The sequence below is a fragment of the Alosa alosa genome, chromosome 17 (genome assembly GCF_017589495.1).
Source record: "Alosa alosa isolate M-15738 ecotype Scorff River chromosome 17, AALO_Geno_1.1, whole genome shotgun sequence".
Taxonomy (NCBI): Eukaryota; Metazoa; Chordata; class Actinopteri; order Clupeiformes; family Clupeidae; genus Alosa; species Alosa alosa.
This window is the reverse complement of record NC_063205.1, coordinates 5,882,418-5,991,738: the sequence shown is the minus strand read 5'-3', so window position 1 is coordinate 5,991,738 and position 109,321 is coordinate 5,882,418. Positions and strand designations below refer to the sequence as shown.

The 109,321-nt window shown below is 44.8% G+C and overlaps 5 protein-coding genes across 7 annotated transcripts; 3 read left to right on the top strand and 2 right to left on the bottom strand.

Annotated features, from left to right (window-relative positions):
* Positions 1-3,689: 3,689 nt before the first annotated feature.
* vhll (von Hippel-Lindau tumor suppressor like) lies at positions 3,690-5,175 on the bottom strand. The gene is made up of 3 exons (XM_048267316.1): positions 4,979-5,175; positions 4,766-4,888; positions 3,690-4,207 (listed from the first exon to the last, which is right to left on the bottom strand). Exons 1-3 carry the CDS (start codon positions 5,148-5,150, stop codon positions 4,059-4,061), a joined length of 444 nt encoding a protein of 147 aa, XP_048123273.1. The 5' UTR covers positions 5,151-5,175; the 3' UTR covers positions 3,690-4,058.
* A 5,152-nt stretch (positions 5,176-10,327) lies between these two features.
* Positions 10,328-23,571, bottom strand: wif1 (wnt inhibitory factor 1). The gene is made up of 10 exons (XM_048267295.1): positions 23,278-23,571; positions 22,934-23,073; positions 19,998-20,106; positions 19,504-19,644; positions 15,924-16,019; positions 14,824-14,919; positions 14,634-14,729; positions 12,876-12,971; positions 12,173-12,268; positions 10,328-11,711 (listed from the first exon to the last, which is right to left on the bottom strand). The coding sequence occupies exons 1-10, from the start codon at positions 23,417-23,419 to the stop codon at positions 11,581-11,583; spliced, it is 1,143 nt and encodes a 380-aa protein (XP_048123252.1). The 5' UTR covers positions 23,420-23,571; the 3' UTR covers positions 10,328-11,580.
* A 1,039-nt stretch (positions 23,572-24,610) lies between these two features.
* Positions 24,611-33,174, top strand: lemd3 (LEM domain containing 3). Its single transcript, XM_048267291.1, has 13 exons — positions 24,611-26,084; positions 27,865-27,905; positions 28,031-28,100; positions 28,727-28,803; positions 29,001-29,080; positions 29,467-29,612; positions 29,769-29,870; positions 30,079-30,181; positions 31,027-31,205; positions 31,870-31,951; positions 32,162-32,267; positions 32,564-32,642; positions 32,956-33,174. The coding sequence occupies exons 1-13, from the start codon at positions 24,635-24,637 to the stop codon at positions 33,117-33,119; spliced, it is 2,679 nt and encodes an 892-aa protein (XP_048123248.1). The 5' UTR covers positions 24,611-24,634; the 3' UTR covers positions 33,120-33,174.
* A 3,318-nt stretch (positions 33,175-36,492) lies between these two features.
* On the top strand, positions 36,493-53,144 carry msrb3 (methionine sulfoxide reductase B3). Of its 3 annotated transcripts, none has more exons than XM_048267301.1 (7): positions 36,493-36,626; positions 40,255-40,392; positions 43,682-43,790; positions 44,791-44,868; positions 45,882-45,910; positions 52,005-52,102; positions 52,200-53,144. In XM_048267301.1, the coding sequence occupies exons 2-7, from the start codon at positions 40,278-40,280 to the stop codon at positions 52,365-52,367; spliced, it is 597 nt and encodes a 198-aa protein (XP_048123258.1). In that variant the 5' UTR covers positions 36,493-36,626; positions 40,255-40,277; the 3' UTR covers positions 52,368-53,144. The 3 variants fall into 3 exon arrangements, with proteins under 3 accessions (XP_048123258.1, XP_048123257.1, XP_048123259.1); XM_048267302.1 differs by lacking the exon at positions 40,255-40,392 and adding an exon at positions 41,509-41,694 and having other exon boundaries at positions 36,503-36,626; XM_048267300.1 differs by lacking the exon at positions 40,255-40,392 and having other exon boundaries at positions 36,497-36,626.
* Positions 53,145-71,515: 18,371 nt separating this feature from the next.
* hmga2 (high mobility group AT-hook 2) lies at positions 71,516-103,074 on the top strand. Its single transcript, XM_048267312.1, has 5 exons — positions 71,516-72,251; positions 74,217-74,303; positions 81,110-81,160; positions 98,018-98,050; positions 102,572-103,074. The coding sequence occupies exons 1-5, from the start codon at positions 72,144-72,146 to the stop codon at positions 102,617-102,619; spliced, it is 327 nt and encodes a 108-aa protein (XP_048123269.1). The 5' UTR covers positions 71,516-72,143; the 3' UTR covers positions 102,620-103,074.
* Positions 103,075-109,321: the final 6,247 nt, after the last annotated feature.

The window sequence follows — 109,321 nt, the reverse complement described above, 5'->3', positions numbered from 1 at the left end:
CTTTGCACTTTGCAGTCGATCATATGTTTACAAAAATCATGACTTAATTACAACTTTAATAAATTTGGATGTATGGCTATATTTGTAGGCTACAATAATTTCACTCCTGACATACAGTACAAAAGCATAGTATACATAGGCTACAATATAATACAACATAATATAATCTACTGTATACAATAGAATACATGGTCATGAATTGCACACATAAAAAGTGCACAAAAACATTACATGAACAGTTTTGAAAAGAATTAATGTAGCCTTCACATTGTCAGACAGAAAAGGTGCACAGGAGCAGAACATTCAGCCCTCAGATTGTTTGTGCAAAGACAATTCCAGGATTAAATGTGAAATTTCCCACTCGAGATCACACATTTTTCCATATTCCTTTGATACGGGACTCATGAGGTCATGTTTCAGCACCTCAGGAAAGTCCACTTTCTTGATCATCTCGTTTTTTCACTAAACTCCTGATCACCATCAAACAGCATTCGAGTATGAAATATACCAACATTCTTAGGTCTACATCACAAGGACATGAACGCAGATATCAGCTCTGGAAACAGACATTTTGCCGTTTATTTTCCAGAAACTCAACTGGTGTTGTAATATTCACCGTGATCAAATCCGTATTTTCTAACAGAGTTGGATAATAAACTTCTTCCTGATTGGCGAGTAGTTTGGCTCCGTTCTCCGTCACCCTAAAAATCCATGGATGCGCTGAAAGTGGAAGATGCTTTCATGAGAGATAGACTAATGCATGATGCTACTGCGTCCAGCCAAATTCAACTTACCGGTACTCAGATAAGTTTTCACTTTAAAGCTGCAGTTGGCAAGTCTATCAGATTGAGCCAAAATTTTGCATGTTTACAACTCTAATGCCCCTCCCCCACTACCACCGAGCACCCTCTCATCGAGTTTGTGCTCGTCAGTGCACACCAGACTGCACCAGACTGTGATTGACAGTCAGATCTCACACAGCCCTGCTCTGATTGGACCAGAAGAACCGGGAGCTGTGGATTTTTGCAAAACAAATAACAGGCTCTAGGTGGAGGTAGAAATGCGTTTTTTTTTTAAAACAGGCTGATTTATGTTGTTCTGTCGGAGCATAGTGTCGGTTTCAGTGAGTATGATCAAAAAAATCTTGCCAACTGCGGCTTTAAGTGTTCCATTCGGTGCTATGTCGCAATAAGAGATTGGTTTCCCTGAAAAATCAAACCACCATGGCCGTGCACGACTGCTAGTCTTGTTAACAAAGACAACAAATGTTACAGTGTCAGAATTAATGGATTTTAGTGCCGTTTGTGTCTCCATTTCTGTGAAATCACCACCAAAGAGGAAAACAGGAGGCAGTACTGGGTTATAACAAAGTCCCTCCACTCGGCGGCCATAGCAACGCTTTTTGGGCACTCATCGGGCATCCTATTCAGCAGAAATGTGCGTGCGCAAGGCTTCACGACACCAATCTTGCTCCAGTGGCGAGTTCACAACACATGATTGGGAAGATGTGTCTTCACAACACAACATATGATTGGCTCAATGTATTCACATCACACCACACGATTGGCTCAATGTATTCACATGTCGATGTTTTGCCGAGGAAGGGGTGGGATATGTGTAGACAACGGCCATATTGGCGCTACAAACTAGCCCCATGCATTTCTATGGAGGATTTTTTGAGTGCTGTGTCTCCTCATTAGAAAGTCTCTGCTTATAATGCAGGCTGTAGCCTATAATAACATCTCAGTGTATAACCCTTGTCCAACACAAGATGGCAGAATTTGTCTATGTGCATAGGGCTACTATGGGGGTAGCAAAGGCTGCCGTGGTGATAGTGCACATCATTTGGAAATACACCATAGACTCAGGCCTACCACATCTTGCTGATATAGTGAAAACAGAGATAGTCCTGTATAAGTAAGCCTAAATCTACATGATGTATATTTCTTAACAGTTCCATTGGAAGAGTTTGCCAGTACAATTTGCAATGTAGACAGTCCTACAGCTGGCTTAGCAAACACCAATAGGCCTACAGCTCTTCTCCAACAAAGACACAGTGGAGCTGGTTTATGCAGGGGCTCTCTCCTCTTCTGCGCCTTCATCATCTACGACACTCCTAGGAGACCTATAGTTAGCGCTGTGGGTCGCAGGAACAGCATACCGTTATCAGAGTGATATGTGTTTAAACTTTTTTTTTTGCATTTTACACACTAAACTCACACTCACTAATTAGCTGATGTACCTGGGTTAAGAGTTCAGACAATGGTTAAAACAAATATGAGGTAAGACCTTAACTTTCTGAAGCTGTGATTCTGCTGCTTTAATTCTCGATCTTATCGCCAATGACACTGTATGTTGAATCATAAATTCAATGGTAAATTTGAACCAAAACACTTAAAAAGGCATTAATGCTTAAAAAAAGCATAAAGGTATTACCAATACCTGTAATGTGATAAAGGTATCTAAAGGCACTTTCAAGTTAAGCTGTCACAAAACTGTGCCTCACAACTGGAAAGGTGTGAGTAGACTAAAAGTCTCAAAAATTCCATTTAGAATTGTAGAATTTCGAGGTATTCTAATGTGTGTGATACGTGCAGATGTTTCCTCCCTTGTACTTAAGCTTGGTTAGCCTGACGAGCCAGACCCACATTAAAATGTAGGGTCTGGACACTCACCGTTCGCAGTGCTCAGTCCGAGGGGCGGGATAATCAGTTGTCTTTCAAATTCCCTCTGCACGCAATAGGACAGCGGCAGCGCAATGAGTCCCATGCGTTTCCCACCAGCGGAGCTAGTTGGCTAGTTCAAACGTTTGCCTACTTAATAAAAGCTTAACTCGTGTCACACTGTTTGCCAGCAGCAACATCCATCTTATTTGTTTTCAAGTAGCAGGGAATTCAAGCCAAACCGTTGCAACTCTGCCATCAATCATTATGTTAAGCCCACCTAACGACTCTATACACAATTTCATTGGCCTGATTAAGTTTCGATTTCTGGAGCTCACAAGCCAACGGAGAGTTGCTAGACTAGCCCTGGCAGCAAATGTAATTTGCGGCCGCTAGAGGCGCGTCTAGATTTCTAGGCTAAAGCTTGGTGTGACCATGACTGACATCATTTGGAACACACGTGTGGCCAGATGTAGTAAGTGAGGCTCTTTCAGTGAAGCCCAAGTCAACAACTTACAGATTTACAAGTCCATGGGTCAGGGTGCCCTAGGCTGCGCGGGGACCTTAGGTCAGTAGCCACAACATGTGTGGAGGCCAACCTTGCAGATACCAATATAGGCACGATGTTCTTAGGCCACGGTCATAGCATTCTCATTTATGGTCATGTCCGGTTTTAGTGAAATTGTGGACACCTGCCACATTGACGGATTTACAATTCTGGTTTTAATATAATAGCTTTGTCTCAGGAGCTTCAAGACAGATCGAGGAAACGACTCGGGGAGCATCACTGTCGGATGCTCAGCAGCCTGCCTCTACTAACAACAAGGTTTATCTGTTCATTGTTTTATCATCTACAATAAAATCATCTAAATCACCTATCTTGATGCTCAATGATCTTGATCTTCAATACAGACATTAGTACCAAAACACAATGCAACATTCTCCCGGGGAAACCAGAAAATCCAACAGAATCTTTATGATGTGTATTATAAACTAGATGTGCACAGAAAACAAGATGCAAACATGTTCACACTCACCATATTTGTAAAATAATTTCATTGCTGATATAGAAAAGCATAATATACAGTACAATACAATATTATACATTCTATAGAATACATTATGTATTGCACATACAAAGTGCACAAAAAGATTACACAAATTTGTCAGTTTTGAAAAGAATTAATGTAGCCTAACCTTCACATGTCAGACAGAGAAGGTGCAGTAGCAGGACATGTAGGCCTATGTTCAGCCCTCAGATTGCTTGTAGGCAATTCCAGAGTTAAATGCATGGCACCAAATGGCAAAAGCAGTAGGCCTAGGGCCTAGACTACAATGCACCCATCGTGCAAAATTGTAAAACGCATCCTAAAAATGTAGCTTCGTGATCGTAGGTTAAGAATTCATTATTTCAAGCTCCTTCGATAAATCAGGTACTGTCACGAGGTCATGCTTCAGCATCTCAGGAATTTCCAGTCTGTTGAGATCTCGTCTTTTCACTAATCTCCTGATCACCATCAAACAGCATTCACGTAAAGAGTATACTGCAAAAGATAACAACATTCTTAAGTCTACATCACAAGGACATGAAAGCAGATAACTCTAGAAACAGACAGACCTATATTCTTTCACACAAACTCGCGTCACAGACCTAGGTCACCGCCCATTTGGAGGTGCATTTTTGGTGATTTGATTTAACCATCAGTTAACTTCAAAACAGGCATTTTACTTTGGATGGATAATAGCAATACATCAGTGATTAGGCCTAACGTCAAAAAATCTAGACTGGAGTAACACCTCGGATGTGTTTAGTGTTTAGTAAAGACGTCAAATAGCACATTATCATTACCAAATTGATAGCCAAGGAGCCAGAAGTGATATGTAGCCTATGGCTATAAAAACTGTGACTTCATTTTACAACTAAACACGAGAAAATACTTTTATAACCCAATTGAGCCAGATGTTATCTCAATGGCAATGCAGCGTTTGTTTGCATCATCAAACCTCCTTAAACGCCCACAAATACCCACATGTTTGTGTAAAAGAATTGCAGCTTATTATTTTCGACAACCTGAAGATGACAGTCAGCTGAAGAAACTGACCTGGTGTTGTAATATTCACCGTGATAATATCCTTATTTTCTGACAGCGTTGGATAATAAACTTCTTGCCGATTGGCTAAGAGTTTGGCTCCGTTCTCCGTCACCCTAAAAACCCATGGATGCGCTAAAAGTGAGAGAAGCCTTCGTGAGAGATAGTCGGCGACATGAGAGATAGACGTGATTGACTTCTGGCACTTGCTACATTTTAACTTACTCAGGAAAGTGTTCATTCGAAGTGTTCCATTCGGTGATATGTCGCCATAAGAGACTGGCTTCCCTTTGAAATCAAGCCACCATGCCCTTGCACGTCTGCTAGACTTGTTAATAAAGATAACATACGTTCTGGTGTCAGAATTAAGTGATTTTAGTGGCGTTCTTGTCTCCATTTCTGTGAAATTGCAACCAGAGGGAACCAGGAAGTACAGTGTAGGTTAGTGTAAAACCCTTATCCAACACAAGATGGCAGAATTTGTCAATGTGTATGTGGGGGAAGCAAAGGTCGCCTTGGTGATAGTGCACATGATGGGGTTACACATAGACCCAGGCCTACCTACCACATCTTTGCTGATAGTGAAAACAGTGATAGTCCCGTAAGTAAGCCTAAATCTACATGATGTATATTTCTTACCCACAGTTCCATTGGAAGAGTTTGCCAGTACAATTTGCAATGTAGACACTTCTACAGCTCAGATAGATAGATAGATATTTTAGTGAGAAGAGATCTCCCTTAAAGTGCTTTCCTTTCTTAGGTTTAAACTCTGGCCACACTCTAAATTGACTGCAGTGAATTAATCAACTTCAGCCCACGAGAAAACCCACTCAGAAACACAAGATGATGGAGAAATCCACTTAGGATTCCTGGGTGGTCTGTATTCTTCTGGGAGACAAGGAGAAATTCTTGGGTGGTGACAGCAAAGCTTTGAAGTCAGAGGTTTTTGTCTTCTTTGAGAAGAAGCAACATTAGCAGTGGAACACTAAGAAAATATGCTTTGTGTGTTTAAGGAAATAGGCCTACTGTTGCCATGTTGTGAAAGAATGGATTTATATGAAATAAAGACCTAATTTTATAATTTAAAGATGTAATAGATATGAATTTGTGACATAGTTAAAAGGGTTTAGGTATTTTCGTGAATTTATTAAACAACAGAAAGATACATTCTTAAGTGCTATATCTGATTGGTATGACGATAATGACTTCAGTGAAGAATGTTATTGCTTCCTGTCTATTTGCAAATTTCAGACTATCCTGAACAGCTCTTGTCTGTCTGCAGGATAGAGTGTAATCATGCACTTTCTCTCAAACCTATGATGGGGTTCGATGCATTAATGCTTGCTTAAACTTTTTCAGGCCGTAATTACTTCCAAGTTATCTTATGACCCGCATTAGTTGTTTATGACATATAGGTCCGTCACTATGGACTTCAATGACTTTTAAAGCTAGGGAATGCACCTAATGAGTTTCATATGTGTCATAAGTTTATGATCTGGAGAGACATTGTATTTAACAAGCCCAAACTGGTAAAAACACAATGAACACATTTTCAGCATTTCCATTAAGCAAATAAGTGTCTATAGCACATTTTATTGTTTTACTGGGAATGGAAATACTGTTAAAATGTATAAAATCAAGACAGAGTAATGCAGTAAATATAAATGGCTTCCTCTTATTTTAGACCAGAGGGCAATATATTGCTGCAGTGGCACTCCTGCACTAGTTGGGACTGAGTTCAACTCCCTGTAGCGTAGTGTCTCTCTGAGACGGCGGAAATTGCACACCTGTCTCTCTGCTTGTACCAGTTAAAGGGCAAGGATTTGTTTCAAGGCATGACAGAAGCTGAGAGGGGGTGTAGATATTGTTCCCTTTGGTACTTAAAAACCTTTAAACCTTTTAACAGATCTCAGGCTTGCAGAAGAATCCCTCTAATCTAAAGTCTTCCATATGCGACAAAATTATTGGCTTCCCTGGAGGTTTAAGCATGTACCACACATCCACTGTCATGAATTGTGCTGTGAATGTAAATGCTATTAAACATGTGTGAAAATTTTGCATTTTGATGAAACACAGTAATATTCTTTGGTGAAAGATGAATATCAGGTCATGCAGACTGTTGTCTAAATTAACAGTCCTAATCTCATTGTGATGAAGATTTTTTGTATCTTCTCTGCCCCATGGAAACCTGGACCACTTTCAATTCTCCTTTTCAGTCTCCTTTTCAACCCTGCCCGCGTTTACTTTCTATTTCCTTTTTAATTTGCCATGTTGTGTGTGTGCTCTCTGATGTGAGTTGAAAGATTTCAGTGGATATTGTGGGAGCTTTGAGCCCCTTTAGCCAACTTGGCATCTTAGGACTTTCAGCTCTAAGGGGTGTGAAGAGCTGTATATATTATTTTCACCTCCTCCTTTGTCTGAATGCTTTTGTGTGTATCTGAGTACTTGCTGTTGTTTTAGAGATGCAAGGTTTAATCATAGTCTATTCATTAGAAATGTCTGCTTTCAGCTTTTCAGTGTGTTTTCAGAGATGTATGGCCAAATCCATGCTATCAGGCTGGGGCTGACACACTGGCACTGTTAAGACCATTAGCAGTGATAAAAGCCTCCCCACACATCATTCCTGTGCTCACACCCCATTGGGTGCTGTTGGGGTTATAATTTTGCTCCCTATAGTCAGAAACAGACGGTCAGCAAGCAGCCAATGCTGACTTCCCTGGTTTTAGTTTAACATCTCCACACGAGTGCATTTACTTACTACCTGCTACCTCAAATCTGGCTGATTTTCCAGTGGGTGATTGTGTATAGGAGTGGAGCTGAGGGCGCTCCCAGATAAGACTGCCCATTCTGCGGCCTGGCCTTTGATGTCTTGGTCTCTGCTGCCCTGGCTCTGCATCCTGCCCTGTTCCTTCACTGGGCCAAGAGTGGTATGCTCAGTAAGGCGTGCTCAGCCCAGGGCCTTTGTTGGTATAGCCATTCTCCACACATGAAGGGGGTTTAATTGGTTGTTCTAGTGCTGGCCCTTCTCCCCCATCACCCCACCCTAAGAGGCTGAAAGTGGCCCACTGCAAAAGAGCCGAGCCTCTTGCACCACCTCCCTGCTTTTGATTAGGAGGGCAGAAAATGCGTTGTTTCAATAGTGGATTACCCCTGCCTCCACCCTTTGGCAGGGCAGAATAACAAAATGGCAGCTTGGACAATGCTATTTAGAGAGCAACACTGAGGAAAAGAATGAGAGGGGAGATAGAGAGGGGTGCTGTGGAGACACATCATCCGCATGCATTTGATTTTCAGAGCTGCCGAAGAACCGCTGTCCTTCTTGAAACGCACCTCCACATCACAAGAGGTGAGATATTCAGAGGTGTAGGCATGATGCTACTTTGCTCTTACGTCTCAAGCAGTAGTCTATAGCTGGGTGTCCTGCTTGTGCGAACGAGAAAAAGTCTAGAGAGAGAGATGAAACAGAAACGCACACATTCACAGCATTTCTTCTGTTACCACTAGTCCATTTGTCAGTGCATATTTCAAATTCCTGCATGTGTTTTTGTTATTGTTTGATTTCCCCCGTGAAGAGTGACCCAATGGGGCAGGGTGACTCCCCACCCACCCCTCCACCCCCCAAAGCAGGACAGCCAGGCAGGCTGCTGCTTTACGTGCTGCTGAGCAGTACAAATAATCGGCTGGGTGTCTGTTTATTTGCGCCTGTCGTCTCTGCGCAATGTGTGTGTGTGTGTGTGTGTGTCTGCTGTGCAGGAACATGGCTGATTGCAGGGCCCTGGTGTCAGACTGAGGTTAATTGCTATAACGTGAGAGATCACAGACTTGTCTGCTCAGGCAGAAACTGAACAGTTGAAGCTCTCTTTCCTTCAACCTTTCCAGGGAGACGACACAGAAATTTGAAACTAGACTATACGCTCATGAAATGGTCTATATTTTTTTTCTGAGGTGTCAAGTTGAATGTCAACACACCTAAGGTGGGAGCATGCTTGGACCGCATAGTGTCATAAGCATGCATGCAATAAAACTGGGCAAAATCGGATGAGTTTCATTATGTTTTACAATACTGCTAATGATACCTTAAAGCAACCGAATAAAGCCACAAATATCACCTCTTATCCAAACATGATCCTTCAAAGTGGAATAAAAATAAAACATTAATCATCTTTGGTTGGCCTATCCCTGAAACGCGTCCTGGTGAAACCCAGCGAGTAGGAGCTCCGTTTTGCGCCTGACCCTGTTCATTCCGTGAGTCAGTGCGGTAATTGTCAGTTAGTGTTACCACCACAGCCGGAAGACGGTGAAGCTAAACCCATACGCCATTTATGAATCAGAGGACATGTTCATTAGGAGCAGCAGGTGGTTAAACTGAACCACTTCAGGGAGCCAGAACTTGTGCAGGAAAATTCCTACCCAGTGACTAATGTCAAAAAGAGCACTTTTAGAGGAACAGAAAATCTGATCTTTCCTCAAGGCACGCTCCTAAAAAAGGGTCTCTGGTTGCAGGTGTTACAGCCAAACATGTGAAGGCAGATAGATTACCTAGTGAGAATAACTTAGATTACTTACAACACAGGATCAAAAGGATATAAGCACACATTTTTGTGCTAAAAATGATACCAAAATGAAAACAGGAACTATTTAAATGTAACAAGCCGCCCAAACATCTCTTAATTTTATGTATATATTTTTTATTGCTCCATGTATCTGTAATTAAAATCAAATGTGGGTTGTTATGGAGAAACAGATGCAGACACATGTACACACACGCAGGGTGTGTGTGTGTCAGTATTGTAAGTAAGCCATCTCTGTGAGAATAGCGGCATTAGAGAGCCAAAGGGTTCCCTTTTTTCACTGGCAGCAGACAGAACTAGACCCACCACAGTCATTCATAGTTCTGTCAGGAGCAGCACAGTTGTAAAACCTGACCCGCCTTTTTTATTGTCTCTATGGCCCAACGCCCTCTGGAAAAAATGACAAAACAAGTTTCAATGAAAATAACGCTGACGTGTTATCCATCTGCACCCTATGAGGTGTAAGGGATTGGCAGTCATTTGAAAGTGCAGACTGGTCTAGAAGACCATAACTAGAAAGCAGAAATAAGTAACTACTGAACCAGATGCTGGTAAAAATAATAATGTTTGTATGATTATATCCACTGATGTCAAAATAACACTAATAACACATCTGCTACTGCATGATGTGCTGGAAAAACAGTGTATTTGCTACCAAAAAAGTGTTTTGTTTGGAAAGTAGACTGGTGCTACTGGTTGCATCCCTGCTTTACTGTAGCCAACTGTGGTCACCAACAATATCATGCAGACAAGAGCCTTAATCTTAAAGATTCTTTACAGAGAGCCAAAGAACAGTAAATAATACATTTGATAATATCTCACCTCTTTGACGCAGTGACTTCAACCTTTTAGTCCAAGTCCCTGCTCTTCACTTTCAGCCCATTTGACCATATACAACAGTCCCTTCTCTATATGAATGGATTCATGCAGTGGCACCTAATGCAATGACCATCCTTCAGTCGACTTCACATTGTGATATCAGATAAATAACAAATAGCCGACATTAGCATTTACAATCATTTATTTCAGTTATACATTAATTACAGTGGAGTGAAAATCTCAAATGTTAAGATTTGTGTACTAAATGTTCATTATCTGACACTATAATGTAAGCAAAGTACTTCTTCAATGCCCTCTAATATGAAACTATCAAGATATATTTCAGCTTCACATAAAATTATATGAAAAGATAAATACTCTGAAAAATCACCTGGACAAATATAGAGCTAACAAGCTACAGTATTTGTATTGAAAATTAAGGCAGTTGTGTAATAGAGATTTGCCAGTGTAAGTGACTGGTATCTATGTGAGTTGAGGTTTCTAAGAAAGATTACAGAAATCCCATCAGCTAGGCCCAGCAGGATGTAATGACTAGCCTACTGGTTGCCAAAGGAGCTTTGTATTAGCAACAGGTAACTGAATTCTTCTCTTCTGGCATGTATGTACTACATAGCTTCTCTTTAAAGTATTTGAGGAGTATGTGAAAAGGCTTCAGGACAAACTAAGGGGAACTACTGTATGCCAGTAATTTGAGTCATTCAGCTGGGTGTTTTTGCTTTTGTTAAATTTATAAATGTGGGTTTACACCATAATGTTCTCCATTTATGCCATCTCTGACACTTGAACAAAATAATAAAAAAAGACATATGCCTATTTGTCATACACAGACAATTACAATGGTTGATCACTTGACAAAAAGCAAAGCAAAGGAATGCTTTTGAAATGTAATACATTCCATGGCTGCTCATTCACTTCCTAACTCATTGACTCAAGGGCAACAAACATCACAAGGGATGAACCCACAGAATAGCAACAGTAAGTCCTATTTAGCTTTCACCCAGTGGGCCTACAAGCTGTGTTTTGGAGGCCCTAAGGAAACTCCCTACCAGTCTCAAAGCAGCACCTGCACAGCTCTGTACTAACTCTTTTCAGATGGATTTACCATAAATGAAGGGGAAGCGCTACTAGAGGGAGATGAAAGACTGGCCCACTGCATGGTTTATGGTAAGAGGCAGCGGTTCAACATCCCACAGGGTGCCTATGAGTCAGACTGGCATCACCATGGTAATGGTGAATCCTTACAATGGGCGAGGCTGTTTCAAGGAGTGTGAGGAGTTGTGTGTGCATGCGTCTTTTTCTATGTGTGTTTTGTGTGTGTGTGTGTGTGTGTGTGTGTGTGTGTGTGTGTGTGTGGAGGGTGTGTGTGTGTGTGGAGGGTGTGTGTGTGTGTGTGTCAGCAGCAGCAAGTTGAAATGCTCATACTACATAATTGGACTCCGCAGGCTGACTGGTATCAGTGGTGTCCTTGGATTCCTTGGTTGATGCCACATGCGGCCTCATCTTGGGGTTGGATGATCGGTGACTGTTGGCTGCACCACCTCGGTACCCTGAGGAAGGAAGAAGTGGTCAGGAAAGTAGGAGGTCAATCTGTAATTAGGCCTCCTGGAACAACCATGGAGATCCTAGTCCACTTATATCTGAAAACATCTTGTTTATCTGTGCATGTTTGCATTCAGTGCCATTTCTTTTGCGCTGTAGGACATTTGTAGCTCCTTTGCAGGGCCATTGGCTTGTGCTGTAGGCATACATTGTGTTCTGCCCAATAAATGAATGTGAGTTTAAAATGCGGTGCAGTTATCTGACTTAATCATTTAAAAACATCCGGACCTATCCACATCCACTTAAGCTAGTGGCATTTAGCCTCTGCGTGAAGACCATGGCCGGATATAACGTTACAGTGGATTATATGTGCTCATCCGTTTACACATGCTAATGAACAGTTGGAGCTTGGGAAAGGCTCTGCGGGGCTGGAGGAACTCTTTGTGGTGTGATTGGGTTTCCTGCTCACTCTTGTTGCAGTGACGTCCATGCCAGCCCTCCTTACACTGGCACCTGTTGGGCTCCACACACGTCCCATGTGCTCCACAGCTGGGCTCACAGACAGCTGCACACACACACACACACACACACACACACACACACACACACACACACACACACACACACACACACACACACACACGCACACACACACACACACACACACACACGCATACATCAGTACATCATGCACACAGACGTCAACATACAGAGAGACACATTGTTTAGTCTTATACAGACCAAGACATGCAGGACTTACATGCATGGTGTCAGTCAAATAGAGTTCAGAAGAACACTACCAATACTTGCACCCCATGGACTGCCCCTCTGTTCACCCATGCATGCGTAATGACACTTAAAGTAAATATATTATGTATATGTTTATGTGTGTCCAGTGTTTCCCATACATTGACTTATTTGTGGCGGCCCACCACAATATCAACACTGACCACCACACAATGACTTTTCCAGGTTGTACTAAATTGTACTTAAATGTGGTTAGCATCATAACCACACTGCGCTAATTTGTTAAAAACTGTTGCATTCAAGTTAATTCTGCAAACCAACCACCACAAATAGAATTCAATTCTGTGGGAAACACTGGTGTCTGTAGGTAAGCATGCAATGTCATATAATGTAATGTACTGTGTGCTCCAGGTCTAATGTCTTACCCTTGGAGCACAGATCTCCATGGAATCCTTTGCTGCATTTACACTTGTTCCTCCCCATGCACTTGCCTCCGTTTCTGCACTGCTGGTGACATTTACCTGGACACAGGTGGGGGAACAAAAGCTGTCAGACAAAGTGAATCTACTCTTTGACAGAGGCGCTCATAATCACCACTGAACATTTTTCTTAAGAGAATGTGATTTCAATCAGTCACAAGTGCATTCATTCACATTCTTCATCATGTAAAAAAAGCAGCGAGAAATACCAATGAAGTAAATCATCATACCAAGTCGGTGACAAATATACAGTATTTCCACAGCTATGCTTGCTGCATTATAGTGACTGTTTGAAAGTATGGCTCTGGATCCGACTCTTCACTTAGGCAGTCAAAGCGGAAATCAGTCCACCAGTCGGACGGAACAGAGGCAGAGAGAAACGACAGCAGATGTGTGAAGAGGAAACTCAATGCGCTTGAAAAACACAACGCTGCCGTGAGTGGATTGATCTTTTCTAAACGCTCGGGGATCCCGTTACGCCTGCATATTTGATCAAGACCATCTGAAATTTCAATGGCCCCTTTGTTCTTCCACATATCACTGAAACCCATATCCGTGGAAAGAGACAATAGGGGACGCCCTAAAAGAAACACGTCTAAGGGGACCATAACTGGTACTGCTTTACCTCAAAGCCAGTTTTGACATGAGCCGAACATGATACGATAAACAAAGAGAGGGCATTAATAGGCTTGGTGTTCATGTAAATATTTCAGAGAGGGCTTTTTGATATTGCTGTGTTTTCTTTTCCAACAGTCCTCTGGCACCAGACGAGATTACGCAAATTGCTGGTATATGCCACACTTTGAACTTTAAACTCAGGAGAGTGAAAACATCCTGTGTTGGACACAGCAGGATGCAATTTGGACGTGGGTCTGGGCCACTCGGACAGGGCCCCGCCATACAAGCTCCGGGCCAGTAAGCCGGCTTTACAGCAATCCAAACAAACTTCAAGACCCATGTTAATCAAAGCAGTTAATGGACTGTTGTTTTATTATTCATGACACATGCTTTATTAAAACTCTGAGTGTACACTCCTTGGTCCTACGATGTCCTGGGGCAGCATATGAATGCATATAGTTAATGCATTGCCAACAGGGAGCCCCAGTTGCTCCTACCGACGGAGGACGGGAAACAGGCCCAGTGGTGATACTGCATGGCGTCATTGGCTACAACACAGGGAGGCCTGAGCCCCTGGCACGAGAGTGAGAACACACGTTGGGTTTATTTGGGAAACTGGGCACAGGGTGTTATATGGGTGGTGATGTCATCTGTAGACAATGCTTCCCACCCACTCTCTCATTCTCCCAGTAACCCCCCAGCCCCCCCCCCCCTGCAGGAGAAACAGCCCATCACTGGGTTCACCTGCTCAAAACTGCCCTGTCTCTCCACACAGAGCACGTATGAGTGCAGATGGCTGTGGAACTGTCAAGGATGGTGACAGATAGAGTAATGATGTACCACATGTAACCCAGGGTGTGTGTGTGTGTGTGTGTGTGTGTGTGTGTGTGTGTGTGTGTGTGTGTGTGTGTGTGAGTGTGTGTGTGTGTGTGTGTGTGTGTGTGTGTGTGTGTGTGTGTGTGTGTGTGTGTGTGTGTGTGTGTGTGTGTGTGTGTGTGTGTGTGTGTGTGTGTGTGTGTGTGTGTGTGTGTGTGTGTGTGTGTCTGTGTGTGTGTACTGTATGTATGTATGTATGTATATACTCACTGATTTCACAACGGCTTCCCTCATAGCCCGCGGGGCAAATGCACTTTCCAGGGTGAAAGCAGGTCCCCCCATTTAGACAGGTGGTGGTGCAGTTTGCTACAAACAAACCCCATGTATGGTTTAAGTTTTGCACTGGACGGAACAAAATGGGCAGTGTATGATGATACTGACCCGTGTTGACAGCACGTACCTTTGTCACAGCTGGCGCCGTAGTAGCCGGGCGGACAGAGGCACACGCCGGGGCTCATGCACAGGCCCCCATTAAGACACCGCGGGGAGCACAGGGCTGATGGGACAAGACAGCACAGGATGACCAGAGCACAGTGACCACAGTGAGTGAGTATTGCCGATGCAGGAATGTGATGACAATCTCTGCTACCTCTAGTGTTACCAATTCATACAGACATCTGCAGGAGGCACTAAAGATCTTAAGTTGTCTCCTGTTGTTTATGTTTTTTTTTCTCTTTTGAGTCATTCACATTTACAAAAATGACTTTTCCTCTGATGTACACAGGCAGAGATAAGCTTGCATACTTACATTACAAATGGTACAACTAAGTAAAACCAAGCTTAACCAAAACCAAACTGATTCTAAATGAGTTTCACATTAACCTTTTCATTTCACATATGCATGGGCTCATTTGTACACCTATAGTCTTTCCTCTTGTTTTTTTCTTCTTCTTTTAAGTCATCATAGATATATATATATATATAGATATATAGATAAACTATTCATGTTCTTGTTTAATTAAAAAACTGAAAGGTTCATTATAAAGGATGGATAAATGAAAAATGCTGTTTCTGGATAGTTTGGTCTGGGTGCCGTGGCAGTGCGCATTAAAGGGGCGCATAAAGGAAATTAAAAGCATTTCAGTTCTTCTGGAAAGCTCTCTGAAACCACTCTACAAAGCTGTAAATAGATGAAAAACATATGTTTGTGCCACACAACCTGCTGGGTATTATTTTTTTTCGACTTGGAAAACTTTCAAAATACATATGCCTTCTTTTTCCACGGCTTGCATGTATCAGGCTGAACACTACTATGTAATTTACAATGCCTGGTGATGTGTGGCTTGCAGGCCAGGCAGAATTACCACAGCTGTAACCTTTATACACACTTTCAACCACAAACTAATGCCTTTTTATACATGTAAAGAATATTAGCCAGACTGAATGGGTAGAGGAAAGTGGTCTTGTTCCTGTCTTATGCTGGTTTTGTTGTGGCATTTTTACAAGGCTAGACTTGCCCCTGATCATTGGACCTAAAATACCATGAGACTAAAGCTGTACCTTTCTCACAGTGTGGCCCATAGAAACCATCTTGGCATTCACAGACGTGTCTTTCATTGCAGAAGCCTCCATTGCGACATCCACCGGGACACTTTGCTGCAGATGAGGGGAACAGAGAAAGACATATACCGGTAGTAAATATTTACTTGTCTGTTGCCATCCTAAAGGAGCCACCCATCATCTGTTAACTACAGTGTGGAAATGTCTTTGAATTCCAGACAAAGAGAGATGGCCTCTGCGGGTGTTAAATAGGTGCTTTTAGTGAGGCTGTTAAAAGGGATGGTTGGTGTGACTGGCCGAATTAGCGTGTGAGATATCTGTTGAATGTTCTGGGCCATTTAACTCATATTATGTCCAAAGTCAAACCATATCAGTCACAACAGTCTGAAGTCAAAGACATAGGTGCACCTGGCAGACTTGGTTTTACCCAAATTCCTCTCATTCTACCAACAAAAGCAATGTCTCCGAGATCCACAACTGTTGACCAGCTTGCCCTGAGGAAATCTGGCAGCAGTCCTTCCGTCTCGGAAATACAAGCCGTCTAGTCTTTTATAAAACACTGCCTTTGTCTCCTGCGCTTACAAAACATATCCTGTCTGGCCGATCCAGGTTCCACCAAAGCATTATTTATTTTTCGTTCACTCCATAACAAATATTTATTTAACTTCAAATTCTTGCCAATGCACATCATTCCTCTCTAATCACAGTAATCAAGCCCTATATGTCAAACGGCTTGACTTGAAACCATAGCATCGCTAATTACTATGTTAACTTTGCCACTCTCTTGCCTACAATTACAATAAGGAGACTTGAGAGGAATTCCATGAGACCGCTGTTCCCCAAACGTTTTTCCAAGGCAGTCCTCAGCTGTCACCCCTGAAAGATGTTGCTTCCTCTCAGTCAACTGGCCTAGGCCAGATGGATCATTTGATCTGGGATGTGAGTGAGGATGTGGGGGTACAGCTGGAGGGGTGCACAGAGAATGAGGGGTGTGTGTGTGTGTGTGTGTGTGTGTGTGTGTGTGTGTGTGTGTGTGTGTGGAGTGAATGAAGGTTGTGTGTGTGTGTGTGTGTGGAGAGAAGAGTTCTTTCACTTCTAAAGCTGCAGCTGGCAAAGTTCACATGACATCATTAAGCAGTAATGATGGCCTCTGCGAAGAACCAGGAGTGCCAAACATCCTACATCATTCACTCACTCACTCACCCACTCACTCACTCACTCACCCACTCACTCACCCACTCCTCACTCACTCACTCACCCACTCACTCACCCACCCACTCACCCCTTCGCAGAGGCTCACTCACCCACTCACTCACCCACTCACTCACTCACCCACTCACTCACCCACTCACTCACCCACTCACTCACCCACTCCACTCACTCACCCACTCACTCACACCCACTCACTCACCCTCATTTACTCACTCACTCACTCACTAACCCACTCCTCAATCACTCCACCCACTCCTCACCCACTCACCCACCTCACTCACACCCACTCCTCACAATCCTCACCCACTCTCACCCACTCACTCACTCACCCACTCCTCCTACCCACTCACCCACTCCCACCACCCACTCCTCACTCACTCCTTACTCACTCCTCACTCCTCAACCCACTCACTCACTCCCACTCCTCCCCACTCACCCACTCACTCACCCACCCACTTACTCACTCACTCCCACTCCCTCCCTCCACTCACTCACTCCCACTCCTTACTCTTACTCACCCAATGAATTAACCCACTCACTCCTCCACCTCACCTTACCCACCTCCTCCTCACCTCCTCACCCACCCACCCACCTCCACTCACCCACTCACTCACTCACTCACTCACTCACTCACTCAGTCACTTAGTCACTCAGTCACTCAGTCACTCACTCACCCACTCACTCACCCACTCACTCACCCACTCACTCACTCACCCACTCACCCACTCACTCACTCACTCACTCACCCACTCACTCAATCACGCACTCTTCCACTCACTCAGTTATGGGCTCTCTTTCTCTAATTCATTCTAATCATGAAAGGATGTGACTTCTCTTTAAACATCTCCGTATACTTCAAGCACTATTTCAGAGAAGTAATTATCAACACAAACTAGACTTACTATGATGTACAATTATTTCCATTTATATTAGGTTAAACCATGACATTTCTGATTACACTTCAACAACAACACTCTTACACAACACAACCCAGGCTTACATTACATTATGTGCTTACATAATTGCAAAAGGGTTCTCGACTGTTGTAGAAAGAAATGGCTGATCTTTAATGCAATATCTACATTGCCCATTATCAGCAACCATTCATTGTTTACTGTTTACTAATCTGATATCATTTTAAAAGGCTAACTGAGAAAACATTGGAGAACCCTTTTGCAATTATGCAAGCACATAATGTAATCTGAAAACTGCTGCCCTGATTAAAAAACTATGTAACTGATCTCAGCTGGTATTCTGTCTGTAATGGAGTGGAATGAAAATGGCCCCAAACTTTTGACCGGTAGTGTATATGTACATATAAGGTGTAATAGTATGTAAGCCTGGGTTGTACTGTATACGAGTGTTGTTGTTGAAGTGTAATCAGAAATGTCATGGTCTAACCAAATATAAATGAAAATAATCGTACATCATAGTAAGTCTAGTTTGTGTTGATAATTACTTCTCTGAGTGTATGTTATATATGCTATTTATAATTATATTATTTGTATATTACCATCTGCACTATCAACTCTCACTTGAGTGGTACTCCAAGTGCACCAACATTGTGCATACACCCAAGTGCAATAATCCAAAAGCTAATTCATTAAATTGTATTGTCTAATGTCTTATTGTTATTGTATAGTGTATACGTATTGTATTGCATTGTCTCATTGTATTGTATGCAGCCCAACACATTGATTTCAGCTCCACATCATAGTGTGCAGAGTGAGAACCAGTGAGTGACCAGTGTGTTTCATACTCATTCAGTGTGACGACCGCTGAGAGTATTTACAGGTGTGTCTACTCATGTCATCACAAATGCATTGATTTGGGACTCTGGCACATCATTCATCTTTTTTTCTTGAATTCCAGCAGTCAGACCACTAAAATGTGGCTCTCTAAATGAACTGTTGGCATGATGAGTAGTAGCAGATGTGATGTGTTATTACACTGCACATGTCCCTGTGTTCTGGGCCACAGACCACAACAATTGTCTGTCATCAAACTGGGTCCCGAGATCTTCCTTGTTCCTGTTCCCATTCAAACCCGGTACTTTCATCATGACTGCTGTGGAGATTCAGCTCCTAATTTGGCATCTTATACTTATATACTACGGCCAAAGAAGCCTTTACAATAAGAATGGGTAGACAACACCCCGCTCAAGCAGCCATTTTCATCTCTGCTGTGTGTCTGAGGTACAGCCTTTGGTTTTCCGGAATGTTTTAAGTGTATATTCTGTTTACAGTGGGGAACAAGGATTCAAACTCTTTTTGGACGTGCTGTTGCTTAGACTCTGGACCACACAGAGTACTTTTCACAGTCCTCCCTACCCAGTGTCCCCAACGTCTAACGTACACTGGAATCTCACCTCTCTGGCAGGTTTTGAAGAAGATGGCATTGTGTGGAGTCCTCAGGATGACGTTGCCACCACCATCCATGACCAGTATGGTGACCTCAAAGGCAGCTACGCCATCCTGATCGCCTCGGCAGGGAAAGCCCACCTGAACCACTGATTACAAAACAGATTTCCCTTGAATGCATTATACTGAAATCAGATCTCATATAAGCCTCATATAAGCACCTCATCTCTAAGCTGTATTTGTTTACAAAGCACAATACACAGTATAAAATATGTCGAGTACACTGACAGAATTTGGCTCATCTCCATGAAAAACCCTCTGAAGTCTTCAAAGCTCTCTTATTGCGTATTCTGACATGGGGTATTAGAAACCTGCTGGAAAGAACACTATCCCAATCTCTATTCACTATCAAAACATGTTTTGTTATACTTTGCAATGGATACACATATCACTTCTTTTACCAAAGGAGATGAATGTATCTGTATGTTCAGAGTATCCCAACCTGAGGCCTTGTGTGGCACTGAGCCAAGTAAAGGAACGTTGACGACTGGATCATCCATGATGTCTTTATCTAGAGAGCGAAGGGTCTGGAACTCGTAAAAATATTCTGCCTATAAATAAACATAACATGGAGACTTTGTTAATTTTGAAAGCTCTTCAAGTCCTATAATCATGCAGAATGGTACAGAATAAAATGGTTGATGATCCCACAAAACCTCTGGAGACTCACTGTTGAAGCAGTATTATGAAGATGAAACGAAATAGTCGTGCATAGTATAACAACAATGTAACGATAGATGCCACAAAACCACATGGCTCTCCACTCTCACTCATGCTCAGCTCCTAGTCAGTGTAAGGTGTTTTTTCCTATAGACCCTTTCAATGTGTGGAAGTTTAATCTGCCTAAGGAGCTGCTGACCACTTTCTACTCAGCCATCATTCAACCTGTCTTCTGCACCTCCATCACTGTCTGGTTTGGGTCAGCCACCAAATAGGACAGGGCCAGACGACCAACGGACAATTAGGGCTGCAGAGAGGATCTTTGAAGATGACCTTCCCTCCATCCAGGATCTGGACTGGTCCGGGGTCAGGAAAAGGGCAGCAAAAATCTCTGCAGACCCCTCACATCCTGGTCACAAACTGTTCAACCTCCTTCCCTCAGGTAGGCGATACAGGGCACTGTTCCCCAAAACCAGCCGACACAAGGGCAGCTTCTTTCCCAATGCAGTCACTCTGTTGAACACTCAGAAATAGCCCCCACCCTTACACTGAACTTACGCTCATCTAGGCTATATTACAATTACAATTACAATGTAGGCTATATTACAATTACAATATTGTTATAATACACTGCACTGAACTGCCTTGCACTATATTTATATTTAAATCTAAAATCTCAGTCTACATTAACATTGCACTATTTCTTCCCTCTCTTCAATTGTTATTGTTATTGTATATTTTTTGTATATTTTATTGTATTGCCATGTATATTGTTAACAGTAGCCTATTTTGTATATTTCTTACTGTCTTTTCTGTTTTTATTCTTATATGTAAAGTGATTATTGTGTAATTTGAGAGCAGTGTGTAACTGGAGTCAAATTCCTTGTTTGTATACGCAAACCTGGCCAATAAAGCTGATTGTGATTGTGATTCTGTTCCTAGGTTTCCTGTTGAAACACTGAAAACCAACGCAGATACTTCTACTACTAAAATTAATCGGACTTTAGTTTACAAAATGTCAACATTAAAACATCTCCAAGTTACCATTGGCACAATGTTATTTTCGGTGCCACCAGAAATGCCTTTGGAACGCACATGTTTATTTATGCTGTTCTGTGGAAAATGAATGAGTGAGCGAACCGAAAATATCACCTGAAAATGTACAGTCTCCACTCTTGTCTACAGATCTGAATGAATAAGCCATTCCACTTCTTTGAGAGAGATTTGTGTGGTTGTGAAAAAGTTCATCTATTGCCATGCCATTAGTCTTTCCTCTCTAAATTATGTCCTCAAGTCTTTGAAAATTACACACTTGTCAAATAACAGCGATGGCACTGCAAAACACACAAAGGGAGATGAAAGGAGAGAAGCAGTGATTTCTCCTCTCTCCCAATTTCACTGTGTAAAAGCAGCACAACGTTTGATGAAGGAAAAAGTACACAGCCCGTGTGGAGAGCCATGCTAATCCTGCAGCTGAATGCTAATAACCAACACAGATAACTGGCGGCCAGCCTTTTATGCCTGAAGCCTTTGTTCTTAAGCCTTGGCGGCTGGCTTTGAAGTGTGGGGGCAACAGGGCCCAGGAAAGCGAGGTCTCTCTCTCTCTCTTGCTCTCTCTCTCTCTCTCCTTCTCTCATGCACCTAGTTGACATGCAACTTGTGGATTCTAAAATGCTCATTCACATCATTCATTAGGGGACTAACCCCATAGTTTTCAACAACAACAACAACCACAACAAAAAGCAGAAACCCTGGAGTAAGAAAACAACCACAACAAGGTGGGTGGAGTTCTAAAAGATTCCCTTGAAGCAGATGTGCTGCAAAATTACATTACACAATTCCCCTGAGAATGTCCAGTAAAACATTTTAAGGTTTTGTTGTATTGTATATCAATGTATTGCTTTCCTGGAATTATCTGCAACCTACAACAATAATGAAATAGCCTACAATTAAATGGTTGCATAATGCTTCCTAAAACCAGGTCAGTTAACTTTTGATGCGATAAGGATACCGGCACCACAGGGACTGTAGTTAACCATTTTGTCACTACCATTCCCAAAGCTGTGACTAACAAAAGATTATCAACAAGCAATAACAACACACAAAGTGATCCCAAATGGAACTTTCCCCTTCCAATAAAGCGGAGCTTCTGGCACGCGTCTGAGAATTTGACCAATGTTTTCGATGCGCAGATGGGCCAGATGTTTGGCACATGCCCGCAGAGGCGGGATTTCGGCAGCTTTTCGCTTTGATCCTCGGACGCAGGTCTACCACACCAAGATGTCAAATACCGCAAGAGATGGGAATTACATTATTAAAAAGGATTAAGTAACATTTTGGGCAGGATGAAACAATAAATACCTGAAAATGCGGTGGCACTTAAATAACCCTTGAGGGGAGCATCTCTGTTAACCTACCCTCTATTATGGCAAGTGTACAGTATAGGCTACATCTGTTTACAGACCTTCATGTTTTCGGAAGTTGTAGCCTAGGCTATTTCAACTCATAGCAGTTGCCAAGACTGCCGGTAGGACAGTTTCATGGCAACAGCTTTATAAGGCTATCCTACAACTTCAATTTCACCATAAGCTTCTGTTGGACAAGTCATATCATGAGTCATTGTCATGAAAAGTTATGATATGCTCGTGTTAAAAGGTCGCTAAATATAAAAAGTATCTCTATATAACAGTGCTAGGCTATACTGAAAGTATACAGTACCTGCCCTGTTGCTTGCCAGGTGAAGTTCACGTGGTGTATATTGACAGGAATTGCTGGCATCCTCTGTTGTGCTTTTTTGAAGTCGTGAGTAAATGGGGCCATTTTTGCCTCTGACACAATTAAAATGTCCTCTTCAAAACCTGTGGAATCATTAAGCAACCTTAGATACATGCATAACACATGACGAATAGAAGGTATGCTACGAGTTAAGTTTAGTAGGCTATGTAAAAGTAATGCAGAATATTTCAGGTTATTGCAGAAAATTAATTCGTAGTTAAGAATACTCAAAGTTGCACATCTTTCGGGAGTATGATGCAGATAATTGCATTGCTTTCGCCATTTACCAATTAGTATCCTAGCCTGGTTGGCATCGATCCACATGTACAAACTTCCTTGCTCTTGGGCAGCCTCGGTTACCAAACTTCCCAAAAGTAGAATAAAGCTCGCCTTTAGGCGGAATAGTAAAGCAGGTGTCTTAGAAGCCATTCCGCTCAGGTAGCTCTAAATTGCGCTATAAATGGTCGATGTCTCTGCCTGGGTCTCTTCCTCGTGTCCTTACAACTGAATGCCTCTAGTCCTGGATTGACAGAATGAAATGCCAGAACTGCGTCGCAAGCTACTTGTATTCAAAGGGCTTTGTAGGATGGATAGTCTTCCACAAGGTGGCGCAAGAAGACAATTGGGAGGCTATATGATATTGCCAGTATTTATTGTAGTGTATATCAATATCACAGTATTTATTGTAGCACTTATATCAATATCATACGGTCATGACACAGCCTGTTGTCAAATAATAATTTGTTTCAAGAAAAGAGCCATAACTGAATTGAACTAAAAAATAGGCTGACTTCCATTCTCACATGATGGACATGAATCTTTATTTCACAGACTTAGGTAAAAATGCCAGTTGATTATGTCGAATCATGTTATTTAGCCCTGTGTGACAAAAAATTCTGTAGGCTACCCTATCTTATATTTGATAGTTCAAGCGCTTCTTATGCGTTATGGTTTGTGTTGTATTGTTTTTCATTAGGCTGTTGATTGACAGTGTTGTTTATTATTGATATTCTTCTTAATATAGTCTTACCATGCTAGAATTATTGTTATTATATTATTGATTGAATGGACATTATTGTTTATTAGCCTGTTGCTATTCTCCTTAATGTAGTCTGACCGACATTGTAAATTGTTCCCTGTTAAATTTAAGACTATTATATTGTTTTGTATTTGCATGTCACTTAAGAGGCGTCTTCCAAATCCCATAACCATCTAGCATCATATGTAGCCTACTAGAGTCAGAGAAGCGTCTATTTTATTGCAGCGTGTGATTTTAAGGTTTTTGTAGGCTAATCGATGAATTTTTGTTCTTATCATTGCTTTACAGGGCATGATTAATTGTGGGGGTGAAATTGTGTGTGTCTTCTTAGCTAATGCGATTAAAATAAAATAAAAAGTATATGGATACATATCTAACCTAATCTTATAAAGCCGTTTTGTATAAACATTTTGCACCTCAGCCGCGTAGTGTATTAACAAAAGATAACACCCTGCAATGTAATTGGGCAGGTGGTTGTTCATCTGCAGACAATCGGCTGCGCTGTGGAAGTTCAGTGAACTACTTTTTTTCTTCAAGTTTACCGTCTGGGTTTGCTCCATCTACGTCACTTCCTCCACAGCTTTCTGTGTGAGTTTCGAGCTAAGATGGCGTCTGCACAGTTAACGGATGAGGAGCTTTTCTCTGAGTTAAAGCGCTTTGGATTCTTCCCAGGTCCGATCTCGGAGAATACACGGCCCGTTTACCTGAAAAAACTTAAGAAACTACGTGAAGAGCAACAACAGCGTGGATCTAGATTCGGGAAAACGCGAAACAGCGGCAGCATCAACAACAACAGCGGTGGCAGTGGTAATAGCAGCAACACAGCGGCGGGAGCTTCGAGACCCAAAGCCAGGCCAGCCAGCAATGACGTCACGCACCTGAGCACAAGCCGGAGCCCCGGCGGGCGCCCGACCCTGAACGAAAAGCGTACAAGCGGGGGTGGGAAGTTCGTTTTGGGATTTAGCTCCGATGAATCGGATGCCGAGGTCTCTCAGAAAAAGCAAGGCCCAAACCATAGCAGTAGTAGGAGAGACCGAGGCTCCGGCTCGCAGCGCCAGCAGACAAGGCCTACAGGAACACCCACTGGCGTTCGCAGAAGCCCAGGAGTCAGTGTGAACAACTCCTCGCCCGCGCTCCTAGATAGTCTGAGAGGCGCCACCGGATCTTCTTGGTGGGGCGATCGAGACAAATCCTTAACCGCACGCACTGAGACAGACGGTAGGGCTTACGGTGAAGTCGATGAAGACGACGAATACGAGGAGGAGACTGAGAGGGACACTCGGGCTCTGAACGGCAGCAGGGCGTCTTATACGTTGCATACCAGCAAGCTTCCCGGGGATTACTCGGATTCGGATGAAGAGAAAGAGGAGGGGGGCACGGAGAAAGAGCGTCAGCGAGAACGCCGACTGACTTCCTCGCGAAGTCATACGAAAGCCACACATTCTCCTTACAAAACTTTCAGAGGCTCTCTAAGCGGTCAGGGAAAAATGGCAGTCGGAATTCGAGTAAATGACACTTCAGACGCTAGCAGTCTAGACAGGGCGCGGGGGGAGGAGGACGACGACGAAACCACGGGCGTTGGAGAGTCTTCCCTGAGCAGTGGCCTGCTCAACCGCCACCATCCCAGAAGGTCTGTGTACGCCTCAGGAATCATGGACGAAAGCATAGGGGAGGGAAGTAACAGTAGTCCATCCAGATATCTCAAAAATCATATTGATAGCGGAGATGGGGCAACTACCAGCAGCAGATTTAGTATCGGGTTCAAACATAGGTATTCCCCTCACAACAGCCTCTCGGGCACCTACCGGCCCAACCATTCGAATCACACGGGCTCGAACCATGCATACAGCCAGCCGACCCACAAACAGAAGCTATCTGTTCCGGAAGACGAGCTTCTGCAGCAATTTAAAAGGGAAGAAGTTTCAACAACTGGAGGTTTCAGTGCTCACTACCTTTCCATGTTTCTTCTGATTGCTGCCTGTCTGTTTTTCGTGCTGCTTGGCCTCATGTACCTGCGCATGAGAGGGTCTGGCGCTTCAGATGGGGATGTTGTCAGTAAGTATGCCTAAATACTTCAGGTTTCTTTAAAATACTGTATATATTCTCATGTTCAGGCTGTTATATTTTACATGCTACAGTCCAAACCTTATGCTAAAGTCATTTCAGGTTCAGGGTTCCAATATTTCAAATGTATTTTTTTTTAACTATCTGAAATGTTTAGGCTGCAGTCTGATGCATGTCCAAAATAGTTGTGGTTGGTGTGGCATTCATTTTAATGTGAACAATGAGTCAATTTGGAATACCAGAATGCCAGACCAGGTATGTGGTGTGTCACCCTGTCTGCCACACCCTCTCAGATGATGGCGGTATGCAGAAACTAAATGACCCTCAAACAATTATCTTTGGGCAGATCATTCTGACCTGTTAAACAGAGCATTGCCTTTATGTATGGCATGATTCCCAGAGCTAATGAAATCATTCCACTCAAAAGCAGCGAGTGCTGTCTTATATGCGCCCACTCTCAAGTCCATGGTGGACATGGTGTCCAGTCCATGTGGTGGTGTAGTCGTTGGGGAAACCTCACCTGCCAGGTGCTAACGCCTTGTCCTCCCCCCAAGGCCCCCAAGTCTTCTCTCTCAGTTTTCAGCGTCATCCCTCAGGTTGGTTTTGGGATGGTTCCGTGAAGTGCAAGTTAATTTAGCTAACATTTGGCTCTGAGTAAGCCTATATTGTTGTGCTTACACCTGAGCTTGAGCATGACGCTAGAAGCATGCACGAGCAGTTAAAATGGCCACTATTTGCAGAGTTGTAATACATCCGTGTGCAAACAGACGTGCTGGGTTTGTTCTCATTTTTGACTCCTGATAAGGTTGCCATGGATAGGGCTCGCACCTGTTTCCTCTTCTCAGGCCTCCCGCTGTGCAGCACGATGGCACAAATAAGCCGGTGCTCTTGTGGTTGAGTAATGCCGCCTGGCCTCGCCTGGCCCGGCCCGGGCCATAGGTGCGCTGGGAGGGTTGTGCAGGGAGAGGGTTACGCCGGAGGTGTGAGTGGCAGACATCTAGGTCAGACGAGCTAAAGTGGCCTAATTGTTTGGTTCTCCAAAGACGCCAGGAGTAGATGGGTCTGGGCTCGTTTAACTGAAAGTGAGTGAGTGACCAGCCTTTTCCCTGGCTGTTTGCCTGATTTCAGCCCTAGACACACACACACAGCCTCTGTTATTACAGGATAAGGACGTTTAATGTTACATAGCCTTACCTGTCGTCCAGTGTAATCTTTATCAAGGCGGCTTTCTGGAATAGGCCTAGTCTGTAGCCGACAAGTCACGCTGTTAGATTCTTACACCATCTTTGCCCAAATGAGAAGACCATCACTTGCTCAGTGTATGGGTTCTATGTAAAATACATGGAAATGTTAGTTGCAAAACTTTGAGCTTGTTGAATGTAAAGTGTGAAGCGTTTCCTAGTCATGAGGACAGTTTGTTGTCGTCCTCCGCTGATGAAACTCCTGTCGGCAGTCCTCAGATGTCAGGTCCAGTGTTGGCTGTCGGGGCCGCCGCAGACACGCTGTCTGTGCCTGTGGTCGGGGCATGCACATTGTAACCCAGCTCAGCTTGGGCAGGATCCAGCTGGTGGAGTGATCTCCATGTCCAGACTGTGACTCAAGTGTGAGGCGACCGGCGTCTGCACAGTAGTCACTCCCACTCAAGGCACTGTTGGGAAAGATGCTCATCTTTTACATGATGTAACCCTTTAAGTGGAGCCAGACTGTTTTGGAGCTGGGTTCGAAAACATGAACGTCGTCTGATCAGAATTTCTGTCCCTCTCTTTTGCAGTTCGGAACCACCCGTTTGGCACAGCATTTGATGAAAGTTATGTAAGTGTGGTTTTAAGATTCCTATTTGCATGTGCTGCAAAGCACTGTGCAATCAGAATGTTTACTTTTTTGACAGTACTGTCAGATTGCTGTAATAATGAAATCATCTATCTTGAATTCCATAGACCAACAAAGAAAAAGACCTAATCCTCAAACTACTGCTTCATTTACATGATCACCTTGCCAGTGTTGCAGGTAAGATGCTTGTCTCAGTTACTACACAACTTTGTAACAAAACTTATTTATTTGGCTCCATTGTACTCTACCGGTCCAAAGTTTGGGGTCACTTAGAAATGTCCATTCCACTCCAACATAGACAGAATACCAGCTGAGATCAGTTGCATTGTTCACACACACACACACACACACACACACGCATACACTACCAGTCAAAAGTAGACAGAATACCAGCTGAGATCAGTTGCATTGTTTTTTTATGTGCTTGTGCTTACATAATTACAAAAGGGTTCTCGACTGTTGTAAAAAGAAATGGCTGATCTTTAATTCAATATCTACATTGCCCATTATCAGCAACCATTCATCCAATGTTCCAAAGGCACAAACTGTTTACTAATCTGGTATCATTTTAAAAGGCTTACTGAGAAAACTTTGGAGAACCCTTGTGCCATTTTGCAAGCACATAATGTAATCTTAAAACTGCTGCCCTGATTGAAAAAAAAAAATGCAACTGATCTTAGCTGGTATTCTGTCTGTAATGGAGTGGAATAGAAATTTCTAAGTGACCCCAAACTTTTGACCGGTAGTGTATGTCTTAAAGACTGATTCCATTTCTAACCAACTGTGCGGCTGACATCCAACAGGTGAATATGACTGTGGAGACCAGAAGGCTGTGTTAAACAGAAGCTTGACCATGAGCGATGCTAAAGAATATTTAAAGGTTTGTTTCTACCCTAGTAATGCAAAGGCTGGGTAGTCATTTGAACCAACACTGGTTGCTGTTTTGCATTAAGTATGAAAGCAGAGCCGTAAACTTTACTACCAGTTTCTTCCCATAGCAAACAAATGTCTCTGGTATCACTGGAGTAGAACATCAACATCTAATCAATCTGTCAATTGCTTTTTCTTCTCTTTTAGCTTCAAAATGCAGCCTATGATGGCCTTGTAGAAACTGCTTTGGAATGGATCATTCGGACTGGAGAGGATGTTGGCATACGGTAAATTCACATATGTTTCTTCTTCAAATCCTGTGATTTCTGTCTTGCATGTTGGAAAGGCAGAACGCTGCCAGTTGGCACAAATAGATGCGTGTTATAGTATAAGTGCACATACATTGTCAGTGAGCGTTCAAAAGTAATTGCATTTGAATGTAATGAAATGTAATGTTAAGAGCCAAGTCTAGCTGCAGATTATTGTCTGGGCTGTGCTAATATGATTACTGCTGATGCTAGGAAATAAAGCAGCCTTGGATCCCAGGCTACTTTGTTATAGGCTGCAGTAGACTATGGCAGGCGCCTGGGCCTCTGTTTTATCTCATCATGGCTGAGGGGTTTGTGCAGGGAGTGGGCCACCTAAAGAGTCTGTGTCTTTTCCCGCCACTCAGGTTGATCCCAGGCGCCTCGGAGGAGGCGGTGACGGACGTGTCCGAGATAAGCCGTCTGGAGTCCACGCACCCCAAGATGACCTTCCTGTGCCGCTTCCGCAGGGCCTTCTTCACGGTCATCCTCCGAGTGCTCCTCATCCTTGCAGGTACGCAGTCGACTCACCAGAATCTTGGTGGATGGGTTTCAGTGAAAATGTTTCACCCAAATGAAATGACATTGAGACAGTTTATAAATAGTTGGATTGTTAGACTCTTTGTTCAAGTCCCTCATTCTCAGTTTGGTTATGTGTGTGCGTGTGCAGGCATTGGGATTGTTTGGGGCCTGCTGAGCTACATGAAGTACCGTTGGAGGAGAGAGGAGGAGGAGACCAGGCAGATGTACGACATGGTGGAGAGAATCATAGGTATGGCACAGCGGAAGCCCTCCTCTCTCGGTCTTCTGGAAAAGAAGGCATATTACTCTTGTCTTGGACTAAATGACAGTGATCTATGATGTTTGAGTGATTTGTGTGTGTCTGTGTGTCTGTGTGTCTGTGTGTGTGTGTGTGTGTGTCTGTCTGTGTGTGTGTGTGTGTGTGTGTGTGTGTGTGTCTGTCTGTGTGTGTGTTCCAGACGTTCTCCGGAGCCACAGTGAGGCTTGTCAGGAGAATAAAGACCTACTGCCCTACCTGCCCATCCCACATGTGCGAGACTCACTGGTTCAGCCTCAAGAGAGGTGGGTTGCTGACTTGAATGAAGGAAGCCTTAGCTCTTACATAAAGCAGTCAGGAGATGATGAATGCTTACAGTGTTTTCAGTGCTGTGCATTGAAAAATGGCAGATCTTGTTGGATATTCATGGGTTAGGGGATTCAGAGAAGTTTAAAATGGTGTAATTCTGAATTTAGTGCAATCCTGAATTTCATTCATGTAGCGAATGAATTGTCATGAGAATGTTCCTGTCCCACCTACCCAGGCAGATGTATTTTGAAAGTGATCTAATGCATTTTCCCAGTCCCTTGTCTGCAATCTTATGGAAAACGCCTTCACGTGTGAAGAATTTGATAAAACCCTACTGTCACTCTGTTTACACATACTGTAGTTCATATACATTAACATTTATTGTAGCCAGCCCAGTTCCATTGATTGTAGTGAAAGCTAATTGTTGAGCGCCTGGTTTTGCCCTTCTGTAATACTCATGGGTCCAAATATGGATGTATCCTGTGCTACCTACTTCGTTTTGATGCAGTGTTATGGAGTATTTGTCTAAAACTAGTGAACTAACCATCAAAAAGGCTTATTAAAGCCTCCTAGCATGCTAGATGGCAATATTGTTTCTAAACAGTTGGCACTATTGTGTTCTGAAGGCTTTAACTGTACCATCATTGCAATGTTGATCATCCTTAATACATGAGAGATAATGTAATCACTGTCCCAGCTAGTTTACAAAATTGGTTGTTCTCACGTTTTTCATTTGGACGCAATTGATTTGTTTTGGCTGACTGGATATGTGTGTGGCTGACCCCTGCTCACTGAATAACAGCGATTGTGTGTGTGCGTGCGTTTGGGATTGTTTCCACAGGAAGAAGATGAAGAAGGTGTGGGACCGATCCGTGAAGTTCCTGGCGGCCAATGAGTCGCGCATCCGCACCGAGACCCAGAGGGTAGAGGGAGCCGATCGCGAGGTCTGGCGCTGGCTGCAGCCCCCTCTGTCCTGCGACAAGATGGCCATAATGCCCTCCAAACAGTGGCAAGGCAAAGGTACTGACCCAGCTGCATTCAAGTGTCCTGTTTAAAACAGAAATGCAAAGTATAGGTATTCCACGCCTGTCCCCCCATATGATAAATGCATCAACAGGGCAGTTAGGAATATTCTATTCAGATAGTTTGGGGCCTTTACGCAAACATTTAAATGTTCTGAAACAGGCTTGCTGGTTTATGATACGTTCATGGTACAATACCCTGTTTGAGATGAGCAAAATGTCATTTGCTAGAAAAGATTCCATAAGCATAGTCATTATAGGCCGTTTATGACCTTGTTTCAGGGGAGGTTGAGATGAGATTTCAGGTTTGCAAAGCAGATTTGATGATCTGTCCTCTTGCGTGTCTGTGACTATTACACTTCACTACTGACCGGTCCCATTCTGGGAGGGCAGAATCAGCACGTACCTGCCTGGTCCGAGCCCCATGACATGGTCAAGTCAGTATTTGTTTGTAATCAAATTGCAGTGCAGCTGCTGTTTACACTCAGACTTGTACTTGATAAGCCCTTTTCCAACCTTTAGCCCTTTTAAATGGCCCATTAGGTTCTGCAAACCTTTTCACCCATCTTCCATTTCACCTAAGGTCTTTGCATAATGACTGAATGCAAACGCTTTTGGGATGCAGTTCATTAATTCTTGCCTGATTTGGTGTCCTATTTCAGCATTCCCACTGGACAAGAGGAACTCTCCACCCAACAGTTTAACGCCATGTCTGAAGATCCGCAACATGTTTGACCCTGTTATGTGAGTAGCTCATCTTTACACATGCTCACAGGCTATCCACTAAACTTTTAGTTTTATATATTTTATGTTATGTGTAATGGAACTCCTATGCAGTAATTGATTCTTTAGTGAGTAAACAATTAATTACTCCATAGTAGCTCTACTACACATAATATAGCACATGTTAATGGCCGTGCATTGACCACTCCCTCTGGTCTTCCTTCCACTCAGGGAGGTTGGAGAGAACTGGCACCTGGCCATCCACGAAGCCATTCTTGAGAAATGCAGCGACAACGACGGGATTGTGCACATCGCCGTTGACAAAAATTCCCGAGAGGTGGGTTGCGTTTGCTGGCCCTGAAGAGTTGCGCTCCTCATGACGTGCTATACATATACTGGAGTGAACCCCGGCCACTGGTGATCACTCGGGCTCTCTTTCAGTCTGACTGAAATGATTAAAAGGACATTGACTCTTTTTAAGGGTTCTGGTTTTGTAATGATTGTTTGCGTAAGGCCTGTGTTATTGTTCTTGTTCAATCACTTGAGTCTTGGGAGCTAAAAATGACCAGGAATGGCCACACCCAAAATGTCTTCGAATGTCACCAAACTGTCTGTCCCTCTGGTCCTTTCCAGGGCTGCGTCTATGTGAAGTGCCTCTCAGCAGAGCACTCGGGCAAGGCTTTCAAGGCGCTGCATGGCTCATGGTTTGACGGTAAGGCCTTGAACTTAAATACTTGCGCTTAACGTCTGTTAACATTCAGATGGGTGAAGTATGGGGAACTATGTTAGTATCATCTCAGGAAATCAGTTTGCTCAGTTTCCTATGCAGTTTTGTAGTGTATTCAGGGTCAATAAAAATGCAATCGAGTAAGTAGAAAGTCTGTATCATTTTATTGCAGCTATAGCAAACCCACTACAGTTAAACCGTTTCCATGATATCCTCTTCATGGGTATGCAATCGAAGTAAGTGTGTATGCATGTCTGAAGTCCTCGTGTGTGTGTGTGTGTGTGTGCTTGTGTTGCAGGTAAGCTGGTGACGGTGAAGTACCTGCGGCTCGACCGCTACCACCAGCGCTTCCCACAGGCGGTGGGCTGCACCACGCCGCTCAAGCCCTCCAGCAGCCACATGGACACCATGTCCGGCCTCCGCCACCGCACCAGCTCCGCCAACTCCCTCAGCTTCTCCTGAGGAGCCCTGCGGCCTCCCTCCACCCCCTCCCCTCGCACCTCCCCCATCCCCACTCCCTCCCCCTCCCTCCCTCCCTCCCTCCCTCCCTGCAGTGTTTCCCAGCTCTCCTCCCCGCTCTCTGCTGCACACGTGCGTCTCCTCTGACCAGGAGGCGCGAGAGCTTCGGGCCGAGGCAGCCCTATTTAGGGGGGGATGGGGAGCGCAGAGGAGGCCGCTCTGCTGGGCACCGCCAGCCAGTAGCTGTGGGAGGGGTTGCTAGGGCACACCTGAGGGCCTCTCCAGAACACCTGAGCGTGCTCTTGAAGGGGTGACTGACTAGTCAGAGCTACACGCGAGCGAGCAAATGCTTTGCCCTGCTTTCCTGCTCACCTCCTCCCTGGTGCAGTGGACACTGTTTCTATCTCCTCTTTTTATAATACATAAACTCTATGGATCTAAGGAGATGTGGCTTCCAGTTATAATGTTCATATTTAAAAAGGTATATATGAGAGAGATGCAGTTCTCTCTCTCTCGCGCGTGCGCGCTCTCTTTCCCACTGTTTTTATGAAACGTCCCTTTCTCTCCTGATGATCAGTGGAGTAAATCGGGGCTCTGCATAGCTGCATGTGCTGGTTAAAGTATGCCTATATTTAAGCTTTGAATTGTAACATAAAATGTGGATGTTTATTTCTTACAGATGTTTTTTTTTGTGATGTAATCCTTTTTTTTTTTAGTTTTAGTCAAACAAGGAAGGCATGCACAAACACTTATTTGGGGGTACTGTAAATATATAATGTATGAATGGTGGAGGTTGAATTTGTATGTATAGAATGCAAAAAAAAACACATAAGCTCTCTTGTTTCTTGCCAAGAAAATAGTAACACTGTTTGCATCCATTCTTCAGAGATGGAGGGAGATGTATTGACTAAGATTGTGCTGGGCTCGATGGTTGTTTGAGAGGGTAACGACCCGATGAGATCCACCTCGGCCTAGTGTCCCGAGAGGAAAAAACTGGTGATTGACCGCCTGTCCTCAGCACGCTGTTGCTGAGTTTATCCCGTCTCTGCCATACATGTATCTCGCTCAGTATTCACTGAAGTCCTCCCAGCCAGACTATATTCCATTGTATTCCATGGTTATATATATTTTATATTATCTCTAGCAACTATGTTTATTTGTTATGATTGGTGACAGGATGACATTGACATTTGTCTACACAGACCTCTACTGGTACATGAGAACAATAACACTCGTAATGCATTGCGAAAGAATTCTTTTTTTTTTGTTGCTTTTCATCTGCCATTGGTCTCATAGAGAGCGTTAGCTTGTTCCCTCCAATGAGACCATGCAATATAACTTCTTGATCAAATATTCCAAAGAAGCCTGTTTGGACTTGTGTTCGTAGGCTCAGATTCCTTGGTCAGGCAAACAGTTTATCTTGATGGGATGGCCTGCAATGGATAGAATCAGATTAGATGTGATTGTGGACATTGGAAGCAGCTTGCTTTCTGTTCAGTGTATTGTTTTTTTTTTTTATTTCGAGGAGGGAGGTTGCTGGACAGTTGACAAGAGCAAGTCTTTAAATCCTTGAGGTGGGTGGGTGGGGTTGTGGTGTATTGCTGTTGTCTCTGATACAGTTTCCCATCCCTCTGCCCCATGTAGTCTTTAAACACTTCACCTGTGATGTCCAGTTGCTTGTGAGATGTTTTGAGTAGTTTCTTACTACAGAATTGCTACTAGGTTCATCTGGCTGCTGTCATTGATCTCTCTCTCTCTCTCTCTCTCTCTCTCTCTCTCTCTCTCTCTCTCTCTCTCTCTCTCTCTCTCTCTCTCTCTCTCTCTCTCTCTCTCTCTCTCTCTCTCTCTCTCTCTCTCTGTGTGTTTGGAAGATGCAGTGTAGTTGATCACAGGGTGCAGTATTTGCAGCAAAGCGTACAATTGATGCACAAACTATGTCATAAGGCTGGTGCACACTACCTGCAGCAGAGAACCTCATTGTGCCTTAACTTTGTGCTTTATTAAAAGACTGACACTGCATTTCTGGGGAATGTATATGGATTGCGTAGGTGTCAGTATGGGTATAATCGTTTAAGAGGAGATAAGGTCACTCTACACAGGGGGTTTGGTTGGATGTTTTTTTTTTCCTTCTGCTGACAGCAATATGCTGGATGTTGCTTAATGATAGTGTCTGCATCCAACCAAATGCCTTTTTCACAAGTTTTAAAAATAATGTGTGTTGATCTGTCTCTTCATCTGTTCAGATTGCGCACACTTATGTTTGTCAGCTTTTTTTGTCAGTTAGGGAGACCTTAGATTCATTTTTAAACGATCAACTGCACAGAGCTAATGTTATGTAAAAAATAAATAAAAACTCAAAATAAAAAATAAAGTCAGAGGTTGTCCTTGCTGTATATTATGTTTATCCCTCCTGTTTTATTTAGGTCTGCAATTGACTGGTGCTGCATCTGTCTGTACAGAGAATGTTGGGTCAATGTCATGCCGTCAGTCCTCAGTGTGGTGTAATCTGATGTATTTATGTGTACACTGTACATTTATGTAACTAGTATGTACTATTCTGCAGCTTAGGACTGAAATTGTACTGTTGCGTCAATCAATATTCCTAACCTGCTAGCCAGAGGGGAAGGTGTACAGTAATGCAGACATTTTAAAGTTCAAATGCTTTAATGTAATTTGTCCCTTGTCTTGTTTAAAGTCTAATTAAAGGTTTGGTAGGGTTTTGAAAAAGTGATTGTGTTAATATTTGGAGAGGTATATGTAACTTTGAATGTTTGTTTTGGTTCAATTTTGTACATGGAAAGTTTTAGTTGGTCATGGTAAAGATCATATATTTGATGAGGCATAGCTCAGAAATGGCAGCTTCTACTTAATTATTTAATCCCAACATGGATGGTAATGTTTGTGCAAGCTTCTTAGTTGTCACTATATTGCTGACATTTTGCTACATCAGTTAAATAAAACATCATGGTTGTGATACATTTTAGTAAAACTCATTTTATCTAAAGTATAATTCAAGTTCCAATCTTAGATGTGATAACTGGAAATATGACTTTTCACTTACTACTAAACGGTATAGGCTACTGTATACTACCAATCCACATAGGAAACCTCGTAGGAAAAAGAATGGTTGGAAATGTGTGCGCCTCTGATGAGTTGAGTGGTTCAGAGAGACCTCACAGAAAGCGTTTAGGATTCTGTTCTGTCCGGTGTGGTGTAGTTGACTGTTTCAGTGATAAAAATCTTTAATGTTTTAGAGATTTTTCTCCCAAAGTACTCTGCACGACAATTTGACTGGCTGTCTATGTAGGCTGACCCTCTTGGACATATTTGGAGATTGTTTGGGGCGGACGGAGGAATTTCCCATAATGCACTTTCCCACTTGTCATTACCTAAGAAGTACACAAACCAGCGTTTACAGAGCATACCCGTTTCAGCGTCCAATGCACCGGCTCAGAATTGCCAGACACTCTTCCTTCTTCAGTTATATCATATTCTTTCAGTTTTTACTCGGTATGTATACTTTTCTTCCCAACATGCTTTACATGACTGCACGGACTACTTTAATGGACGATTTAGGCTACGCTCTTATTAGGCTATGTAGGCAGTTCTATTCGTGTCTGTGACATTTGTTAGTGTAAACTGTCAAGTTTCTGTTTAGCCTATGAAAAATATAGCTTATGAAATGCCATTGTGACTAACCGTTCACTATTTGCGAAGAGTCGATTATGACGAGAAAGTGATAAGGTAATATTTGTCCTTCGTCATTCGTTTAAAGGCAGCGTAGCATATGTAGCCATAACATAACGTTACAATTAGTGAGTAGATGTTGCAGTTTTTCAGTCTCGCACAAATGCCTGTATTTGTGCATGGTGAAATATCCATAACGGTAGGTTAGGCAAGAGTAGGAGTAGACTCTAGACAGTTGACCCTAGCTTTACGCAGTCACTATAGTCCCGTCACAAATATTGGGTTACGTTTCAATATGGCGCACTGGTTGTTCCTTACCCCTTTCGAAAATGATGTTTAGAAACATTGTTCAAAACCTCCTGACACTTCATTGCAAGCTGTTAACAGATGCAAATTGGAGTTCTGACCTAGCGAAATAGGTTATGTTTATGACTGTGCGCCGTGGTCGTATGCAAGAGGTCTTTGAGGACACTTGCACCAAGACATTATTAATAGACTCTTAGCTAGCTACATCAGAGTAGTCGCCTACTCCACTGTCATTTGGACTCTGGAAAAATATTCATCATCGGTCCCTAACTCATTAAAATCATTGCATTGCATTAATCCTATTATAACCAAGTAGTCTGATTTTCCCCAACTCTTAAAAAAAGTCAATCAGCCTTGTAATTATAGAATTGACAACCACATAGGCTTAATGCAGACAGTAGACTAACATGCACATTGCATTCTTCATAATCATACAGGGCGATTTGGGCTATAAGCCATATGTAGTCTGGTGTAGGCTATGTTTTGTGTGAGGTTGGAAGTGCTGCTGTGTGCCCATCTGTCGACGACTGACCGACCATTCTAGTGCCAACCAGCAAAGAGCTGAGGTTGTCTCATTCTCTATGTTGTAATGGTGTCTATTGTGTCTTAAACAAAAGCTGCTTTTCACCCTGAATGGTACCCACTTCACACTGCCCTAATGCGATGTATGATCTGAAATCCAAAAACCTTTTAGCTAGTTATCCAACACAGCTCAAAGGCAATGCCCAGCTGGAATTCTACCCAAATGTATGGGTTTAATGACAGTACAATATTTAGCCTGCAAGTGTGAAGTAGTTGGCCTGCAAATGTGCAGTTTAGTTATTATTATTGTTTATGTTATTGTTTTTGTCTGATTATTAAAATGTCCTCCAGTTAAAATGGCGATGAATCACTCTACTGAGCCTCTCCACTGAGATCTCTGTTTACCCATACCTTACTGAACTGGGCCTAGGTTTTTTTTTTATTTGCAGATTATAAATATGTTCTGCTGAAATTGCCTTATATGGCAGTATGAAAAACAGCATGAGGTTCTTAGCTTTGCCATAGAGGCTGATCCATTTCTGCCTGTTTATATCCACTGATAAACAAAAATGTTATTGTCATATTGAAATAAGTCAATGTGGTAATGTCTTTGCGACATCATTCTTAACTTGTTTAGAGTCTGTAATGCAAATGCATGTGTGGTGATATGCTTCTCTACCCCATTTGCTAGGTCTAAATTCAGGTCCAGGTGTCTGCAAACTGTTCTACAAGTGTATCTCACAATTGGAATCTCCTGCCATGCATACCCAATAGATTAAAGGATTATATTAGCTAACACAAAGAAATAGCTTTTACAGGCATTTTGTTTGCTGCAACCAAGGCCATCGGGAGTGCAGTGGGTGTGGGGATTTATCTTTAGCTACAATATCTCTTGTTTCATGGTATATTTCAAATCAACACAATGCATGCAAGAGCATTTGTGTGAAGTTGTGTTAACTATCAGACCCACAGTGAGATTTAAGGGCTTCAGATAACCACGTTAATGTCTGAAGACGGATAAATACAAGTGAAATCACCTTTTCCTCACCTTGTATGACCTCAGTGTTTATAGAAAAAGTACCGGTAGTTTTATTGGTTACTAGAAATCATTTAGTCAAGGTGATATGTAATTGACCATTTACTGAAGTTAAAGAGGTCTTGCTTTTGATTCAGCATCTGAGGTCCCGCTACAGGAGAGCTGTATATCTAGCATTGGTAGATAAAACATATCTGACCGTGGTTTTGGTATAAAGAAAAAGCCAGAGAGAGAGAGAGAGAGAGAGAGAGAGAGAGAGAGAGAGAGAGAGAGAGAAAGAAAAGAGAGAGAGAGAGAGAGAGAGAGAGAGAGAGAGAGAGAGAGAGAGAGAGAGAGAGCTGGTGACAGTCTTTTTTAAGATTACTGTTTGGGAAAAATCTCTAATCCAGTATGACATAGCAGGAAGTAGCAGACAGTCTGCCTAGCTATTTATAAATACCAGTGGACCTCTGATATTTATTTTTAAAACATGCCTCACTCACAGCCCTCTCTGCAGATACATTGATTTAACATTGGCTTCATGTCAGATCTGCACCTGAATGTTTGGTGATGAAGGACAGGCATCCAGAGAAGAGAAGAATGCTTATACGCAATTGATCTTATTACATACATCACTTTTTGTTGTAATTGTAGTTTTATTTCCAGTGCATGGCATATTATATTTTGTTGAAGACTAATTTTAGTTGTGATGTATGGTAGGCAAGAGTGGCATCTTTTATAAGCCTCAGGGTTCCCACAGGTCATGGAATTTCTGGAATATCATGGAATTTTGGAAAGTCTATTCCAGACATGCAAAGTCATGGAATATCAGGGAATTTTGTGCAGCAATTTTTCAATAACTTACTTGCCAAAATATATTAGTACAAATATATTTCCACGCAAAATTGGTGTATATCTGGTTATTAGCTTTACTACTTGCTTGAGTAGGCCAACTTTGTCATCTCCCGCTCTAAAGTAAAAAAAGTAAAAGATAATTGAACACTGCGCGGTAGCTCTGAAATCATTTGTCGATATATTTTACTATTCATTATGTAGTAAGTCATGGAAATTCAGTTTTTTTGTCAGGGAAAGTCAGGGAATTTAACATTTGATTTTAGAGTGGGAACCCTGAAGCCTGTTTTTTGCTTTTTCATAACATGACTATAAGAAATGTGATGGGTGAAGTCCTGTGCTCAGGTTCATGGCTGGTGTGGTTTCATTTGTTTAGTCAGATATCATAGGGAAGCTCATGAGAAAAAACCCCTCTGAATTGCAAGGCTGTCTGATGATGCTCTGTATTACTAACAACTACTGGCGCTTCTACCATCCATGCACAAAAGGACCCACTTCATGTAATCTAACCAGTCTCTTATTAGACCTCAACACTTGACATAGAGTCACATTTCTACACTTGTTCCCATTCTCTCTCTCTTTCTCTGTCTCTCTCACACAGACACAGACACACACACACACACACATGCACACACTTGCTTCTCTCCCCTCTCTCACATGTGCACACACATCAGTCATCTATGTCCCCCTTGTCCCCCTCCACACTTGCGAGTGACGCTGCCCCCCCCCACTCCCTGCCCCCTCTCTCCCCCATAGCTCCTCACGTGCCCTAGGCCTGGATGGCAGCCTCTCTCCTCAGATGCATGGCCCCCATGGGCCCCGTTGCCCTCAGGCACTGCCGGAGCTCCTGTAAGGCCGCCGGGCGTCTCCTGGCTCTGCCCACTGCTGCGCTAGGTACTGTAACCATGGGCTACTAGACCACGGGGTGCTTATGGGTGGGTGAGGGGGTGCTATGAGCTCTCTGGTCAGTCCTTCACATAGCCTGTGATGTAGAGCATAAAGCCGTTGTCATGAGATGGACAACTCCAGACTGGCTAGCCACAGTATTATTCATGTTGGTGCTGGTGGGTGCACAGCCCATTTGAAATTAGATCCAAAATTGAAGTGCTTCTGGTGCGGTCTTTTCAACTGCATCAGTGTTCATTGGAGTGGTCAAGTCTGGAGTTTCCTGGTTCCTGGCATATGTTAGTCGCACCAGCTGCTTTGTCCCTCAGCCTGCAGCCATGTGAACAGGCGCTGTGTTGAATGGATGAGTCGGGGCATGGGAGCGAGCGAGACGGGATCATCTTACTGTTGTCAGCAACACTGACGCGTGAGCATGCCCTGTTTGTGCTCATCTTTTGTGTTGCACTCACAGGCCCCATTTCATGTGACCCTTACGTCAAATATTCATGTTCACTGTCTATCACAATTATTTCATCTGCTGTGTCAAAGGTGTATTAGGAACTTTGCAACTTTGACCGGTTCGAGGTTCGTTCAGTATGTGTTATTGCATCAGAGGTGCAGACCAGTCACATACAAACATTTCGCTGCAGTTTCTTGCAGTCTCATTAAAATGTTCATAGTGATGGAGAATGTAATCGGTAAGAAAATCAGTTTTATATCGGGCCTGATTATCGGTCAGTTAATCAGTTAATCACTCTTAACATTTCTCTAATAATTCCTCTCCTCTAACTCATTTTAACAAATTACTCAACCCTATCTACCCAATCAATCTAATCTACCTGCAATCTCCTTACCATTCCTATGGGAACTTGGGGAAGCCTCTGTCATGTGGTTTTCCACTGGTTTGCCTGTGTTGTCATACCGATTATTCTCCTCCAGCTCTCTCCTGTCCCATCATGACCATGTCATCTTAAACCCAGCCCCTGCATGAATGTCATTGGCCAAGTCCACTGTGCCGCACAGATGGATTGGCCTCCCTTCATGTCTGTCTTTGTAACTGACCGCTGTATTGACCTGTGTTGTGTTTTTCTCTCCTTCCTCTGCCTTGCCTCTGTTGTGTTGTAGCGTGAGCAGCAGTGCCCCCCAGTGGGCTGTTTTGTGGGCGCGTGTCTTTGCGCTCTCTGTCCACAGCAGCGGCAACAGCAACAGCAGCAGCAGCCACAGCAGCAGCAGCGATGTCAGGATTCAATCTGCTGCACCTGGTGACCAAGAGCCAGCCTGTGGCTCTCAAAGCCTGCGGGCTACCCTCAGGTCCACTGGATGCTCTGTGTGTGTGTTTGCGTGTGTGTGAGCGGGCTCTGCGCTGCTTTTTTTCCGAGCTCTAAGACACACCTTCCTGTGTGAGCACAAGAGTGTATATCTGTCTTTTTGTTTTGCTGTTTGATTGGTCATCTGCAGGGAAACACCACCCAACGTAACCCATGCCCCTCAAAGATTAGAGTAAACATCTGAAAAAGAAGCTTTATTCCAGTCGTTTGAGAAGGGTCAATTGAATAGGTTCAATTTGTTCAAATCACAACCTTTATTCAGTTATCAGTCATCTGTATTGCCTCAAACCAATGCTTCATTCAGACAAAGGCTGTAAGTGGACGGTCCACTCTCCTCAGGAGCTCAGTAGATGTGTGCTGTTGTGTGGTGTTCCCTGCAGCTGTCTCCTCCTCAGGTTTGGGAGTCTCATTCTCTGTTCTGCCCGCCGGAGATCTCTGGGGCTTCTGGACTAACACTAATATTTGCTTTCTAAAAAGAGCTTGCATGCACACCCCAGTTACCTCTAACTTTCTCCCTAATGCAGTGAGGATTATTCAGCATTACATAACCGCCGTAACACCCGAGGTAGTCAAACTGATTACTCAATGTAATGTCCGAATTGTGAAGTGCGTTTTGACATGCCTTCAGTAGTAATATAGTAACATGAGAACTGATTATAATTTCACCTTATATAATCTACAAACAGTGGTCATTTAAACAGAGCCTCTCACCTTGGGCTGTCCTATTCTGAGTGGGTGAGTAGAGCTTAAGAAGGGAATGGGTGAAACCAAGGGAGCACCAACAGATAAAGCCCTACATTTGACAAGTTCAAATGAGCAAGGCCCATTAAGAAAGAGAGGTCTCTCTCTGCAATCTGTAACAAGTGTCTACAGAAGGTTCAAAGGTGCTTTTCTGAATACTGCAGGAGTGAATTGCATAAGGAAAAGAAGTTCTGTGTTACTTTAATGCTGTTGCCAAATGGCATTTCTCCTCACATAGATTCGCCAGCAATGTACTCAGTTTTAAAATGACACTGTTTAACTGAATGATTCCTGAAATCCCTTACAACTAAGAGCACTTACAGCTTTGTCTCAGAAATGTTCCCACTTCCTAATCGCTTTTGGTTGACAGACAGTGACAGTGGATTTGGCTGTGCAGTGGATTTGTCTCAGCTAACACACACTGCCCCCTTGTGGAACATTTGAACATCTCCACAGTTTTGCCACTAGAGGTCAGCATTGTCACAGCAAGAAATTAAAGTGTTTCCTAACCATGGAATGATTAAACAGCAGAAGCAGCGGTTTGGATAACATTGCTGCGCCTGTGTCGTATCATCACACTGTTGAAAGATCTACAATCTATCCCACTAAATTGTCTTGAGTTCTTTGGCTGTAGCACATCTCCCCCTCTGTACACAGGCTTGTAGGCATCTTGGCAGTTGTAGGACTGAGCAGTGCAATTATACACCCCCACCCAGACAGGAGTCAATATCAGGCTTTTAGAACTGAGTTTTGCCAACCAGTCAATACATATCCAAAATTAGCATCCAGCAATATCTTTTGATATTTTCTTGGTTGCCATAGCACACAGCAGGCAAGCAGATATGTTTCAAAAGGAGTTCTGGCTCACATATAGGCTTGTTTGTTGGCACACAAGTACACACACTGCTTGGGGATGAACATGCAATGTCAAGGAGTGCTTCTTATTATTATCTTTAAGCCTTGCAAAATGCACCTTTTAATTTAGATTAATGGTATGTTTATTTTTTTTTAAGAAATGCATTTGTGAGTTTATTGTGTGATCTTGCTTGTACTTGTCAGTGCTTTTTGTCCATGCTTCATATTGACTCTTGCCTGGAAGAGCACTGTGTGAGAAAACCCTGAACATTGCACTTTAGCACCGCTATATGAAGTGTGTGTGTGTGTGTTAGAGAGAGAGACCCATGAGTTGCGGTCACTACGTAACTCTTGCTATTAACCTTCCCGCACAGGAACATGCCGGAGCAAGAAGACGTGGCCAGTCACCTTCCCCAAGGAGGAGCTGAGGAAGAGGCTGACGCCCGAGCAGTACCATGTCACGCAGGAGAAAGGAACCGAGAGGTGTGGGCCCCTAGCCTGGCTCTGCCACCCTCCCTATCCTGGCTCTGCCACCCTCCCTAGCTTGGCTCTGCCACCCTCTAACTCTGCCTTTCATGTCCAAGGCTTTCCAACAGCCGGAAAAAAAATCCACTTTCAGCCGTTCCCTGGTCCTCCTTTAAAAACGCCCGTCGTAAAATGTTGTTGTGCATATTGGCTGTTCTTTTTATTTGGGGGTAAACAAGCACCCTATTCACTTCCACTGGCACCGTAAACAAAAAGAGCTTGAAATTTCCACCCCGGTTCAAGACGTGCCGTTTCTTTTTGCCATGGTGCGCCGGGCTCCCGGTGGGCTAGCCCCTGGGGGCCTCGGGCCGACTCGAGCGTGCCAGTGGCAGTGGGAAAAGTGCGGTTAGCCCCAAATGAGAGAGAACTCTGTGACTCCCCTCCCGACTCCCTGGCCTGTGGTCGTGCACACGTGGGAAAGGCATTTATCGGCTCATTGGCAGGAGGAATGTGAAAAATGCCCAGCGACTGGCCCTAAGCGCGCTGGCGGCCGGCGGAGCTGCCCCTGCCCTCGCTAAAGGCTGGGCCTTCCGCATGACTTCCCGCTGGTGTTTGCTTGTGGCTCCCAGCGCTTTGGCCTCCTCTCCCTATCTGCGCCAGTTGGAGTGGGCTTGTTTATGTACAGGCCTGCGGTCGGCCGCCTCAGGATCCCTCTCCTCCAGATATATCAGGACACTGGCCGCTGATGTCCGCCCTTGTCCTCGAGGCGTAGTTACATTCAAACGAGTTGGGTTTGTGCCCTCTATACACAAAGAGTGCCTGAAAAACAAATGATAGTCTTGTTGGATGGGAGTCTTAGAAGGATAAATGTAATGCTTGCCAAATTATTTTGTATGTTCTGTTACAATAACAGGAGTCTACTTACGATAAGGATGTACAGGCAACTAAGGTTCTAAACGTGCTCCTGAAGGTCAGTTAAAACTGAGGTCTCTTTGCTCTCTCACCTGTCCGTCTGTAGTGCCTTCGCTGGAGAGTACGCCCACAGCAAAGAGGAGGGGACCTACACTTGCATCGTCTGTGGCACCCCGCTCTTCACGTAAGTCAAAGGGCCCGTACAGGACACGTACAGGAACCTCTCCATACCGTCTATACGATAGTTTCCACACATAATGCTTTAGCTATGTTCTCCGCGGGCGTCAGAAGATGGCACTCAAACGGCTTCACTGGGGGAACCGGATGCAATCATCCTGTTATACATTGCACTAGGGTCAGCAAATGATTGACCACCACACTGGTCTCAGGTGCTCCAGGGGAGAGGTGCTACGGGTCCACGTGTGTGTGTGTGTGTGTGTGTGTGTGTGTAGAGGGAAGTTAGGGGGGTGCACGTACCTTCTCCTCCCAACTCTGGAGATCAGAGAGTATGGGCCCACTCCCCGAGCGACTGTCCCGCTCTCTTCAGCTCCCTAATTGGTTCAAGCGGGGCTCTCTCCTCCTCCACGCGGCCCGGCCCAGTCCAGTAGGGTCCGGCCTGTCCTGCACCGGCCCAGCTGTGGCTCGCTCGGCTCGGCGCAAATGCGGGGAGGGTTAACTCCACCTGACAGCACGTCAGGCCCATCTCAGGAGCGATTACCAGGTCGCAATTTTCCCACAGCTCGCTGGAGAGCTTCAAAGGGGGCTGAATTTACGGCCGCCGTTAGCCCATATCTTAGGCTCGCCGATCCCAGAGGAGACGTGCGTTTTTCTCCCCTCCACCACCATCTCTCATCTCTGGCTGTAAGAGTGCACAAATTGCCGCTTATTGTGCGCCAGATATCTTTAGATTCTTTTTTTTTCACCCCCCCTCCCCTCTCGAGGGGCCAAAAAATATGGAGGAAAATGAAACACCCCAGGGAGGCCCTTTTGACAGACTGTTCACTAAGGTCTGAGTCCCCCAGAACACACACACACACTCACACACCCACACAATGTGCCTCTATTAAAATTCATGTTTCTGTTCCTTCCAGCCAACAGAAAATATTGATTCTGAGACATGGTCATTTATTGCCATTTATAGCTGTGCATTCAAACAGGATGGCTTTTTGAAACCGTTTTATTTTTTCTGCATTGCAGGTCAGATAAGAAATTTGACTCGGGATCAGGTATGTAGACCCTCTGCTCCTCGGCTTATGGAAACTAATTCAAACAGATTACATCCATATGACATGTGATTACAGAGAAGCCAGCATTTCAGCCGCATACATCATCCTCCAGAGCTGAGACTGACTCTGGGGACTAGTGACTTCACTCCTCTCAAATAGAAGTGCGTGCTTGTGCATGTATGAAAAATGTGTGTCGGTCAATTTAAAGATACTAAAGAAGCTAAGTTAGCATTTGTTGCTAATTTCCACTAGTCCCGTCCTCACGTAGTAAGCGAGCGGCTTCTCTCATGTGTGGGTGGTGCAAACGGGAGGGGAAGGATGGGGTGACGTTCTTGGTAGGCAGACACATGCCTCTCTTTGATTATCTGAATCAGTTAAGTAAAATCATCTGTGGAAATGACGATATTAGTCGACTCGGCAAACATGTCCATGTTATTGTCTGCCCCTTTGTTGAAAGTCTGAGTAGAAATGCAGTCATAGCTGTTGCATCTGCTCCCAAGGTGGAGGTAATGGACTGAGACCACATACAGTTTATACTACACATAAGCCAGACAGCTCTCTCTCTCTCTCTCTCTCTCTCTCTCTCTCTCTCTCTCTCTCTCTCTCATTCCCTTTCTTTTTGACTTGGGTGAGTAGACAGCTTGACCCCGCGGCCCCTTTCTGGTTGATTGCAGGGATGAGTGTGTACCCAGTCAGCTGTCTAATGGGCGCTCAGAGTGGGCTAAAAAGGCCTCCATGCTTATTAATCAATCTGTGAATTACACCACTAACAGAAAATAGCGACCGTGACTTAAGGAGCTTAAAATATTTGCCCAAAGTTATTTTAATGAAGGCTATCTCTTCCTCTGTGATTAGTTTATTGGCTGTAAACGCTGGGGATCTGTCAGTTGTAATCCGCTGGAATGTCCTGTTCTCTTAATTGTGCAGGTTTTTGACATCAAACAGGATTCTAAATGCATCTTTCTTTGCAATTAGGGAATAACTTCACAGAGCTATGTGTGTTGTCAGGGTTAAAAATAGACACATGCAAGAGTCACCCAGTAAGTAATTGCTGAGGTTGACCTATGCAACCCAAGGAAACGTTTCTAGTTTTCTATTTAGGCTACAAGTAGAGAATTAACAGTCTATTTATAAACTACTTTGGTAATGTATACTGTGTGAAGGATCCACTCTGGTGCAGTACTCAATACAAAAACACTGTTAATTAATATAAATCCAATATTGAGGATTATTTAGGGTATAGTACAAGAGTTAGTTTTAAATCAAAGAAGTGCTTCTCTTTTTTGTTATACTGGTACAAACCTCCTAATTTGGGGAAGGCAAAAATAGGTTAAAAACACATCAAAATGCCATCACATCAAAGATATGAAGGTTGGTGGAGAATCGTGCAATATAGGGATTTGTGTGTGTGTGTGCATGCATGTGTGCGCGTGCGTGTGTGTGTGTGTGCGTGCGTGTGTGTGTGTGTCTGACGGTGGCCAGTGTGCTGAGCGAGCGGGGTGGTAAGCCCCTGCCATGAGGGATGAGCTGGTGTGCTGGGTGGCGGAGGCCTTCCCTAGCCAGTCTCCTGCGTTGCGTGCTGCAGGCCGCGCTGACAGCCCTGATGCATCACGCCGGCATGCCCTCGCCTGAGTAAACATTTCCCTCCCTGAGTGGCACCCACTATCTGACCCACGTAAATACAGAGCTCAGGAAATGGAAAGGTCTGGATTGGAGGGGTGTGTGTGTGGTTGTGTGCACATACCTGTGCATGTGTGTGCGTGCGTGTCTGTTTTTGTGTGGGTGTCTGTTTTCTTTGTGTGTGCGTGTCTGTGTCTGTGTCTGTGTGTGTGTGTCTGTGTGTGTGTGTGTCTGTTTTGTTGGAGGGCTTTGAGGCTTTTTATGAAGCAAAACTTTGGGATCAAAAATGAGCAAATGCATTAATCATTTAATGGAGATGAAAGTTCTTCATGGCTAGTTTTCAAACTTGCCTGGAAGCTCCACTTATCTGTGTGTGTGTGTTGTGTGCATACATGTGTCAGCACATCTCATTGATCTACTTTGCTGTCATACCAAAGAGACAGTGCTTGATGCATTCAAGACTTTAATTAAAAATTGAAGATAAACAATCCCCTGCTTGCTTTAAGAGAAGAACAAAATGCTCCAAAATATTTGTGTTTTTTTCTAAAGACAGTATGCAGTTTACCCCTGGCTGAGAGACATTGTTTCTGTGAAGTTGTGACATGTTAATGCTCATTCATCAGATCGCTATATCGGGCACCTCAGTCCCATTGGACTCAAATACTTTTCTGTATCAAAGAGTTTCAGTGTTGAGTTAGCTTGAAACTGTGCCATGTACAAAAGCTGTTGTGAATGCTTCAAAGGTCTTTCCAGCAGCCATGATAAGTTTACTGAGTGTGAAAGGAATATGAATGTCATATGCATATATGTCTGTAACCACACAAATCAAAGCACAATTGACCCAGTCTTTTAGTATTACAAAAAGATCTGCCATTGTTATAATTATGTCATTCATCTAGTATCAAATGCTTTGGGGGAAAAAAACCCTGCTGGAGAATTTAGCTTGTGTTGTTTTGATTGTTTCATGTTTCCCCACCCCCGCACTGACACGAGCCAAACTTCTAGGAACACAGACTGCCCCCGTGCTCACCAGACTCGTGCCGACTCCGTTTCCTGTTTATGCTCGAAAACATTTTTTTGTGCCACACGGGTTCCCGTTTTGGGCCCCGTGCTGTCGCCCTGCAGCAGAACGCCGCGCCGCGCCGTGTGGTAACCATCCGCCGGGATGCTCCTGCTCTGAGTCATAGGATTCTTGTGCTCCTTGGAGAATTTCCTGTTCCTGAGTGGAATTCTGCGGCTTTGTAGCCGTGGCCAACCATCCCCTCCCTCCGTTTGGGAGCGCCGGGGAACAGGGGAGAGAGACACGGCTCAGGCCAGAGGGTTTTATTTTTCTGGAGGGTTGGGTGCAGAGCAGGGGTGGTTCTGGGGCTGAGGCTGGTGGGGTGGGGTGCTCGTTTGGTGCTCCTCCAGAGTGCCACAGAGAGTCTAGTGGAGAAGCAACTTGTGTGTTCTTCACCAAACATTTCCCCCTAAGAATGTCATTTGAAAACTGTTAAGCTTATATTTACGGTACAAAAATCTGAGTATTTTTCAATATCTAACTCCATTTATAAAAGCCATATTTTGTATTTCAAACTGTGATAGAAAAACAATTATTGTGGTTTTGGGTGTTCTCAGTTTTACAAACTCTGTCCATAGATTTTCAATAATCTTTAGGTCCGACAGGAGTGGCATGCAAAACCTTGTAGTCAACTGTGGATTTTGAACTGTGTTTTTTGATCATTATCCCAGAAACCATCTTTTCATTTTCAGTTTTTTTTTTACACACAGTGTGATGTTTGCTTCCAGAATTTGCTAGTATATAATTGAACCTATAATTCCTTCTACAAGTGAAATATTCTCCATGCAACACATTCATTGCAACTAAAATAGCTTAATCAGGCCACAAGATTTGTTCCCAAAATGCTTGTTTAGACCATAAATGCCTGATTTTAAAGTTTATGGTGAGGACGCAGAAAAAGTTTTCTTCTCATGATTCATATGTGTATGCTATATTTGCCACTGCATGGTAGAACAGTGCACCCCCACTCCAAATCTACCTGAGGGTCTTTTGTAGTCAGATTTTTTTTGTGCCTCTCTAGAAATATTATGAGCAGACGGCCATTTCTTAATTATAATGCAAACTGAGGAAATGGCCTGAAAATGCGTTGGAAACTTTTGCTTGACACTCCTTTCCTTTTTCTAAAATGATCAACTCCAAAATTTTGCAAAACATACAGTAACAAGTCCTTTAGAGAGCAGTTCATCTTCTTCCCACTTCACCCAGTAACATAGATTTTTGCCAGGGCTGCCCAAACGATTACATGGCACTCTGTATTCAGTCATACAGTATACCAGACCTGCATTAAACCTTGGCAGACGTACACTGTCATGCCTTTGGACAAAAACAGTTACAAGTATGGCACTGCATAAAAATGAACACAAAACATGTTATTGGTGTCTAAGATGCCGCGTTAAAGGCAAAACAAGCCAGAAAATAAGTAGGACCCTTTTGCTTGTTTATTTGTGACCCTCCCATCTCATCCATGCTTTGTGTCCTAAATAACTTTTTATGTATTTGGTATATGGTTGTTGTGTATGTTTTCAATGAGGTTTCCAAGGCAGAGGAAGGCTGGGCTGTGTGTGAGGGCTAGGTGGCCAACAGGGTCACTCGTATTGGTTTACATATCTTTGGCCTTTTTCTTTTTTTTTTTCTCCAAGGAGGCCATGTGGACATATTTTGGGATGTGGTATGATGTAATCCAACCTGGCCTGCAGCTTTTGTGCTCAGGGATTTGTTGCTATTTGTTGCTAAGGTTTGCTATCGACCACCATGTGATGATAAAACAAGGAATGTAGCAATTTTCGGTTCCACAATGTCTTTTACAAGGCAGTAACATTTTAACTGGTACAGTTTGCACTGAAATAGCAAGCCATCTGCTGAAATGGAGTTTTTTGCTCTGAATAAAATCAGTATGAATCTGTGTCTACAGAATTCACAGATTGTCCATAACAATGTCTGCCCGTGGAAGTCCTCCACTTAAAAACACGCCCAGCAATGAAATAATGATCCCTCAGATGAATGCTCCCTCTTGTTTTTAGACATGTCCACTAGGCTGTGCAGTCATGCAGGGCCTGTTAAGTCCTTATTGCAACAACACGTACAGTATTCGCACACACCATCTGCCTTTGCCCCACTTTCTTTTGGGTGCCATATGATCTCCATCTAATCCAGGAACATGGAGCAGTTGTCCCAGGTCTCTGGGCTTATAAGCCTGAGGCCCGGTGAGGCTCTCTGAGTGCCCGGCTCTCCGCTAGTCCCCCAGGCTCTCCAGATAAGGAGGAGGACGTGACCAGGGAGACCACCCGTGAGTGCTCTAAGGGGATTTCTGTGCCTTGGTGACCTCTGCGAGGTCAGGGTCAGCAGGATGAAAGGACGAGGAGAGAATGCAAATACAGTTTTGTGGCTCTCAGGATTACGCCGGCCATTTCTGACCTCCCTTATTTGACAAGCTTTGCTCTGGAAACCATGCAAGGAGTTTGTGTGTTTGGGCAAGGATTAGTCAAGGGTTAGTCAAGGGTTAATTAGTAGCGCTGCTCTCCTTGAAATGTGACACGAAATCAATGGCTAACATTAGTGATCCACTAATTGGGATTTGTGAGTGTGCAAAGTTTGCCAGTGCATTGAGCCTTTTTGAGTTCCTGTACTGGTGTGTTTTTTTTATTATATTTAAAGATTCCTTTTCTCTTACTGGGGCAGCGTGCATACCCCCTCAGTCCTGTCTCTCTGCAGTGAATGTGTTTTATGTTTAATGAAGTTCATGGCTGCGTCTCACTCTTTAATTATGAGGAAGGCAGGGATCTCCTTAAGAAATGAAAGGGAAGCTTGAGGGGGGTGTGACTGGGCGTCTAGCTGGAATGAACTACAAAAATAAACCTTCAGCAGTGGCTTGGCAGCACCGGAGAATGGGGAGCTTGTCCCAGAGACTGAATGCTGAAAACCTGAGGAAGCAGCCAAGAAGTATCAAGGGGAATCCATCCACTGCGTGCTCACATTCCTGCAGCAAGAGTATACACACACACACACACGCATTCAGAGAGAGTTTTGTACATGCCAATATATTCAGGTGGGAATGTCCTGGCAGCCCCACGGGTTTGGTGTTATCAGGCATCCTTGAGCATGGACCTCAGTGCCAGCAGCATGTGGTCTCAGGTAGCTGTGTTTGGAGCAGACTGGTGCAAAGAACTCTTTATCCAAGACCTGGCACAAACACCATAGTGCGTAGACAGAGGGGTTCAGTGTTTTTTTTTTTTTTTAATATTTCTTCATACTGAAGGCATGTTAATTAAAAGTGCAAGAATGCACTTAACATCATAGAAATTTGTAGTAGCCTATTTATTTGATCAGGCAAGGCCACGCTGCTCTAGAACTGTCATTTGTTTACTTTCTTGCATTCTGGGCCCATGAAACCGCTTGTTTATACTTCCATTACAGGATGGCCATCCTTCTTTGATCTGATTAAGAAGGAGTCCATAACCCTCACAGATGACTTCTCCTACGGCATGCACCGCGTGGAGACCACCTGTAGCCAGGTGACCCTTCGTCTCTACTGTCACCAGATAGATACCAAAGCAACATTCACCCTTCTGTTTGTTTCATTGTTTGTTTGTTTTTCTCATGTCATTATAGTGTGGCGCTCACTTGGGACACCTCTTTGATGATGGGCCGCGGCCGACGGGGAAGCGCTACTGCATAAACTCCGCTTCGCTGGGCTTCCAGCCGAAGGACGCGGCCGCAGCCGCAAGCGCGGGGGCAGTTGCAGGAGAGGCCCCGGCCTCCAGCAAGAGTGAGCTGTGAGCAGCCCTGTGGACAGACAGCACGCTGACGAGCAGGCCCCCCACAGTGTCCCTCCCGTAGCCCGATACAATACGACATGTCAGCCTACACTCCAACAATTATAGCATCACCCCACGTTAAACGACATCATCTACGACAATTACTAAGCCAGCCATCGAAGCTTGAGGAGTAAGGAATCAACAAGCCTGCACTCAGCACCATTATTATGGCCTTGTCTAAAGCTGCCCAACCAGCTGATGCTTGCTGCCTATAAAACTGTACCTAAACTCCTCCAGCCTGACGTGTGGAGACGTCTGGTGAGAGAAACAGAATCCCACTGTCACTCTGCTTAAGAGTGCTCAATAGAGGTTTTGATAGTGCACGTCTGTGAGCTGTGATATTTTCTTCTCGGAGATATAGTGAAAGCCCTTTGTTTGGAAATGAATTATGTATGTGTATTTTCTCAGAGCAACGTGTTATTTTTGAAGTGAAATTTGATACCTAGAGGTTGGCGGTTTAGGGAAAATGCTATGCAAGTGCTCCTGTGAGCGGTAAAATAAGCATCAAGCAGAGAACAAAGCATTCTTTCAAATAAAACGCTACAGATGACAAATGTTTAGTCTGAACACAAATGTAGCCTGGCTTTTAAGGGTGGGCCATATTTTTTTTTCTTCTCCTGACTCCATTTCTCGGTTCCTCCCGCTCCGGGTTGAGTAGGCTATATTCAGGGTTTTGATTCATCAATTGTGTTGACATATATATTTAAAAAGAGTTATCAAATAAAAGTTAGTAGAAACACCTTGATACAAAACTATGTTTTTTTTTGTGAGTTTGTCAATTGTCAGTTCTTCTAGTGATCCATATGTATTTGGGTAACATAGGGTAATACGGTATCAGTAATGGGGTACAGTGTGTTTGTGAACATTTTGTGATTTCCTACAACTACAACGTACAACTGGATTTTTACTCAGTTATTATTTTAATGTGAACTTTAAGAAACACTTACTGTACTGTACATACTATAGCCTGAGAAGCAGTAAACAAATAGTGCAACTGCAGTAAGGTCCAGAGGGAAGTTGATTTTATGCAGACCTTATTAAAGCAATGCACAGAACGCCTGCTCAGGAGACATTGCATTGGGTGAGTATGACATTGACATTGACATCCCCTGTGGCCAAAGTAAATGCATCGGCTTTGATAACAAAGAGCAGTTGAAGAGAAGTTCATCCACAGGTCAGCACCAGGAAAAGGTGTTGTCCTTGCAACAGTTTTAAGTGGTATGGATTTTCTTTTGTAATTATTGAAATGCCAAGTCATTGTGACTTAGTTATGGTTATGGTTATGGATTTGGCAGACGCCTTTGTCCAAAGCGACACATAAATACAAAACAACATAATAATATTTAAATTAAACAGGGAACAGAGTTCACAATAACACTTAGTGCTATTGTAATTGCATAAATGCATTTACCAACACTGTAGTCTACACTATAAGCTGTGTGTGTGTAAGAGAGAGAGAACATTATGCGATCTTAGGCTGTGGGCACAAGCAAATTGAAATGAGCACACATGTCATCTGCAAAACTGAGTGTAGGTACTTACCACTTACTTAACCGTCTGCGTATGTAATTATGAAATGTCAAACACATCCCCCTTTGGTGACAGATTTAACCCAAGGAAGAAATTAACTTGCTGGTAACCCAAGGGTTGCTGTAAGTGTTTGGCTCGATGAAGTGTTTGGGGTTTGTTTTGTGTAGCATCTCCATGGAAACAACCTTGGAATGTGACATTGTTCTCAGCTTAATTCCATTTGATAGATCGCCCTCATATAATTTGCTTGCATCAGCTTGCATTCTCAACAAAACTCTCTGTCTTCCTGATTTAGTTGTCTGTGCTGATAAGATTATGTCTGTAGGAGATATTTAACATTCAAATGGAGGTTAAAAAGGACTGTCATAGACATACAATTTCAGATCTTTATTTAACAACTCCTTGACATCTATGCATTTATACATTGAACTACACCCTTGATATTCCATTAATCTACCTGATTCGACCTGTTTTCCTTTCTTCTTTGAATCCCCTGCTGCAAGACGTAGCTGTGCAACTGGCCCTAAGATAAAACCCAGTCCCATTTCGTTATCCCTTAATAAAGAAATTTAATTGAATTGTCAGTGATCTTTCTCCTGTCTCTCCACCACTGCTCTACTCACTGTCTAAACTCATATAGCTGCAAGACTCACACCCTCTCTACTCTCTTATTATTTTCTCATGCTCCATTCTTTCCTAGTTGGTTAGAAACTGTCACCTAATGGCTCATTGTCTCATGCTGGTCTCATTCACACACATTTAACATAAAAAAAACACACACACATGATTTAGAATAGGCTGGAACTTATTCAGATGCGATAGCATTCAAGTAGTCCCTGCTGCAGCCCTCTTTGATACATTTCGTTGATTAGTTCATCAGTTTTCAATTTACTAAATGGAAAGGCAGTGTCAGATTTGGAGACTCCCAAACCTGTAGACAAAACCCACAAAACGCGAGTCACTTCAGTTAGGTTCACAGTTGTGATAAGGCCGAGCTCCATACTATAAATCTCCCTGTATGGACCCTTTCAACAAGGTAAACAAAAACAATGCTTGAACGTTCTATTTGGGCCCCAATCTACTTCCTCTACATTAAGATAACATATGGAATGTTAAAACGGAAGTCTTGTGGGGCCAACTATGATGCTGATAATGGAACTCTCTTGAAAGGGTCCATATCTTAGAAGAGGATTTCTGCTGTGGCTGGAGCATGATGTCATGGTTAGACTATGTGAAATATGCCCCGAGTGTGTTGTAAGTATGAGGTAATCGGTGGATGGCCCCTTGAGTGGACAGGGGATTTCACTCCGGAGGAACTGCTCTAGCCGTGCCCTTCATCTTAATAAACCAGATTCCTCTCAATAAATTGCAAATCGGTTTTAATATGCTAAATGGGGCATGCCGTTTATTGATGCAAGGCAGTTTTAGGTCCATTGTCTTGCCAGACATAACAGATGACTAAAGAGCAGAGATTGCTAGAAATCACAGTCTCAGTTTCAACTCCTGACAGCTATCTTGAGATCACAAATCACACTTGCTGATTTTCAGTGGTCAAAACATTGTGCTGTGGCTCAGCTCTTGGCTCTGTCTCTGCTGCATGGACGGCGTTGGCCTCCAGTGTAAACTCTCAGTTGGGTGTGTCAGGGAGAGCCCCTGGTCATTTTGTGTCCAATCGGTCTGGGGAGTCCTTACTTACAAATGTCAGTGGACGGGAGATGTCCGAGTTGCCCCCTGGTTCCAATGGGTCACCTGTAGGCCCTTTACTCCAACCCCTTTTCTTCCAAATGTATTCTGCCTCACGAGATTCAGTCACTTGAATGGCCTTTCTTACCATTACTGACACCTTCCCTTTCCACCAGAGGCATCTCTGCTTTGATGAAGGAAGATCACCTTCAGCTTGGCTCCTTATCCCAATGAGACACAAACCTATTTTTTTGTAAATCAGCTGAATCCTTTTAAGCCCCCCAAGACCCAATTACACAATCACTCATGTTTCTGCCTGGCTTTCTCCTCGGTATGTCCTCAAACTCTCTCCATGCTTGTCAGTACAGTCATTGTGAAAGTCAGACTCAAAAATTATTATAAGAAATAACAAAAAAACTATTTTGTTTACTATATAATGTATCAATCTTATCATATTTATTTTAGAGGAAGTAGCTATTTAATATCGGCTAATTGGTTAAAAAGCTCTAACCAGCCACCTTGAGAATGGCACTGATATCCTGAACCACTGGATGGAGACAGGCCCCCAAAACAGCAGATAGGATGCCTCCCATCTAAATATAGCCCCAGTGCAGAGTGTGGCTCAGCAGGCACGTCACCGGGAGAGCTCTGGGGAGCTCAGCCGTGACACCACCACCATCACAGAGGTGGCCGTGCGTATCTGGAGATGCTATCTGCCTTCCTAGGGGGCTCTGTGAGGACCAGGCCCCGGCGCGCGAGTCGGTCGGGCGGGCGGGCGACAGGAGGAGGCCTTCAGGCCGCCCGCGTGGAGGCGCCCACCGGCGTGGGTGGCTCCGGGGAGGAAGTGCTCCGTGCCCGGAGGAGGTGTCGTCACCCAGCCTGCCACTCTCGCCAGGGCGCCGGTGTTTAGAGAAGGCGCCGATGGGCCATACTTGGCGAGTGTGGGAAAGTCCGGCAGCGGCCGCGTCGCTGAGAGCGTTTATGTTACAGATGCAATAAAGAATATTTACAAGTCAGGTGTGTTTAGACTATAGCATGATGGTGGAGAGGGGCAAGGGCCTGGGGGGGGAGGTTTTCGGAAGGGCAGCTGGAGTTTTTCACCCCTCTTTCTGACAAAGTCATCTCCCCGAGGAAGTCTGGAGTGACTGCAGACACAGAAGCACACATTAAAGGGATTTTTTTGTCATAAAATCAGGTTTTAGCTTTTTTGTACTATCCAGTTTTGCCGTTTTATGCTGTTGTCCCATTTATGCTGACTTAATACTTAATAGACTTAATAAATCTCTCTGTCAACCCCCCCTCCCCTACAGAGTTGCAGGAGATCACATAAGTACAAGGCAGGAGGTCTGTTGTGACTTCAACTCACACATCAAGACAAGGTCTCCATTAGTCTTTGTGCCGAGAGAGCATTAAGACAAACAAAAGACCAATGCCAGCGGCAGCACTGCCAACTAGACATGAAGTGAAAGAGACCATCACCCTCCATCACCTCGGCCCAGCGCAGGCACTTCCCCTCCTCACTCAAACCCATTCTAAATACATCCCTCAGACCCTTAAGGCCACCACTAGTGCGTGTTTTCTTTGTGTATTCAAAATAAGGTCTTCACGCTTGCATAATGTAAACTAGAGCAATGACTAATTCCCCAGATGAAGGAGTGTGAGTGTGAGGGTGTATAACTCTAGTTGTGCCACTTTGTCACATCCAGTATTAATAAGAAATGTACAGCACAGCTAATCTGTTACCTGCTTTCTAGCTTTGTTGTGTATTTATAACATGGTGGCGGGGAAACATAACTGAGTGCAACTCTCCCAGGACATTGTTGGTTCTCTGGACTGCAGGTTGCACCACAGTCGTCCTCAGGCTCGGCCTCCCCTGGCAGCCGTTGGCTTGGGTGGGCTCTGCCCTGGCTGTGGGCAGCGGCTCCCACAGAGCCCGCCAGTCTGCCCTGGCACGGCGTGCCCGCCATGCCAACAGCACTCCGACTGGGCTCCGGTGGCGAGGGGTGGGAGAGCAGGAGGAGAGAGCCGGGCGGCCGGGCGGCTGGGGTTGGGCAGGCGGGCGGGCCGCTGAGAGACGGCTGCTCGAGCAGGCAGGCGGAAGGCTGTGGGGCTGCGAGCTTCTGCTTCTCATTACTGCCTCCGTCCCAGACCATTAAAGAGGCCGAGTCTACACCGCGCGCTCCCACTTAATTGGCCTCCTCCGATACCGCAGTCTGTCCGCAGGGCCAACTTATCTCTGCCTAGTCTTTATGACCTCCCTGAAAGCGCTCCATCTCCGCAGCGGAGCAAACTATTAAACGCAACACCCTTGCTCTGGTCTTAGGATGCTCCAGATTCCTGGCTTTTTTGGAAAGCGAGGAGAGAGAGAGAGAGAGAGAGAGAGAGAGAGAGAGAGAGAGAGAGAGAGAAAGGAAAAGAAAAAAAAGAACACAAGAGCCAAGTCTCATCAGGGCCTGCCAGCTGTATCGGGGCCCGGCTGATGGATGTGAAGCGACTCCTATCCTGGAGAAAGTCAGTGATCTCATTTAGGTCTGTCAACGTTTGCCAAGTATTTCCTTTTCTGGCGAGCGAGCGGGTGGGCGGTGGTGACTGGGGGGTGGGGTGGTGTGTTGGCGGGGGAGGTTGTGAGGGGGTGTTCTGCGCTGAGCTCAGGACGGAGGCTGCCCGTGGCCCCGGTCCAAATGATGCAATTTGACAGAAACCACATCAAGGCGGCGAGCGGCGCGCCGCTGCATGGAGAGGTCCTGGAGCTCGTGGAGTCTGAGGCCGAGCTGCACCACCGCGCGCCCCACTGAACAGGCCCCTGCGCCCCGCCACACCGCGTCGCTCAACAGCCCCCAAGCCCCGGCTCTCCCAGCTCGCCTGCGTGCTGATTAGTTCCAAATGCGCGGCGTCTGAGCATCCATGCATTACCAGAGGAAGTATCAATCAGAAATAATCACCGTGCCAAAAAAAAAAAAGAGAAGCTCCCACATCGCCTTTAATCTCTCGGAGTGAGCACCGGCGAGCCCAGAGACTCCTTGAAAGCTTGTTTGTCAATAACATGTAAACCCGGCATGTCTTGTGCTAGAAGCCTTTCTAAGAATTCAGTCACAATGGCGTCGTTTCCAAGACCCTGCCCAAGCCCCCAGCCTGCTCCAGCATCCGGAGGTTTCCATCAGTCGTTCTTTCCCCCCCCCCATCTGCTTTATGTCCATTTTGTGTTTGTGTAGGCTTGCCACTTTTGCCGGAGACTCCTCCGTCCTCCGTTGCTGTGAAGTTGTTTTTTAAAAAGTAATCTGGCAAATGACCTTGAGCGTTTACGCGTGATGTATTGCAGCTCCAGTACGCTACCAGGTAATTACCCGCACGTCTGGCGCGGCAAACATAAATAAACCTGCGACTCCAGCTGGCTGGCTGTTTTTCACTACGCTATCAGAGAGTGGGCAGGCTGAACTCTGCTCCTCACACAGGTCATTTGGAGTCTCAATTTGGCATTCTTGTCCAGGGGCATTAAAAACCACATAATGGTTTTTTGAAGTTTGGTTTGCGTGCTTGCGTTTGCCTGTGTTTGTGTGTGTATGTGCGTGTGTGCAAGCATGTCTGTCTCATTGTGTGATGAGAGCGAGGGCGTTTGTTTGGCACTAGTGTTCTGGGATGGGTGTGGGTGTAATTTGTTCAACAGCAGTTTTGATTCTCTTCCCACTCTTGGACAGAGAGGCGGTCATATCTCTCGTGTTTGTTTGGAATGCGGCAGGTTGTTTTTCCTGCCTGTGTTTGTCAGTGAGCGCACAGCACATGCTCACAAGCCACTTCCAGAGAAGGTGACCTGTGGGTGACCCCACAGCAGGCAGGGCTGCTGATTGGAGGGGAACACCGCCACTCTGCTTGGGGTTACAACAGGCCACCAGCAGGGGCTCCCAGAAGCTCAGCTCTCCAGTGTGGGTGTGAGTAGACCCGCTTTGAGAATCACCTATGGCAGACCTCTGGCTAATACTCTCAGGTTCCTTCTGAACAGTACCTTGAGACACACGGAAGGACACAAAAAAAGTGGCTAGGTGGGTGCTAGGGAGGGGTGGCTGGGGGATAGGGAGGCTTTTCAGTGGGGCTGGCTGAGTGGAAACAGATCCTAGGAGGGAAAAGCGAGAGGCAATTTATTCTAAAGCAGAGGATGTATGGAACACGTTACCTCGTCATGTTCCTGCTGATTAATTAAGAGGCAGGGAGGATAAGGTGGGGTGGACTGGAGGTGGGTCTAGGAGGGGAGGGGAGGGGGGGGGGGGGGCGATAGAACCAGAAGAAACTCTGGCATCAATTAGGGGGGTGGAGAACTGAGCTGGGGATGGGGGGGCCCGTCGGGGCCTCTGTGTTTGTACCCACCGCCACGGAGCCGCGAGAATCAGCGATTGAATGACAATTAGTTTTTATAAGGACGTGTTCGGCCCTGGCGCGGCTCGGCCTGACAAAAGGGCGCTTGTGCCTTTGTAGTGGGCGCACGGCGCTCTCTCTCTCTCGCCACATCTGGAGGAAAAGACTACATCAAGGTTATGAGGCTACCCTTTCTCTCCTAGCCCAGGGGAGGAAAGGCAATAGCGCGGAGTCCAGGGTTAAATATAGCACTGGTGGCGGAGTTTGCATTCGGGACGGCTGGCCTCACATGCTGGAGATCAGAGCGCTCAGATGCAGGCCATAAAGGGAGGCGAGCACGTGCGTCCGCTGAGCAATGGCTGAACCGAAAACACTGACAGTCTGATTACATCCCACATTACAACCTCACCAGCAACTCAGCACAGCCAGCCGAGCCACAATAAAAACTGCACAGTAGAATACATGACACGGTGCAAATGTTAAAGGTGAGGACAGGAGAAGATGTCTCTTAACTCATTGAATGCCAAGCTGTTTTCGGGAGCTTTGTCCCCGAGTGCCAGCAATCTAGACCATTGTTGATGATTTTTGTACAGCCACAGCATATTCTGTGTTATAGCTATGAACACATACAATAGCTCGATTAAAAGGTGAGACTTTAAGCTCTCGGTGGGTGCAAACCGTGTATTTCTACACGCCTCTGTTCCTGAGAAATCCCAAGCTAAACAGTGGCTAGTTTTCATTAAAATCGCTGTTTTTTTTCTAGAAATGGAGATATAACGTCTTTCATGAAATATGAAGTGTTGCCTGTTACTTACTTGTGTAAACTTTCCAGGAAGTGATCAGCGAGACCTGGCGAGACTGCCACCTAGTGATAGACCCACGAAAATGGCCTGGTTTTGACCTGACGTGCATGCGTCACTGATTCGACCCAAAGCGGAAACCGAGTTATGATAAAATGTCCAGATAAAATGTCCAGATTGTGCGTTTTCATGAGTTTCACGATCGTCATATATTTCATTTCCATTCATCACAGAGTTCCCAAAATCACATATAAGTTGTGTTAGAGTGTCTAGTTTCGTAATTAAAAAAAAAAAGCTAAAAACGTAATATTACGTGTTTGGCACTCAACGCATGGGAAGTTTGGCACTCAATGAGTTAAAATGTCATATCCGCCAGGAGTCATTAAGACATGATTCAGACTGTCCTCTTGTTTTGGCCGCTCTTTTTCTCTCTGTCTGCGCGGCTACTCTGTGACCACTGCCTCTTCCTCTCTCTCTCTCTGCCTGCGCGGCTACTCTGTGACCACTGCCTCTTCCTCGGCCTGAGTAGCAGCAGCAGCAGCGTCCGCTCGGTTCGCCCCGTGGCGCTGGGAGAGCGTTGAGTGGGTGCCAAGTCTTGAGAATGTCGCTGCTGCTCACTTGCTTCCACTTAGCCCCGCAGACTTCCCCTGGCTCCCTTTCAAAACAAACGCCGCCGCAGGGGCCACAGAGAGCGCGTTCTCCCCGGGTCAGCGCCAGCCACGCCGAGGCCCTGCGCCGCGGCCAGAGATCGCACACGCAGACAGTCGCACTCGCACGGAGAGGCTTTTCATGGACACGTCCCGCATCGGAAAAATGCAGAATAATTGGAGGGTGGGTGGAGGGTATATCGAGGGTCATTTGTGTAGCTCTTAGAGGAAAACATCATGTTTTGTATGTGGAAGGAAAGGGCACATCCAGTAAAACTTTGCTGAGAGTTTTTTTTTATCCACATAAAAGTCCAGCCATCTGAATGGAGGACAGGAAGAAGTGGATTACTCATAACTTTTCATTCTCTGATACAATTTTATTATAGAGAGAGAGAGAGAGAGAGAGAGAGAGAGAGAGAGAGATTTGTTCGAGATGATTTCTCCAGGATTCAAATTACTACTGTATGGAGTATAGTTTGCTATATGTTTAAATAAGTTTCATAAAATAATATACAAGTATCAAGTCCCCCTGCATAAGAGAGCTGGTGAGGAGAGCTCTGTAATGAGGAACTAAGTGGGTGCAGGTCATGTGACCTGCCAGCACTGCAGCTGTGTGCTTCGTTTTGCTCCCTCCTTCACCTCACTGACGCCATGGCGAGAGTCTACCTCTCCCTCACTATGGCCAGGCCACCCTCATCATGAAAGCGTCCACTCTGCAAGGCCAGGCCATGCCATGCTGACCTGAGATAACATTCATCTCTCCTGCCTGTCCTCTCCTCTCCTCCTCCATCTCCTGTTGTTTGCCAGGTGTTGCATGAGTGGCCGCCATTGTTTCGTGGGCCTGTATTTGTCAAGGTGAGGGTTGCAGACGCCGACAACAAACGCTGTTGACAGGCTCTCCGTCACAGGAATGAGATTAAGACTGTGTTTGCCCGTAGAATCGCCAAAACAATGTCCGCAAACATTCTACTGCTTGTGTGAAATAGACCGGTAAACACAAGTTGATGGGAAAGTCGTCTTATCTACCCTTCTTTGGGGGGAGAGGATCCTTCACTAGAAATGTTGGTTGTAGCAAACTTCTGGGTGATCATGTTTGGACAGCATTGCTGTCAAAAGCCAACAGAGTGAAACTAAGGTCAACTAATGACCGCTCCGTGTTTGTGGCAAAGACAAATGAGCAAGTTAAAAGGAGTAAATGTCCATGCTCAGAAAACCTCAAATATGCAAATGAGTATCATGGACTTGCCATTTTATTATACAAAAAGAACAGAGAGTGTTCTTAAGTTACATTTCAAGACCAGGACTGAATTTTGTCTCCTCACGTTTTTATACATTTTACAATCCAGTTCAACGGATATTACTAAACTTTGCACATTTTCTGATGACATCTTTCAGTCCCTGGTTGTTCAGTGCTTCTGTACTGAAGTTTTGAAGTTCTAGCCCTTATCTATGAAGTTCTAGCCCTTATCTATGAAGTTCTTTGAATAGTGACTAATATGTGAAATATCTAGGCTGTGTCTCTATCTAGAATTATAAGTTTAAGCTCTGATCTTTTAGAGACGGTCTGTGCTGTGTTGAGAGATGCACGTTAACACGTGAGATGAATGGAGACTGAGGTTAGCAGCTTCCCCTGAGTGGCCTGGTCTGTGGTGGTACCACGCAGGTGACTGACCTGGCTGACCCCTCCCCACGCTCCCTAATACCCGGCCTGCATTCCTGGCATTCCCGTTGACCGCCCTGCCTGCTCCTCCGCCAGAACACGCTGCACCCAGGAGCCCCTCCGCCAGACGCAGGGAGGACAGCGGGGACTGACCGTCCACACTCATACCGCGGGGTGGCCTGGACACACACAGAGAGCTCGCCATCCAGAGCTGTGCTAATGGACATGGAGGTGGTAGATCGTCAAATGTTGATTTTTTTAAATTAATGTTTCTATTTTCTATTGATGATCTATTTATTTGTTTTTAATTCAATACAAGATTTAGACGCTGAGTGGTGCACTCCACGGGTTGTCATCCTGTGAGATGTTTGTTTCCATGGTTGCAGAAGAATGCAAGAGGCAGCTATCACACCAAGTTTCACACCAAGCTGAGACTTGGAGACTCCATCAAGGCTACTACCTGGACAAACAGCCAGTGCTGGACCAAAGGTTACTATTCTCCTATTAACACCACTCACCCATGGGGAAAGGGAAAACAGACTCTCGTGTTTGAACAGAGAGAGAGAGAGAGAGAGAGAGAGAGAGAGAGAGAGAGAGAGAGAGAGAGAGAGAGAGAGAGAGAGAGGGAGGGGGGTGGGTGAACAGGTGTTCCAATCCTGATTTTTGGGGATTTTTGAGGAGGAAACAATTTGATATCATTAAATGCAACTGTAACATGAAGCATTGTACATTACATTACCGGTCAGAAACTTGAACTCTTATGAAGAACATGGACATCCAAATAAACCTCTGCCAAGTTTGAAATAATAATGTAAAAGCTTCTCAGTAATAAGTTTAGAGAACTTCAATTACAGAATATCCATCAATTGCATGGTATGCTCAGTAAACTAATATACAGATATTCATGGTATGTGCTGGTCTGAAATGAACATTTTATACTGTATGTTTTGGTGTGAGGTGTTTTTTTCCTCTGCTCCTCTGAACAGACAGGTTTAGATGGCTCAGAGGAAGCAGGGTCCAGGCAGACAAGTTCTCTCTCATTTCAAGACTTCCTGTCTGTGAGGCCAACGTTCCATATATTTGTCAATGAGAGTGGGTTAATTGACGAACAGAGCCGACTCCACTGAGACTGTGTAGACCACGGGGAGAGAGCCGTGTGAATGAGGGAGTGTTTTGTGTGTGTGTGTGTGTGTGTGTGTGTGTGTGTGTGTGTGTGTCTCTGTGTGTGTGTCTGTGTGTCTGTGTGGTTGTGCAAGTACGGTTGTGCAAGTGCATGCTTGCATGCATTTGTGTATGTGTGTGTGTGTTTGTATGCGAGAGGGAGGGAGAGAGAGAGAGAGCGAGAGAGAGAGAGCGAGTGAGTGGGTGTCCTTGTGAGTCGCATGAATGTCTAAGTGTTTGTGTGTACACACGAGCATGTGTCTGTGAGAGTGACAGGGACGTCGTGCCTTTGAAAATATTTCCCTCAGTGGAAAAAAAACATTCTCCTTCGAGGAAAAAAAAAATCACAAACTTGCGGTTAGCTGCACATGGCCATTCCGAATCCAGTCAACCGAAGAAGAGCAGCTATTTTGTTCCATAACTCAGACTATTCATAAACTTTACATGCATCTGTGCTTGGCAAAGCCTCCAGCAGAAAATAGTTAGGGCTGTTTTGACCACTGGACAGGGAGAAGGTGAGGAGAAAAATATTTTTTTCTCAAGCAACTGTGGGAAAGGGAAATAAAATAAACAGTACCATTTCAATATGTGCCTAAAGATACAGAGTGGATGTTTTGTGAACTTCTAAGTTCCTAGAACAGAGCCTGTCCAGGAGTCTTGAGTGACAGTTTTATTGTTGTCTTGTGAGTAGGACATTTGTTTTGTGTTATACACTTTATGAAAATGTGAAATATTACACAATGACGCCCATTAGGATCGCCAGAACACATTCAGCTCAGTTTAATACCGAATACATGTGAGCGACAGACTTCCAATGATTTCTTCAGTCTATCAATACCTGCCCCCTCCTCCCCTGTCTATAAACTTGTCTATTTAATAATACTTTCCTTTTTTTTGGAAAATATAAGAAATACAGTTTATGCATGTGTACATATTCTACATTTAAAAATAGATTTGGGAAGTAGTAAACAGAGTGGCAGGGCAGACAGTGTTGATCTCGGTGAATTGATTTACCCGTCAAACTTGCTTGTCAGAGGCATGTGGAAGTGCAGTTAAAAGAGAGAGAGAGAGAGAGAGAGGAAGAGAAGAAAAAAAAAACTCAACGCATTTGAGTGATAGCGCTGCCCCCGTTGCTCTTAATGCGGATTAGCACAAATTTAAACATCCGCTAGTGGAGACAGGCTTGGGGCATGTGAGAGAGAGAGACACCTAGTCCGGCCGCTTTGAAGTGGGACATGCGGAGCAGAGTGGGGCCAGAGAGGAGAGGATAGGATAGGAGAGGAGAGGAGAGGAGAGAGGAGAGGAGAGGAGAGTAGAGGAGAGGAGAGGAGGGGAGGGGAGAAGAGAGGAGAGCGGAGGAGAGGAGAGGAGAGGAGCAGAACAGAATCCTCCAGCAGCTGCTGCTGTCACGTCCCAGCCCTCGCTTTTTTCACCCCTCCAGAGTAAGCAAACCTCCACAATGTATATGAGCCCCCTTCTCTGTCACACACACACACACACACACACACACACAGAGACACACAGGCACACAGGCACACACACAAAAATGCTCCTTAAAAGTTTCCTCCGGAGGTTTCTCTCATGTCAGATTTGAACAAAACAAACTGGGGTGGGGTGCAGGCAAACACCAGCTGTTCCTCATTTACAGGGGTGCTACTTTTAAAACTCCCCTGGTAGGAGCCCCCAAAAAACAATGTTTACTGATAACGTGGCGTAAAACATTTATACACTAAAACTATTCAGTAAATAAATGCCGTGCATAAAGTCAGGTTAAATATTATAGCGTTTGTCACACAATAACTCATAATAACGCTCTGAAGACACGGTGTCATTGGGTGTGCTCGGTGTCACTCATGCCTGGTGGGGCGGGCGGAGGTTGCAGGCGTGGGGTGGGGTGGTGTCTGGCGGGCTCATCCTCCTCTCCTCAGTGCCAGCAGATGGAGCCTTTGCCCTGCCAGCGGCTCCCAGCCTTGTCACAGCCCAGCGAGCTGGGCCACCAGGACACATTGCACACAGAGCCTGGGACCAGCCTCCATCTACCCCACCACTCAGGCACAGTGCACACAGAGCCTGGGACCAGCCTCCATCTACCCCACCACTCAGGCACAGTGTTCTGGGGGAGGCTGGAGAGGCCAACTTGTGGGCCAAAGAGCCACCAGCTCGCAGCTGACAGTCTGTGCAGAGGCAGTGAGAGACCAGTGTTATCCCTATTTCCTTGACGGCCTCCACTATGGGTCTGTCTGTGTGTGTGTGTGTGTGTGTGTGTGTGTGTGTGTGTGTGTGTGTGTGTGTGTGTGTGTGCGCGCGCGCGCGCGTGTGTGTGTGTGTGTGTGTGTGTGTGCCTGTGTGTGTGGAGGGGTGTGACATTGAGGGGAGGGGTGTGGCTGACATTGTTGCAAACGTTTTGGAAGACTGCTCAGTCTATTTACCCTACAGAAAAAAAACACTAACACTGAAGATTGCCTCAACCGAGTCAACCAAAACACAGCTACTCCGTGACATGGATACAGACATAGAGTTGTTTTCCAGCCACCGAGTGACAGTGGCCATGCTTTTGTGCAGAACCATATGTGGGGCTTTGGGAACACTACAGCAAGTCTCGAGTTCCACACAGCATGGGAGGTCATTCCATAATGTTATGTGCCCTTTGACCCCAAAGGGTGTGGCGGCAGAATTTCAAGCCTCAGACTCTCACAGAGCCCCCCAGAAGCCAGAGATCAAAGATCAGTAGGTTTGTCTGCCCTTGGCTTCCTGAGTGCCGCAGACGGAGGAAGTAAACATGCTGGGAGATGGCAGCAGTATCAGTCTTCCACCACGCAGGCAGCAGAGTCTCCAAAACCAAACTGAAGACGCACAGATTTTCAAGATGGTTTATGGTAAAGAAGATATATACGGCCTCAAAATACATTACTCGCAGAATAATAAATAAAAGGCAGAAATCAGCAGTGATGGTCATTTCCAATGTATTTCAACACCTGTTGCTTCTAAATAACAGAGAAATAAAGTTTCCATTCACTGGAGCTTATTGGAGAGTGTCTCCATAATGCCGTGTAGTCTGCATGCCGACCTCCAGAACCCTCACATGTGAACCTCACTTGGGTCAAGAGTCATCAGGCAATTAGTCTGGCCCATCTCGGCTCAGTCCAACAACTGGCCGTTTTATGAAGCTAATTTAGAAAAACACGCAGATAAATTAAGAGACTATGTAAGAGGAAGAGGTAAAATTAAATGTAATGAGAAAATGCATGGAAAAGCAGTAATCAACATTAGACATTTCCTCTGCCTATCTTTCTTTTCTTTCTTTCTTTCTTTCTTTCTTTTCTTCCCTCTCTTTTCTCTTTCCTTTCATTCGGTGTCCTATAACGGAACCAGCATCTGTCCGTGCTCTTTGTTTCACGAGTACCATTCCATTCCCATTCATCCAATTGTTGGAACCCCAACGGTCCAATCAAACTGGGATCACAGTTTAAATCAACCAATCAAATGGAAGTAGTCTTTCACTCAAGAACATGTCAAATGAGATTCTTTCAAGTGTCCATGAAGAATACGTGGAGACAACTTGCACGTTGATTGAGCTGCCAACTGCCCGTGGAAAAGATAACCAGGACAATGAGAAAAAAAAAACACAAATGTGCACGATGTTAAGGCCATAAAAGAAGCAAGGCAGACGTCTCATTTGTCACTCCAGAGTGACCTTACGCAATGCACAACAATGTCTGGCCCTCCTCCCCCTCCTGAGGCTGACCGCACATGCCCTAGTCCGAGTCGCAGACGGGAGAGATTGATGGTGCCATTGCTGGTGATAGCAGATAGCACCTTTACCTGCATGCTGTCGCAGGTCTGCTGGCCACACAGGCGCTGGCATGAGGGGGGCTCCTGGACTGTGTTTGTCAACCTTAACAAATACAGTGTAGGTGTGTGTGTGTGTGTGTGTGTTTGTGTTGGCCAGCAGAAGTTCACTGAGGTTGTGTTTGTGTTGATCCTTGGGATAAAAAACGAGGCCATACATTTTCTTTAAAAACCTAACCTCCACAAAACTGGCTGAGAGAGTTTAATGAAGATTTTCTCTTGAAATAAAAGCAATAGTACACTTTATATCCTCCTTGGTAAATAGAAAATGCACACTTTTTATTATTTATTCTTCCATGACAATTTGTGCTCCAATGCCTCAAACTTCATCTAAGCAAGACACTTATATGTCACAAACTAACACAACAGAGAACACAAATAAACATCACTGCATACACTTTGATCAAGTAGTAATTATAACGTTATGACTATTTTTTCTGCATCATGTTCATATACTGTAACAGGAGGTTTCCAGTGTCACTGTTCTGTTCATAGATCTGAACTACTCCAGCAGTCTTTCCTCTCTGAGAGTTTGGGAGAAGACGGGTTCCCATGTTCTCATGGGAAGGTGAGGTGAACCCACTCTCTCTCTCTCTCTCCTGAAATAACACCCCTGCCGTGACCTCAGCGATGGGAATACATGCCCACTTCCCCTGGGCTGCCCTTCCCAAATTACAAGATGAGCTCCGAGAGGTCCTGCCCTGGTTATAACTGTCCTCACACCTCCACAGCTCCATTTGGGGTACGAGACCCTGGGGACTATTAATAGAGTGGTGCCCTGTCCCCTCGCCTCGCACAGAGAACTGTATACAATGTGCGTGCGTGCATATGTGTGTGTGTGTTGGAGAGGAGAGAGAGAGATGAGAGAGAGAGAGAGAGAGAGGGAGAGAGAGAGAGAGTGTCTGTGCACTGATGCATTCTTCCACTCCCCTCGCCCGAGAAGGAGATAGACAACCTCAACCATATCACCTCTGATGGGAGTGCGGGGATGTGTGGGTGATAATTTGTCTCTGAAGTCCCAAGTTACATTTGACCTCTCAGCTGACCGAATGTGTGGCCCTGATAGTCCAGCCAGAGGCATCCTGACTAGGGGAGGCTCGGGAAGAGAGCCTGACGGAGAGTCCCCTGGCTAGCCCTTCATGGTATGGGGCTGTGGATGGTCTGACATCTGGATGCATTTCTCCTCCTGCTTCTATATTTAATTTGTTCATTTCCTCTTCAAGGAACGGGATGAGCACACAACTTCAGCACTTGACCTCTTTGGGCGATATCCTTGCCTAGGACCAAAGCCATGACCCACGCCAAATAAAGGGTGAAAATAGTTAAAGTGAAGGTAGCTGATAAGAAATGCTTATTTTCCTCGCTGGTCCCTCCCTTAACTGACCAAGTTACTTTGTCCATGTGTGAGGTTCTTTTTTTTGTCGATCTCTTGCATGGAGAAATGGAAATGTTTTACCAGTTTGTGTCTGAAGTGTGGCAGTAGGCCCCTCACAGTTCTGCTCCATAAATGCATCACATATGTGCTGCCGCTTTGACGTAGCCCAGGAGGCATGCTGGCTGGGGGTTAAACAGTTAAAATTGACATCGGGTGGCGAGGGGCTGTGGTTGGTCTCAAAATCTTTTTAGTGTGCCGCGGTGGATGAGTTCTCCCACAATTCGCCCAGAGCAGTCCCTCCTCAACACACACACACACACACACCAAAAAAGGGGAAATCTGCTTTCAACAAAAGAATGTCTTTTGAGATGCACATACTTCCTATTTCCTATTTCAACACCCAGTGTGCACTTTTGTCCTTTTAGTCTGAATTCTGATAAAGCAGCACTATCTCTTTCTACACTGCCAAAGGGCAAATAGACCATGACAACGAAAACAGTTTTCACTTTACATAATCCTACCTAAACTCACAATGTCAGTAATTACAAATTCAAATGACTTTTTTGCACGTTTGTATGGGTTCACGCCCTTAATTTAAATACAGAAATACCGATTTTCACACTAACATGTATGCATTTGAGACATATGTCTCAACTCCTCAACAAATGTTTTGCGTAATCGATCTTGGTAGTACTTTCTGCAGTAATTTGCGGCTGTGGCTATTGATTGTATTCGTTTCATAGGCTTGCGGTCCTGACGCCGCTCTGTCTACGGGGGAGTGGTCTAGGGAAGAAAACGGCGAAATTCCTTTCTGGTCCACCTTCTTTGGGGGTCTGAGTGCTGTTTTTTATGAATGAACTGCATACCAACGACAAATTAACCACTTTCTTTCACAGGATAGCACAGATCCCCATCCCATGCCGAGCTACACACAAATGTTGGAGTGTTTATGTGGAAACAAAAATGCGTTGATACATTTTAACTGGTGAAATAATTCAAGCGCGAGAGCGTGCACACTGCACACACACACACACACACACACACAGATATATGTATAACACATATGCGCGTCAGAGCGAAACATACAGAGACAAAAATAAAAAAACATAAACTTTTTAACGCACAGTTAAAATGAAGGCTAGGCTATATCAACTAATGGATCCACTTGGCTCGCACTAGTTATAAACCCATCTCTGACACAATTGCATTCAGTGAAGAGGGTAGGGGAGCACTTCGCCATTCCCTGTTGTCGAGCAGGCTTGGTCAGATCGTGGGAAAGGGCCTGCACGTAAAGCAGTTTATTCTTTGTCACTGTTGTTCTTGTGTAATTGATCTCACTCCACGTCGATGGGCGGAATACTTCAAAGCCATGCGGCTGCTGGAGGTCGGCCTTCAACCACACGCTTTTAGTCACAATCACACTGCTTGCACTTAGGGTTTGGAGGGAAAAGGCAGCTGCCACCACGGAAACGCATAGTAGCACTTTTAGAAGTGTTGTTTGCGCCTCAAAGCATACCTGAACAGCCCCTAAGGCCATTGTATTGTTGCTGTCGTAAATATAATTTTAAGTGACGACTAATGATTCAAAACTCATCCTGTAATAATAATAATAATAATAATATATTAATACAATAATACAAGTACATAAAAATAATTCGAGGTATTTTGTGACGTTGTGACTTTGAAGTTCTATCAGAAGGCTAGGTCCTACAATGAAATCAAAACATTTTGATAGTGGTCCACAAAAATGATATGTAATAACTAATGTTGTTTGTGAATTACAATGATAGGCTTACATATTGCATAGCATAATTACGACATTAAGAAAAATATACCAACTGAGACTCTCGGTGAGCTAAAAGAACTCTTTACGAAGGAATATTAACTTTAGAACGCAAGAAGGCGCTTTCGCCTTCTGTCTCTTTAAACTCTCTGGACTGTCGCCAGTTACATGAATGGTGCTGGACACGTGAGTTTGTCTCAATGTGCTCTCTCCTCTTAACGCCGCTGAATTTCTCCTGTTTTCTCTGGCTCTACTCCAAAACCCCAGCTTTTTTGCGCCTTTGGTGCCTCCCCCTCCCCGTGTTATCCACCCACGGGAAAACTGATTTTCTTTCTCCCTCTCTTTTTTTAAATATACCTCATCCTCATTCGGTCAGTCTACTGGTTTCGTATGGACAGCGGAGATGTATTTAAAATAGCAACTTCTTTTTTAAACCAATCCGTGCAAAAATCTTGTCCCCGTGATTCTTGAAGTTCCGCAGCAGACTTGTCGGCGCGTGGATTTGACAGTGCACTGTCACATTTTCTTTGCAAATGAATCGCACTCAGTTGTACAGACGAAACCGAAATTCCAATCGATCACTGGCTTATTTTATTACTAAAGCCACCCCCACTCAGCTCTAAAGAGAAGACATTTTTGTGTGCCAAACACTGAACTGGGCAGCACGTGCTATTCATAATACTTTGAAGGCTCTCCCCATCTTTATTTTTTGTTTTGCGCAACCCTTTTCTTGCAAATACATATTTATTGAGGCCTCTTCATTCTACACTTGAAATCGCCGGTTCTAACTTTAAAGGAACAAAGAACCCCATTTCGTGTTCCGCACCAGGACGACCGGTGTGCAGGAATCAGCCGTGTCTGAAAGTAGAAGGTGCAGGAGATTACAGTTTGGTCCAAGCCACAATGAGTGCCCGCGGTGAGGAAGCCGGCGAAGCTTCAGGATCCCAGGAACAGCCCGCACCGGCTGAGCCTCCGAAGAGAGGACCGGGCAGACCGAGGAAGCCGCCTCAAGTCAGTCTTATGTTTTTGTCTTTCTATTCGACACAACAAGAAATTTAACCACGATTGTTTGTTGTTCTCCAGCTCCGCTCTCATAGTAGCCTACGCGAAAGCCCTTCCCGGTTAGTTTAAGTGAGATAGTATTGTTGCCTGTATTGTAGTTTAAGAAAAAGTTAAGAATGCAATGGATATGTTTGCCTGTATATTGTTCAACAGTGCATGGGCTCTGTACGCTGCGGCTGCACACTTCAAACATACAATCATATATCATTATGCTATAGCTTAATTTATGCGCACAGTCCTGTTGTTACCATTGCGCTTGGTGATAAACCCCTGGATCATTTAGAACAAGAATGCTTAGGTAATTATTTCACATCAGTGTCTATACACATTAATTAAAATAAAAGTGCTTTTCCTTTTCTGTAATTGCAACTTACAATATATATTGTGTGTTAATTTTTAAAGTTAGTTCTCGGAAATTCCAATATAGGCTATAGTCAGGCTACATATTTTTAATCAGTTTGCACAACCGTGTATTCGGTGAGCATGCTGCGACTTCTGTTTGGTTTTGCAGTTGGACCGTGCATAGGCTACGCTGTACCCCGGTCAGCTAGGCTATTGTATAGTATTATAATCTGTAGGATAATTGGGTTGATTGCGATTTTCATGTGACCGCGATGCATGAACATATTACTGTGTCAGAAGTTATTGCTCCCACTCTTTTAACATCGTAGTCGCTTGTTTACATGTCCACAGCCACTGTTTCCAGCAGTATATCGTCATGACCACATCCTTTTCACAAGAGTTTTTTTTAATGTTAGTCATTGTGTGAAGAACATCAAACAATTAAATGAACTTAGACATTTCGATACGTGTTTCTTTGAAATGTTGATTGCTTCTTTACATGACTCGCCTGTTGGATTGTAGTGAAATAGGCCTACTCCAGCTGGAAGGGGAATATTCCTATTTAATTATACTATACCACTAAACATGTATTTTGGTGCGTGAAAGTTTTCAATGTCTACATAAATCATTGATTTAATCTATTGGACAAACCCGTGCATTGTAACGTGTATGCAAGTTTGACTAGACGTAGGCTAATTTAGGCTAAATATTCCTTTAGTACAAAAAATACAACAATCCATAGAGGGCCTTTACTGAATCTTAAGTAGGCTACTATCACGTGATTCTCATTCTGGTATTGCAATATGTAACAATATATTAATAAAGCCTTTTAAGGGCAACAACTAGGATCTACAGCATGTTTTAAGTTTTAATTACCAGAAGAGAACCATATTATTTTAGACAATATCACAACATCCCCACAACCCCCCCTGTGTCTGAACAGATGTTATCAGATGAGTTTGGGTTCAAAGTGGTTGCTACCAGGAGTGCAATGATTCGCTGATGCTGTCCTACTTGTTCATAATATGAGTGCATATGCACTCAAACATGAATAGGCACACACGTACGCACACAAACATGAGCATGCACACACATACATGCAACCACAAACTAATAGCCCCCCACACACACACACACACACACACACCAGTGTTTCCCACAGAATTGAATTCCATTTGTGGTGGTTGGTTTGCAGAATTAACTTGAATACAACAGTATTCAAGAATCAAGAGAAACAAATTAGCACAGCATGGTTATGATGCTAACCAGATTTAAGCACAATTTAGTACAACCTGGAAAATCATTGTGTTTGTGGTCATTGTTGATAATGTGGTGGGCCGCCACAAATAAGTCAATGTATGGGAAACACTGCACACACACACCACACACACACACCACCTTTGCCCCTCTTTTGGTCTTGACTCACAGCGCACCAAGCAAATAAAAGGCTACCATTAAATGAGTACATTGTGGAAAGGGACCTTGTCTTTTCTGCATGGGTTGGGGGGGGGCAGTGGGCCATAGCATTGTTTCCTGTCCTCATCGCCTGCGTTCACCTCCTCTTCTCCTCAGGAGCCCACAGGCGAGCCTGTCCCCAAAAGACCAAGGGGGCGCCCTAAAGGCAGCAAGAACAAGGGCCCCTCCAAGGCAGCACAGAAGGTGAGAACCAGCCAGAGACAGGCGTCTGGTCTCTACACCTCACTACACTTCCACCTAATTCCCAACCAGCTGGACACACACACACACACACACACACACACACACACACACACACACACACACACCCTAGGTGTTTCAGACCACCTAGATCTTAAGATCCCACGTGTTGAACTGCGCAGTGGTTTGAAATGACGTCTGGTTTCATAATACTAGTTACGCCTATAGAGGACTCACTCATGCGTGGCATTGAAGACCAGAAAAGTGCAATTGCTTTGCTGTTTTTAAAGCAGGGGGAACCACTGACCATTTTTTGACCATTCAAAATTTCAAAGTGAGACAGAGGTGTGAGGAGAACGTTAACAAGCAGAATGTCTTTGCGCACTGTGGTGTGGGAACTGCCTTCCTGATATCTTAATTACAAACCATGGACGTTGCGCTTGTGAATGACCAGCATATGAAACAGTCCAAACCACAGTGGGCTGAGGCCATGGCTGCATGTTTCAGCACAGTTGTAAACACTCTAGTCCCACAACGGGGCTGAGCACACCTAACAGTGCTGGGTCTAAACACACACTGAAGCACACACTGTTAAACATTTCCTGTAAAAACTAAAGTAAGTTCCTGGCAGTTATTGGCCAGTAACATAGTGTCGTTCTTTTCTAGAATTTTATCAGCATAGTATGCATGGTAACAAGAAGAAAAAATAGTATTACATTATTTCAAGTATATTACCAGAAGAAAGTCACCAGTACTACTATAGTAGTAGTTGTCTGTTTTTGAATATACACCAGGAATAAGTCTACCATAACAACAAAACAACAACAAAACAGCTGTTTCTGTTCCAAATCAATCTATAAAGCAATTGCCCAGTACATTACAGTACTGTTGCTTTAGACCCAAGTTACTAACACCTAAAGTACAAATAAGGCTACTGTAATAAACAGAAGTACTAAAATGCTTGGACCTCCAACCACTAGACCTCCCCGTGGTATTCTGTGAGTGCACTCTGCTCAGCGACACTGCCCAGTGTAGTGCAGTCTTGGGATTTACAACACAACAAATGCCCAAACGAGTCTTGAACAGTGTCATTGTACAGAAAGCAGAACTGCTTTGGAAGTGAGTTCCTGGCAGTTATTGGCCACATTTTTACCATTCAGCTAGATGTCTCACACTTTTAGTGATTTTCCATTCACTGGTTCACTTTAAGAATAACCACACCCATCAAAATGTATTTGTTTAATGAAATACTTTGGTACAACATGATCAGGGCTGTCCCTAACAGTGGTGGAGCTCAAGGTCAGATTTTACTTAGGAGACTCATGATGGAGACTCGTGATGACGTCACTTACATGTACCACAATAGTCATTGCTCAGCAAATGAAATCCACCCATTGCTCACCAAATGAAATCCATCCACCCATTTAGCTGATGTATCATAGCAAAAAGAGAGGAACAGATTATGGCCCAACTTCAGACAAGGAGAGGCCTACTGCAACAGTGTTTTAGTTATGTTAGAATGGCAAGAACATGGATGCCACCGTTTCACTGATACAGAGCCTGACTAGTTCAAACTGATATGTGCTGCCCAACTTGAGCATGGACTCACACTGTGTGTGTATGTGCAAAACCTATTTATTGCAGCGCACTAGATGTAGACATATCCTTAGTCAGTAGATGCTCCATAGCCATCTATAACCATCAAGAGGCAGGCTAATGATAGACTGACAGAAAGTAGCTAACATTAGCTTCTAAGGATGCAACACATATTAGCCTTGGCTGTGTAAAAACGTAGCCTATCAGCTCACTTGGGACAGAGGTGATATTACATCCCTTTAATTGTTGATTTGAGAGAATCTCTGTAGTTTCTCTCTGCTATCTAGCACTCCGTAGTCTTGCCACATGTATAAGCTGACATGTTTATGAAGGTGTAAGCCATGACCTGCACCCCTCTGGACCAAACCACAACAAGTCACAGATTTGATTAGTCCGGTCAATTGCTAGAATGTTATTAGTGAACCCCTCAAAGTCTCCTCAGAAGGGGTAGTATGTACAATTGCACATGCAACAGTGGCTTCTGGGCGGTGCTAGTCTATAGTCGCAGTGAGGAACATCTGGAAAATGAAAAAGTATTTATTTGTGGGTATATCCATTCTGTCCAATGTGTTTGTGATTGGCATTGGAGCACACCAGACAGCTTGTCCTGCCATAGTCCTGTTAGGAATAAATCCTGTTCCATTATTTGTCAGAATCAGTTGTATGATCTGCAATAATACTTTAATGCACTTTATTAAATAAAATAGATGGCTAAGTTCATAAACTGAAATATAAGCACTGGAGCTTCTTTGGGGCGTAAATTCTACATATCCTACATTTACAAACTCAATGGTGCCTGATCATCCATATGTCTTCATGTACTGTTCATATAAGCTCATTTAAAGCCATATGAGGGATTAAAGATGCCTGTTTTACATTGATTAATCAGACATATAGCTCTGTGCACATCAGTTTAAATGGTCACAATTCAGAGCGCAGAGCAGAGAAAGTTTTGACTTGAATTGTTCTTTTTCGGCTTTTCAGTCTCAATTCAAGTCAACGTTTAAAGCATTACAAATTCCAATGTCCAGAAAGGCTTGCGCCTCTAGAACACACTTTTAACAGTAAAGGTTCTATTCCATAATGCAGTTGTATGACACATAGTACTATGCAGCACATCAGTTCTACAATAAAATACTGTTTCATTAATATATACAAATTTCCCGCCATGTAATTGTGATTCACAGTAATGCTCTGCAGAACAGGCCTTCATACAAATTGCTAACAGTGCACATACAGTCTTGGAAAATCTCTCTCTCTCTCTCTCTCTCTCTCTCTCTCTCTCTCTCTCTCTCTCTCTCTCTCACACACACACACACACACACACACACAAATACACTTCAAGCACACACACAGTGCTTATAAGTAATTTCAGTGTGTATAGTCTGGGTTGTCATGTTCTCCTCCATGCTGGCACATCCATGCAAACGGAGCTAATTGCGAGTCTGTAACACATAATCTTCATTGCTTCCCAACACATAGCTCACCTTACATTTCTGCAGCAGACATTCATGTCAGGGCCACCAATGGTGTGTTTCTGTGGAAAACACACCATTGTTGAAAAAACCCCCCCCTGTAAAGCCTTATCAAGGGGAATGTGTGTTGATGAATTCCACCGAGGAGAGCAGTGTAGTGAGCTAATTTTTCCACTCGCATGCACTGGTTCGTGTGGGACGTTCCCCCTGACATCCACTACAATCTTTGGTTTAAAGTCTTACAGCTTGACTTAGCCTAAGCCATCAAGGGAAAGTTTGGATGTCTTCATTTATTTTGGGGATTCAGCTGTGTGAAGGGCTCGATGACAGCAAAGTTAGGACTCTTCCGCATTAAGGTACCACTGTAAACATTCTGGGGTTACTTTGAAAACTGAACCACTCTGCTGCCAGAGTAAGCCTGTTTCGTCTCATTTGGCATTGTTATGATAAACAGACGAGATATAAATCTCCAAAGATGAAAGGAGACAGAATTGTGAAGGCGCCTCACTATGAAAACTTTTCACAAGGTTTGCGCACCCTCCCAAAATCCATCACTCTCCCTGCCTATTAGTGCTCTATGATTGAGGGTATTTGCTGCCCCTAAAAGAAAACGTTTCCCTTAAGAGAACAGTTGGGCATACATCCCCTCACACAGATTCAGTTTGGAACATGCTGTGATGAATGATGTCATTCTCCAGTGACCACGGTATTCCCATTGTTAAGAAATTGTCTGCAAGTGAGCTGATTAAGTATGCCATTGCACAGCAATTAGCAAATGTAGAATAATCTCTCTGCAGAAAATCTGAAATTGCCCCATTTTTTGACATTGAGCATGGGTTTCATGTCAAAGTTATTTTGAGACATTTACATGGATTTTTTTTGTGTAAACCTCTTTAAGACCTAAACCCTCAAAGTTCTACTTGATTTTATAAATTAGCATTTTGAGAAAATAAGAGAAAGTGCAAGTTTTACACAGAAGGGGCTATGAACACACCCCCAAGAGTTTATGTGTCTTCAAATGCCTCATTTAAAAGGATGGTATCTTTAAACCACTGGTAACTTTTTCCAGTCTATGGTTGCCACTCATTTGCCATAAATAGTAATACCGTTGTGGATGGACAAGTGCAAGTGCACCCACCATCTCGGCTTGATTTGGACTGAAAAACACCATTGGCTTCAATCAAATAATTGTATAACAACCATACTATTGTAAATTGATATTTTTGTGTAATTTTATCTGCAGTAGCTGTAAAATGTTCCAGTTTTCCAAATACCCTTTATATAGCTTTCATCAGCAGTTGCTTTGCCTCAGAGACATGTGCAGGGCTATCTTGGACCAATATAATGAAGAAGACCTTGGCGGCAGTTATTGGAGTGTATAACAGTGCCAAGCCCAGTCACTGATCATCTGCTCAATAAATTTGCGCTAATGACACACTAGAATATTTTCCGAGGATCAGTCATTGTTGCAACTTGATACAATAGACCAAGGAGCTAATTTTAAACCCTCCTTCCTAAAGCTTAGTCTGGCATGCTGCTCTCATTCTCCAGTAATGGCCAGTGGCCTTGTCTTCTCTCTCTCTCTCCCTCTCTTTCTTTCTCTATCCCTCTCTCCGTCACACGTGCCAATGTGTCCTCATGTCACAGGGCAAGAGTTGAGTGCACGCTATGATGGCACCGGATCCGCCCATCCTGTGCCACGTCAGCGCCAGACGTGAGCCCTAGTCGGGTGTTTTCTGGACAGAGATCCCCTTAAAGCCAACAGCACACTCAGCTCTGCTGTAGAGAGCCAGTCACCGCACCAAACGAGACATGCTAACACAGCCATGATTAATTTAGCGAGGTGTAGGCTTACACCACCATTTAATCTCCTGATTAAAAATGCAGTGTCCCAAACAGACAGGTTCACAGACAGCACAGATTGGGTGATTGGGACGGAGGGGGGTGCGGGGGGGGGGGGTGTGGTGTAGTGACCACATGGGGGTGGGTGGAGTGTTCTGCTGCCCCCCAAATACCATTTTATTTTAACCCGCAATGCAGAGTGATTAGCAGGGACTTAAGCGCCAGGCATGTGCTAACAAAGTGTGCGGCCCTCAGGTATGAATGAACTGTTGGAGCGGTTCGGTGGGCAGGCACCCCGAGGTTTGTGTTTCCAACAGCTGGAGGACATATATCCATTCACTGGCCTCAAATTGTTACGTGTTTAAGGACCAGAGTGGCTGACGGCTGAATCTCAGTGGTCAGCCGAGCGGAGAGTGGACGTGGCGGGGATGAGCCCTGAGATTTCTCCCCGAGCTCCGATGCCTCTCTGCCCTCGGCGCTCCCATGGCACACGGGCTTATGTTTCTCCACTCGCTCCGAATTTGCCGAGGGCTTGGATGGAGCGTCCTTGGGGTATTTAAAACAAACTGTGCTTGTTGGGAGAGCCGTAACGTGAGACTCAACAATGCGTGCGCGCTTAGCCAGGCCAGGCATGCAGGGCCCTACAGGGCAGAACACATCAGACAACGCATACATCTCTCCTTTCTCTCACTCAGTCTCTTTTTTTCTGTCTCTGCCCATGTCTCTCTGTCGCTCTCTCCCTCTCTCTTTCCCTCTCTCTCTCTCCCTCTCTCTCCCTCTCTCTCTCTCTCTCCCTTTCTTTTGTTGGGTGATGGGAGTTTAAAAAAAAGAAGCTCTGAGGGTATCTCTTGTGTCTGTCTGCAAGCACACCATGGGAATAAGGGTGGAATGTACAAAATGTGCATTACCTCTGCAGACTGTTGTCGAAGCGGTCTGATAGAAAGGTCAACACATATTGGCTTTCAGTGGGATTGTTGAACTGTTGTAGCTTTCAGTGGGATTGTTTAACTATTGTAACTGAAGGTTTACGCTCGTAAGGACACGCACATGTTCCCAAACAATTACAGCCACTACCCTACTTATGCCGCTAACCTAACAGAGACTGCAGATTTGACTTTACCCTCAGCAATGGTGTGAGTTTTTCAGGTTTTGGTGGGTTTTTTAACAGACATCTTAAGAAGGACTGTGGCGAACCTACCTGACCGTTGTGTTCCCTTTGATACTTGCCTGCAGAAGTTAATTTGCAAAATTCATCAGGATTGGGCAGGGTTTCACTGCCCCCATTCCCCTTGCCACCCTTTCGCCAGAAGAGCACTTAATATCTAAAGAATTATTGAGACGCGTCTTGTCATGTTAATCGTCTTTTTCACTGTGCAGGGTTGAGCTGCTTCTTATAGCGCTGCACAGATCCACCCACAGGGCTTGGCAGTCTTACTACCAACAACTGTCAAGTTGAAGGAGTAACGTTTTCTCAAGGTTTACTGTATCTCAGAGAATATCCCTTTACCAGAGACTACCTCATCTGTATCCTTCTAAGATAGTCAGGAGCAGCACATCAGTTTGCACAATGTAGTCAATGAGTCAAAAATAGGCAACACCACCCTAGACAGTTACTTTATTGGGGAGGCTATGAATGAGCAGTGGTGGCTGGTCTTTCCAAAGACCCCAACCATAGGATACTGATCCTAGAACTGTCCATCTCGGTCCTCATTGGTCCACTGGGCATACTGATTGTGGCCCACTCATTTGCACTTGAATGGCATAAAATTCCACTGGTGCAATATGACTCCTCCCTCAGTGTAAAATGGGGGAGCTTCTTGTCCTTGGCTAGATCCAGGGTGTCACACAGAGAAGGGGCTGCATATTGATCAGTGTCCACTTTTGATCCCTTCACAGAAAGCTGAGGCCACAGGTGAAAAGAGACCCAGAGGCCGACCCAGGAAATGGGTGAGTAACTTTCGTGATTTCTTTTCCTTTTTATTCAGTTTGTACCCACATAAGACCACACACACACATACACACACACACGACACACACACGACACACACACACACACACACACACACCACGACACACACACACACACACATACACATACACACACACACACACACACACACACACACACACACACACACACACACACACACACACACACACACACACACACACACACACACACACACACACACACACACACACGACACACACACACACACACACACACCGACACACACACATACACACACACAAAGTGACACCATAAAGTTCAAGTGTGCACCCCATACATAATGTGAGACAAATTTGTTCCACTTGAGAAAAGGCAGTTTACTGTCCTTTTATGAATGAATGTGTGGCGGTTAGAGTCTCTGCTCAGCCCAAGCTGAGTGAATGAGGAGCGTGTTACCACAAACACATTCACAGTGCTATCATTGCTCTTAATTATATTTTTTGCACTCATGCCCACTTCCTACTTAGTTTCACTGATAGCTTCTTGCCGATGTATATTTAAGGGGGATTTGGGTAAATGTTCATGTTATTAGCGAAAGAAAATGTTTATACTCCACATTGACCACAGGAATACTTAAATAATCAGACAGCTCAGACAGCTTGAAATTCTCTGTGTTTATCAGGTCATAAGTGACATACTTGATTCATAGTCGGACGAAAAGCTGCAGGCTGTTAAAAGTGCCACCAGGAGCCCAGCTGTAATATAGTGGGAGCTTGAACTCTCTCTGACATATGAGCTTCATTTCCTTAAGGATTCCTTTTACCTACAAATGAACAGAAGCCACTGAACTTCTGTTCACTTTGAAAGGTGTATTTGTTTTGTGTGTGTGTGTGTGTGTGTGTGTGTGTGCGTGTGTGTGTGACTAGAAGGGACTGAAGGAAGTTAGTGGAAGGTTTCAGTGTCATATACACTTAAAATATGTGTAAACAGTGTCATTATATCTGTCATTCACTGTGATTCAATCCAGCCATCAACCATTCACATACTGGGAATGACATATTGCAGTTATTCAGAGTACTATGTTAAACAAACTGGTAGTAATACAGCCATCAAGTCATAACAAAATTCTACCAGTCTTGCTCAATCTATTTGACGGCAATTTTTCTTTTCTTGTGATGTGTGAATGCAGTTTTCATTAGGTGGCCTCTCGGGAGTCATCTCAGACCATAATTTGCTCCAGCTCTCACACTGTCTCTGTCTCCTTTGAATGAACTGCAGAGCGCTCGGCTACATTCATAATTTCCCTTTGTGTTGCCAGCATGCATGAGCACTGTGTTACTCATCAAAGGCACTATATACATCCCCGTGATTCCCCTAGTGCTGGAATGGTGAATGGAGGTGAATAAGCCAGACCGCGAGTGAGACAGACTTGAGTGAGCAACCTCAATTCAGCAATGTCTGCCAACATGATCTAGAGCCGCGGCCATTTTCTCTGAAAAGGTCCTGCTTTAACGTGCTATATGGAGCCACTGAACCCTTTGACTGAACTGATAAAGGAGTTCAATTTATTGCAGCGTTTCCTTTGTACTGGTGCCCGGCGACTCTCGGCAGCCCTTTCATGGTGTCCGTCTCCTGCAGGTACACACACCTTCGCACCACATCGCCCACGCACTCCCAGTCGCCCACACACTCCTGTCGCTGGCACACTGCCCATGTGACTGTAAAGCACATAGCAAACAGACTGCTGTAAGCGCTCGCTCTCTCTCTCTCTCTCTCTCTCTCTGTCTCTCTCTTTCTCCTGACCCTGTACCTGGGCCATAATGTGGATCTGCCCTCATGTTTCTCACAAGGTAATGAAAACCCAATAGCATTTGCTCTTTAGACAGCAACCCATGCAGGCTCCTGAGACTTAATGTGGGTTCTGTAAAGACCATATTGATTGACTCTGTTGGTTGGCTCTCCGGCTGCAGCGCTGTGGATCTAAGGTTAACTAGGGCTCTGAAAGGGCACAAGTTGCTCTTTGAGAACCTTTCCTTAGCAGAAACCTCTGTGAGAATGCTATGAATGGCATGGAACAGTGACATATTACAAGACAAGGGTGTGTTAATTTGCTGAACTTTCTCTGGTGTGCGCGCTTTGAAGAACAACATCCATTCAGCCAAAGTGACCCGCGTGAAGTGGTAACTGAGTCAATGAAATGCGTCAACACGCAGCTCAGAGAGAAATGTGACCCTCGGAGGATGAGGGGGGATCCTCATTAGGAAATCCTGCTCACCTTCCCAGAACAGGGCCCGCGATTGACGCACTGCACTCTGTCTATCTCAGGGCCGTGATACGCACACTGCACCAGCCATTAGCTCACAGAGGGCGGTCAGGGCCAGAGGACTGACTTTGTTTCGCTGTTTTTTTTTTTTTTTTTTTTTTATGAATGGACTGAGCGCAAGCGTGTCTTTCCACGGGCCGTCCGCATGTATGGCCCACTTTGTGTGGCTTTGAAAGGCCGGGTTATGATCTGTTTGGTAGCTTTAGTGTGTCACAGATGAATTGGCATGGCCCTGAGGTCTCCCTAGCCACACGGCTGCTCCAGGCATACAGGGTGGACTTGTCAGGGGTCTGGACATTCTAGCCGTGGATAAACAAGTCAGCTTTCTTCATTCAGCTACCGCTCGCCCTCCTGCAACTAATTATAGCATATCCTTTTTGGCTACAAGGGGCCATTGGAATGTTTTCCTTCACCATGCCCCCCCCCCCCCGCAACGACCACCACCCCCACCCTCAAATGGTTAATAGAAGAAGGTGGCTGTGGCCACCGGCAGGGAAAGAAAGTTGTCTCACCATACCTGACCCTCAGGGAACTCAGAGAGCGTTGGTCTGTGGAGCCTGGCCAGCGGTCTTGAGCGTCTCGATGGAAAATCTCTAAGTGGCTCACAGCGCTGTTTGGTGTTCACCAAAACGTTCCCATCAGGGCTTCCCCCTCTTTTGTTTTGTGTGTGGAATGAAAAGTCAGACGTAATTTGATTTTCTACATTCATTTTGAAAGGTCCAATAAAGGCTCGAGCTATTTTGGAGTTCTAAGTCACATGCTTCCCAAAATGGAACCAACATTCAACATTTGTACTGAACCTATCAAGGAAGCAAATGATGACCACAATGTGATTGGTTGAACGTCTTTCCTCTTTACACCTGAAAAACTAAAACTGAGTAAAAGCTAAACTGAAGCCAGTCAGTTCCACAAAATAACATTAAAACTAAAATTATACACTTCAAACTAATAAAAAAAAAAAAACAAGCTGAAAGACTCAAGTTAATGGAAATGTCAAAGCCTAATAACTGAAAATGAATGGAAATTTCAAAACTAATAACTCTGCTTCTAATATGGCACTTGATGAGTTTAAAAGTTTGGGAATTAGTGGTCTGTGGTAACAATAGAAACAAGCCGAGTTGGAGGCAGTCATTGCAGTGCATGCCTCACCATTCTTCTTACTGATCTGTGGGCGCTAATACATTGCTGAGCAACTGTTTCTAATATGAAACACATCCTGAGTGAAAAGCTCTGGCCATAGAAAATTGGCAACTTTGCAGTTTTCACTGAGTCACTGTCACACTCATGGGAAGTGATCAGATGCAAAAATATTTGTTTACAACTTTTAAAAGATTGAAATGAAAAAAAAAAATCTACAGAGATGTATTTTGTATAGCAGCATTACTCGATGTATAGTAAATTCAGTAGTAAATTGCCACATTTGAATTGTTCTGAAATGTTCACAAGTCTGATGTTGAAGGAAAATACTTGTATCAAAAAAATTCTAATTGGCTGGCAGGTGTCTATTGTCATGTTTTAGACCATAAGGCCTCATATCAGACTATTGAGCTGGATTGCCGCATGCAACTGTTCATGACTAACTATGGAGCTGTATTGGACACCCCTGGAGGATGATCCAGGACCCCCCTGCTGTGTTTTGGCATAATGATCAGGATGAAAAATATTATTTTGATGATAATGATGATGAAAGAGCAAAAAAATATCACCCTGCTCTCCGGGGTCTGTTAATACATGACATACTAACAGAGATCATCGCGTAGCTTGGGCTCCATAAAAGATAACATTACACATAGCTTTTTACTGATGAAAGCTCTGCGCCTTTCTCCTTTGGATCTGTGGTAGGTGCCTAACTGGCCCTGCTGTCCAGAGCCCCCCCCCCCCCCCCCCCCCAGGCTCATTCATGGCTATTCTCCACCCTGCCCACTCTGCACAGGTGTGGAGATGAATGGCTCTCACAGACAGACAGGCTTTCCTGTTGCTCCAGCAAGGATGTGCAGCACTCAGGCTGCCAACTGGCTGCTGTCCACAGGGTTTTATGGGCTTGGTAGCTCTACAGTTATAGAGTGCACAATGTGTGTGAGTGTGTGTGTGTGTGTGTGTGTGTGTGTGTGTGCATGTGTGAGTATGAGTGTATGTGAGAGATGTAGACGCCCTCTTCCCCCAAGACTTGTCAAAACTTCCGCTCCTTCAGTGGTTGATTTCTCACTATGCAGTTCTTATGATTACTTGCTTTAATAAAAATAAATGGGAACTTCAAAGATGATCAGTTTATTTTCTCATGGTGTCTTTCCATAGATAGCATCTAGCCACATGTTGCACCACAGTACGTTTTTGCTGATTCTCACCAGCCAGCCGGTCAGGAGAGTGTGGACCAGTTCTGTGCTGAATGTCTTTTGTCTGATGAGAGGGGTGGGAGTGGGAGAATACAAATCAGCATCTTCTCTCACTCCTTAGGTGGCTTTTTCCATTTCCCGTGGTCGGCTTCTCAGTTACATTTGCTGTACAAAAACCAGACCAGTTGGCCTTGAGCAGCCCAGCTGCTTCTCAGGCAGCAGACCCCCCCCCCCTCACACACACACACACACACACATATACACACACACACACACACACACTCACACACACACACACACACACACACACACACTCACACACACACACACACACACACACGCTCATACACCAACTGGACACGCAACACTTCCGAACCTCTGTGTCCATGCACGGTCAATGAAACGTGAAAAAAAACACATAAACAAGCATATAAACAAACAAAAGCCCAAAACTCCTACTGGGCGTCTGACTAGACTAGACTGACTCAGCTGTAGAGGAAGTGAGTAGATGAATGAGAGAGGTGGCACGGGTGGGAGGAGGAGAGGAAATGCTCACCTCACCTCACGTCTCATCTCCTCACCTTACCTCACCTCTCATCTCCTCACCTCACGTCTCATCTCACCTCACCTCTCATCTCCTCACCTCACCTCACCTCACCTCACCTCTCATCTCCTCACCTCACGTCTCATCTCACCTCACCTCTCATCTCCTCAACTCATGTCTCATCTCACCTCACCTCTCATCTCCTCACCTCACCTCACCTCTCATCTCCTCACCTCACGTCTCATCTCACCTCACCTCTCATCTCCTCACCTCACGTCTCATCTCACCTCATCTCCTCTCCTCTCCTCTCCTCTCATCTCCTCTCCTCTCTTCTCATCTCATCTCCTCCTCCTCTCCTCTCCTCTCCTCTCCTCTCCTCTCATCTCATCTCATCTCATCTCCTCTCCTCTCCTCTCATCTCCTCTCCTCTCCTCTCATCTCCTCTCATCTCATCTCCTCTCCTCTCATCTCCTCTCCTCTCCTCTCTCTCCTCTCTCTCTCCTCTTCTCTCCTCTCCTGTCCTGTATAAATCTCATCTCCTCTCCTCTCCTCTCATCTCCTCTCATCTCCTCTCCTCTCCTCTCCTCTGCTCTCCTCTGCTCTCCCTCATCTCATCTCATCTCATCTCATCTCATCTCATCTCTTCTCATCTCTTCTCATCTCATCTCATCTCATCTCATCTCATCTTTCGTCCTCTTCTCATCCCGTCTCGCTCGCCCCACTCCACTCCGCTCTGCTCGGTGCTGGGCTGTGGCGCTGCTGCTGGTGCTGCTCTTGGCCGGGCGACAGACGCTGTTGACAGGTGGAGAGGAGTGGAATCAGAGCAGGGGCTAACATGAGGAGGAGGTGTGGGGGTGTGGGGTAAGCCTTGCATTTGGGGGTCATCCAACAGTGTGCAAATGGACTGGGGAGACTCGGACAGCTCTCTGCCAGAGTGTGAAATGGTACTTTTTTCTTTTTTCCTTCTTTCTTTCTTTCTTTTTTTCTCTGTTCCCCTCTTCCCTCCCATGATCCCTCTCTCTCTCTCTTCACTGTCTCTCTTACTTCTCTTTGTTTAGAAACGTGTGTGTGTGTAAGGTGGTAGGAGGAAACGTGTGTGTTTGTATGGTGGTAGGAGGATCCCATGATGGGAATTCAGGGTCAAACCCTTTTTATAGTCTCAGCGTGCTTCACTGGCAAAATATTGAACTTGGCCTCCTGGGCTTACTGGGCTGCAGTTTCCCCGCGCCAGAAGAGTTCCTCTCGCAGGCTGTTTGTCGGAGGGTGAATCACCACTGTGTATGTAGCATACCCTGGCTGGGTAGTCTCCACTGGGTTTACTGATGCCCACAAATTGGGGTTGTGCCCAAATGACCATGGTACTTGGTCGTAAAAACGGCACAAACGCAGGTTCTGTCTGTCTCCTTGGAATTTACTTTTTATTTGCATTGAGTGCTCTCCTGCTGCCTTTGCTTTCGAAGTTTCTGAGTTTTCTTCACTAGACATTTTTCATGGAATGTTACAACGAGCTCCAACGTTCTATTAGTGATCAGCGCAGCGACGTGGGCGAGATGGAGAGTGGGGTTGCTGGGGGAGCTGAGGTATGTTGTAACCCTGGGGCTGGGTTTATTTTGTGGCTTGGAGCAGAGTCTTGTCCCTCCCTGGCTGGCTGTGAGGGAGCCTGGACAGCTCTGCCTCATTCCCTGCATTTCAGCCCTTCCCCCTGCTCGGCCTCCCCCCTCCTCTACCCTCTTCCCTCGCTTCCCTCTTACTTTCTTCCTTTCTCTCTTTTTTGTCTCTCTCAAAACGCACACACACACACACACACACACACACACACACACAAGTCTATCCCTCTCCCTCCGACTCTGGCCCGTGAGTCTGAATTCCTGCCAACAGGGGCGTGTGTCCAGGCCGGGACTCCACACACACCAGGAGTTTTCTGGGACCACCTCAACGGATTTCCACTAGTGACCTCTAGAGCCCCCCCCCCCTCCCTCCCTCCCCTCCCCACATGCCTGCCCCCCTCCGTTCCCTCTCATCGCCCCCCCTCCCTCCCTCCCTCCCTCCCTTTCCTGCTGCAGCCTCTGGAAGCGCTTTAATCATTTCACTCTGAGCCAGAGACTAAAACAGCAGTCCCGCTAGGTGCTCCGGAGATGAGGATGTAAAAGGCAATGGAGTTCAGACCCGCAGGAGAGAAAGAGAGAGGGAGGAGAGAGAGAGAGAGAGAGAGAGAGAACACCACTCACCCCTGTGTTGACCCAGGTAAAGAAGGCTCTCGTGTTTGGAAAGATAGAGAGAGAGCGAGAGAGAGAGAGAGAGAGAGAGAGAGAGAACAAAGGAAATAAGTTGTTTCAAAATAAACAGCAACTCTTTTTCCCACTAAAAGAAAAGGTTTTACCAGCAAATGGGTGTGTGTGTGCAAATAGAGAGGTGATGACATTAGATTGCAGAAAATAATATAAAGAAACATATCAATGTAATGCAAAATGAGGAAATGTAAAACTTAGATGTAAATACCAACATTCTAGTTACTGATGTACCAAGATCTATATGGGATGGGTTTTGTTTTTACTTTCTGGTATGATATATTTATGCATGTATAAGAGAACGATAGAAAAAGGAAAAGAGGAGAGAAAGAGGGAGAGAGAGAGGGAGAGAGAGAGAAAGGGATAGAGAGAGAGAGAGAGAGAGAGAGAGAGGGGGAGAGTGTTTGTAAAGCAGGGAAAGGTATGTGACACATGTTATTGATGGTTAGGCCTCCATACAACCCAAGGCCTTTATCCTGCCCTGGCTCCACATGCTCAGTCTCTATTTCCTGTTGAAGGTGAGACAAGGCTGCCGCAGAGAGGCCTGCGATTGTGAACGCTCCCGCGCCCACTTTCAGCACCAGATCTCCAGCACTCCTCTCCTCCCTCACCCACAGCGCAGTGCAGCGCACAAATGCCAGCGTGAATGTGAACCTTCATTGAGATGAAGCAACATACGGAGAAAAAACAAACAAACCCGAAGCATTTTATTAATGTTAGATTATTTGAAAATGGTTGTATTTTTTTTTTTTTTAAATCTTAAAAATAGCCTACAACTTCCATGAACATGCTGAGGAATTCTAGACGGTGAACTTTTTCATGGCCCTGTGCCCTCAAGAAGAATGACATTGGAGGGAAGTGGGGTCATCACAGATATGTAGAAACACACTCGAGGTTTGTGTTCAATTTCATACTGTCTTGGGGAGTGGGGGAGGCTCTGAAGCTGAGGCTTTTCTCTCCCCTTCCCCAAACGGACACAGAGACACACTTGCATGAGGTCTGTCAATTTGCCACAGTTAACGACCGTGATTAATGTGTGGAAAGATCAAGTCCACATTCATTACATTTCTGTTAGTTCAGAGACGGGAAAGGAAAGCAATCAGGCAAACAAAGCAGAACCCTCTCCAAATAGAAAGATGCCTTCTGGACGGGAGGCTTGTATCAACCAACAATGTGCAAAAAGAAAAACAAGCTGGGCTCTGTTGATTCCCATGTCCGTGCTTTTTGACATTCCAGAGTGCGAAATGCAGGAGTACCATATGAGAATGTGCTCATTTTGGATGCAGAAGTACCATATGAGAATGTGCTCATTTTGGATGCCAGAACATGTATCACTTTTATTGTGTGCACGAATAAGCCAAAATATGCTGCGAGTCCGTACATACAGGCTTGTCAGTGTACGTGCACTGAAAACAGCCCCCACCCCCACCCCCTCCAGCTTTGCAGGCTGCAATTCTTTCAAATTTGTCAAAAATAAGTACTTGTGTTTGCGTCAATACAGTATTTCTGCCAACCCCACAGAGACATAGGAGGTGTTCTGGACAGTTTAATGCATTACGTTGACATGATGGCGCTTATTAAAGGCTGCTTATCATGTGTTGAACTGTCTGCATGTATTTCTGTGTGTACTTCCCATGTGTGAAACACCAGCTGTGAAATCTACATCAGATGTGTCAGATTCTGTGCAACATTCAAAAAGATTTCCCCCCTTTTCAAAACTGGACTTTGACAGGACATCGGCTTTCACCACTGTCAAGTTGGGAAAGAATAGCCAAGCTTTCGGTAAGAGAAATCAGAACTGTAAATGTAAAAGTCAATCCCTGAAACATCCCTCTAAAGACACAAAGTTATTGACAGACTGCCCCATAAAGACACAAGCAACCCTTCAAGACCGCGTAACCCCTCAAGACCGCGTAAAAGAGAAAACTCCCAACTGGAAAGTTGCGTGGAGCAAAACTAAAACCTGAATTATTGCACAGCAAGCGCCCCTCCCCTTTTTATCCTCTCTCCTTTGAGAAACTCTGGGAACTGATTTCACTTCAAACAGCAGAGGCTTCCAAACAGAGCAGATCCAATTTGTCTGCGCCTTTCTCTCCTTCCAGAACAACCCCCGAAAACCTCCGAACAAAAGGCTGCTTGTCCTGCCAGGAATTTTCCACATTCCCACATTCCTCTCTGTGGCAGACATTTTTCTCCACTACAAAGGGCCCTTGGGCAAATTCCCCCTAATCGCAGGGTTTAGCCTAGCTCTGATAGGTGCCATTCATAGCCCTGTTCAGGAGGGGAGAAGACTGATTGGTGGTGGTGGTGGAGGTGGTTTAAAAAAAGTGAGTTGGGATTGGGGTAACGTGTGTGTGTGTGTGCATGTGTGTGTGTTTGTCTGTGTTTGTGCACACGTGAGTGCGTGCATGTGTGCACTGGGGAGCTGGGGTAATGGCGGCGGGGGAGTTTCTTGGACGGGGAATCTTTTCATGATCTACTGAAATGGTGGAGGCATTCCAGGGGAGATCACAAAGCGGGTGCTGTGGCCTGCACCCTGGAGAAGCCTGGCTTCTTTCCCCCCACTTCCACCTCCAGTCAAACAGAACATGTGGCATTTATTCACGGCAGCACAAGCTCTGGGCTGGGGAGAGGGGAGGGGGGTGGGGGGGTGGGGGCAAGGGGAGGGGGGTGGGGAGGGAAGAGGGGGGGCAGTTGCTGGGTGGCTCTAATGTGGGGTCTGCTTCCAGAGAGGGGAGTCCTTGGTTATGTTCCCTTCGTACATAGGGTCTTTTTTTTATTTTTCCTGCTTTTGTGGATTTCTCGTCAGCTATAGTAAGAAGGTACTTAAGGAAGGTTTTCCTTCAAACACAAAACATGTGTTAGCAGTCAACGTGTAACGTCAAGGTATAGGTATTATTTATAGGTATATATTTCTTTGTTTGTATGTTAGTATGTTTAATGTGCATTTTTGTGCATATTAAACTTTTGTGCTTTTGTACATTTACAATTTTTGTGGTTTGAAACACTGTTCCCAACACTACAAGGTGAAAGCAAAGTTTGGAAAGTTAGAAAAGTTTGAATGAATACATGGTTGATTGTGGAAATTAAAGACACACTTGCAAGTTGAATGTCCACATTCCAATATATCTTTATTCAAAAAGCTTCCTGAGTGGGATGTAAACTAAACTTCGACTGAAGGGGCCACTAACAATAAGTTGTCACAGGAAATGTATCCTACGGAAGTATGATATATATATATATATGCGCACTATAAGAAAAGTTTTATACCCTCAGCAATCATTGCACTAAACAAACTCCTGTGACAATTACCCATTCCCCCTATTCTTTTGTGTTTTATGTTGTCTGCATTGTCCACCTTTTTGTTTGTATGGTGTTGAGGAGGGAGGGTACTGGGGGTGTTATATGTTATATGTTATATGTATGAGGCTGTGTACATCCTGCATGGAATGTAACAATGATATGTGTGAAAAAGAATATCCTTATAGGACAAATAAAGACTCTATACTAGACTCTATACTATACTATACTCTATACTAGATACTAGAGAACCTTAGGTGCAAACCACTCTAAAAATCAACAGATTCCCCCCCGTCCACTGGTGATGTTCTAGCTCAGAGGCTTTAAAGATGAAGTCCAGAGGGCTGCTCACACTAGTCAGGCCTATGTGCATGTTTTACAAGGTCTGTAATTCTTGGTTAACTTGTCTGGCATGGTTAGCCATTACTATCAGTACAAAATGCTGATCAAATACTAGCTTAAGCAGAACCCTCCCTCTCTGACCTGTCAGTGTCGTTTTTATTTGTTTTTAAAATCGCACCTCGTGTTTGGACTTGCTTTACAAGTTCATATGTTTGGCACCAGGATGAGAGAGCGACGCGAAACCCGCTTGGCCTGGTGAGGAATTCATTTCTGGGAACAGCGGTGACTGCGGAGGTGTCTGATTCCATATCGTGTTTAATAATTCCCCCACCATCAGCCTCGCTTCCCTGTGCTGAGAACCTGACTGGTCCATTCATGCAGGAGCGGAGCCTGCAGGGTTAAGGACAGGGGGTGAGCACTGGGCCAGTCGTTAGCAGGGTGGCCGCTGCACAAAGCTTATAGGGTCAGGTGTGAGGGACCAAGGGGCCTGTTTTTATATCAACATAATATGGATTGCACATACTGTAGACTTCAAAGGATATGCGTTTAAAAAAAAAATAAAAATAGAAACATGAACAAGTTGGAAAGTGGATAGTAAAAAGTGTTGGTTGATATTGAGAGGTCTACACTAGAGGCCCCCTTCTCTAAAGGCCCCCATGTCTGCAGTATATGTCTAAGCCTGTGAGTGTGTGTGCAAGCATCTGTGTGTGTATGCATGTCTACGCTATGAATAAGTCTGCCTGTGTTTCTCCACTTTTGTCCCCACACAGTTTCAGACGTGCACTTAGAGACTTCAAAAGAGCTGGCCGATAAGAGGGTCAGCAGAGCAGGAGGTGTGACCGGGCTTGCGATAGCTCCCCTGGACGAGCTCTTAGCATGAAGGTGCCAGGATTGGCGAAAGCATGTGGACGTAGAGTGTTATCCCTGCTCCCCCGCGCTGTTTTGGTGCAGCTCTGCCTCAGCACGCACCTCTCAAGTGCCGCAGGTACGTGCAGCGGCTTGTGTTCCTTGCCCAGGCTGCCAGCACGCCGAGCTCACTTCTCCTCGCAATTAGCCGCTAGGAGTTAGCAGTTAGCATGGCTAGTTTCAGAAATGGAGACTCTTTACAAATAGTCTTAGTGACATGTTTGTGAACAGCCTCTCATTCTTGTGACATTCTTGTGTCACTTAATGTAAATAGACATTCAGTTTCGAATGCTTGTGAATTGTCAGCAGTGGAATTGCATCTATGGTTAGCCTGCAATGGGAGCTAGCCTGTCTGGAATGAGAGTTTAAGTGCAACATTTAATTTGCACCTCTGTTGAGAGGACACCCCGCGCAGGCAGGCAAGATTTTACAGGAATAGCAAGCAGTGTAAATGCCTCAAAATCCTGAAAGCAAAAATCAGGCGGTGGGGGGGGGGGTGGCAGGGGGGGGGGGATGGTTGCATCAAGGCATGTGGGTGCCGTGGCCCTTTCCCTTGTGAGTGGAGAGGTGTTTGACATCACTTATCCCAGGCGAGACTTCCGCTGCCGAGGGAGCCAGGGAAGCTGTTATCTCTCTGGGATGGGGAAGATTAATACTGGTGTTTGGCCTGACAGGCTGTTGAAGATGGGGAGTCAGTGGGAGGGAGCTCTTTCCTCTCCCCCAAGTACTCATTCACACTCTACCCTGACCCTCTGTGTGTGTGTGTGTGTGTGTGTGTGTGTGTGTGTGTGTCTGTGTCTGTCTGTCTGTCTGTGTCAATGATTGTGTGTGTGTGTGTGTGTGTGTTTGTCTGTGTGTGTGTGAGCATCTATTAATGTGCATGGGTATGCTTGTGTGCGCATGTGCACGTGTTTATCTGCCTGTGTGTGTGTTTTTCTGTGTGTGCTCGTGTATATGAATGGGTGTCTGAGCAGACCACTTACCCCCCACTGTTCAGGAAGCTGTGTTGATCTGCCTGTGTGTGTGTATGTGTGTGTGTGTGAAGAGCTGCCCCCCGCAGCTTTACACTTGGAGCGAGTTCAGGGCTCCCTCATCATGTAGGGGGACGGCCTGATTACTCTGAAGCTGTTAGGGTTAGGCAAACTTGAAAGAGCCGGCAGTGGAGCCGGATTTAACTGCCTGTCAGGCGAGGGCCCTCATCACATGGCCTCCGCTCCTAGGTGAAAGTGAAATGGTTTACTGTGCGTAGGGGGGTACCGGACTGCACCGCACTGCCCCGTGTGGGGAGACGGCTTACTCAGTTGTGTGGCATCCGACCCACTATCTGGAGGTGAGGAGTTACTGTGGGGCTTACCTCGGAATGAAATCGACATGCCATGCCCCCATCAACTTTCTTTGATGTTATCATTCCTGAGCATGGTGTGTGTCTTTCTGGCCACTGACTCTGTCTCTGTCTCTGACTCATGCGTTTGATTCTTTTTTTTCCTGTACAAGCAGGATGCAGCATGTAACTGCCATTGGATGGTTGTGGAACTTACGAGTCCATGACTCATGTGTCACCGATTGCTCTCACTGAGTGGTAGCTGCTCCATCTGATTACTTTGCCGCTGACTTCACCTTTTGCAGGTAGTTTTCAGTTTGACGTGATCACAATCAGAAGGCAGAATTAAAAAATCAGCTGGGCTGCAAGTGGACCTACACACTCAGAACTGATTCAAACACTGTGCTCTTCAGCACTTCTGAAACTCAAGGGTTTGTTAGACAGACACACTGTATGTCACGCTTCCACTGGATCAGTGTGTGTGTAGGTGTGATCACTTATATTGGTTCATATTGTGGTGAATTTACATCTAACAGGTTCACCCTGTCCCCCTGCACCTACACCAATCAAACATGGCTTTCACATGTGCTTTTATTTCCAACATACTGTATATACACGTTATCATTAAATAAATCTATTTGAACTATGACCTTTCCTCATTATTTTGGGGAAAAACAAACACCCTCTATTGCTGAAAGGTTATGAATTGAGTTGTAAGTAATAGACATTATTTTATATAGTGGACTTTCCAGACTGGCATTAAAATATCTTTGACGCCTATTACAGCCTTAGAGAAGGCAGCCCCTGTTCAGTAACAACCAGAGGCATTGACATCACACAAATGAAATGCTCACTCACTGAAAGTGCTCTATTAGGTAAAGTTGTTAAAATTTAATAGTGTAAATAGTATGGCATTCCAGATTTTAACAAGCCTTATTTTTTACCCAAATGTTTAATCAAAAACATATATCATTTTAAATGCACTTGCGGATTCCTTTGGTAGCCCAAACTGTATATCTATCTAATTTGGTTATACTGAAATGGCTCATATTATTTTTAACGTCTACCACACACCCACTGTTCTAAGTGTTAGACTGCAGCTCTGCTGAGTGACTTTAATGATCATAGCAAAGGTTAAGTGTTACAGACTAACAGGCAAAATCTCACCAGTTCTTAGGCTGTGTTCACAGACTGAGGTGTTCTCCTTGAGAGCTCCTAACCCACCCCCCATAACAAGTTGTGTCCAAGACGTTTTCGCTCAGTGGGGAATGGTGAGAATTCTGACGTGCTGGTGGCACTTGCTCAGAAGCACACCTATAAAAGTGTTGAAGGATGTCAGCCACAAGGCCTGCTTTTCCACTGAAACTGCTTCCATGTGACTAGTTACATGACGCCGATTTACAGTCAGTCTAACATTATATGACTCTAAAAGCTAAAATGCATTTTGGCCCGTGTTCTTAGATAATATTGAATGAATGTTCTAATGTTCTAACATCTAATGTTAAATGTCCAGTTGAGGTCTAATGCAACCGTCCCATTTGTTTGATACGGTCTATTACCTATTATCTATCCATGTCAAGTACTAGATGATCATTAGCTAGGCTGAATGCACAGCAGGATGTTCAGTTAAAGCAGAGACTTTCTAATGAGGAGACACAGCACTCAAAAAAACCTCCATAGAAATGCATGGGGCTAGTTTGTAACGCCAATATGGCCGTTGCCTACACATATCCCACCCCTTCCTCGACAAAACGTCGACAATGAATACATTGAGCCAATCATGTGGTGTGATGTGAATACATTGAGCCAATCATATGGTGTGTTGTGAAGACATCGTGCCAATCGTGTTGTGAACTCACCGCTAGAGCAAGATTGGTGTCGTGAAGCCTTGCGCACGCGCATTTCTGCCTAATAGGATGCCGGATGAGTTCCCAAAAAGCGTTGCAATATGGAGGGACTTGCCTAAAAGGACTTTGGGAGGGAGGGATTTCTGGTTCTGAACATGAGGAAGGAGCCCCATTCACATCACATCAGAGAAAACATGCTTCAGCAACCCCAACTATTTACAATATAGTTTGGGATCAGGAAGTCTGAGGAACCACCATTCACCATAAACTCAAGTTTTGTGTAAATCCATCCAAGTTAAGCTTTATGGTCAGTTTTTAAATCATGCTTGCATGGCCTTACACAGTTCGAAACCGTGCGAGTGCCATTCTATGTATGGATAGGCACTCATATAGCAGCTCACTGAGACGTCTGTGTTTGACAGAAGCTCATTCTCACTATTTGAGGAGTTTGGAATCCTTTTTCCAGGCCACATAATGTAGCATGGAATGAACTTGGTGCTACACACAGAAGCACTCAATCTTCACATGTACACTTCACTTGGCTGCGAAATGACCAGTGCACGTGTGTCTGGCCTTGTTTTTGCTCTGCTGCTGTAGCCAAATGTCCCTGATTGGGCAGTAAGAGTCTTGAGGTGTAATCTAAGAAATGCCAGTGATTACGCTGTTTGGCTGTTCTGCACGTTCAGGTTAATTGTTTTTCCGGCGGTTCCCAGGGTGGACGTCTGCTGGCCCGGTCCATTTGGAATGTATGCACCATCTTCCCAATGGCAGCGTACATTCTTTGCTCGGATCCATCCGGTGTTGACATTTACTGTGTTACAGCCCCCTAGCATTCCATGCAGAGCTGGCACAGAAAACACCAGCTGTTCTGAACAATCCGGCTTGGCGGATGGGATGGGGTGGGATGGTGGTGGTGGTGGGTGGCAGTGTGGTGGATGGGGGGTTGGGATGTAGGGATGGGGTGTGGGGGGGGGGATGTAGGGATGGGGTGGTGTGTGTGTGTGTGTGTGTGTGTGTGTGGGGGGGGGGGGGGGGTCATGTGCTCAGTTCACAGCGGCTGGCAGAGGCAGCACACACACACACACACACACACACACACACACACACACACACACACACACACACACACACACACACACACACACACACACACACACACACACACACACAGGAGGCTCAGACTCCTCAGCTGTCAGAGGCACTTCCTGCGTGTGCTGGTGGCAGTGCTTAGTGTTTGGGCTGCGGTGGCCAGGGCACAATCTGAGCTTTGTGCTGAGCCTCCGGCCCACTGGGCCCTTGTTGAAGGCGCCGCTGTTCTCCCCTTCAAGAATGTGCTCCAATGTTACTGCAATGTTGGGAGTTGCGGAGAGGACAGGGACATTTCCCTGTCAAAAGTTCAGTGTGTGGAGGATGGGTGTTAGTGATCGGGACTGTGTCATGGGGCAGATAAAAGGGGGGTTCTGTTACTGCTCTGACTGGCTGAATGAAGTCGCTGGACGCCACCAAATTCACTGTGATTGTTGGTGATGTCAAACATTTGTAATTGTAATAGCAGCTTGGGTAGTAAATATGTTATAGATCTGTAGTAATGGGAAGCAGTGAGATGTTTTAAATGTGGTCTAATCTTTATCTCATTTTTTTTCTTACAGCCACAGCAAGTGGTCCAGAAAAAGCCTGCTCAGGTATGTGATAACATGCACTTCCACACACACACACACACACACACACACACACACACACACACACACACACACACACACACACACATGCATGTACACACATGCACGCACATGTACATATATACAGACGCACATACGCACATGTACATATATACAGACACACATACACACACGCACACACATACACACACACACACACACACACACACACACACACACACACACACACACACCACATACCTTCTCTCACGCACACACACCCACAGACACACACACACACACACCTTCTCTCACAGACACACACACACACACACACACACAGTAGTTTTTTCTATCCCTGTCGGAAGCCTAAGACAAAATGACACACTCACAAACACTTAAATAGCTCATTCTGCATTGCCTTTGTAACAGTATGCTTATTTCCTTGTTGATTGAGTGACATTTAAAAAGGTCTAGACAGTGGAGGAGGATCTGGAGTTTGCTTAGGGGTGTTGCACATCTCACCAAAGCACAAAAAAGAGTTACTGGTCCAGTATGCGTTAAGGTGATGTAGAATCCATGTGTGTGAAACTGTGAGTTTGAGAAAGAGAGAGGGATAGAGAGAAAGGGAGATGGATAGAAAGAAAGAAGGAGTGAAGAGACAGGATGTGTGTGTGTGTGTGTGTGTGTGTGTGTGTGTGTGTGTGTGTGTGTGTGTGTGTGTGTGTGTGTGTATGGGGAGGGAGGACACCTGTAGCAGGGAGGGAGGTGAGCGCTTCAAGGTCTCCAGACTGCTCTTGAGCAGAGGGACTGCATAACTCACAGCTGACGCAGGACCTGCATGGATGATCATCAAGGATAATGTAAATCCTGGTGCGCTATGTGAGGATTCCTGGCCCCTTCCCCTCCAAATACCTCCACACATGGAGATGCAATTTGGCAGAAAGGGCCCGTTTTGAAGAGATGATCCTTTACTCTGGAGGGGGGTGGGGGGTGCAAAGTCCATATTTGCATAGACCTTCTGAAGCTCCTGCATTTAATCTAGTTATGTTGCACATGCACATTATATATTTGAGGATAGAGACATGTGTGTTTTGGCCTTTTCTCTTAGTCCCAAAAGTGAGTTTTTTGGACTGTACAGCAGAGCTGCTTGCCATTATCCTGCAAGAACAGTTCCCCTTCAAGAACAGTTCCCATGCAAGGCTCAAGAACAGTTCCCCTTCAAGAACAGTTCCCCTTCGAGGCTCAAGTTGGCTGCGCTCAACAGTTGTTTTGACAATTTATGATAAGTAGAGCCGGAGCATCCATCTTCCTGCACCAGAAGACACATTCCTTAACCTTTACTCAAGCATTTGTTTTGTTTTGTTATAAAATGTCAGAACTAATACAGTCCTAATAAATATGCATGCACACGCACACGCACACACACACACATAACACACACACACACACACACACACACACACACACACACACACACACACACACATACACACACACACACACACACACACACACACACACACACACACGCACGCACGCACATCCTCCTCTGTGCACACCAGGAATCTGTGCAGCTCCCTCTGTTCGCTGGTGCGGACCAGTTTTCGGTGTGAATGCATAACTGGGAGCTGATTTGTTGCTATGTGGGAACGGCGTGGCCGAGGGGTCTGTGAGCTGGTGTGCGTGGGTCACTGCGGGGGCCTCCAGGAGCTCCGACACACACAAATGTCATTGAGCACTCGGACTTTTATAGGCTCCTTTTATCTCAACCCCACATAACACTCGCTCCTGTTCTCAAACATTCTTATACAGACACAGGCATACACACAGAGAAATACTCTCACACACACACACACACACACACACACACACAAAACTTAAATACACAAATACTCTCACACAGACACATACACGCCTCATGCTTATACATCCTTAGTACATTCATGTGGATCCTTGTTTTAGTATCTTTAGTATCTTTTATTGTTTACTCTTTTTAGTCATGTGGATTTGTTATTTTATCATCCTGTTTATGTAGTAGTGAATGTTGTGTGTGGTGTCTTAAGCTACTGGGATGTTGAATTTCCACTTGGGGATCAATAAAGTATCTAGCTATCTATCTATCAACACACATGCAAGCACACACACACAAACACACACACACTGAGAACCCTGAGCTGTGAGGACAGCTGTGGTGTGTGTGTGTGTGTGTGTGTGTGTTTGGGGGGTGCAGGTGGAGAGGGAGTGGTCGTGACCCGGAAGCCTGGCTCTGTCCTCTGTGTGCAGTGCTGGGTCCTAATGAGGGCCAGCTCCTCCCCATGGTGCACTCCTCAGGTCAGGAGCGAGAGCGAGCGGGGAGGGGAGGGGAGGGGAGGGGTGGGGTGTGGCAGGAGCAGAAGTGGACACCATGAACCTGCCTACCACAGGGGGAGGAGGAGGAGGGGGGGGGGGTGTGGCAGGAGCAGAAGTGGACACCATGAACCTGCCTACCACAGGGGGGAGGAGGAGGAGGGGGGTGTGGCAGGAGCAGAAGTGGACACCATGAACCTGCCTACCACAGGGGGAGGAGGAGAGGGGGGGGGGGTGGCAGGAGCAGAAGTGGACACCATGAACCTGCCTACCACAGGGGGAGGAGGAGGAGGAGGGGGGGGGGGGTGATTACTATTGTTGTTTAACCAGCTAAGCGTCCCCACTCCCTGGTGGTGCAGCAAGACCCTGGACGCCAACAATGGCAACTGTTATGAAATGGCCACTCTATTTCTATCTTACATTGTAAGCAATATGACACCTGTCAAATTGCAAGAGTATGATCTCATTTGAAAGATAAAACAAGCAAAAAAATGTACGCATTTTTTTTAAATGTACAGATTTACAAATGTATATATTTTAGAGCCTCAACACTGCATTTTTTGTGCAGTCCTATTCATTCATGAGTGTGTTTTCCGTGTGAGTGGGCAGTGAGTGAGTGAGTAAGTGAGTGAGGAGGTAAATAAGTCAAAGCTCTGGAGTGGAATGTGTTAGGGGAGTGCGGCACAGTCTAGTCGGGGAGTCTTGCTTAGTTGTTATTGTCCCCCCCTCCATTGAGCCTTTTGAGTGGGGGGGGTGATGTGGAGGGGAAGGAGGGGGGGGGGGTTACTCTGGGGGGTGGTTGGTGAATGGCCCTGCATGATTAAAGCATTTTTGTGTGTGTGTGTGTGTGTGTGTGTGTGTGTGTGTGTGTGTGTGTGTGCGCATGCCTGCCTGCCTATGTGTGTGTGTATGTGTGTGCGCATGCCTGCCTGCCTATGTGTGTGTGTGTATGTGTGTGCGCATGCCTGCCTGCCTATGTGTGCGTGTGTGTGTGTGTGTGTGTGTGTGTGTGTGTGTGTGTATGTGTCTGTGTGCGCGTGCATTTGTGAGTGTATGCGCTCATGTCTATCCTCCACCACTCCTCTGTTCACCCTCTCTCTTTCTCTCCCTTGCCTTCTCTTTCTCCTTCTCTCTCTTTCTTTCTCTCTCTCTCTCTCTCTCTCTGTCTCTGTCTCTCCTCTCCTGCTTGCCTATGTCACACATGGTACCATTTAGCCGCCCCTTCACAGCTGAAGTGTCTGCTTGGCTAATGAATGGCGCTGGGGTCGTATAATGCAGACGGGGCGCTCTGCGCACAGCCCTCTGCTGAATGGGTGCTCCACCACGGCCTGGGAAAGGAAGAGGGCCATAAATTGTGTCATTTATCCTCCCCGAATAAAATGAAGCCATGTGGAAAATGAAATCCATTTCATTCGGAGAAAGCGTCTGGAATGGCTGCGTGTGCTTTTCTTGTCTGGGGTTCCCCTTCGCTGGGCTGGGCTGGGCTGGGCTGGGCTGGGCTCGGCTCGGCTCCCCACAAAGGTGGTCAACTGAACAGAACACATTTTTTTCCCTCTCTCTCCCTTCCTCCCTCACTCATTCCCTGGGAATAATAGTGGAGTGGGGCACTTGGCAGTAATGAGAAACGAGTGTTGCTTGCAATTAACACAAGTGTTTGCATCCATGGTGGCGTGGAGGGTGACGTCGTGGGGACCGAGAGTAACAACTCGGTTGCCATGTTCGCCCCTAACATTGGGCTTGTGGGCATATATATTTTTATGCTTGGTGATTTTGTGTTCATTCCTGTGGGGCTGTAGGTGTAGTTTAGCCTGGAAAATCCAGAACAATGTAATGGCCCAACTCGAGGGGCGGCAACAAGCATGCATTTAAAAATCTCACTGCACGCAACACTAGACCATGTTTACTCTGAATAATTTCGGACTTCGACGCAATCGGATAACACTACGACCAATGTGTACTGTCCTCCAACGTTGCAGCGCTGTCTTCATCAGTTTAGCTGGTTCCCCAGAATGTTGGGGTAAAAGTAACGTGCATCATTGCTCTTTGCCAGAGTGTCTCCCAGAGACAATTCCATTGTGCTCTCGCGAGAACTCTGGATTTCCAGAGTAGGTGTAGTTTAGACTGACTGCAGAGTTGAAGGGGTCAGGCCGGGGCGGTCAGTGGTGTGACTGACCGAGTGGCTTTTCTGTGTTGCAGGAACAAGAAGAAGAAGAAGAGGCTGAGGAGTCGGGAGAGGAGGACTAAGAAACCACAGCGTTGAACCTCTACCTCAATCAACTGTCAGGTCTTTCAAAGGGAAAAGACTGCCTTGACCACTTATTGTTGACTTTCCACTTTTGTTTTGTTCTCGAGTTTGGTTCCGTATTTGAAAAAGAAAACATTGATTTTTTTTTTGTTTTGTTTTGTTTGTTTGATTTGGGTTTCTTGAAAAGAACACACACTACACCTCAGCAAATGAAACGGCAGAGACATAATGCAGATGGCCGGCAGAGCCTCCTCGTTGTTCCACCATGAGGTCTAAGCTGCTGTAAGCACACATGCAGGGGTCAGACGCGCAACATGTGTCTGCTCTGCGCTTGCTCCAGTCTCCCCTCTCCACACAGCCACACACACACACACACACACACACACACAACCACACACACACAGCCACACACACACACACACACACACACACACACACACAGCAAACACAAACACACACACACACACAGCCACACACACACACACACACACACACACACACACACATACACATAAGAGCAGTGCACACAGGCATGTACATTTACACACTCCCTCCCTCTCCTCCTCAGTCGGCCTGAGTACCCACACACATATGTGCTCCGCACACACACACACACACACGCACACACATGCACACACACACATACATACACACACACACATGCACACACACACACGTACACACACACACACACACATGCATACACACACACACACACACACACATGCACACACACACAGACACACATGCATGCACACACACACACACACACACACACACACACACACACACACACACACACACACACACACACACACACACACACACACACACACACACACACATGCGTACACACAGGCTTGTTGACTGATTCTCCAGACCCCTTTGGCATAGAAGGAACTGAAACAGTCTGGTTTTGTCATTCAGAAACTCAGAACATATGGCTGTTCCTATATATCAGCAGTGGAGGCTCAAACAGACACACCTACTCCTCCCCACCAGTGGACAGAAAAAAAAATACTGTGTGCATACATACATACACACACACACACACACACACACACACACATACACACAGACAAACGCACCCACATCCTCCTGTTTAGTGTAAGACCACCAAAGACAGAGGAGGAACAGAGCATTTCCCCTTTGGGTCATTATTCCTCCTCAGTGTGAAACCAAAAATGACTCTGACAACAATCCGTTTCTCTAATGTCCCCTGATGGATTTGCCCATTTTCACATAGAATGATGACACTATCCTCAGGTATTGGATAAATAGTTCTCAGTGTTGCATATCTTAATATGGAACAGATTCTGGGCGAATACCTCAGCTTGGATTGGATTAAATCTAATTTTAAAAAATATTTTTCATATAAGGAGAGCAAGACTAGACAGTCACTGCCAGACTGTATCAGTCCAGTTATTCTTGTGTGGAAAACTCTAATAGGATGCGCTCCACTCTGCCCACAGGTCAGTCGGCAAGCTATAGGGAGTTATGGCCGTCATTGATAGTAGAGGTGCCTTATCCGTGTCATCAAAAGCTCTGTGCATGAAGTAAGATGATCTAATTGCTTTGAGTATAATTTGGATCCACTTGAGCACAACAAACACAGTGAATTTCCACAGAATTGCAGTGTCAGATTAGTTCAAAACGGATTTTAATTACTATTATGAATTTACATGCTGCATTTTCACCAAAATGAGACTAAGCTTTATTTTTAGTAACAATGACTGAATGACAAGTGAAGTCTATAGAATGTATTAAGTATATATAATGATTTGCCTCTAAAAATGTTTTGTGTGAAAATATGCAAACGAACACTTTAAAATCTTTATGTTTAGGTAATGATATATAAGTGCAGTCTCCCAAAAACCAAAAGCAAAATACTCTACACCTGAAGAGTCCTCCTTGTCTTTGGTGGCCAAAATTTAGTTAGGATAATTTTAAAATTCTTAACTGGTTTTAGTTAAAGTGTTTGACACTTTTCCTAGAGCATATGATTTAACCAGAAGTTCTTAGCAATTGCAACAGTCTACTGTACATAAATTCATAACGTTGACATCTGCTTAACCAGCATTTAATGTAAATAATGTTTTGTGTTTCTTTTTGTATGGCATAGCTTTAATCCCTAATTTTTCAACACCAACATCATGTAAAGGGAAATATAATAACTCAGTCTGACTCACGAACAAACCTCAAGAACTCGAAAATACCACAAGATCAAACCATACTTTACCTCATTTCACACATGATACCTGAATCCTGTGACGGCATGGCATAGGAAGTCTGCCAGAGCGACAGTGCTTTTTCAAGGTATTCTGAGAATCCTCGTATTCGCTGGCACTGTTGGTCACTGATGCAATATATCCTTACCATTTTCAATGCTACCTCCGATTTCTACAACCAGCTAACACCCGCTCAAGACACACTCATTGCTACACAGTACACAAGACAATGCAGGGGACAGCAGTGAGTGCTGCGCATGATGCCAGCAGAGGCACTCTGATGTGGGAATAGCTTCTGTGCAGATTGGCACAGCAGTGCTCTGCTGGGGTTTTTATGAGTCGGGCAGGTAAATACTGAAATCCGAGGTCTGTTGTTATTTCTTCCTGTGTAGAACTCATAAGCAGCTAAGGGAAACGTAGTTTCATTGTTGTAGTTGTTTTATTTTGTCTTTCCTATTAGCGTATATCTAACATTTGTAACAAAACACTTTCTATTCTCTCTGCGTTTGGGACTTCTGTTTTACATACTGTTAACTTGAATATATATATTTTGTACTGATTTACTCAATGGTTTCTAAAGGATCAAGAGCTTGTATGACACTAAATGATATTACGAATGTTTTTTTCTTTTCAAATTTAGTTTTTGTTTAAAATATGTACTATTGAGAAGTGTACCTCAAACAAACTGATAAAAAAGGACTAATAATCAATTGTCACCTACCTACCTCCAGTCTTGAAAAGGAACAATTTTTACCTGGTTTCTTTCAGAATGAGTTTGAAAATGTATGAAAAAAATTAATAGGACTGCAAAAGATCCCATTCAAAGTGTTTTGTAACCGTTATCACCTGAACCTAGTACATTGTTCTTTCACCCTGGGGAGGAGACGGCCTACAAAAACTTGAAGCTTTTCAGGTTTGGAAAATGTCTTTGTTTTCGTTTTGTTTTTTTGTATATTCATAAACATGTTTGAAAAATTAGTAGATATTGAGATATACTTGATTAGTTTATTTTGTGTACTTTACACAAATGTGATTTTTTTTCTTTCCTTGTTACATTGTTCTACCAGATGTATATGAAAGCTTCTTACGTAGTGATGAATTACACATTTTTTTTCCGCATATCACCATGGCAACCATTGAAATGTTAACATGGTATCCTGATATTGGCCTGAGGTAGAGCCTCAGAGAGAGCTATTGAAACTGTGGATATGCCTGTCGCTCACACTGGTATGAGATATCTACCTTCACTCACCTGTGGCAGCTTCCGTTTAACTCTAAACCCATTGACAGCAAAGGCCCTTCAGTTGGAATACCTGTAACTCTGAGGGCTGGGGCTGGCTTGTAACCTAACTTGGCTTTTGATGTTTGAATCCATATATTTTTTTAAAAAGCAACTTGCCAACAAAGTATCTAAATAAATTTGAACCTAATTTATGACTGGCCATGTAAATGTTGTGGTCAAGGTTGTCTTCAATTTTTATTTTAGCCCGACTTCCCCCAACCGTTTCTTTGCGAGCAGCTGTTTATGTGACTTCATGATACGAGACGGTAGCATACCTGTGTGAGCCGGCGACGGCATGTTTGGATTTCTTAAGCGAGGCTTGAGATGAACATGCACAGCCTCCTGCTGCCCAACTGCACCCGAGGCACAGACACAATACAAGAAGGGCAAATTGCTGTGATGCACATCGCTGACACTCATACCATTGAGGTGATGCCGCTCCTCTACAGGAGCTCCAAGCATTACACTTAGCTAAAAAGAAAAATACAAAAGATATACAATGTGCGTTTTGAGTTCAACTGACATAACACCATTTGTTGTTTGTATTTGACCTCTTTGTTGGTTAGAATGTGTATCTACAGGAGCCACTGTTCAAGTGCGTTTAGCTCTGGGAGTCTTAATGAAGTTGACTTTGTATCTGCGTGATATCATGTTCTAGTACAATCGAATACACATTACTACCTCCACAAGGCCTACTGTTACCTCATTTTTCAACTTAATATCTGCTTAAACTTCAGGTGGCTGAGTCCAGGGGGGGCATCTTAAAATTTATATGTATATTACTATATTTTTGTGGGGGATACATTTTATAAGACTGTTCCTCACTGTCTCTCAGTCACTGTTAGTTAAGACTGGACAATTTTACTTTTTAAAAAGGAATTTTCTGACAATTATGCAATGTTATGTAGTTACATTAGCCGTTGGGGAAGAAATCATGGAATCCTATATTTCTTTCTTTGCTTCTTCTTGTATAACTGCAAGTGTTTTTTTTTTCTAACATTTTTGACTGTCTTTGTTCACCTAGTATTGCTGTCTATGATTACACTTCAAATCGCTTGCTTCTAAAGATTAAATAAAGGAAAAAAAGTCTTCCTGGTAGACCTTTACTGCCTTGTTCAGCACAATAAAAATGATCATGATGCTGATACTGAACCACTTTCTTTGTCCTTTGGAAGGCGATGCACACAGAGTGGGGAATTACCCCATTCCGTGTTAGTTGATTAGTGTTAGGGTTAATTAAGGTTAAGCACTGTGCCATAATCAGAGAATACCTGAGCTGCTGTCACCTGCAAGACATTATCTGTTCATGAGATAAGGGTGTTAGAGGCAAAAACATATGGCAAACTCCCCTTTAGAATGTGGTTAAGGAAGTGAAATAGTAGGCATATTTCTCCATGCATTTCCTCCAATCGTGAGGATGAAGGAGAGGTTTGAATCCCCCTCCCCTCGGCCTGAACGTAAACAAACACTCAAGGAGTGTGTCATTTGGCCGGCGTGAGGCCTCTGCTGCAGTGGCCCGGCGGCAGGACAGGACAGGAGAATGAGTCACCCGCGTGAGCCACCCTTCCTGAGGTCGCTCCAGGGCAGGCCAGCCGCGGTCCAGCCTGGCTGCGGAGGAAGAGGCCCAGTCCCCCTCCGCTCCATGTCAGATGGAGTGCAGTGGAATTTCTCCCCTATGTCTCACCATTTACCAGTGCATTCCTCCTTGTTCCCTCCAGTGCCCTTTCCTTTTTAAACATTTCTTTTTCCCTTCTCCAGCCCCCCCCCCCCCCAGCACACATACACACACACACACCCCTCCCCGCTTGCAAACTCTCTTGGGAGAAGTGGCCCACCTCGGAGCCCCTGACCCCTGGTGGACTCTGGGAATCAGAGGCCCCCGGCCCCCACATCAAAGGCTCACCGGCCCGGCTCCCTGACAAGGCCTGTCACTCATCGCCCCCACCCCTGCTCCTGGGCTGTCCTTAGTGCCAGCACACATCATAAAGCCGCACGCTAATTCCTCCCAATTGACCCGATGGAGTTGGGTGTAGGGGGGCCAGAGCGGGTGAGAGTGTGTGGGGTGTGTGTGTGTGTGTGTGGGGGGGGGGGGTTGGTTGGTGGTGGTGTGGGGTTCACTAGTAGCACAATTAGGGGAGGTCTCTTCAGTTCTCCTTTTCCCTCCAAAGATGCCATTTTGCAAGGATTAGGGTCAGTTCAGCTTACTCTCCATCCAGCTCCGATTTCTCAGCCCCCTGTCCTGTGCACTGAGGCCTGGGGGGGTCCAGAGTGGTGGCCTCCAGATTGAGTTTCTCAGTTTTGAAGTGTTTTAAGAGATATGCTTTTGTGCATCCCCATTCCAACACTCTTAGTTTAAATTACGCTTATTTAAATTACGTATGCAAAAGTATGTCATTACAAGTCTGTATGGTGTGTGTGGTCAAGAAACACCCTGATTCATATGTGGCATTTCAGAGGTGAACCGTACACATAACTTAATTGGCCGTTTCCTGTATCATCCACTCACGAGGATGTCCACTCCACTGAGCAAATAAAACCCACTTCCTGTTCCCCAGCAGACAGCTGTGTCCCCCCTCACAAAACATACAGCCTGTACACATACTGCTTATCCTGTCACAGTTCTAGGAATAGGAATGTGCCCGGACTGCAAAGAAAGAATCTCTGTGCGCCGAACACACTCGGCATGCCGCGCACATCTTGTTCTGTGTGATGTAAGACAGATGCACCAGGCTCACAGTGCTGTCGCACTCCTCAATTGAACATTGTAGTCGCTGATCGCATTGTGCATATAGAACAGGGTCGCGCAAACGCACACAAAGGCAGGGGGTTGCATGTCTCTGATAGAGGAGAGCCTGTCCAGAGTGGTCAGTCTCTTTGTCGGGCGAGTCTGTTTCTCACAGACAAACAGAAATATTGACAGTAACACTGAGCAGGGTTCTTGCTGGCAACCCTGTGATAAACGGGAGCTGCCAGAGGCCGCGCTGTAAAAATAGAAGACCCCCTACAGCCACTTCCCAAACCCTTGGGTAAATATTTAACCTCGGTATCCTACTCTTCTGGGTCAGGAAGTCTGAGCTCATCTTGTCTCCTCGTGGCAGACAGCGAGAGAGAGAGAGAGAGGAGAGAGAGAGAGGGAGAGAGAGGGGCTCAAGCGCTCAGCGCCATGCACTTAGCCGCCCCGGAGAAAGAAA

Coding starts and splice junctions, on each gene's coding strand:
- vhll (XM_048267316.1), bottom strand. CDS start 5,150: ATGGAGACAAGAACGCCACTAAAATCACTTAATTCTGACACCAGAACG. Junction 4,889..4,978: donor TCGAATGAACACTTTCCTGA/GTAAGTTAAAAT, acceptor TCTCACTTTTAG/CGCATCCATGGGTTTTTAGG. Junction 4,208..4,765: donor GGTGAATATTACAACACCAG/GTCAGTTTCTTC, acceptor TATCTTTTGCAG/TATACTCTTTACGTGAATGC.
- wif1 (XM_048267295.1), bottom strand. CDS start 23,419: ATGGCTTCTAAGACACCTGCTTTACTATTCCGCCTAAAGGCGAGCTTT. Junction 23,074..23,277: donor CCAGGCTAGGATACTAATTG/GTAAATGGCGAA, acceptor ATGATTCCACAG/GTTTTGAAGAGGACATTTTA. Junction 20,107..22,933: donor CCTGGCAAGCAACAGGGCAG/GTACTGTATACT, acceptor GTTTATTTATAG/GCAGAATATTTTTACGAGTT.
- lemd3 (XM_048267291.1), top strand. CDS start 24,635: ATGGCGTCTGCACAGTTAACGGATGAGGAGCTTTTCTCTGAGTTAAAG. Junction 28,804..29,000: donor ATGCTAAAGAATATTTAAAG/GTTTGTTTCTAC, acceptor CTTCTCTTTTAG/CTTCAAAATGCAGCCTATGA. Junction 29,613..29,768: donor AGTGCTCCTCATCCTTGCAG/GTACGCAGTCGA, acceptor GTGCGTGTGCAG/GCATTGGGATTGTTTGGGGC.
- msrb3 (XM_048267301.1), top strand. CDS start 40,278: ATGGCAGCCTCTCTCCTCAGATGCATGGCCCCCATGGGCCCCGTTGCC. Junction 40,393..43,681: donor TCTGCCCACTGCTGCGCTAG/GTACTGTAACCA, acceptor CTTCCCGCACAG/GAACATGCCGGAGCAAGAAG. Junction 43,791..44,790: donor CAGGAGAAAGGAACCGAGAG/GTGTGGGCCCCT, acceptor GTCCGTCTGTAG/TGCCTTCGCTGGAGAGTACG.
- hmga2 (XM_048267312.1), top strand. CDS start 72,144: ATGAGTGCCCGCGGTGAGGAAGCCGGCGAAGCTTCAGGATCCCAGGAA. Junction 81,161..98,017: donor GAGGCCGACCCAGGAAATGG/GTGAGTAACTTT, acceptor TTTTTCTTACAG/CCACAGCAAGTGGTCCAGAA. Junction 98,051..102,571: donor TCCAGAAAAAGCCTGCTCAG/GTATGTGATAAC, acceptor TCTGTGTTGCAG/GAACAAGAAGAAGAAGAAGA.